Below are 131,430 nucleotides of genomic sequence, written 5' to 3' on the forward strand. Positions count from 1 at the left end.
ATCAACATAACGATACAGAACTTTGCTGATTATGGCTGAAATACTTCCCACCTCCTGTCCCTGGGCCAGGCTGTTCCTGACCTTCATGTGGGTCCACAGATGTCATGAGAAATTATGAAGCACTTCTTCACTCCCTGCATGTAGTCCACAGGAGGGCCCAGCACAGCTGAAGTGCCTGGCTGGAATCCCCTCTGATGTTAACGGGAGTTTCATCATTGACTTCAAAGGAGCTTGGACTTCGTCTCCATTGTTTCTTCTCCTCTAATAATATTTTCAAAGTACCTTCTCACTCTGCCCTGTCTCCTGCCATACTAATCTCACATTGGTGTTTCCCTGGACATGCACTACTTTTCCACCCAGAACTTCCAGCAAGGAGGCTTTCAAAGATTTTCAATACTTACCAGAGATTTCTGAGTGCACGACAGTACAGGGAGAGATGGTGTACAACATGCTTCACACACACGGTCAGTTTGATGCTTCTCAAATTTGTGTATGCTGTATCACAAAGCTCAGTAAGCCTGACATGTTACAGAAGTCTCTGTGTGTAAAACAGCAGTAAGGCTGTTGTAATCCATCCATTTGGGACCCTTCAGACCATATATTGATAATGGCCTGTAAGGAATAACATGGTGCTCCCCACAAAAAAAGCACAGGGGGAGGTTTCCTACCCAGCACAGCAAGAAGCCATAAAAACTTCAAGGCAGATTGTGCTCTAAAGGCACCTTTTCAGAAAGATTATTTAATTCCACGTAGGTGCTTCAGCTTGTGAAAACCCAGCTAGCAAGCAAGGTTCTGTTTTTCTCACACTCTGATTCAGGAGATTTGAATCCTGTTAACAGCAGATATAGCCGCCACAGTCAGAAGAATAAATAAATAAATAGGTTGAGCTTCATTTAGTGGAGCTCAGAATGCCTCGTTAGAGTTTTTAAGCCCGTGCGTCCCCTCCGGCTCTCCCTCTCCCGCCCGAGCGCAGGCTGCGCCTCCCGCCGCTCCCCGGCCCCGGCCCCGGCCGCCTCCCCGCGCTCCGCTCCCCGGCGCCCGCGGGAGCCACCTGCTCGCACGTGGGGGAGGAGTGATGGGGGACGGGGGGGCAGCCCAAGTCCCGGTTTCCCAAAAGTAGGTCTCTGCTACTTCTGCAGTCCTCGCTCTCGGGAGAAAGCCGGTGGTTCGCGCGGGGGTTTTGTTTGAGACTTGGGTTCGCCTCCGAAAGAGAGGAGGGGGCTGTCCTGCTCCCTCGGCGCGGGTTTGGCTCATTTTCTTGAAAAACCAACCGCTGACCCATATACAAAGCTGACAGGGTCGCAGAGAGGATAAAAAAAAAAGAACCACCACCACAACAACAACAAACCCCGCCCAGCCCTCCTCTCAGCTATCACTACTTTATCACCTGCGGGTGCCTGGAAGGAGGCTCTTCCCTCCGCTGAGGGAAAAAAAAATCAGCTTAGGAAAGCAAAGTTTGAACAGCGAATTCCTGTTATTTCAAAACGCCCCATGTGACAGGATATTTCCTTATCATTTCGAGCCCAGAGCTTTCCCCTGATCCACCAGCCCCTTCACAAGTGCGGAGGACCTGCCCGGCGGGAAGCCCTCTCCTCACAGCGGCGGGGCGCCACGGGCGAAGCCGCGGCGATGGCTCTCTCCCTGCTCCTGCTTCTCCTCGCACTTCTCCCCCCGGTTTTTCCGCTGCTGGGTAAGTGCCCGCAGGGGCTGTGCGGGAAGAGATGTGCCGGGAAAAGAGCGGGATCGCGGCGGGCACCGAGCCCAGCCTGTCCTGGGGCTTGGGGAGGGGGGGGGGAAGCGGCCACGCAGGTGGAGAAGCCCGCGGCCATTTTAACCCCCTCGGTGCTGCCTGAGGGGAGCCTCGATGCGACGGGCCTCGATGCCCCAACTGCGTCCCCCTCCTCGCTCGCACCCTGAGGTGCCCGGTGGGCGAAGCTGCCTGACGAGGCAGCTCTTTGGGTGTCCATCGTGTTGCGGGTGCCAAACGGGGCTGTCACCGGCAGAGCCTCAGTTTCCCCCACTGTCTAGGGGGCTCAGCCCTTGATTGATTTAATGCTGTCACCCAGCTTTCCCTCAGCTGCCTTCTTGCCACCAAGGTCTGCAGAAGGGCCTGGTGTTGGGGCTCTGCCTCTCCTCTAGTCCTCTGGTCTTCAATGGGTCTGGGGACCTGCTTTTGGCAGATGGCTTTCGTGGGGGGATGTTAAGGTAGCTGAGGTATTGGCACAGAATAGTGCTGTGAAAACAGGTGAAAGCTGTGTTTCTTGGTTGAAAGCTGTCTTTCTTGGTTGAAACCTGGGGCTTGCACCCTCTCGCTCTGAGAATTACTGTGATTTCCAGCGCACTGCTATTTTTCAGTGAAAGTTTTGCATCTGCCCTTCCTGAAAGCCTCTCAGCATCCTCTGCTCTCCAGTTTGAGGTTTACTGAAGCACAACATTGTAACACTGCCTTGTAACCTTTCTTGCTTTGTGTAATTAGCAGGAATCACTGTAGGCTATCTGGTAAGCGAGAGTCTGCATGGAGAAGACAGTCATCCTACCTGCTTGCTGCCTTATTGTTCCCCCATCTCTCACTTCTGGCTTTTGGTGTGCTCTTCTGGCGCTCTCCATTACTGTTTAACACTGGTAGCGCTTCACCGGCTTCATGAGTTACTTCTTGATTTACACTTGCATAATCTGTGATAGTTTGCAAATGCTGCAGAGTGTGAAGCTACGTTGGCATACCGGAAATCTCTACTGTGGAAAAGATATTTGGCCAGTGAGATTTTACAGTGCATGGTACAATTCTTTGGATATAAGCTGGGGCCAGAGGTAGGCAAATAGTCACAGTGTGGTGGGTGAAGAAAAATGAAAGCCTGTGAGAAAAATTCTATTAGGATCTACTTGGGACAGTTGAGGGAAAAGATGCTAGATCTCCCTGGATGGGTTATAAGGGTGAGGTAAGTTGGTTCCTATGCCTGGTATGTTCCTATGCATTTTAAAGAACCTCCTTCCAGGAGTAATTTTCAAAATATGGATTAGTCTGTTAGAAATTGGTATAATTCAAAGTACCAAGACTGTGGTTACTCATGATCATGCTGTGGTAGACCTTTAAGTGTACCACCTACAGCTCATCTATAGTGAAGAATGGCACTCTGTTATGGGAGCTCTATAACAAATGTTGCTACAGAACAGTGAAACACAGTTAATGGTTGTATAAGTAATTCTGCTCAGCCCATTTTACAGATACAACTCATCATGTTGACAGGAGCGGTATCAGGTGTTTACAGAGAAGAGTTGGCAGGACACAGAAAGTGTTGCACAAATACCTGGCTTGTTTCATATTTTAGACTATCTAACAACTCACACAGAAAGTGTTGTATGGGAATCCTCTTTGGTGTCCAAGCAGGCAGAACAAACACAGAAATAAAGCTGTAAACTAGAGCAACACAGGACCATGCTACAAGCCTGTAATATGGTTATGGATGAGACAGGAGCAACTCTGAGGGGAAGGAAATCCTGCAACTACAGTCTCAGCCACAGTTGTTCCTGCATCCTGCTACCTCCTGTTCTGTCCTCCTGTTTTGGTGCCAACTTGTTTTCAGTGCCTGCTTGGCTGTGTTGGCCCTTTAGCTGCTTACCTGTGTATTATTCCCTGTCAGAACCCTGCGTGCACTGGGGCTCTTGTATAGGCAGCCGTGTTGCGTTTATACACTGCTAAGGCTTTGTAAAGGTGCAGTCAGAAAAGCAGAGGACCAAAGATTTGTCTTCCCCTCGCCCCCCTGGCCAGACCTCTTTTTCCAGCTTTCTAACCCTGTTTCTGAAGCCAAAACTCTATACCCTTTCAGGCTTGGGTGCAGCAATCCAGGCTTTTGACTCTGGGGTACCTTTTTCATGTGCATAGCATCCTCTCTTTAATACCATAAGCTGCCTAAAACAAGGAATGTTATTTTAGGCCACAAATACAATTTTAGCAGTTTGAAAGATCAGGCAGCATGTTTTCCACACATGTGAAAACGTCTGACATCTCTTTTACCCAGAAACTTCAAATAAAATTTCAGGAAAAGGAGAGTTGCAAGCATTGCATATATCAGTTTACAATAACATTGTGCTAAATGCTAGTAGAAAAGCAGAATAAAAAAGTCATCACCAGCAGTGATAATTATATATTTCCTTGTATTGTCTGTGAGTAAAACAGATTGGCAAAAGGCAACGATTTCTGTCTCCAATGCTCATCAGTTTTACACTACTTCCCAGTGAGTTGGAAGCCAAAGGACAGGAGAAGGAAACTGAACCATGGATGAGATAAGTCTAGATCAGCTCTTTCTCTGAGAGAGAGGTTATTTGTTCCCAGGTTGTTCTTCTGCAGAAAAGTATGATCATTTCCATATTGGAGCCTCAGCAGAGAAGAGAAAATTTTCTGTGGTTAACCTGTTTTACCCTTAAATATTTCTCCCTTAAGGAATTTGTTTAATTTGGTAATCATACACTACAATAAATAAGGTTTTAATTAGCTTCAATCCCCAGAGTCACATAAATTAGTATTTCTCTTTCCTAGCTTGTAGCCCACTTTAAATACAGTTTTAAGACCTTGTGCATCCTGTTACATTATGCAATCCAATATCAGAGAGAACTATTAAATTACTGTGCTAAAATGTATCTCGAGGGGATCAGAGAAGAGAAATTCTCAGTCTTTGGGCAAGACCAGCTCAGAAGTGTTGCACTCCATAGTGCATCCAAGCGTAAGAGATGCTAAAAACTTTTCTAGTGGTTACAATTTTGAAATAAACCTTGAATACATGAAAATGCATGCTGTGAAGCACTATTTACTTGGAGAAATAACTCTGGGAGCTATGAAGAGCCTCGTAGATTTTCATAAGTCATTAAGAGGCATACCTGATGATGGCAAGTCCCACTGTTGTCAGTATTTCATTCATAATGGAGAAATGTAAGAAAGGAGAAAGAAATCACTGATTACTGCAGTTGAGTGAAAAATGAATATGCTGTTCTAGCCCTAAAAGTAGCTTGTGTATGAAGCTTAAAAAAAAATCCTTCCCTTCAGTTAAGACTTCAAGGATTTAGCAGACCTTATAGGAACAGAACTCCCCACTGTGGGGAAACAGAGCCTGAAGAACTTAATGGCTGTTGTCATCTCCTCATGCCTGAGAGCCAGGATCAAGCTGCTGGAGTGTTCAGTGTCAGGATCTGCAGTGCACAGTGTGCGTGCTCCCTTGTTTCAGTAACTCCCATCGGTGCAGCTTGGAATAATACCATGAGTGTGTTTTTTCTTTTCAGTTTAACCCATGCTTTAAAGCTATAGTAGACACTAGATCTGCATCTCTGCTGCCTTGCACTTTTGAGTGTAGATGCTTTCACCAATGCAAAATAGTTGAAATGTCCTCATATCTGAACTAGTTGCATTCTGCAGTCGCTTTAGCAGGTGTAGGCCACCAGACTACTGCACCTTCTTTTGCTGAACAGATGATGAGATTTTAACCCCAAGAGCAGTATCCAGATTCACATTTCATTTAACGTAGTAAGATACTTCAAACCAAATGATTCCAGTGTTTTTTGTCTTACAGATACTAGCATCTTCTTAATATATAATGAAGATCACAAGCGCTGTGTACTGGCTCTAAGTTCTAATTCAGTGACTGTTGCTCCTTGCGTTCAAGAAAATGAGTCACAAAAATTCAGGTGGGTCTCAGATCACCAGCTTATGAGCATAGCATTCAAATTGTGCTTGGGAGTGCCTTCGAAGAAAGACTGGGTTCCGATCACTCTGTATCCTTGTGACAAGGCTAGTGAACTTCAGCGATGGGAATGCAGAAATGAGACTCTCTTTGCAATCCAAGGGGAAGATTTGTTTTTCAACTATGGAAACAGACAGGAAAGGAATATTATGCTGTACAAGGGATCTGGTTTATGGAGTAGGTGGAAAGTCTACGGAACCACAGACGATCTGTGTTCTCGAGGCTATGAAGGTAAAGTTCTGTAAATTAATTTCTGTATTTCAAACTCATTTCTATGTGTATCTAATTAAAATATTTAGAAGTGTAGGAGAATTTCCTTAATCTCATTAATGATCAGTGAGTGTGACTTCTGGTGAAATCAGCAATACTTGAGTGTGTTTTATGTTTTTTTGAGGGGTTCATTTTGCTTATCAAAGTTGTCAGCGTTCTGATAGATAATTAACCATGCATGGTAGTGATTCATTTGGAGAGGGGAAAAAAAGTCTATGGTTATTCAGAACACGTATATAACTATTACACAACAGTTAATGATAGCTTTTACTATTTACATGAGTACAGAAAGATGTAGTGTGAGTGGTGTGCTTTTTTTTTTTTTTTTTTTTTTTTTCCCCCTTGGGGAGCAAATATGAATTATGCTGTAAAGATTTAATTAACTCTTGATATCTTCAGCTCCAGAAGATATCATATATCTGATATTGAAGATGATATAATCTGATACTGAAGATGCCTTCCTAGGTGTCTGAAGTGCGTCTCAGAGTTGGTGCTGAAGTGTTAGATGAAGAAATAAGATAATTTAAATAATTAAATTTGAAAAAGTTATGTATGATACATACATACATACTTATCATAAATATATGTATATATGTATCTTGGAATACATTTGGCTTCCCATTCTTTAATAAACAGAAATAGGCACAGAAGGAGGTAAGGGTGCATTTTCTAGGGTTTACACAAAGGCTGATTACAGTACTAGTCCTTGGTCTAGAGCCAGAATAAAAGAACTGTAGCAAAGCAAATTATGTGAAACGAGGAGGGGGGAAGATGGAGTGATCGCCTGCCATTCCTTCCTCCTTCATTTTCTAGCAGCTCTGTGAGACAGTGACCTTGGTATGTCATCTCTCTAGCAGTCCCTGTCAAGTAGTGTTCCTCTGTATGTCCGCCCATCAATGCATGTACATTATATGTGCACACACAGCTTTAGTTATTTTGGTAAGTTTCATCGACTCAGGTTTCTGATGAAACAGAAATTATCTTTAGATGCCAATGGAAATTTTATTTGGGCGTAGTATATTGGAGTCACTCTGTGGTATATATCTTTCAAGTTTATACGTACGTGCTCTTCCCTGTCTAAAATGGTCAGCAGTTGAGTAGGTTATTGACAGAAGAATCAGCAGTTGTTTGTGCTTAAAAAGAAAATTGTTTAACTGTGTGGATTTTATACTTTTGATTGTTATGCATGTAAAATTAAGCACGGGAATGTACTTGTCTTGGCTCAGCCAGTTCTGGTCAGTGGTCTCTTTCAGCAATAAAAGTTTGTCTCATTGTGGACATGGGTATCAGCTAGGACCTAGAGAGTAAAATTATCAATGCCCCATTCTAGTACAGTTTGTATACTAAACTGCTTGCTATAATATGCTATAATATGATCATAAAGTGGAACTGATATATAACCCATGCTTATTACTGCTTATACATTTTTAAATTGTTGTGTCTCCTTAGATACCTACACTGTGAAAGGAAATGCCAATGGAGCACCTTGTGTATTCCCTTTTAAGTTTGGTGATAAGTGGTATGCTGACTGCACAGATGCTGGCAGATCAGATGGCTGGTTCTGGTGTGGAACCACTTCAAACTTTGATGTTGACAAGATGTATGGATTTTGCCCATTGAAATGTAAGTTTTGTATGTTCAAGATTCTGCTATGCTGTTATTCAGCTGCCTGGAAATATTGGTGTCCTTACGTGCTTTGTTGTACAAAATACAGTTTGAAATGGTGCATTTTTCTGTCTCCATGCAGCCTGCTATCCTTTTAGGAAGTGCTTAAATATACAAACATAGGGCTCAGCATAAAGAAAAAATGGACCAACTACATACAGGTGAAAGTGCGTTAATCATATGCTGGAATCTGTAATTACATCATTTACTTAAATAGAAAGTTAATTAGATGTAAAGATGTTACATTAGTATATGCAAAAGGCTGTGTAAAAGTTTATGCAGCAGAACTGGAAGCTAGAATATAGCTTAATCGAAAATTAAGACTACTTTGTAGAATGAATTGCCTTTTAAACAGAAAGGAGCTTACATGAACTTTTCACTAAAACCCAGTATTTCCCAAATCTGTGTGCTATGTTGTAGTTCTGTATTTCAAATCAATGAGAACTATTTATTCCCTGGTTTGAGTATAGTTAGAGTTTCAACTGTATTATTATGAATATACAGAAGTTTATTTAGAAATGTTGATATTACTTTAAGTAAATTGGAGTAATATGCCTGTATGTATTTGAATTCTTTTAAATTTGAATAAAGTTTCTCTGAACTTCTGTAAAATATGTACTAGGCATTTTGTCTGCAAGCTGCTGCTTCTTCTGTCATGCTGAAAGAGGTAGCACTTCTCCCTCTCTTCTTCTTTATTATTGTGTTTTGCTGTAAAGCTCCAGCTGACTGCAGTCAGAGCTAAGGAGAAAAACATGTCTTTCCTTTGATGTGAAGAAAACAGTGTGGGTTGATCTTAATTGGTTTGGTGATGAGGTATTAGTGTCCTTGCCTGATTTCCATTAATGTTGCATTCATTATTTCAGACAAATAAAAATTGCATGGGTTTTGTTTCTATGCCAGTATTATTTTCAAGATATTAAAACCATGTTGGGAATATCAATCCCATTAATACAGCACATGCAAGATCAACTTAAGAATGCTACCTGTCTAGTGTTCTTTGAGTATAGCAAATAGGAGGCATCATTAAAATTTTGTTTAATTCTGTGGCATAATTCAAGGAAATCCATTCAGATGGCTGTGATTGTTTTTGGAAAAAGCTGATTTATGCTGATTGCCTGCATGTTTCCTTCCTGAGTCTTCAGTACTGGCTATAAAATATTCAAGGTTGGGTCATATATTTTAATGAGAGTCAGGCTGTGGTAGCAGAAGTTTTAGCCAGCCCTGTGAAAGAGGAATGCACTGCATGAGAGAGTGATAAGTTAATAAACTTCAACAGCACCTTTAAACATAGAACATTTAAGTCTTTGCATGTTAAAGTTTATTTAATAAGATTAAAGTGTTTGTTGTTTCTTAAACTGTCTGGGGGAGCAAAAATGCCAACATGAAAATATGTGATGCAAAGTATTACAGCTGTTCATACTGGAGCCTGAACACACAGTGAAATTATCATGACTGAACCAGCCACTTTTTTTCATTGTGAGCAAAACTGGCTCAAATGTTCTCCAAAACGAAGAGGGCATAAGACTATACTTGTAACAGTTACTATACTCAATAGAGGTGTAGAAATTTGACAAGTGGATGTAACAATTGTGAGTATGACCCTTTATTTGATGCTTTAAAAAGAGATGCTGATACAGTGACGGTAGAAACATAAATCCCACAGTAAGAAACAGGGTAGTGTTGCTACATCAGACAATTTTTAGTAGCCTAGGAAGTAGTGCTTCTTTACAGGTTATACTGTGTCTTTTTGAGTTGTATGTTGCACTGCAAGGTAAAAGTAAGTGTTGGGGAAGAAAATAGGTTGCACAGTGTAAGACTACCAGGAGAGTAAGTCATGAGGTATGCCTATAGCTGTATCCAAGTGGGAGAAAGTCCATTGAGGCCCTTTTTGTGACAGATGAAAGAGCTAGAATTTCTGTGAAGAATTTAGAAAGCCTTATAAATGACGCATAAAACTTGCGGCTGACTAGGAAGGAAACAAAAAGTGCAGAGAAGGAAGAAATATTTAAATAGTCTTGTTTACCTCTTCCTTTGTAATAAATGTACAAGACTTATAAAACCCTTTCTATCAAGTCAGAGCCAGCTTTCTCTATTGAATTATAGATTTTAATATTTTTGCAGTCTATATTTTATTCCAGGCTTGTGTTTATGCATAGGAATTTATGGTCTTGAAGAACATAGTGTAACAAAGAAATTTTGCCTTCTCATAGTCATAAGATATTTTGGACAGAAGTTGGTTTGTGGATAATGACAATCAGATGAAAGTTCCCATTTTTAGTCAAATGTCAAAATTACAGCAGTTTATATTTGATTTTTGTTTTCTAAGGCTAATCTGAAAAGCAGCACTTCATATATCTATAGACTATCAGATATAATACAGGAAAAAGTGGAACTGGTTACTGACCTGCTGACATTTAACATGTATCATCCTTTGTCCTGAGTTTTGTTTATTGTACTGTTTTCCTCTTATTTGCACACTTAGGTTTTCTGAGCTCTCTGAATTCGGAAAAGGAAAAGACCTCTTTCTCTCAAATTTTTCACAGCTTGCAACTTCAGAAACTCTGATACAGGCTGCAGGAATTTCAGTCATTTTCCCATTGTCAGCAGACATAGAGTGACCTCTGCTATATTCTGCTTTTGTCATGCAACTTTAATCTCTTTATGGAGTGATATTTTGCTCAGTGTTAGGGCCTCTGGTAGGTTCCATTTTTGGCAGAGCACAATCAGACCGTTGTTTGTTGCTTGTTGTGGGGATTCAACTGAGACGAGCCAGGAGAGGCTGCAGCAGTGTAAGGAGTATGGCCCTCCTAATGTTGGGCCCTGCTGGATGATGTTTTCACTGTTTTGGCATTGCCTAAAAGTCCCAAGTTCAGGTATTCAAGGAGATCACAGTCAGGTCATGTGGCAGAGAAGAAAGCATGGTGGTATGTCAGATACATGCATAAGACAAATGAGGAACTGTAAGACAGGGTGAGATGGATGCTGATAATGTAAGTTTTGTGTTCAGTGCTTGGGTCTGATTACCTCTATCACAGTAAGAAAATCCATAGCCACTTTACATAGTACTCAAAATTTGTAAAAAAAATTGGGGTTTCTTATCTCAGAAGAGTGGTCACCTTGATGTACACCTTAACTAGCATGAGTCTGTAAGTTTTTAGTCTTTTTCTCCACAGTGGGAAATCAACTCTTTTAGCATGACTTTAGCCACTCCTCTTCTATCTTAAACAGCAGCTTTGTTATACCAGAGAAAATGGTGATATTGTTTCATTACCTGTGTACTGTCCAACACGGCTGTCACGGTTTAGCTCTGCCCTGGATTTACTAACACATCAGAGAGCCTCAGGACTCCTTTCAAACCAGTTCTCTATTGCAGTTGTTTGGTTTGTGTATTTCTGCTAAGCTATTTATTCTATATTTTTTCTGACTCCATCTTCATTACAGCATTTCTTTTTCTCCCTACAGTTAATAGTATTGATTTGTTGTGGAATACTGATCCTTTAACAAATGTCCAGTACCAGATAAACTCTGAGGCAGCTCTGAAATGGCACCAGGCAAGAAAAAGCTGTCAACAACAGAATGCAGAGTTATTAAGCATCACAGAGTTGCATGAACAAACATATCTGACAGGTAGGGTAATATTATCCATCAGTTTGTTTTTTTTTTTTACAGTGTGTTCCTGTAGCAGTGACACTTATATAGCATGTTCCATATTGAAAATGGATATTTGTTCAATTCTGGTAATTAGTAGATTTAAATTGTTATCTTGAATGATTCAGCTGGAAAAATCGGACAGATTTTTTAATTATTTTATCCTGATTTAATATTGCCAGAAACTTAGAGTAACATAAAAAAAAGAGCAATTAAGTAATGCAAGCAATAAAGAATAAATGTTGGAATGCAGAAAAATGCAAAACAGTTTGTAAACCAAAGATGCAGATACCAAGATTGCATCCTTTTTGTGCTCTACTCGTTGTGTGTACTAGTCAGTGTTTTTGGCCTATCTCTTTAAAGCTGTCGTATCATCAGTATGTGCTAAAATATGAAAAAGAAGAAAAAGAACTAATAAACAAAAGGACTTACAAATAGATTGTTTTATTTTCAGTCTCCTTCAATGTTTTTTTTGAAGTAATTTCAAAACTTCTCTGAAAAAATTCAGTCCTGAATTTGTGCCTGAATACATTTACATTCTGCAATGAGACATTCTCCTTTTTATTACCTTCTTAGCCTGTGTACACTCATGAAGTAGTCCACTAATTCATCTATTAAATAGATTAGAAAATATTTTGAATATGTTACATCAGTTGGAAGATAAACTTTTCTATGCCATAAGTTGTACTATGTAAGTTCATAGAATCAGAGAATGGTTTGGGTTGGAAGGGACATTTAAAGATCATCCAGTCCACTCCCGTGGCTGTGGTCAGAGACATCTGGCACTAGATCAGGTTGCTCAAAGCCCCATCTAACCTGACCTTGAACTCTTCGAATGATGGGGATCCACAACTTCTCTGGGCAACCCATGCCAGTATCTCACCACCTTCACTGTAAAAAAATTTCATCATGTCTGATCTAAATCTACCCCCTTTCATTTTAAAACAATTGTCCCTTGTCCTGTCACTACAGGGCCTAGTAAAAAGTCTCTCTCCATCTTTCTTATAAGCCCCTTTTATATATTGAAAGGCTGTGATAAGGTCTCCCTGGAGCCTTCTCTTGTCCAGGCTGAACAACCTCAACTCTCTCAGGCATTCTTCACAGGAGGGTTGTTCCAGCCCTCTGGTAATTTTCATGGCCCTCCTCTGGACCCTCTTCAACAGGTCCGTGTCTTTCCTGTGCTGGGGACCTGAGATCTGGATGCAGTACTCCAGGTGAGGTCTCATGAAAGTGGACTGGAGGGGGAGAATCACCTCCCTTGACCTGCTAGCCATACTTCTTTTTATGCAGCCCAGGATACGATTGGCTTTCTGGGCTGCAAGCACGTGTTGCCAGCTCATACCCAATTTTTCATCCACCGGTATCCCCAAGTCCTTCTCCAGAGGGCTGCTCTCAATCCATTCATACCCCAGTCCATACTGATATTGGGAATTGCACCGACCCAGGTGCAGGGCCTTGCACTTGGTCTTGTTGGACTTTATGAGGTTCACATGGGCCCACTCCTCAAGCCTGTCAAGGACCCTCTGGATGGCATCCCTTCCCTCCAGTGTATCAACTGCACCACTCAGCTTGGTGTCATCTGCAAACTTGCTGAGGGTGCACTTGATCCCACTGTCTATGTCATTGATGAAGATATTTCATAGTATCGGTACCAATACAGACCCTAGAGGAACAGCACTTGTTACTGTTTTTTATTTGGACATTGAACCATTGACTGTAACTCTTTGGATGCAGCCATCCAGCCAATTCCTTATCCATCTAATAGTCCATCCATCAAATCCATATTTCTCCAGTTTAGAGGAATGATAAATGTATTTTTGATGCTATGAACAGTCTGTTCTGTCTAAACTTTTGTTTTCAATTTAAGCATTTGGTCAAAACATGGGTCTGTTTTTACTGAGTGTGATGAAACTATTGTTGAAATTAATGCTCAAGGGAGCAATCTGGCACGGATATATAGAAGTGAGATATTAGTAGGTGTGTTTTAATTGCAAACTAGTAGACATTGCTGTCAAATGTATGTGAAAATCAGTTTTTCATTCTACAGCTCTCCTGGCAGAACCCGGATTTCCTGTCATGCTCAGTTCTTGATTGTCTTAATAACAACTTGTTTGTACAGAAGTAGTACTGGAACACATTAATATGTTGGTGCCAAATCAGGCTCTGGTATGATGTTCCAGTCCTTTCCAGTGCTTAACTATCCCTCCTTTTAACCTTGCCATGCTTCAAGTACTACCCATAATCACGGTGTCAAAGACAACTGAAATATGTGGAGCAAAATTACGTACTGGCATGACGCTATCGGTACAAGCAGAAATAAATAATATATGTTGCGCAATGATTTTCTGTGAGCTATGAAGAAATACATTTAATTAAAAAAAATCAGCAGTCATCCAACTGGGCTTCCAAGTCTTATACGAAAGGCAGAGATAGACAATTGATTAATAATGACTATAAATAATGCTAGAGAATTCAGTAGGATCATACTTAAGCATGATATTTCTAGGTGCTTTTCAGAACTGGAGGATTAATTTGGAAATGGTTTTAGAAGCCTGACATCATTGGCTAAAGAAGTGAAATCAGATGAGTCTGAAAAATGTACAAGATGATGTGCTGTTAAAAAGATAATGTTTGGAATGATTGCATTTTAATGTAGTTTGATAAAATGCAAACCGTTTTTTTACTTTACAGTATTTTGTAAATTTGAAACTCACATTTGTTAATTTTATTGGAAGAGAAAATACACAATAGGAAACTATTCACATTTCATTTTAGAAAACTGATTTTTGGTTTTGTGACCTTTTGTGCAAGTTTATCAATTTAATATTTTCTAATTCTGGAAAAAATTATTTGTTTCATATTTATGATCATCGGTTTACAAAGAGCATGCAGAAGTGTAATTTTGTTTTCTATTGTAATAAAATTCTCCACACCTAAAAATGTGAAAACTCTAAAAACTAAAGTGACCCATGTAAGATGACATGTTTTGCAGGTTTAGCATAGCCACCTTAACTAAAAAGTTAAAAGTTGTTAAAACTTTTACTGGGGAAAAAGGAGAAGCTGACGGTTTAGCTAGAATTCAGCTCTCAAGTTTTGAGAAAATGTTTGCTCTTGCTGTGCACTTCCAATATCTCTCTTTGTTATCTAGGTTTGACTGGCAGACTGAGTTCTGCTCTCTGGTTTGGTCTTAACAGTTTGAATTTCAACAGCGGATGGCAATGGGTTGGTGGTGCTCCTTTTCGATACTTAAATTGGGTTCCAGGTAAGGTTAAATACGTTGCTACTCAGTTTAAAAGGCAAAAATTTGGTCATCGTGTAACATATTTATTTTCTAGTACTCTATTCTCCTGCAATTAGTTGAGCTTGTTTTGATGTTGAAAGACTCTGACTGTGGCTATAAACACTGTGAGTAACAGCCCTTATGCTAGGTATACACACTGGGCTTAATATATTATTCACAATGGAAATGGTAACCTCAAAATCCAGAGGAAAGTTTTAAAAGTCATCTATTTACACTTCATTTGTATATCTTCTTAATTTACTTTATTTCTATATGAATTTAGAATAAATCTGATGGTATAGGTATCTTAATTTGTGAGATTAGACTGGTCAGTGTATGTTTGGTTTTGTTTTTTTTTTTTTAATTCCTTTCCTTTCCAATTTGTTTTGATTATTTGCTTAAAGATTGGATTTTCATTTTCATTTGGGATTAACCTACCCATGGCAGTAACATGTATCAAACTGAACATGTTAGGCTAGTCTACTTAAAAGCAAACCCAGCTACTTCACACCTGTAGTTGCAATGTTGAACTCTGGTGCTGTTATAAAAAGCTAGTCTCCTATGCCATCTGTGTACATGGTGAAGAAGAGGTGCTTTTCTGGTTTACTATTCAGAGTGCCTATTTTAAGGTGTCTTTTTGCAGGACCCTTGTTTCCTTGCACTGGCTATTCAGGAAGCCTTTTTTAGACTAATTTAAAGTAGATGTCTGAAGTTATGCAGTGTAAATACTCTTCTTTATATTCATTGGACGTCACATGTATTTAATCTGCAGTAACTATAAATGCATGCTCCATTGTATCATCCAGTGGCTTCCTTGTGTAGGTAAGGCCACATTTTATGTGGACAAACTTCTTGAGTAGGTAAACTTTGAAGAGTGAATTGGACTACTTTATAAATAGCTCTCCAATGGAGTGAGCACACAAGGCAAACAGATGGGCTGAACTGCAAGTTGCTGTGAAGGTATTTATAGTTCTGTCATCCAAGTGCACTGATGAGGATCTGCATGTAATGAAGAGTGGGGGGGATGGATTGTGAGGTGTGCCAAAGTGGTGAGGGGAGCTGTTCATGGTTATTAAAAGTGCAGACAACTCTCAGCTGTCCTGTAAAGAATTAGATGGGTTTTTGTGTAACCAAAATGGGCTCTATTTATCTTTAACTCCTTATGTTTCTTAATTTCACTCAAGGGTAATGCTCTTAAGTCCATATAACCTATTTTATATTTGTGCTATCTCCTTCATCACTTCACTTCGGTCATCCTACCTCTATTTCATCCCCATTACCCTGGATGTTCAAAAGCTGGCTGTTCATCCACTAGTATATTTTAAAAGAATTTGTGGAAGCTGCATATTCTTCCATCACACTAGCCCTAACTAAATAATAGAAAAACATGGGAACTAAGTTATCAACATTTAAACTGAAATTATGCTGGTTAGGCATTTGGGAGAGCTAACTGCCATCAGCTGAACTTTTTTTGTACATTAAAACAATTTAAATTTTGTATTTTTGAAGTAAGATTAGCTTTTTCTCCTATGGGAAGAAGATATAACATGACTGCAAATATAAGACTAACTGTAATCTAAGGTGATGAAATCATAATGATATAAGAAAATTTTCAGTGAACAATCCTGTGCACTAAAAAATATTGTTTTGCTGTGTTTATTGCTGAGCAGTACTGACACTTGCTTGTTATGTAGTATAGCGGCATGTGTTCAGAAATGAAAGAAAATCCATGTTAAGTTTAATCACATTAGACCAGATCTTGAAAAGTTCATCTGGTTTATTGCAGAAATTTGTTCTGTTCTACGCATTCTACTTTCCTTCTAGATGTTCCTGTTAGTGCTAATGCTAATCTTCAACTGAAAATATCCAAATATCCTGCTATTGTTGTATAGTTTAGATGAGTGGACAAGAAGTTCACATTAGCGAAATAATTACTTATTATTTTTCTGTCTTTACTGTTATACTAAGTACAGAATTTGACTAGCTTACTAAAGAGTTTTTTCACCTAAAGATTGTGCTCTGGAGTTTAGACATTCTTTGTTTACAAAGGGAAAAAACCCAAACAAAATAGGTGGACTGTAATACTTTCCATCAAGACTTTAAACCTGTGAAGAGGCTGTTAAATTGTGAACTGGATAAATATCTCAACTTGTGGTTGCTGTGAAAAAATCTCTCTTAAGAGAATGAACTGCCCTGTTCAGTCTAAAGGACTGTGGAGAATCACAATTGTCTATATGTTAATGTATCTTATAATTAAAGCATGGAACAGATTAGAATGTGAGAGTAATTGGGAGGGTAACCATGATGTGCTTATACTTTGTTGTTGAGGTGTGTTTGTTTTTTTTTTTTTTTAAAGGACATCCGTCTCCAGAACCTGGAAAAACCTGTGCAGCATTAAATCCTGGCAAAGGTGCTAAGTGGGAGACTCGGGAATGCAATCAGAAACTTGGCTATATTTGTAAACGAGGAAATGCTACTTTAGAATCTTTCATTATTCCTACAGGTAGGTTTGGTAAGAAACCCTCAACAAATTATTAATGACCAGTGTTTTTTATCTGTAATTCTAATAGGTATTTGTTATTGCACATGGTAAAACCAAGCAAAGGTCTCTGCAGACTGTGGCTTGACCAAGATTCCCTGTAAAAGTGAACAGTGTGTACTTCCTTTTTGTTCTGGCCTCCCTACTTCCTGTATAGTAATCTTTCTTCTGTAGCTTTGAGTTCTAAATTGCAGAAATGGTGGAGTTCTCTTTTCCAAAAACAAGCAGAACTGTCAGATTTTGTTCATAGAATAAAAAGGGAAATAATTTAATGTTTAAAAAAATCCCTTCATTATCTAAAGCCCCATGTGCTCAGTGAAATTAGTCAATTTCTTCTTGCTTTCATTTTTACTACTTATGAGATAGAGTAAGTTTGTCAGTACAAGTTCATAGTGGGCTAGAGGAATTTTTAAAAATTCTTTTGAGAGAGTTAAATAATTTTTATATATCTGTATATTTATAAATAGATATACATTTATTTAGAGATCTATAAAATTATTTGTGTATATATTAAAACTAACTTATGAAATTATTTAAATTATATATATGACACTTTTTCAGAAGAAATGTAATTCTGAGACTTGCCTAATATAGGAAAGACAAAACAGATAAGTTTTCATAGCTTTATTTAGATGCATTTCCTTATTATCTCTCTGTGTACTATAAAAACCTTTTAACTTATTCCTTTGTTTCATCACTCCTTCTTTCTCTTATTTCCAAGTTTCTTTCTTTTTCCAGGACATACAGGTATCTCTTAAATCCACTGACATTATTTTGTATAGGTTTTAGAAGCAGAAAGCTAAACCATCACTGGATTTCCAGTCCATTTATTAATATGCATTATTGGCAAACCAGATGTTTTGGAAACTCAGTGTTTGACATTTGGCTTAAAACCCATGTTTTTTTAAATGTTTGTCCTGCTTTTGCCAATATATAACCAGTCCAGTCAAAAACACTTAGGACAGAGAGTTCTGCCTAATTTGTTTTGCTTTATTGCTAAGAGAAAAAAACCACAAGAATGAGCTAGTGTCTCATTAATTAAATATTGAGATCAATATTTAATACTTAAATTAATACTTCAGTATTGAAATCAAGCCTATTCGTTGCCTTTGCTGAGAAGGACTTCAGTGCATATTTTAATTCTTTCCTAAATGAAGATGTAAAGTTTTGTTAGTATTTGTATACAGCTGATAACCACATAGTTTAAGTTATATAGGTTGTCTTACATTGTTCAGTAGGCTACTGCTCAGCTTTTCAGGTTTCATCCATCAGTTCTTAAACACTGATGCCTATAAATATACTATCATTTCAATGCTGGCTTCTATCTTATTTAGGTTTAATTTTAGTTTGGGGAGTCGAATGGCCATTTATTTCTTATGCATTAGGCTTTTGATTCTTCCCCCACCCCAGTTCACCAGTAATTTGGAGGAAGAACAGCAATGAGACAAAAGTTTTCAATCATGCAGAAATTGCTGAGTAAACATGGTGATAGATTAACCAGAGTTTGGCAGTGTTTCGCTTCATAAAATATTTTCCAAAATGTCCCATGGGGGGAAGTCATAAAAGGAATAAGCATGCGATCATGCAAGGTGTTAAGTGCCCTCAGCTTTTAATGATGTAAAGGAAAACTCATGGCGGATGATGTTTTCCTGACTAGGGCTCCCGAGTCACGACATAAATTAATTGCAAATTCATACATGCACTTAGTTGTGCAGTTAACATTAAACATGGGCAATCCTTTGAAATTTTAACCCTAGACATTACAATTGAGTCTAACAAGGCAGTATGCAAGGACTGTGGGACAGAAGAACATTTTACAACAGAATATAATCATGCTTGTATCTAAAATAAAGTAGAGAAAAATCTTTACAGAATATTTATTTTTGTTGCAGATGAAGATTTTAATGAAGCCAACAGCTGTACAGGTTTTTTTATAGCAGAAGTGCTTTTTCCAGTAGGGGGCCACATCATTGTATGCATCTAAGTGATATAGAATCTTAGGGCTTCAAAGCATTTGCCCTGTAATACAGCAAAGTGGATTAATAGGAACCTGTTCATTTCACCTACAAAACTTGCTTATTTTTTTACTTAATTTTCTAAAGAAAGACTGTCTGTCTGTCTGCCTCCACCAAGTGACTGCCAAAATAGATTTCATCCCAATCCAACAAGGTGTAGTGATCTTAAAGTATTAAGTTTCCAAATATTTCATAAAACATTCGATTAGATGAAATAAATCCTCCTAGTGTCACTGTTGTGACTGCTGTGTGAGCTCTCTCTTGTGAGACCACAGAGAATGGGTGTGAGAGAGAGAAATTTGAATGCCTGAATCACAAGACAAACTTCAGCTAGCACTTTCATGCTTTTAGACACCCAGGTCAATCACTGTGAGATCTTCAGACTTCAGGAAGCCAAGCTTATAGTTTACAAAAGTATTGGCTCTTTGTTTGAGGAACAACCATTCTAGGCTTAGAAACTTCATTTCTGTATCTTGATCTATTCCTCAGTAAATTCATCAGCTTGACATTTGGGATAACATTTTTTACACATTAATGTGATTTCCTTTGTTACATCTTATTTGTTTTAATTTGCATTGCTTCTTTTGCTTAAGTCAAATGAAATTCAGGGAGTAGTACTTGTTTCCATTAGGATGAAAAATAGCTTGTATGGCTTTGTGTTGTCATGTATTTTCTTTAAAAGGACAATAGGGAAGTACAGAGTTCATTTTTGCTGAGTACTGGAAATGAAGAACTGAAGACTTTCTCTTACTGAGAAATCCCCAGCTATGTCATTCAATAAGAGTTGCACCAAAGAAACTAGACTGTCAACTGCTTTTCTTGTTTTGTGGCCTGCAACAAATTCCCTGGTGTTACTGGATTTACAAGCAAAAGAGCCTCCCACCCTGCCATGGCTGCTTTAGTGTTTACAGTAATAGTCTCACAGTCTTCTTTGGTCTGAAAAAGACTCTCACAGACTCTCTGGGGAATATGTACCTTTGTATCTGTCTTTGTAGCCATGTCTGAATTGCTGACAGCTGTTCTATTCAGTGTTTACAGTTTGCAGAAGGGTGCACTAAGTGTGTTGGAGGTGCATATAAGCCTAGATTTTTTTTTTTCATAGAATAGAATAATAGAATCTTTTAGGTTGGAAAAGACCTTTAAGATCATTGAGTCCAGCCGTTAACCTAGCATTGCCAAGTCCACGACTAAACCATGTCCCTAAGCACCACATCTACATGTATTTTAAATACCTCCAGGGATGGTGACTCAACCGCTTCCCTGGGCAGCCTCTTCCAATGCCTGACAACCCTTTCTGTGAAGAAATTTTTCCTAATATCCAATCTAAACCTCCTCTGGTGCAACTTGAGGCCATTTCCTCTTCTCCTATGGCTTGTTACCTGGGAGAAGAGACTGACCCCCACCTCGCTACAGCCTCCTTTCAGGTGGTTGTAGAGAGCAATAAGGTCTCTCCTGAGCCTCCTTTTCTCCAGGCTAAACAACCCCAGTTCCCTCAGCCTCTCCTCATCAGACTTGTGCTCCAGACCCTTCACCAGCTTTGTTGCCCTTCTCTGGACACGCTCCAGCACCTCAATGTCTTTCTTGTAGTGAGGGGCCCAAAACTGAACACAGTATTCGAGGTGCAGCCTCACCACTGCCAAGTACAGCTTGTCCATAGTCCTGCTGGCCACACTATTTCTGATACAATCCAGGATGCTATTGGCTTTCTTGGCCACCTGGGCTCACTGCTGGCTCGTATTCAGCCGGCTGTCAAACAACACTCCTAGGTCCTTTTCTGCCAGGCAGCTTTCCAGCCACTCTTCCCCAAGCCTGTAGTGTTGCATGGGATTGTTGTGACCCAAGTGCAGGACCCGGCACTTAGCCTCATACAATTGGCACTTAGCCTCATACAATTGGCCTCGGCCCATTGATCCAGCCTGTCCAGATCCCTCTGTAGAGCCTTCCTACCCTCAAGCAGATCAACACTCCCACCCAACTTGGTGTCGTCTGAAAACTTACTGAGGGTGCACTTGATCCCCTTGTCCAGATCGTTGATAAAGATATTAAACAGAACTGGCCCCAACATAGAGCTCTGGGGAACACTGCTTGTGATTGGCCACCAACTGGAGTAAACTCCATTCACTACAACCCTTTGAGCCTGGCCATCCAGCCAGTTTTTTACCCAGGGAAGAGTACACCTGTCCAAGCCATGAGCAGCCCTTTTCTGCAGGAGAATGCTGTGGGAAACAGTGTCAAAGGCTTTACTAAAGTCTAGGTAGACAACATCCACAGACCTTCCCTCATCCACTAAGCAGGTCACCTTTTCGTAGAAGGAGATCAGGTTAGTCAAGCAGGACCTGCCTTTCACAAACCCATGCTGACTGGGCCTGATCACCTGGTTGTCCTGTACATGCCACGTGATGGCACTCAAGATGATCTGCTCCATAACCTTCCCCAGCACTGAGGTCAGGCTGACAGGCCTGTAGTTCCCCGGATCCTCCTTCTGGCCCTTCTTGTAGATGGGTGTGACATTTGCTAACCTCCAGTCACCTGGGACCTCCCCGCTTAGCCAGGACTGCTGATAAATCATTGAAAGTGGCTTGGTGAGCGCTTCTGCCAGCTCTCTCAGTACCCTTGGGTGGATGCCATCCAGCCCCATAGACTTGTGTGTGTCTAAGTGGCGTAGCAGGTTGCTAACCATTTCCCCTTGGATTATGGGGCTTCATTCTGCTCCCTGTCCTTGTCTTCCAGCTGAGGGGGCTGGGTACCTGGAGAACAACTGGTCTTACTATTAAAGACTGAGGCAAAGAAGGCATTTTTTGCCTCAGCCTTTTCCTCATCCTTTGTCACTATGTTTCTCCCCACATCCAAAAAAAGATGGAGATTCTTCTTAGCCCTCCTTTTGTTGCCAATATACTTATAGAAACATTTTTTGTTGTCTTTTATGGTACTAGCCAGGTTAAGTTCTAGTTGGGCTTCGGCCCTTCTAATTTTCTCCCTGCATAACCTCATGTCATCCTTGTAGTCCTCCTGAGCTGCCTGCCCCTTCTTCCAAAGGTCGTAGACTCTTCTCTTTTTCCTGAGTTCCAACAAAGCTCTCTGTTCAGCCAGGCCCATCTTCTTCCCTGCCAGCTCATCTTTCGGCTGCTCCTGTGCCTTTAAGATTTCCTCCTTGAAGAATGTCCAGCCTTCCTGGACTCCTTTGCCCTTCAGGACTGCCTCCCAAGGGACTCTGTCAAAAACAGGCCAAAGTCTGCCCTCCAGAAGTCCAAGGTGGGAGTTCTGCTGACCCCCCTCCTTACTTCTCCAAAAATCGAAAACTATCATTTTGTGATCGCTGTGCCCAAGACAGCCTCCAACCATCACATCACCCACAAGTCCTTCTCTGTTCACAAACAAGTTCACAAATAATTTCAAAGCAATTCTCTGACTGTTATAGCAAAGCACTGTAAAATGCATATGCTCAGAGCTGAGACCAGACATAGAACAAATTAGGCAGCTGTCTGAAACATCAAACTAACTTCTACAACAGCATTTGCCACCTCTGTCCTCTCTTGTTTCTCCTAACATGACCGCATACATTCAGTTTGTTTTTCCGGGGTTCCCCCACTCTCTATTCCAGTTCTTCCTCTCCTGTGGCAGGATTGACAGGGCTCTGACCAAGCACTGAGCCCCTTGTCCTGGGCTGACAAAGTTCAGTTTTACTTAAACTTTGTGAGAACATGCTAGCACTTTTTTGAGGCAGGTCTGCAAACAGCAGACTGTTTATAGCTATGCTAGAAATCTGTGTTGTGACACTAAGTACCTACTAATCATCAGCATATTCCAGGTGAAAGAGGATATGTGCTTGCAACCTGGGCCTGACTGGTCATGACTTTGGATGACTACTTAAATATTTCCATAGTCATACACAAACACATTGCTTCTCCTTCCCTGACATACACAAGTTTTTTTTGCCAACAGAATTTCTGCAAACCTGCTGTCCTTGTTCTACTCTATATATTGGTGTTTGCTAAACCCATCTGCTGATTATAAATAAAGTGCTGCAAGAATTATAATTTGTTTCTACAACATTATATGTCCGGGTGGCACTCCTCCCAAGGCTGAATTGTTTGCTGAACAGCAATGTGGTTGTTGGCAGTACTCTGGTACTGTTTTGTTGAACTTCTAAAAACAATTTTTAAGCATAAATCATTTACTTTGACAGCATAATTTTCTCAATGAAGCTTTCAAATGGATTCCTAAAAGCAGTATTCTTATTTGGGTTGTCTCATGATCCTGTAGAACCAGTTATTTTTTCTGGGGCTAACCCATAAATTGCCTAAGGTTTGGGAAAAAAAATTACCCTCATAAATATGTTTTGTAAGCCCAAGTTGTTAACATATAGCTATACAGCAAGAAGGAGGAACAGAAATGCTGACATGAGTGTAGGAAAATGATAAAGCACAGCTCTGCAGACGTTACCTTTTAGTATGTATGTATGCATATAAAAGTCAAAACTGGTACTATATTCTGGTAATTTTTAATTCTGTCTTTTCACAAGACGCAAGCACTTGTTTGCAACTGTAGTGTTCTTTAAAAAAAATCTGGAAGTTTCAGCTTCTAATCAGGCATGCAGATTATTATCTCTGTACATATTTTTCAGCTCTGCTGTTCTTCATGAAGAAAATATATAATTACTTTGTTTGTTAAATCTTTCCTTATGTGATTTGCAGTCTTTAGTTAAGAACAGAATTCTGAAACTCTTCATGGTAATTTTTCTTTTCAGAAACTAATGTGCCTATTAGATGTCCTGATCAATGGATGTCATATGCTGGTCACTGTTACATAATTCACAGGGACCCCAAAATATGGAAAGATGCCTTAACATCTTGCAGGAAAGAGGATGGGGATCTGGCAAGCATCCATAATGTTGAAGAGTACAGCTTTGTTATTTCTCAGCTTGGGTACCGTGAGTATTTTTTTACAATAACATATATATATTTATACTAAGAAAATAAAAAGTTTTGAATGTGTCTTACCTATTAATAAAAGGAGGATACTGTTTAAAAAAAATAATTGTCCTGATCACAGGGTGCAGAAGAAGTTAAATTTTAAATTTAAAAAATATTTGGAAGAAAAAAAACACAATAAGAGCACGAAAACCAAACAAACTATACCATCACAGAAAAGCTGTGGTCAATGTTGTGAATTGCATCAACCCCAAAATCCTATTTCTTTGGGTCTGCTTCTACCTCCTTTTATACACATTAAAACAATTTTCAACCTTTTCAGAAGCTGGAAGGATTTTTACTATTGGTCTGCAAAGGTAGATGAGGGGAAGCAAAGTCTGTTGGTCAAAGACAGTTTGGGAAGATCTGGGTCCTATTACCAGCACTGCCATGTCCTTATTTTTCAAGTCATGCTGCTTGCGTTTCTTCTGCAAAAAGGAAGCTGTCTGTCCCAGTATGTGGATTCAGATGTGCCCCAAATTGAATATGGTACTTAGGTGCTCGGTTTCTTAGCACACATTTGAGTTGTTGCAAGGCAAGTTAGGCTACAGATGCTGTGTGTTCATTAGGGGAGATGCGACCATGCTGATGCTCAGGCAATTTTGTGGTTGCTATTGCTTTACATGAACCTGATTTTGCATGTAGGGTCAGTTACTGCTTTTTGATGGGAGGAGCATGTTCACACGTATGTATGCTTCTTTGCAGTAATTGATCCTATGTGTGCTTTTAGTGCCAGGTAAGTGTGAGTTAGTTTATCCTTCACTGAAAGCACAGTAAGCTGCTTTGAGCTGCAGTGTAACAGCAGTCTTGAAGTGGCAATCATAAAATAGCTGTTATGCTTTAGTTTTGTATCCTAGCCAACTCCATGGCAACTTGTGCTTGTCCTCACATTCCTGAAAGAGTGATTTGTTGTTCTTTCACGAACAACATGAAACTTTTACTCTTTCAAAGGAGATTATTAGGAAAGGTGGGACCTCTTCATGAGACATTAGGACATTTGAAAGAAGTTAGGCTCTAAAGGAAATTAGTTGTATTTTCCCCTTACTCCTTGGAAGTAGATTATTTCATAGTTTAATGCCTTCTCCAAAGACCTTTCCTGAACTGACTGTGCCTGCGCTGTTTTTGTAAAAGTCAATGTTTCTGAAAGGCAAATAGTCCTGAAGGAAACCAGGCTTCTCGCATATGGCGCACTCACTGCAACAGACTATTTTGAAAGCATTCTTTTCAGAGGAGTAAAATTGGAACTATTTCTAAAAAACTAAAGAAGCCTTTTAAGGCAGTTTATAACAGTATCAGATTACCCTTGTTCACCACTGAGATGAGAACACCATGTATTGCAGGGCCTAGAAAATCTTGTCTGCATCAGAACTCTGCTGTAATAAGTGCTGTACAGAAAGAACAAAAGTCTGTCTTTGTGCCAAATAATTCACAGTCCCATGATAAAACAAAGGAAGAAGGGGTACAAGGAGATGAGTATTGTCATAGTAGCAGAGCTTTTGTTGGCATCACCCACAAAGGAGAACTTTAGAGAGGAACATGAAGAAGAATAAAGAAGTGCATTCTGGATGTTTACACAGAAGTCCAGCATATGATATGGCACAAACGTGGCACAATGCACATCTGAGAGAGTGGGAAAAAGCTTATTTACAAGTGGCTGGGAAAAAACCCCAAGTTAGTATTTAGTCACCCGGCTTTAGAGATGATTGCAAAACTCTATGACAGCATTTCTTCTTCAGAGGAGAAAATGTTATGTAGGAAGAGGCTCCACAGAGCCAGAAATGGCTCTTGGCCATTTCTGATTTGCATGGCTTATATATATGACTTTGATGTAATCATTTTGTTAAAGAATACTGTTTATTGTTCTTATTACCATGGTATGAGCCCACCACAGTAGGAGCTCTGGCCATGGATAAGGCCTCTGCTGTGCTAGGTGCTCAATAAACATAGACAGAGAGATTTTAATGGATAACTAAACAAAAAAGAAATGAGAGAGTGTGGATGGCGGTAGCTAAGGAGAGAATGAGAGCATGATGGGCAGTGGAACTGGAACAGCTTTCAACTTTGGTAGCAGAGGAGAGTTTAAAGGAGGGTACTGAGATGTGATGTTGGGGGACTTCTGAACATGAAGAGCAGTCTGGAAGAAGAGGTAAAGGTGCCTGTTTGAAAATGGAGCCTAATGTCCTGCGAATCTGAGTCTTTCTTATTGGAGGAGAGGTAGTAAGGACAGTACGGATGAGCTATGAGGGCTGATCATACTTAAGTATAATAAAGATGGGAGAGACAAGGGAGGGAAAGAGAAAGGAGAGAGAGTTGACTCCATTAAAGTGACAGGCTGGAAGGGTGATTTTTGCAGCAGCTTGGTTGGTCAAACTGGGAAGCGTCTGTGTTCCTGTAACTAGCAGATGGGAGAAATTTCACAGGAGAGTTTTAAGTTGTGGGGGTATCTAGGAAAACCTCCATCTGAAATGTGTTAATCAGAAAGGATTGCCTTAGGGGCAATGACTTTTAACTGTTTTACAGTCACTTCTGTTGCTAGTGACAGCAGCAACAGAAAAGAAACAGTTCCAGTTCTACTGAGAGACCCATTCCTGCAGCTGATGTCTTTTTAGGTGGGCTCAATCCTATTTTTAATTTCCATAGGTGATTTCATTGTCAGGTTGACTGTGGTCAGTCTGGATAGAGGATATTAGAGGACGACTTATGGAAGAAGGCAAGAACTATGATAACAAACTGAATAGGAAAAACCTCTGAGTGCTGTAGATGGGCTGTAGAAATGCAAGGTCATAAGTGGTGGAAAAAACTGTTTAAAAGTAGTCTCCCTATCATTCGTGAAAAATACTCATAATTAATAAGTTCTAGCAACCAAGTAGTTCATACTCTGCTTGGAAGGACTGCTATCTAAGGAAAGGACTGTGATGTAGTTGGTCAGTGTGCTCTGAGTCATAGTGCTGTGGACAAAAGGAAACACCTGCTGCCTTTAGCATAGGCTGGATGACAGGCTATAAAGAAATAATTAAATAATAATTTAAAAAATTCCCATTGCACTGAACAAAGTCATAAAAACAGTTCTAGATAGGAATACCCTTTGATGATGATGGAGTTCAGACTGATTATAAATGCCCAAATTTTTAATCCTCCTTATTCAAATAGTTTATTCAGAAGAAAACTAAGTATGAACATTATAGTAGCAATGTGTTAGAGTGGAGGATTTTAAGCACAGACAAATAAACCTCTAAGAAACAGCTGTTGTAAAGTAACATCCTTGGTCAGTCCTGCACTTTCCTTCCAGCCAAAAACTAGCACTTAACTCCATTAACTGTAAACTGAAAAAAGTCTAACAACTACATGAATTTCCTTTTGCTCTGAAATGAAAAAAAAAATATAGGAACACATGTAATGTGAAAACTTGCAAGTACTCTGGTTGGCAGCTCTAAAAGACAACTCTGGGTGTCTGAGCATTAGAAAGGAGGGCACTTCTTCCTTCACTATACTAGAGGTAGGAGAAAAGGGGAGGTAGCATTTTATTTAGCTATTTATTCATCTCTTGTTACAAGAGTTTTGAGCTGGAAAAAAAGAATGAACCTAGTTGTGTTGCAACATAATTCAACAAAGAGAATATTTTGGCTATTTTATACAAACAGCCTTGTCTTATTGTATTGCCACTAGAGTGAGTGGCCTTTCCTGATGACTGGAGTGGATATATGAGGAACAGTCTTCCCCCTTTATGAAACAGGGAGCCTTAATTTCCTGTGACTGCCTTTTAAACTTCCTGAGAATAAATTATTTTCTGTTCCATGAAGATAAAAGTTCACATCATATAAAAGGACTGTTATCAACCTTTTAATTGTATGTTTTAGAGCCAGCTGATGAGCTGTGGATTGGGTTGAATGACCTCAAGGTTCAGATGTATTTTGAATGGAGCGATGGAACACCTGTCACCTACACTAAGTGGCTTCGTGGAGAACCCACTCATGCAAACAACAGGCAAGAGGACTGTGTTGTTATGAAGGGAAAGGTAAAGTCATGTAGCTATTGACTTAATTATCTTATAATTTCATTTATCATTTGGGCTTTTTTCTGTGCAAGAGCACAAAAGTAGGGGGTATTACTGTTTGAAGCAGCCTATTTTAGAGTCTTATAGGTGTTACTTTTTTGAGGAAGGATCCCTGTTCAAGGTTGTCAGAAAGTTGTTTTTGTTGTCTTCCCTGAGAAGCAGGCAAGTGGTGGCTTTCCTTGAAGGCAACTGCCTCCCAATATCCATATTTCTGGAGTTCGGTTTATGTATGTGGGCTTTTTTGAAGAAACTTTTAATTGCACTGCGAAGCACACAAACATGTAAATGCTTTTCTTCAGGAAGCTACAAAGACATTTTTGAGATGTTTGGATTTTTTCTGCTCTGATTGAATATGGGATATACAGCTGCCTTAAAAAATTGCACTAGCAATTTTTAATGATGTTAGACAGAAATACTATATTTAGAAGAAAATAGAAGCCTTCATTTTCTTTTTCTAGGCAAAGTTATAAATCTCAGGTCTAGGTAGATTAGATGTTATGCTTGTATCTGCACTGCACATGAAGAGTTGTGAGAAAAGTGGTTAGCAATGGCATTAGTGGAAGCCTTTACTGAGTGACTGTATATCTACAATTAAAAGGCTGCTTTGAAAAGGCTGCCATTTGGAATATGGCAATGATCGATGACCTAGATGTACTACAGAAACTGCAATAATACCTGGTATAAAAGTCAGTCTGTGTGTGATGTTGCAAAATGGTATTTTTCCTCTGTGATAATTAAAAATATTAAACATATCACCTCCTTTAGGGTTTACCTATTTTATCAGGAGGAAAAAAAGTATTTACCCATACTAAAGGCATTTTCTTATTTTGCAAAATTAAAACTTGAGGGTTGTACTTTTGGTGAGCGCACTTATAAATTGAAGAGGAAAAGAAAATTTTTTTCCCAATTGGCCTGAACACTATACAGAGCTTGCCTCATAGGGCAAGCCCGCACTCAAGCCCCAGTAGGCCTAGTTTTCTAACTTGCTTCACTTAGATGTGATGACCAACAGCAACAGTGGCATGTATGCATACAGCTGGTTTATGTGTCTCCATCACTCTGGTGCACAAACACTCAAGTTCAGAAATTGAGACTGAGTGCAGTGGGAGAGGGCTAAGCCAGCTCTGCAGCAGGAGGAAGCTGTAGGGGACACAGAGGAGTTAGCACGTGTGGCACTAGAAGAAGGTGAAAAAGGGACCACATCACCAGTTTCAGGAAGGAACGAGCAAGAGAACTAGAACAGCATCCTTGGGAGAGCAAAACCGCAGTAGTATCCATGGAAGAGGAAAGCCTGTGTAGGGTATAGCATATTAATCTCCCAAAACTGAGCAGAGCTATGTGTGTTTGTGGAGGTGTTCTCTGGCCACCCAAAGTTCATATCTACAGTTTCATTGCTGTATGAATTCAGCAGGAAGAAGGAACTTCATGTGCAGTCAGATGTGTCTGGAAGGTTAGAATTTGATGTGTATTTTAGTGAAGAATTTTGCACTGGTCAGAAGCATGGGTAAGATTATAATATTTTAAAAATTCTTCTCCATTGTATTAGTGGACACGCTCTGGTGAGAAGAGTGTAAATGTATATTTCTTCCATGGCAACCAGGCCATGGTGCACATGGTAACTGAACAAACAGATTTTTAAGGGCCTGAAGATTTTTGTGCTCCATTGTCTGTGCAGTGGCTATGCCAGTGCTGGTTGAGGATATAGTAGATGTTTTGTCTAACTTACAGAATTATAGGGTCAGACAGTGGAAGGAAGCTGAATGCTCAAATGTGAGGGTCAGTCAATTGAGGTTGTAAATGGTGGTTGCTTCAAGGACTTTTATATGGTCAAGGATGGAGAACTTGCTCAGGGACAGGAGTTTTGCAAAGTAGCTGGCCTTGGTGCATGTGGGTGGTGAGCTGCAAGGAACACATAGTTGAGGTTTTGTCTCATGTACCATCCTGTGCCCTTTAGCTACCCTCATCTGTTGGTGTGAACTTTAGGGTTTCGTGGTATTGTACATGGAAGTATTGGTGCAGGAAGTATGTCGTGGTTTAGCCCCAGCCGGCAACTAAGCACCATGCAGCCACTTGCTCACTCCCCCCTGGTGGGATGGGGGAGAGAATCAGAACAGTAAAAGTAAGAAAACTTGAGGGTTGAGATAAAAACAGTTTAATAGGTAAAGCAAAAGCCATGCACACAAGCAAAGCAAAGCAAGGAATTCCTTCACTACTTCCCATAGGCAGGCAGGTGTTCAGCTTGCCATCTCCAGGAAAGCAGGGCTCCATCACACGTAATGGTTACTTGGGAAGACAAACGCCATCACTTCAAACGTCCCTCCTTCCTTCTTCTTCCCCATCTTCATATGCTGAGCATGACGTCATGTGGTATGGAATAGCCCTTTGGTCAGTTTGGATCAACTATCCTGGCTGTGTCCCCTCCCAGCTTCTTCTGCACCTGGCAGAGCATGGGAAGCTGAAAAGTCCTTGACTAGTGCAGCAACAACTAAAACATCTCTGTATTATCAACACGGTTTTCAGCACAAATCCAAAACACAGCCCCATACCAGCCACTATAAAGAAAATTAACTCTATCTCAGCTGAAACCAGGACAGTATCCACCCCTTATTCCATACCATTTACGTCATGCTCAGGTCTCACCCTATCCAATACATTCTCATTACCCACCATCACCCTTCCCATCCTTTAGGATAGGTATTAGAAGAGGTTAGGGCCTGACAAGCATTTCATCATTTGGCTAGTACTTTAAAAAAAGTACTAAGATTGGTCTTGATATTCATAGTTCCTTGATGCAATCTTTTTTTTTTTTAATTTATATTTTTTTACAGTCTTTTGGAACACATAGGGCAGCTTTAATGCATTGGTAAAGCCATGATTTTTATCAGAATGACTTGACTGCCTTCAAACCAAGAGTTTCAAGACAAAACAGCAAGGGGCAAAATTTGTTTTGTGGCACTCTGAGGCATTTTCTGGCCAAGCCGTGTTATAGAATTTTGGGAAACTTGGATTCAGGTTAAAAATCGCTATTTTTGTACAGAAGCTGAGATCCACTAGATTCTAATTTTCTGCAAACCTAAGCAAATCACTTCCTGTGATAGTTTGAATTCTAGCACCTGTTGCATTTCTCTAGGAAAGAGACAGCTACTTCAGTTTCTGTTGCAAGATTAGAGGAAAGACACATCTGGTTAATTCCATAAGACTTTAGGAGAAAGGCGAGGCAAGGAGAGATTACAACTAGACCTAGCAGTATCCTCTGGTGCAGGGCAGGAACAGCAAGGTCTGGAGTAAATTCGTACTACTCCACAATGCCAAGCCCTGAAAGAACCACTGTTGGTCTACCTAATGTTTTTTCCCCCTCCTTGCGGCTATTCATTGAAGCCTACTGGATAAGGAAATGGATGGAAAAATAGGAGTAATTCCTATTTATGTCCTGACCCTCACTTTGCATGGTCAGTAAGTCCTGAAGTATATGCCCAGACTGAACCACTGGAACAAACAAGCAGTTCAATTACAAGGAGGCAAGAATAGTTACAGATATATGCAGTGGTGTGTGATTGCTTGTATGTGTCTAGGCAGATCTGTTGATAGAAGATGACCTAAGATTATTAAAGGGATCTAACATTTGCTTGGGTATTAAAATAAAATTAATTCAATGGCCAGGGCCTTAAAGCATTAAGGTTTGGACTCACTGGTCATGTCATGTATGCCATGCTAAAAGTGGCAGCATTCAGTGCAGCCAGATAATGCATGATCATTGTTCAGAAGTAGAGTTTCTGATGGTAGGCTGGCACACTTAATGCTATGGTCAAGAACCAGCTGAAAATACTGGTTCAGGCTGCTGGGGCTTGACTTTGGGGAGGGAGGAAGCAGAAGACTCCGTCCTCTGGTAGACCAAGCCTTCTCTTTCTTCACCTAACACAGTGTCTGTCAGTACAGAAAGATCTTGGGGTCCTCCAGCACTGAATATGTATTAAGTAAAACTTGTATCTAAGCCCCAGAGTCCCTTTTAATTCCAACAGCAATAGATAGATATATTTATGGCTGTAGCTATAAATAAAAGTAGCAGCCTGCTGTTCCATTCTGCTGCTTTAGAAGAGCTGTCATCCTCTCACTTGTATCAGCACTGAAAAGCAATATGGAAAGCATGATGTAGGTTTTGGCTGAAGAAATAAAGGGGATTTTGATTTGTAAAAGAGAAATCTGAAAAAGAGCAAAAGTCTTCAAGTATACGCAGCTTGTTACAGAGGTTGCAATCAATTCTTCCAATTGTTTATTAAGTAAAAAAGCAGAACGGGCTACTTAGGGTTTTTTGTGTTGTTAAGAACAGGTTTGCTGGAAGCCAGCAGGGATATTAGAAATAAATTACTTCCTCTCTCACTTTGAGGGATTGAAGTAGAGGAAGTTTCAAAGTCTTCCAACTAAATATTTCTTTGGTTCTCAGAGAGTGTGAACTGTTATAAAAGTGTTCCACACCCATTGCTTTATGTGGCTGGTCTCTCTGCTGCTCATACATGTAGCAGCAGATAGTTAGCCTTCAAGGATAATGAAAAAAAGGAAGCACCAGGGAGCAACAAATATCAGCTCCTTCCTAACAGGTGAGGAGCCACAAGCCAAACATAATAGCCCAGGCTGCAGAGACAGAGCCTGTCCAGCCAGAGCCTGTCCCACTGCCCCCAGCGAGGGAGCAGGGCAGGTGGGGGAGGCAGCTGATGGCAGACCAGAGCCCATGTCCAGGATGATGAGGAGGGTCCAAGGTCAAGCCAAGGATCGGGTCTGGTTACTCACCAGGGTCAGACACAATCCAGTGATTGCTGAGCAAGTCCATAGTGACAAGGCAAGTCCAAGATCAAGCCAGGAAGATAGTTGAAAGGTCAGGGTCTGTATCAACAAGGCCTATAGCCAGGTACAGACATTGCTGGAGCTGGAGAAAAGTACTTCTGTTACAGCATGGACAGGGATTGAAGGCCCAGGTCTGAGCTTAAGTGGAGCCCCAGAGCCCGTGGGCAGGCAGGTGGGTAGAGGCTGCAAGTGAGGATGGTCGGGGCCATTTAGGTCTGTTGGTACACTCAGGCCGCTAATGGAAAGTTAGAAATGAATTATAACAGTAAGGCATGCAACAATGCCATCAAAAAGGACTTCTATTTATAACATAATTGTTCATTGTATTATGCTTTTTGCCTATGTTTCATTGAATTTTGTGGTCATAGATGCGGTTTTATTTGAGCTCCTCCTTCATTACATTGTTTTTACTTTTCATTTTAATTTGACTCTGTACCTTTTGGACAGTGATGCCAATTAATATGATACAAATTTGCTATGATTCAAAGAAGCTACCTTTTGTCCAGTTTAACATTTTGAAAGGGTAGCTTTCAACATATGCTATGCTTTATTTTTTCTACCATTCTTTTTGACGGGAATAGTCTTTTGCTTTCTATACCAAGTAGTAAGTCAGACTGGTAAATATTTCTTTCAAGACTAAATTTTAAGGGCTTGATGCTTCCCATCAGAACAGGTTTTCCCTTGGGTTCAAAAATCAGTAATTTCTATTGTGAGAGTTATAGATTAAAAAAAATGACACGTTTTAGCTATATACAGACTTTTCGTATATGTGGCTTTTGTGTGGAAAGCTAATTTTATTGTGGGTTCTTCTGAACTCTTTCAAAATACATATCTATTAAATAGTTGATCTTAGTAGGAAAAGTAACTTCAGATTCCATGGAAGTTGTACTAGCACAGTATCTCTTTGGATCAGCCATCAACTGACCAAACAAAGCATAATTATAATTTGACTTTCCCTGGTTTTTGTTGAGGTTTATCTACCTGAGTACATATATGATTCCATTGTGGATTATTTTGGGTTGTTCACTCCTTGGCTGAAGTAATCTGAATCCATCATTTATTTTTATGGAACAAAACCTGCCCTTGTCTGTGACACCACCTTCTTTTTAAAGGAAGTGTTTGGGTTTAGTTAATGAGGAAGTAAGAGAACAGAAAGATATTTGCAAAAGGCAGCTCTTAAGACATGTTAAGAAGTCCCTAGAAATTACTGCATGAATTTCCCAGTGAAGACACAGTTATGGGAAGACAGCAAAGGATCTTCCTGCAACTAGAGAGCCAAAGCTTCAGAGCAAGTTTTCATGTGTTGAAGTCTAAAGATTGTGAAAGTTGTGCTGATTTCTTCCAGGCTGAGAAGGTCAGAGTTTTGTGTGGTTATCTGAAGTGCCTACCAGCCTAGTGAGACAGAGAAAGAAACGGTAGGCGATGATGAGACAGCCACAAATAGACTTGCCTTGCAGTCAGCATAGGACAGAGAAGACACAAGCACCAGGTGAACATCCTAGGGTTCTTCATTGTTGTAGGCAGTAGTGTTGAGCTTTGGGACAGTTTTTGCTGGAAGCGGGGTTCGTTGAGGCTCTTGGGGACTTTGCATATTGTGGCACAAGGGACTGTGTATTATCATGATGGTTATTTTACATTTCGGGGGGGGGGGGGGGGGGGGAAGGTGTTGTGGTTTAGCCCCAGTCAGCAATTAAGTACCACACAGCTGCTCGCTCACCCTCCCCCCTGGTGAGATGGGGTAGAGAATCGGAGGAGCAAAAGTAAGAAAACTTGTGGGTTGAGATAAGAACAGTTTAATAATTGGAACAACAACAACAACAAAAATAATAAATTGTAATGAGAAGGAAAACAACAAGGGAGCAAGAGAGGAACAAAACCCAGGGGAAAAAAAACCAGTGATACAGCCGCTCACCACCCGCCACCCAATACCCAGCCAGTCCCTAAGCAGCAATCGCTACCCCCTGGCCAACTCCCTCCAGTTTCTATACTGAGCATGATGTCATATGGTATGAAATAGCCCTTTGGTCAGTTTGGATCAACTGTCCTGGCTGTGCCCCCTCCCAGTTTCTTGTGCACCTGGCACAGCATGGGAAGCTGAAAAGTCCTTGACCAGTGTAAACACTGCTTAGCAACAGCCAAAACATCAGTGTGTTATCAATATTATTCTCATACTAAAATCCAAAACACAGCACTATACCAGCTACTAGGAAGAAAATTAACTCTATTCCAGCCGAAACCAGGACAAAAGGAAAAAAAAAAGGAAAAAAAAAAAGAGAGAAATTGACACCAACTGCTATGATTTTCCCTTTACAAAAGTGGAGTCTTTAAGGCACAGATGAGAGAGTGCTTTGCACAGGGGTTTCTCTTCCTCTCCCAATACCTTAGTTCATCTGTTGAACCAAAACAGGAACATGGTGTGAGGTTTCTTACATTCAGTACAGCTCCCACTGAATGTCATTGTTTCTTCTGAGAATCTGTAGTATGAGGAGTAACAATGTTAATTCTAACTTTAATAAGGAACTTTTTGCATCTTCAAAGTTTTATCTAAGTATTAATTAGGGAATGTAATCCTCTGGTTTTTTTTTCTGTTGCAACTGGATTTCTGTGGGGAGAGGTGACATCTCCCTTTCCTCCTGCATGCTTATTAAATCAGTAGTCTTTGTAAAGATGGTGTATTGCTGTCACCTCCAAGGGTTCACTTTTCAGAAGGGTAAATAATCAAAGAAGGTGTAAGCCAATGGTGAATCAGCCCCAGTAGAAGTGAGGTTGGAATGACGTTGGAATTAAGTACTGAAGTTAGATATAGGATTTGCTTCTTTTAAAGCTAGAAAAAAATAATTAAATACTTAAAAGCATAAAGCACCTTTTTTGAAGACTAAATCCCACTTGACTGTGATGTTCTGTTCTTATGTTCAGGATGGATTTTGGGCAGATCGTTCTTGTGAAAAGAAAATTGGCTACATCTGTAAAAGGAAACCCATGTCAGAAGCTCCTACAGAAGAGGACACTATTGACATGGGCTGCCAGAGAGTAAGTGAAGAAAAAGCTGTCTGATCTGAATGGGCTGCTGGGAATGATTAGCAGGAGAAAATGTCACCTAGGTGACAGATGAAACAGGAAAAATGCATTCTGTGTTGTCATAATCAGAACAGTTGGCCTTCTCATTTCTGTGGCAGATAGGATAGGTGATACATATGAATAAATCAAGGTTCTGATTGTCATTTGGCTCTTGATGCTGCCTTTCTTTTTCCAGAACTTAACCCAAAACTCAAACCTGTAGTCCCTGCAGCAGGCCATTTTCCCTTGACTGGCATTCAAGCCTTCCTAAGGAATTTGCCTGTACCAGCAGTTGCTCTTCAGCTCTGCCTACAATTTTCTTCAAAAATATTCACAGCAGGAAGGGTGTGCTTGTCTACATACTATTCTTAAAGCTTTGCTGTGGTCTCTGGCAGTGCTCTCTACTTTGAATAATTTGTTATGAGTGCCTGAGCAAAATTAATCCATTGTGCTCCTTCTGAGCTGCCAGCCGATCTATTGTTTATTTGGTAATGCTTGCCTTCTGGTAACATAACACTCAGTAATTCCAAAAAACCTACTGTAATTTGTTATGTCATAGGGAATCTTACTGGGTTTTTGTCTTCCATGAAGAAATTGCCTTTTCTCCCAAGTCTGCTTTACACAGCTGCAGAGGAAGTCTTTGATGTTTATTCCCAGTATTTGTAAAGAAGTACCTGGGAACCTTACAAATAATCAACTGTTGGAGAAGATAAAGGAATCCTAATGCTTATGGGTGTTATCCTTGCCTAGAGAACTAAGCGCATGCTTGTAGAAAAAAATCTCTCATAAGTGAGAAATTGAAAACCATCAGAAGAAATTTGTGTGAATTGTGGCTGGTCACAGCAAACTCTTCCTCTGTAAGCATATTCCTGAGTTAATGACATTTGCATGACAAAACATTAGAAGAGAGTGTTAATGTTAGTTAATAATAAAAAAACTTGTTTGAGGTGTCATTCCCTTTCTGAAAAGCCAAGCTGAAATTCGCTTCTCAAGACCATTCTCATGGTTGAATAATGCCTATGTGCTAGTTATAATCCTATACTGATTGCTAAAGGTGCACAGCAAAGCCTCTCATGCCTTCAGAAGTGGAATGCACTGATTAGAAATTCATTATATGTGAAAATTTGTTTTATGAAACAAAATTTTAAAAAGCTTTTATCTTGCCTGTTTCTGGTCTGGCTTTTTCAGTTCAGTTGTTCCTTTGTCTAATGGTTAGCTGACAGTGGTATAAATCAGTTTTGTTTTGTTGTTTTTTTCTTTTCTTTTTTCATTTTTTTTTTTAAAGAAGTTTAGAAAAGCTGCAACATATGCGATCACTTAATGTTTATTTTGACAGGGTTGGAAAAGACATGGTTTTTATTGTTACTTCATTGGAAATACATTTGTATCATTTTCTCAAGCAAATCAAACCTGTGGAAGGCATCAGGCCTTTTTAGCAACTGTTGAAGACAGGTATGTAAAAGTCTCCTTGCATGAGGGGATCACATGAGGATTTAACATCTAGCATCATCTGAATATCAAAATAAAGATTCTGATCTGGACAAAAATCTTGCTTGAGAGGACAGCTATCTGTAGATACAGAACTCAGTTTTTGCATGTGTATTCAAATCCAGGAATTCAGTTTATAGTGAAAATAACAGATGGCTGTGAAATCAGTATTGATATAGATGGTTATGTCAAGGAAAAAAATAGAATTATATTTTCTATTTCCTTAATTGTAGTGGCTTGAGGATGGGTTTTACTTGAGTGAGGGATGCGCAATCCAATTTTGATTATTAAATGAAGAGATATGGCTCTGAATTATTTTGAAAAGGTAGTTCAAATGAGCAAGAGGATATAATTTTCTTCTATCTGGTCTTCTCAGAATTGAGCTACTTTTAAAAGATTTAAATAAGACACTAAATGATGATAGAAGTGCTTGGTACCTGAAAATCCATCACAATTCAGCCAGGGTTCAGTGTGTGCTAAATTTCTGAACAACTGGTGCTCGTTATTGAATGTGGAATATTGGGAAAATGAAAGTTAGGGTTAAGAAACAAAGCTTAGTTCGCTTGCAGTTGACTCTCGATGCTTTACAATTTCTCTTATTTGTTTCTATGTAGTCTAAACAGATATGCTCTAGTGTGAAAGCTCTAGGTGTCATGGATGGTAGCTCTCTAAATATAGGTAGCACTGCAGCTGTCAGAAGATGGTTTAACATTAATGTGGTCTTCAGACTATACATTAAGGGGAGACTTCTTTTATTTACTTTGATTTCTTAAGAGTTGTTTGTTTAAACACCATAATGGACTATGACAGGCTTTACCTCTACATAGGTTTGTTTCCCAAACATAGCTTTTCCCGCATGATCATTGGATCCTGCATGGATCTAATTTGCAGTGTTCCTTAGTTTGATAATTTAGTACCACACTACTCTAGCCTCTGCTTTTGTATATTTCTTCAATAATGCTGAGATTCCTTTTCCAGTTTTGGATTTGCCTGAAATATGAAGTCATTAAAATACAAGGGTACTAGAAACTCCTAAAAAATACAATGGAATAACACATAAGTCATGTCAGGTTTCTTCTTTCCCACCAATTTCATATCAGTCCGTGATTATGTCACTTTTTTTACTGGACATCCAAAGAGAAGGCAGAATACTCTGGTATTCAAGCTTACAAAGTAACTATTGTATAACGTTTTGTTATGTGCTTTGTTCAAGCAAATCCATCCAAGCTACACTTTCAAGAAGGTACAGCGGTAATTCTGAGAAAATAACAAGTCTTTTACAACTTTTAAAAATAAATTTAACAGTATTAATTTAACAGTTGTGTTCTTTTGAACAGATACGAACAAGCCTATCTGACTAGTCTTGTTGGGCTGAGAACAGAAAGATACTTTTGGATTGGACTTTCAGATGTAGAAGAAAAGGGAACGTTCAAGTGGGCTAACAGTGAATCTGTCTTATTTACACACTGGAATTCCGAAATGCCTGGTAGGTATGGTTCTATACTGTTTAATGAGTTCAGTGCCTAAAATACATTGCTCACTACTTGAATTTTTTTACTTCATTCCTTAGTCCTCGCTTGATGGTATAATGACTAATTGCTTTCAAATATATATGTCTGCTTTCTGAAGCGTGCAGTGCTGTTGCTAACTTCCTGCTTAGTGCTGACATGAGTTTTTAGCATGAGCTTGGGAAGAAACTAAATTGAGATCGAGTTTCTGATTTGCGTCTGTTTTGGGAAAGTCTGTGTCTGTACTACTCTGGAAGAGCAATCTCTGCAAGCATACTGCGCCCTGCTTGCAAGTCCTGCCTGTTCAGCCATATCTCATAGTACACTTGCTCACTGCATGTTCTGAGGTGTGTGAGATCACAGCATGCATGAAGCATCTCTGGTCTTAGAGAAAATGGGATTGTAGGAAAGGACAAGAGGGCCAAGGAAGATTTGTGTTTAATCTTTTTTTAGTTAATATCTTTGCTAGATTAATTGTGATTTCCTTATTTACTAAGTTTTGTTGATGAAAATATTGCTATTTTTTTCTGTTCTACTAAAATTATGGGGGTAGGAGGTCATTTAATCTCTGACGTGATCATATTAGAAAGGGGACTGTTGTCAGCCTTCAAGGTTCCGGCGTGTTGCATTTGCCTTTCAGGAGACCCTCTGATTCTCTTTAATTTCGGTGCCTAAATGATGATTTGAATGTGTCAGGTGGAGTGGTAAGGCTATGTAGACCATGAAGCCAATACTAGGCCTATATATAGCAAGTTCATTTTTGAAAATCATAGTCAAGTTAGACAAATTTGAGAAACTAGCTCTAACCACATCTTCAGTTTTAGGGGGGAATTTGTTGGATCACAGCTTATGATGTTGTTAGAGTTAGCCACTGGAGGTGATTTGATGTGGACGAACCACAGATTTTTTTGCTTGTTTAATTTTTTTTTTTCTTCATGAATTAGAATCATAGAATCACAGAATGGTTTGGGTTGGAAGGGACATTTAAAGATCTTCTGGTCCCCTCTCCTGCCTTGGGCAGGGACATCTTGCACTAGATCAGGTGACTCAAAGCCCCGTTCAACCTGACCTTGAACATTTCCAATGATGAGGCATCCACAACTTCTCTGGGCACCTGTTCCAGTGTTTCACCACCCTCACTGTAAAAAATTTTCTTCCTTATGTCCAAACTAAACCTAGTCTCTTTCATTTTAAAACCATTGCCCCTTGTCCTGTCACTACAGGGTCTGGTAAAAAATCTCTCTCCATCTTTCTTATAAGCCCCTTTTATATATTGAAAGGCTGTGATAAGGTCTCCCTGGAGCCTTCTCTTCTCCAGGCTGAACAACCCCAATTCTCTCAGACTTTCTGCATAGGAGAGGTGTTCTAGCCCTCTAATGATTTTCGTGGCCCTCCTCTGAGCCCTCTCTAACATCAGAAACATTTTTGACTCTGTACAAAGACTTAATTTCCATCAGGATAGAATATGAAGTTTTCTAAATTCTCATGACCCCCTAACTGTTGCTTTTGTGCATTCCTGTTTACAATCAGGAAGAAAGCCGGGCTGTGTTGCCATGAGGACTGGAATTGCAGGTGGATTATGGGATGTAATAAAATGTGAAGAAAAGGCAAAGTTCCTATGCAAAGTATGGGCAGAGGGAGTGACACTTCCACCTGTTCCTACAACAACTCCTGTTCCCCGGTGTCCAGAAGGCTGGGACTCGAACAATCGTATTAGCTTCTGTTTCAAAGTAAGTATGTTGCTTATTTCTGCATTAAGGTACTTTCTATTTGCTGCACATATATGCAATAAAAATTGGTATACATATGTCTCACTATTTCATAAGGTTATTTACAGATTATATGTAGAGGTTTTGTTCCCTTCTGTTGAAATGCTCATGGTTTTGTTTATTCTGTTAAAGTCTGATCTTCAGGTCTGATCTTCTCATTTTAATTTCCAATTATTTTAAGACTGAATTTCCTATTTTAAGATTAAAAGTGCCTTTCTCCTAGTTGTTGTCTTGCAGCAGATACTCCTGTCAGCAATGCAGTTTGCTAGCTTGGCTTAAAGACACTCATACTAAGCCTGTTTTTCACAGAGGTGAATACTCATAAACCTTATATTCAAATTTTCTGTAATCTCCACAGAACAAGTTAATTGTAAATGAATTGCTTTTGGGTAGCTGATGTTTCCTGATCTTGTGATCTATATGGTCTATTTTATCTGATTGCAAAATGTTCTCTTTAGCCTTTTTCAAGAGGAGAGCAAAAGAAAACATGGCTTGAATCTCAAGAGTTTTGTCGGGCTATAGGAGGAGATCTGGCCTCCATTAATGGTAAAGAAGAACAGTATGTGATATGGCGTTCTATTGCGTGAGTATCTGTAGTGTGGTCATCCATTCACTTTAATTATCCTTTTGATCTTTCTGAAATACTTCATTTTAGGTGTATGTTTTTACTTCAGTATAAGCCAGTCTGGATTCATTAGCTGCATCCGTATCAAACATACACAAAAAAAGCAGAGCTGATGAAATAGCAGGAGTTGTATGACTAGTGGTAATCACCCCAGAAGCTAATGCTAAAATGAGATTGGCAAGATATCTAGTTGAGGCAACATTTATCATCTGATGTAAAAATATTTATTGTGGATTTGGGGATATTATAAAATTACCACAGATGCCAGTTGTTTTCACATAAGCAAGTGTGCAAATAGGGTAACAGTTGTGATATAAATCTGGTCAATGTGTTGATTGTTTATCATTTTTATGAACTAATCAGAAAGCAGAAGCAACTTCAGATTCATTTTGTCCTGCGCAGGGAATGTAAATAAGGTTAGTAGGTCCCTGAACTGTAAAAAGCAGGTGTGAGATTTCTGAATCAGATCAAATACTCTTAAAAAGTTAACACTTGCAATATGACCTGAATAGACTGGGGTCAATGAACTTGTACATTCCTGTCTAACTAGGAAGCAAGACTGAAACATGACAGCCTTGCAAAATGCTACAACCGTACTAGAATCCCAGCTACATACTTGTAGTAAGGAAGAAGTCTCAGGTGCTGCATTACAACAAATTGACTCAATAAATTCAGATAAATCAGTAAAGTGTGTGTACTTGCAGACAATAATTAGTTTAAGATGCTATTTTTTAAGTGTGATTCAACTGCAGCAAGTAGCTTTGTGTTTGGAAACTGTAAGTGCCTTTACAGAGAAAATGGAGTTGATAAATGGAGCAACAGTAGCTATTGAACCATTATACAAAAGTATTAAGCCACCTTATTTTCAGGAGTTGGATTGGATCTGGACATTTTCTTGGCCAGTATTTCAATCTGTCTGAGTTAATGTATAGTGATAACAGCTAGAAGTGGTTGCATTTTAATTAATTTCCACCACGGTTGTTATTGTTTCTAACAGCTTTAAGGATTATTTTTAGAGATGCTTATTAACTGTTGTGAATGATAGATTATTAAAAATATTGTAATGCCCTTATTAGTTTTGGTTTTATGTTTAAACTTCTTCTAAATAGGACATTTATTATTTGGGGGTTTTTTTTAGGAACAATGGCTATTACCACCAGCATTTCTGGATGGGCTTATATTACTTGAATCCTGATGATGGCTTTGTTTGGAGTGATGGATCTCCAGTGAGTGATTTAATTTTCCACAGCTGTTATTTTGCATTCCATGTGCTTCTCAAGTGTGTGTGGTGTATGTGTTTCTGTGTAATTTTATGCTTACTCATAACCCTCTACTGTGTCAGCTCTCTTTAGGAAAGCTTCTGAATAGCAATTTCATGGTTTGATTTTTTTGGCTACAACATACTGATTTTTGATAAGAAATTGTGCATTGAATCAACAAAAAAATTAAATACATGTAGACTAAAAGGATGTTCTTATAAATGCAAGGATTTTTTGAGTAAAATAGTCCATCTTTAGTATTTATCTTCTAATTATCTCTCTAATTAGATCTCTATCTGAATTGGCCTACATTCCATGGAGCTGAAGGCAGTTGTTTTACGCCAGGATGACTTGACTGTACTTTAGACTAAGATATAAAACTGTAAAAACAAAAGTGATTTTGGAGATGTGAGTGTATTTCATGCAAGGTTGGTCAAAATATATTGATGGAAGTTTACCATATAGAAAACTGAAATTAGAATTTATAAAGGAAAATTAGAATAGCAGTAATATTTTTTCTGAGAAAGATGCCAACATTTTTGTTGTGTCTCAATAATGTCCTACTATTTTACTCATACGGGATATTTACTTAATTTAATATCAACATGTAGCATGTCCCATCACTGTTATTAGATTAATTTTACAGCATTTAGGCCCTATTAAAAAAATCAATATTCTTCCAAGTGTGATTGGAAACAACTGTTATCTAACCTGCAGTCCAGTTGCAATCTCAAAAAAAGTTTGAAATGTCAGCATTTGCACAGGGAGAGTCTGGTTTCCTCTTATCTAAGTTTTTAAACTGACAGTAGGAACAAATTGTAGGTCTGTGGTTTGATACTGTCTCCTCCCTCTCCATTATTTTCTTCCTGTATAACAGAATCTTCACAAAACTTTTTCTGTCACAGGTGAGGTATGAAAACTGGGGCTTTGGAGAACCCAATAATTATCAAGGAATTGAACTTTGTGCAGAGATCAGTGGAGATTCCAGCATGATTTGGAATGACAGGCATTGTGATTATCTATATGGATGGATTTGCCAGATAAGAAAAGGTATTGCTTAGTCCTGTGTATTAGTATAATAAGAAAAGATTCGCAGTTGATTGATTTCCTTAACTTCAGGAAATAAAAATTTTCAAAACCTGTTTATCAGAATGGTTCCCTGTGGAATGTGAAATATCAAAGTGGTATAAGGATTTCCATGTCTTTAATGCATTTAAAGATACAGAGCCTTTGGTGCCCTGCTGGGACTTCTCACTGATCTTTCTCTGTGATTTCAGAAGGTGAAATGTGATACTCGAAAAGTAGGAAATGTTACTTTGAATATTCACATTCACTTTTGACTTTTCATTTAGAGAAGTTCATGCCTTCTCCAACAAATCCTATTTTGGAACGTTTTTATGAGTTGAGTTTCAAGCTGTTAGAAAATAGTTTGCAAATCAGTTCACATACTTGAATTTTTATGTGTGAAAACTCCCTGCTTTACTTGGCTCAGGTACTGTTTTGTCAGCTAATTGAATCTGTAGTTGCAAGATGGAGCCTGGTTTTGAGATACTTTATTTTGCTTTGACTGAGTTTTATATTCATGTGTTGGTTTCTTGCTAAATTCTCTTGAGATCTGAGTTTGGATGCTTTTATTTTCTGAAGACATCAAACCAAAATTTATAATTTAGGGAAATCTTGAGTTCCACAAGCAGTGCATCTACCTAAGTTTGAATATTTTAGAAAGCTCTCATTTAAACATGTTACCACATTCTTATACTGGAGGGGAGCAAAATAAAAATGCTGCATTAGATTATTGACAATAAAGTACCAGCTCTGCTTTATATTAGTAACCAAATTTCTTAGGCAGACAATTTTTTATTAAATACCAGTATCTGTAAGATTAAATATATTTTAGCACAAAATAAATTGTAAACCTATAAAGACAGAGATCCCCTGTATTAGAAATTGTTTTCCTGAGATGCTAATGATGCCATCCAGGATGCCATCTCCATGATGCCATCACAAAAACAAACAGGGGAATGCTTTAGCCTGAAGTCATCTTTTCAGAAAGGACCAGTTAATTTCTTGGAATCTTTTCCAGTGAGATTTTACCTAGGGAAATTTTTAAGATCCAGATAGAAGTTCTTCTCAACCAGAGACAGATGGAAGGAACCTCACTCTGTAGTAGCTAGGGCACCATGGAGGAAGATAATTCAGCTTGCATTCCTGCTGCCTCTGGTTTAAGCCAGAATTCATGTATAAGTGACCTGGGGAAAGGGAGATACAGGACTGTCTTAATGGAGTTAATACTTTGGGACATAAGGTTTTCTGCATCCAGTGAATACCAAAAGTAATTACTTAATTCAAGTAAATTTCAAGGTATTTTATACTACCTTGCACATTAAGAATAGCTTATATTTAGAGCCTCAGGGAACAAGAATATGTATTTAAAATTGAATAGTGTACCAAAAATAAGAGATTTAGGCTATTTAGTTCCTTCTAGTTTTTGGTGTTAAATCCATTGCTAACCATAAAATTCAATGTCAACAGAAAAACATGACTATCAGTCATAGTAAATATTTTCTCTTACAGCAGAATGTGTACAATCATAATAAATATTGTTTTTCTTACAGGGGCAAATGTAAAGCCTGAACCAACAGAATCTCCTGCACCCAGTAAGTGTTATTGCTATTACTATTTGTGTGTGTGTATGTCTAAAAGCATTTATAAAATTTTACTAATGAGAATGTCTTGTATCTCAGGAACAATATAGTTAGCTTACCATTTATCTTACAGAATACAAGACTACTGAGGATGGATGGATTATACATGAAGACAAACAATATTATTTCAGCACGGAGAGTGTTCCTATGGAAAAAGGTCGGGAGTTCTGCAAAAGGAACTTTGGAGACCTTGCTGTCATTGAGAGTGAAAGTGAAAGAAAGTTCCTCTGGCGATATGTAAGAAAAATCATTAATAATATGGAATAAATCATCCGAAACATATGAGCATGGGCACTAATCCTTTTCACCCTGGTGTTCTCCCTACAAGTTTTATGATTGTGAAATTGCAGTAGCATTAAGCCAGATTAATATGAAGAACAAACTCAAGTCTTTTTTTAGATTGTTTCATAGCTGGGAGAAGGACAATTTTGGTTTGGTATTTTGTATAGAAATAAGCACAGTAAGCATTAAACAGATCATTATCTGCTTTTCCTATTCAGTGTGGCAGTTACACCACATTATATCTATCTGCAACTGGTAATGTGCTAAGGTAAATGTTAATGTTTACTTTTAGTTGGATCTGTGGCTTCTTTTTAGCAACAAGTATTACACTTGTAAGCTACGATTCTGTAAGGCAGGTGAGTTAATGGAAAGTAAAGTTTATCAACAGATAAACTCAAGATACCTTAAGTAGTGGGTCAAAACAGATATTGGCTTACATGCAACACTCAGAACATTGGCTTTTGATCTTGTCAGTGTATCTGGGATGTAGTCTACCTAGCAGCCTCTTTTTGGTCCTCAAGTTTGCCCCTTTGCCTCCTTCTCCTTGTGGGGAGAATATAATTATGCAGGAAGAACAACGTGAAGCATGGATTATGCCATAAGAAAGAGCTTTTAAATCATATTTCCTAGGTGGCTGGGGTTGGTTGCCTGTTTATACTGTCTTGAGGCCAACTTCTTTTAATCAAGAATGTGTTTAAAAGTCAGATTTGAACTACATAAAACTTTTCCTGAGCTGGCTGAAAGGTGGCAGTGAGATGACACAAGGGCCTATATCAATTTATAACCAAGTTGTAGGAAGGTTTGTCCCTTGCAAGAAATTTGTCAGATGATGTCCACTGCAAAGACTGTGCAAGAGGTGCTGATTTTAGTGGCTTTCAAGTAAGACTGTAAGAAGTGTTGATATAGTGACCACACCTTTTGGCCAATGGTGAAGTTTGACTGTGGACTGTCACCGGTGAGCTGCTTTAACTTAAATGTTGTAAGCTAGAGAATATAGCAATTCATATCCTCTGTCAGTCAAACATATATTACTCATTATTAACATAATAGATTTCTAGGATAAAAAGAGGACATTTATACAATTTTAATCTTTACATTCTAGATTTTGAAAAATGGCAGAGAGGATTCATATTTCATTGGTTTACAGCTGAGTGTTGACCAACGGACAAGGTAGGCCAGCTAGAAGCATCAAGCTTGCATTGTGCTTTAAAATAAAGAAATCTACTGAACAGAGCAAAAATAATGAAGGGCTTGAATGAAATTATGGCCTGTCAAAGCAAATGAGAATGTTTTTCCTCTGAATTCTGTAGGACTTTCATACTTAGTGTTTTTTGATTATGAAGGTTGTAAAAATGTATTCTGTAGTAAATACACCACAATGTACCATTATATTTAATACACTTTTTTTTTTAATCCCATTTCTGTTGTTAGGCATTCTCACCCTACTAATACCACTGTTATTCTATATTTGATTATAGCAGGAAAAAAGCTCAATCTGAATTTTGCTCTCAGCTGTTGTCTGCCTTGTCCATACTCCAATAAAACATAGCTAATATAAGGAATTTTTAAAAAGTATTTCCTGTTGATACTGGTGACATTTTTTCTTCATAGAAGACCAACTCCTTTTCAAGTAAATGGAGTTTCTCCTTGACACCACTGGAAGCTGAGTAGATCCATAAACCCCAAAATTTGACTTATTAACAATATAAAAGCATTAACTTTGTTTTTATAAGTTTACATCAGGTCTATTAGATTTGGAAAGTTCTGCTTTACTGTTTAAGGTTTTGTAGTCTGTGGGACCAAACAAGTTAACTCAACAGGGCATAGATTTTCAAAGGACATACCTAGGTTTGAGTCTTAATTTAAACATAGTTGTATTCTCAAGTGGTTTAATTCCTTATTAATTTAGCTCCAGATTATCCAGGAGAAATACTGCATGTTTCCTAAATAGAATTCACCCAAAGCTAGCAGAAAAATTACACTGCAGATAATGTATTTTGAATTTTCATTCAGGAATTCTAGATTCCTTCATTCCATGATTTATATTGAAAATATAAATAGATGCCCCAACTCAAAATATATAAGACTTTTGGTAGGTAAAAACATTGTTTTTCCCCCTCCTTAACTGTTGGGAACAGACTGTAATAAAAGGAAAAATGCAACGTATTTTCTTTTTGTAGAACAAAGATAGCTGTTGCCATTATATAACTTCAGGCGCACTGTGAGGATAAGCAGGTTTTCTGCAAGCTTTTCTGAATGTCAGTATGCAGCACCATATTGATTTTTACCTGTGATGCTAATTTATGCCTGGATTCAGTTCAATCTGGGTCTTGAAGTGCCCGGATAGATGCCTACTAGTTCTTCGTTCTCCTTATAGTCCATAGTGACAATGAAGACCCTCCAGAGGATAATTAGGATGTTAGGTGGGCCAGATCACCTTCTGAAAATGAGGTGTCTCGGACATTCCATTGTTTTTGTAGGGACTCTAAGGTGAATATACTTCTAAGTGAAGTACCTTGTGTATGTGCCTGAAGGGCAAAGCTAGGCACCTCTGTAACTTGCAGTCCAATAGGAATATGTCTCCTGATAAGTGTTTGGTTGCCTGGTTATGATTTTGTTCTTTATTGTTTAATCTACATGGATGTACAACTTTTTTGATGTTTGTATTTTACCTTATGGTAAGGCACATTGTCACAGGAATTTCCTTGTAGGTGGTTTGTCATGCCCTTTTCCTCTGCATGGGGGAAAGATCAAGCATTTTACCAGTGTTATGAATAAAATCTCTTATCTCTGTAATAGGCACAGGGAATGTATGACTTGGGGGAAATGTTGAGCATCTGGGCTCTCTCATGCTGAAGTCATGTCTGGCTTTCATGCTGGCTTGAATGATGACTGAGTATTGTCCTATCAGTTGCAGAAGTGTCAGCATATTGCTTAAATGCAGAGTAAAGACAACTTCAACACATACCCTATGTCTTTGCGCAGAGAGTAAGTTTAGTACAATTAGCAAAGAGACAAATTGGTCAAAAAACCTTGTACACCTTAAATGATGAATGGCTATATTAAACATATTGCAAAATTACTTTTTGTAACATAGAAGCAATTCTATTTGTATGTTAAAGAAGTGTTTTGTTGGACTGTTTTTCTTAAGCTGGATGGATGGCACTCCAGTGAATTATTTGGCATGGGCACCACATGAACCTAACTTTGCAAATAATGATGAAAACTGTGTAGTTATGTATAAGAATTTAGGTGAGTTTTGTATGTTTGTTCCTGAATTTAATTATTTATGTGTTTGTGTCACAACTTTTTTTTTTCTTCTGAGTGGCACCCCTTCCCCCCTTTTTTTTGTTCTTTTGCAAAATAGACCACAGTATTATATTCACGACTTAATAGTTTTGTGCTTTTGTGTTTACCTTAAGCCTGGTATGGGGAAGCTCTGATAGAGATCTGTGGTTGTGATTGCTATACAACTGTTTAATATTTTTTATTAAAATTGGCCTAATGTGCCACTATAAAATTGATGTTTCTAGTACCTGGTTCTACACTGCTTTTAATGTTCTGTAATTACAGTGTGTATAAGGTGACATATTTATCCTAGATGCTGATATATAATGATAATAAACTGAGAGACTCTGAGGATTTGATCTTATCTTTCAACTAAAAGCACTTTGTGTAAGAATGAGTGAAACTGATTTCCATTTAACCAGCTCTGGATGTGGTGTCACACACTTCCCCATTTATCTTACATTCAGGATTTTGGAATGATATAAACTGTGGTTATCCAAATCCCTACATATGTGAAAGGCACAACAGTTCCATTAATTCAACTGTTCCTCCAACAACATTTTCAACTCCAAGAGGATGTCATCCAACTTGGCTTTCCTTTCACAATAAGGTACCATAACAAATACGGCACATGTTGGATGTTTGGCAAAGCACTAAATAGAAAACAAGGGAATTATTTAATAACATTGCTTCTTATTAAAGTAAAATATTATTATTATTCTTTGCAGAGAGCTGTTTGATGCCTGCATGCTTTTCTTTGTTTGCCCATCCACTGTTTTGCAGCAAAGGTGCTTTTTTGATGATTCTAATGAAGTGGCAGATGAGCATATTCAGTTGCAGTTGACGAAAGTAATTCTCTAGTCATCTCTTCAAACCTTTTGATATACAGTTCCTAAAGAGTTTAGACAGAGTTCCTGAAGTATTGATGCTTTGATCTTGATGTTTCTTAACCAAATAATGCTTTTTCAGTACTGAATACATTTTGTCTTCCTTAACTTTACAAACACGGTATGCTTTGTAGAGTCAAATAAGTAAACAGGCAGACTAATATCAGTCATGCACAACTTACCACTGTTAGCTGACTGTCTATAAAAAGTCAGTTTTTGCTTATTTTATAGGGACTTGAGATCAAATTTAGTATGTGTCTTGTTGAGCAAAACACTTTCTTGACACCTTCAATTTTAAATAGAACAAGGACCAGCACAAAAAGCTCATTTTAAGCTGAATGTGGTTTTTTCAGATAAATGCATTATTTTACTGCCTTTTCTCCATCCTGCTTTGCTTAAAGCAATGGTTTTCAATCTGTGAGGGGTACTGGAGTAAAGATAATATATCGAGAATTTGTTCATGTTTTAGTGTTACAAAATATTTGGATCTACAGAAGATGAACGTGTCACTTGGCATGCTGCACGAACAGCTTGCATGAATTTAGGAGGAAACCTGGCCACTATCCCTAATGAACAAGTGCAAGGTACTGTGTATAGTTTTGTAGCAACTAGATGAGATGACATTTAATCTTTACAGGATGACTGTTGTATTGTGTGAATATGGACAGGATTTGAATAATGATTGCACATCCGATTTTTGTTCCAAAACATTTAAGTTTTGGAAATTTACAATGAAGTCTTCACCTGAATCTATCAAACTTTAATGTTGGCTTAGAAATATATACACACGTATATTGTCCTGGCAGCCAAAGTAGTGCTTTTTCTGCTTCCACATGATGCCAGCTGGACCCAGCAAGTTCCATTCCAAATGATGTAGTTTACTAGGTGGCATTAACTGACTGCATGGCTTTCCTATTAACTCAAGCAGAACACCTTTAAGATCAGAACTTGCTGTCTCTGGGCAGCTTAGGGCAGAGGTTTGACTGGTCATACACCTACCCACAACTCACCAAATAGATGTACCATTCTTTTCACTAGAGGAGCTTATTTTAATGAACCTAAGAGATGCATCCCTGACTGGGGGAGATGAGCAGAGGGAAATTACCTCATGCTTGAATAAACATGGCACACATTCAAATTAAAAATTGGGGAAGATTTTGATAGATGTTAATAACACCTTCTTTTTAGAAATACTGTTTTATACTACAATGATGAGAAACAGATGTTGCACAACACATACTGTTCGTGAACTCAAAAGGGCATACTGAAAAATCAACCATTGTAAAACAAGTCTGTGTTGTAGTCTGAGCAATTAAATAGTTTAAATTTAGACTGCTGATGTGAACTTAGTACTACTTATGTTTTCCACATGTGAAGAGATGAAGAATCAAACTTTCACTTTTGAAACATAGTTAAATTCTTATCCAACATAATTTCTGCAGTACAGACTTCAGGTGGTTCATGCACAGGGCTTGAATTCTAGGTAAAAGAGAAATGAGCAATAAAGCTATCAGCACAAAACTATTGTTATTGCTGGCAATGTAGGCATAAAGGCTTGAGTTCCTCTTACATTTTCTGGCAGAACAGCAATGCTAACATTTGGCAAAGAAATCTACAGGTTTCATTTCTGGAAGTGTAAGTTGCATTCATTATAAAAGACTAAAGGAAGGTGAGAGGTTGATAGAGCAGACAGAAATTCATCTATTGTTTGCAGAGAAAAGTAAGCTCATAACAATGATTGTAGCAGTTGAAAAAAAGCTATGATATGTTAATTTTATCACAATGTTTGATGTATTGTGGATTAGTGGGTTGATGAATGCCAGCTGACCTAGCCTGCTCTATGCGTGAGCTAGCCACGCTAGCTAAGACACACAAGCACCTTCCTGGACTGTGCAAAGCTGTGGTAACTGATTTGCTTGTGATGAGTAGTTCTGTTGAGACTCATTTTAAGCATGTTGCTTGTGCATTCTGCTCCCTGCTAAGACAGTGCAGGCTATTGCCCACGTGTTCCAGGAAGAGAAACACCCTCACAGTTCTATTAACAGCACAACTTGTGCAGATGCACAAGTTGTAGGTGCTCAAAGGTGCTGTCTGTATGATGCCATTGGGGGGTAACCACTCTGGTGGGATTATCAAAAAAGTATGTGATCTACACGGCTGTATATTTCTAAGTCAATTGTGGGACTAGGATGCAAAAATATCTTGAGACATTATAAAAAGCATTTCTGTCATGCTTTTGGGGTTCATCCCAGTATGAGGTTAGATACTTAGCTCAAGTATTTTGCCCAAAGCCACAGTTATATATCTGGTTCCCTGTTCATTAAACTCAAAAGTCACCTTCTTTTCATCTTACCTGCTTGGACTATAAGTGTCCTGTATTTCAGAAAAAATATTTAATATCACCAATCCCAGTGAGTCTAGACATTTCAATTGTCCTTCATTAAAAGTATTCATCTTTTTCTTTGCCTTTTTTCACTCTAGCTTTCCTCACCTTCCATATGAAAGATTTTGTTACTGATACATGGATTGGATTAAATGATATAAATCATGAACTGAGGTTCCTCTGGACAGACGGAACAGGAGTTTACTTTACAAACTGGGCCAAAGGCTTCCCATCAGGACATATGGATTTATACTCATATGATGGCCAGGTAAATAGCAATCACAAATTGCTTACTGAAATTTGATTTTAGATTGCATTTACACATTTGCTGGGATTTGAGACATGTTACTGCTTGACTTATTACTTTCATACTTTTATACATGTCAAATATAAATCCAAACAGAGTAAATGGTTTTGAGCCCTTGGGCAGTTGCTGTATTAGCTGGTGACAGGATCTGTGGAGTGCTCATACAAAGACTGGTTTCAGATTTCAGTTTTCTGTGTCTGTGACGGCTACACTGCTTCTGTGTTCACCCCACGTTCTCTCATAGGCTCTGGCAAAGAGGACAGTGGGATTCCTGCCTCATGGCATTTGCCCCAAAGCACACTGAATGAGCACATCCTCCTAGTCCTCTGACTGCAGTTGTGCCTGAATTTAGCAGGTTTCTCAGTTGGCATGTAGCTTGCAAGGGGCACTCACAAACATTCCCCTCAAACAGCCATGTCTTACATAGAAGCAAATTCTGTCAGTCATGTTTGCAGGAAGGACATGCTTCTATAAAAAGAAAGCCATTCAGCTTTTATGAAAAAAAAAAAACAAAACCAAAAGAAAACAAACAAACCTCCAAAAAACTACTTCCCCTATTTCTCTGTCATACAAACTGATCTGATAGGTCATAGAGTTCCTCTCTCTGATGTTATGTGTTTAGATAGTTCTGTTCTATGGAACTACAGCACATTATAGTACTAGTTCTATTTCTCTTGAATACTATTATTAAAGTAGAAATCTTATTTTTATGTATAATGTCCTTTTTCCTGTTTTTGAAAGTAGCACCTCTGAGCTTCCTATCTCTAATGCAGGGAGAAAATTTGGGAAAATCCAGAGTTCAAAAGAGAAACCATCTTTAAAATGTTACTTCTGGGAGCAACAATATATATTTTTGTGTTTTTATGAAAAGTAGTAGGATTTCTATTAAGTCTTCTGTGAAAACTTGTAAAGTCCTTATTTTATAAATTTCCAATTTATTTTTAAGTTTACTTGACCTTAGCAAAAAATAAGTTATCATAGTTAATACAAAATACTATGCAACTGTTCAGTTTGAAAGATTTAAATCTTAATGCATTTCACTCACAATTGAAGTGTTTCTCTGTGCATGTCCTCCTGGACAGCAAAACCAAAGAAGTAAATAGAATAAAATAAATATGGATGCTTCATTGCACAAAACCATTTGCACACATGCAGCCTTTTGCATTCATCACTGTTAATATGTGCTAACATAGGTTCTAGCTATCGTGTCCATGTCAGAGAAGCTGAAATGTCACTGTAAGGGTGGTACTGACAGATCAATGGCTGCCTTTGGGCAGGAGCAGTTCTAATTTTGCTGTGTGTAGTATTACAGCTTGCGACAATAAATTTGAAGAGATTGATACGTCAGAAACGTTGCATTGCCCATTGACGGTCCAGGTTTTTTTCCGGGGCAAAGTTAACCTGTCTTTTCTACAATAGTTGATTTCACCTCTCTTCAAATTGTTCTTGGCTTTCCTTCTCTCCACACTGTATGCCTGGAGATATAAGAATACCGTAATTTCTCTGGTTTGCTTGTCCACCCCAATGTTGCACAAGAGAGAGCAACATTAAGAAATTTGTGAAGTGCAAGAGGAACAGAACCTCCACATCATAAAACTTATACTGTTAAATGTTACAAGGATATGAGAGTAAAACTACAGCATTACTTGTGTCTGAAGGTATAAAAGAGGGATGACAGTTTCATATTTGCTTCTTCTAGCTATTTGTAACTGATTTTATTTCTTTTTGCCTCAAGGCTGATTGTGTTGTCATGAGAAACAATCCTGTTAAGGAAGCAGGGAAGTGGGCTGATGAGAGTTGTGATAACAACAGAGGATATATATGCCAAATTAATGCAGGTACTTGTCTTTTTAGTTAAAACACAATCAAAGCTTATGGTTTTTCAGGGAATTGCTTGGGTGTGTGGATTTCAACATCATTTCAATTCCAATAAAGATAAATCCACAAACTGTTTTTCAGGCAGGAACACAAGGGTCATATGTGTCAGAGGTCCAGTTAGAGTCACTACTGTCAGCTGACCCTTCCCAGTAACTGCCATGTTGCTACCTTCCTGAGATGGAGTTTGTATCTGCATCTTTGTGTTTAGTATGACCCTTGACATGATATTTGTTCCATGATTTTGTCATTTTCTGAACAAACTGGCTTTCAAAACATGTTCTGGAAAATACTGGCTTGTACATGTAGCATGAACTGTCTGAGTGCGACTGTAACTCACCCGCATCGAACTTGAGCTAATTCACCTCCAAAAAGGAAATTAAAAAGCAATGAAAACCTGGATATAAATATCTGATAGATTTTTAAGGACTGGTCTGTTGTGGAGTTTTCCTGTTCTCTGGCAAAAAAAATCCCTGGAAAACAACACAGTCTCTGCAAAGCATTTATTTTGCTGAAAAAAAATTTCATTAAAGAAATTGTGACCTAATTTAATCCTAATTCATTTCAGTAATACTATTCTGGAGGATTATACAGAATGCTCCTTTACTCCTTGTCACAGGTTGCTTTAAGCAGCTCTTTTCCTTTCTACAGCTTTGTAATTGATTTTTACTACTGATGCTGGCTTAAAGAATAGCGCATCTAACCCATGCTGATCAAAAGTCAGGGAATATGAAATCAAGAAAAAAGGGTTTTTGTTTAATTCTATTTGCAACCACAGTGAAATCGTAATCCCCTTTTGAACAAGTATATAAGTCTTTTTTCATCCTTTATTTTACAGATGCTGAGCTTCTGCCTTCTACAAGTTCATCCCCATCCAGCATTATCCGTTATGGTAACAGCAGTTATTTGTTCATCCATACCAGAATGAAATGGGAGGATGCACGAAAAAACTGCAAACGTGATCAGTTTGACCTTTCCAGCATCTTAGACCCCTACAGTCATTCGTTCCTGTGGCTAAAGATATTAAAGTATGGGGTGCCTATGTGGATTGGTCTTAACAGTAATGTGGTAAGAACATCAGTCTAATCGAACATGATGCTGCTTCTCTTATGGACAAATCAGGGACTGAAAAGTCTTATTATCTCTCTTTACTTTAGCTTATTAGTTTATATCTTGGTCTTAAATATTTTTATGTGCTATCAGATTTACAGATAGGAATCCATCCTCTTCTATTACTCTGATTAAATTGTATATATTACACATGTTTTTCACACTTTTTCTGTGATATTACACTCTGTGCACTTCCAAACAAGACATTTTAGGCTAGCATCTTGAAATATCTCTTTGTATATATGGTGTATTTGAGATAAAATCCACATATCTTAAGATGTACAATGGAAAGCATTTATTCTAAATAACGATACCTAATTTTCAGAAATAGCATAAGGTTCTGTTGCTATGACTCTTTCAACATTTTTGAGGATAGTTAGCCAAATAATTAATTGGTTTACTTAATTTAATTTTATTTGTCTCCCTTCTCCCAGTTCTTTGATATTTTGATACTTTCTGGATATTAAAATACACCATCCTTTCTTCTTGGCACAGACACTTGTCCCACATTCACTCCATTTGGCTGAGCACATGAAAGAAATACAAATGAGTGAACATAACACACTACGTCCTAAAACCCAAAAGATTCCCCTACCCTAATCAACAGGATGATTCACTGAGTTCACCAGCTTTGGTGGGAAATGATTAAGTTTTTAAATATACTTTAAGTTAAAGTAATCTACATTTCTTGACATTTTGGGGGAAACAGATAGTACAAACATTAGTCATTAGACTTTTACTTCTACAAATTATGTTAAATGAAATTTTTATTAGTCTCAAATTAAGTTTTGCTAAGTTCAAAGTTAATTCAATGTCACTCACTCTGAATTTCCTTTTGCTGAAAAGCATTTGTTGTGTTGCTGTATTTCTCAATGAATAGCTGCTTGTCACAACATAAATGTAAAAGTTTGAGCCATTTGTATTTGTTTTTGATTTCTAAAACGAAAACTTCTAGCACAAGGTGCTGCATAGACAGACATTTGACTGATGAAGGAATGGTTAATGTTTAAAGTTTAATAATTCCTGTTGATTTGTTTCGTTCTTAGACCAATGGGCGTTATGAATGGATTGATAACTGGAGAATGAAGTATACTAAATGGGCTGAAGGGGAGCCAAAGCAGAAAATAGGCTGTGTCTATCTAGATATCACTGGAGCCTGGAAAACAGGATCCTGCAATGAAAGTTACTTCTCTGTTTGCAAAAAACCTGATGGTAAGAACTTGAATCTAACTATTGTAATTACAGTGATTATCTCTTTAGAGTTCATTGTGCTGTGTGGTCTGCTGATACATACTTAGATGTTGCTTTTTATTTCAAGAACTAAATGGATGAAATAATTAAAATTTACTTGGGTTGAATGGGGCTGCTTTAAAATGAGGGCCAACACATATTAAGAAAGAGCTAGTGTGACTGTGAATAACCATCACTTTACATTAATAATGTTAGATATATTTTGCAAAGCTTAGACTCGTGTTACTCTGCTGTTTATTCTGACACTGAGTAAACATGCAAGACCAAAAACCTCAAAAATCAAAAGGTAATGAATGTTAGGTAGTAATCACACGGGTATGGTGTTGAAGGGGGAAGAGCTGAATGACCAAGCCATAAGGTGTCACAAGGAATGTTTACTTATAACAGCTTTCTGGGTTTTCCTTTTATAACTGAATAACAAACTACAGGTGGTATAGAAAGGATACTTCTTCAGGCCGCCTTCTCTTATGTTTTTGACGTGAAACTCCTGTTACTATCATCTGATAATGCCTTCTGCATTCCATGATATTAGGTCACAACCTGTATGACCAAGTTCATATGGACCCTAATTCAGGAAAGCAGTCAGGTGTGAAAATATGTTTGTGAGTAAAGAGTTGAGCTGAACTTAAGAATGTGTTTAAAACATAAAAGTATGCTTGGATTCTTTGCTAAATTAGATTTATTGAGACTACAGTTGCAGTACTTTTTGTTCATAGATTTAGGACTTTTTTCCATTATAGTGTTTTAGTAAGCAGTATAGGGTACCAAGATTACATTTTTTTAAAGACAAGAGTGAGTTTTCCAACATTCCAACATAGGTTACAAGAATCTATTAATGATAAAAGAATTTATAAGAAGCTGTTTCTTTAAATTTTGTGCTTTTTTTTTTTTTTTAATTTTTTTTAAAACAGTTCAAGCTCCCACCGAGCCCCCTCAGCTTCCAGGAAAGTGCCCTGAATCAGAAGGACACAAGTCTTGGATCCCTTTCCGAGGTCATTGCTACTATATTGAATCTTCATCTACAAGAAACTGGGCCCAGGCATCTTTAGAATGTCTTCGACTAGGTAAGTATCCTCCTTAATCAAAGAGCACATCTTTCTGACTTGTTTTTCCTCTCTGTGGAAAGCTGAACATGTGCTATGTATTTTTGAGATTTCAAGGATTGTCCAAGCGTTGGACAAGGCAGTTGCATCCAACTATTGCCTTAATTTGGGAGGAGATGGAAAATAGCTGTCTATCAGTGGCACACACCATCTTTCATGTGTGTGGGACCAGGCATTAGAGGAGCTGTGTGGCCTGGAGTGGAGATCACAAAAATGGAAACTTTGTCCTTTGACCCTGCTAGGAGGTAGTCAGCCTCATCCACAGCAGTTGCTAAATCTTATTTTAATGCCATTTTATATCTTTTGTATTCCTGATCTAATTTGCCCCTTGATTATTGCAGTTTTATGCCACTGGAATGAAAGTTATAGCTCTCTAGGCTGCATAATATATTAGTAAACTAGGGTTGTTGTGTTGTTTCATTCTTGCAACTTCCTTCTCTGGCAAAGTGATGTAAGATTTATTATGCCAGACTTCATATGTCTATAGCATTGGTATCTATAGCATTGGCGGCAGTGCGACTTAGGTGTCTAACCTTCCATTAAATATGCAGAGAGTTCATGCTGTCAGTGGAACTGAATGAGTTCCACTCCGATAGCCAGCTCAGCTTGTGGTCTCAACCCTTGGTGATGCACACACACACCTGGCTCACCTGCTTGCTGGTTAGGCTGACTTGATATTCCCTAGTGAACACACACTCACTTGTGTACCTGCACTTGCTCCAGTTGCTGGAGCGGACACAAGGGTCTCTGACTTATGGTCCCACTCCAGTTGCTGGTACTTAGACCCCCATGCACACGCATACAGAGTGGAGTCTTTGACCCATGAAACCAGTTAGAAATAGAGTTTAATAAGAAGATAGGACTGTCTGCCCAGATCAGGCACAGGGCGTGGCCAGACAACCATACTGACCAGCAAACTGTTTACACATGACCAGTCTTTTTATCCCCTTATCCCTCTGTTTTCCCATGCTTGTTCCTCCAAAATCATCTAGGTCCATTCCTTTCCCTGCCTTTGGTTCCTCCCCTGAACATTAATAAGTCTTGTGCAATCTTGAAATGCTCTTCTCTATCCCATCGTGTGTCCCATACTCGTAGGTAACTCCCCTCAGTCTGAAAGATACTCTGATATTGACTTGTCTTGATGGGTTTCATGCCTGGACACTAGGGCTGAGGCTGTCCTGTGACAGCCCTAGGAGGGGCCTGAGCAGGATGTCCCATCCTCTGAGTCCATAATTTGGGTTCTTCTCCTGCCATTGTGCCTCTTTGCTCCTCTGGGCTTGTGGAGATTGGCTTTTGACGGGCTGATGACTCCTGTGATGGGCCTGGGAGTAGCCAGGGAAGAGGTCCCCCATCTGCCATTGTCTCTCTGTGCTCCCTTGTGGATGTGCAGTGAAGCTTTTTATCACACAACCTAACAGTAACCAAACATCTGATACCATTCAGCAAAAGAGAAACAATTACAAAAACATAAAGACTACAGTGAAAAAAGAGGAAAGTTCCATATTCCCTTATATTCTGCTGTCCCTGCTTGCACTCTGGGTTTTGTTTGCAGTTGGAAATTTTCCAATCATATCTTACCCATAGTAGAATTCTAACCCATAGTAGAATTTATCAGTAGCTCAGCAGTGATTCAAATGAATTTTATATTTTCATTCTCTGTAACTGTGCCTTCCTTACCTGAGAAAAAATACCTTCAAAAATTCAACAGCCAAATCAAAACAGTCAAGTGCCAAACACAGCTATTGCTCCATACCTAAGGACTGGATTCCAGCCCCACACTAAAAAGAGAACTGAAGGTGTACTTTCTCCAGTGTTTAATGCCACTCCATACAAAGTCGTGTAGCTCCTTCTGTCTGCTGGCTCCATGCTGTGACTTCTTGACTTTGCTAGAGCATCATACAGAATGAATCACTATGGCAGAATGCCTAGTCTTGTATGTGATGACTAACAGGGTACTACACTAATGAGGCAACAGATGACCAAGACAATCCCTCTTTCTCTGTAGGCTACAAAGAGAATGTAGGAAAATAAACAAGACCTGGTTAAAGAATTACATTAAGAACTGTGCTTCAGAAAGTCAGGAAAGCCTGTGCTATACATGAGCTATACAAAGGCTCAGAAAACATTTAATCATTAATACACAAAGTTATATGGTGTACAGAATGAAGTTAAACATACTTTTTACTAAAAACTTTTAATTTTGTTTAGAGTTTTTTGTCTTTTTTGTTTTTGTTTTTGTTTTTTTAAATAGTACCACATCAGTAGAAATTTATGCTTGATACCATATTGGCCTGTTGTATTTTGCCTAGAGTTGTTGTTCAGTTATGTTGCTATTTCCCAGTGGATTAGGAAAGAAACAAAATGCTAGTGCAATGTCATGGAAATGATAAGAAATACATCAGCAACAATGCCAGAGTCCTTCATAAGATATTATCCAAAGTTAGTTTCTGTTTTGAATTTCAAACTCTGTTTGGAATTTGGCACAGATAATCAGTGGCAAAAATAAGACTGACATTTGACAGGACAATGAGAATGCTTTCCACTGTGAAACTTATGTCTCTAAGAGATTTTTTTTTTCCTCTGGGTCTTCAGGTGCCTCTTTGGTATCGGTTGAAGACTCAGCTGAAGCCAACTTTCTGGCATACACCATCGAACCACTTGAAGGGAAAACATCAACTTTTTGGACAGGAATGTACAGAAATGTGGATGGTAATTTCTTTACTTTTGACATCCCTTTGTTTGGTGAATAATTGTCAGAAGCTGCTTGACATGGGTGCTGAAAATTTCACATTATACTTCTGTAACACATAAAAAGTGAAATTAGAAAAGGTAATATATTATCATCATAGGGGAAGCTGGTCAATTGTAATCAAGCAATAACCAGTAATATGTAACAGAAAGACCAGGCACAGAAAGTTCATCTTACAACAAGAAAAGTAATTCACAACAAAGTAAGGTGCAAGGTGCATATGGCGGAGTACAGACAGAACTGTGTTGGGAGTTGAGCCAAAGTCAAACAGTTCTTCTCAAATGTGGAGAGGCCCTGGGTTGATATGCTTGTCATTGACATTCTCCAATTTTTGAGCTAGAGAATAATGTGGCTAACATCACCTCTAGTATTTGGAATCACCGTCCTGGAACAACCAGTCACCCATCTTTAGTTACAGCTGGCCCTTAGAACAGCTTCACTTTGAAGCTGGAATTGTTTGTGTCTTTGGAATTGTGTATCACAAGTTTTTCTATTTTCTGCCTCACTGTAAGGAAGGTAAGATAAGAGACAACAGGCAACGGGCTGCTTTAATTAAATCTTAAATTTGCTGATTATTGCTTTTTCATTAATATAGTTAGTATTTAATTAAATAGACATTTCTGTCTTTATGATAGACCTGAAAGTTACTTCAGTCTTGTGCTGTTCAGACTAAAAGCTCCAGTATAACAATGTCAGAGGCAGGACTGCAGAATGGTTCAGGTGACTTGGGGTGGGGCTTTCTTGAGTTTTGGAGGGTTTTTTTTACAACTGCTTGCTCAACCACTTCAATGACAAACCAGCTGGGGAGAAGACAAGTATTCAATTACATTACTTGAATCTTAGCCAGGAAAAGGGAAAATTTTCAGTAGAGGAGGAAAGAATTTGAAGAGAGTAATGATTTATAAGCATAACACATAAAGAAAAGCTAAGTTTTACTCATGCAGTTAACTGATACATGAAATATTTTCTAAAGTGGTTCTAGAGCAAGTGCAGAACAATACAGTTCTTACAGTGATCATAAACACAAGACCTGCTTCAGCAAGGACATGTCATTGTATTACTAGATAGTGATTACAGTGATTTCGGCATAACTGCATAACTAAATTTCATATCTTTGGAAAAGCGTTTATATGCAGATGCCATGCCCTGACACAAAGGGTGGCAGGTATTTAAAAAAAAAAAAAAAAAAAAAAAGGCAAAATATGAAGACTCTTATAAGAAAACAAAACATAGCTTTCATGCTGAGTCTTAAGAATCTGCTTGTTTGAGTACAACTTAAAAGTCACAAGGGGCACATTTATTCTAAATAAATAACACTATTAAAAGAAAGAAAGAAAAAAAGGAACAGGAAGGAAGAGACCGAAAGTCCCAGCATAGTTGAACAACAGTGATCACAAGATTTTTGAAGCAGATCTTTAAAAAGGAAAATCGTGTGTGTAAAGTCAGTGGGCAGGAGCAGAAACTGAAAAACAAATGGAAGAAAACTGCGCTTAGAAAGACTTCAGTGGGGGCTGAAAAAACAAAACCTCCTTACAAATTACTGAAATAAAGGGCATTCTGTTGAAGATAAATTATCTTTTGACATCAGCAATTTCTATAAACTGAAGAAATAATTGACAATGCACCACTGAAATAAATTGTGGGAGATACTTCTTTAAACTTTCTTGCCTTTGTAACATCATAAGCCAGATTGGCCTGCCATTTTCCAAAAATTGATGTATCATTTGCTTAAAAGCTTAAGGGCAACATGATGTGTCAAACCAAAAATCTAAATAGTCTAGTGGCCTGTCTCCGAGAGTGGCCACAAGTAGATTTCTCAGGAGAGCAATTAATGTGGAGCAGGTGTCAAGATGGAAGTGAATACTGTCTTGTTTTTCCATATTCAATGTTTTTCCAATTAGGAGAATGGCTGTGGCTAGACAACACTGCAGTGAATTTTGTCAACTGGAATGTAGGAGAACCTTCCCCTCAACAAAACGAGCACTGCGTTGAAATGTACGCAAACTCTGGGTACTGGAATAATATCTATTGCTCTTCCTACAAAGGCTATGTTTGTAAAAAGCCAAAAAGTAAGTGCTACATTTATGAATTTGTTTTATGTATGGAGTATGCATCTTGTATGCTAGTATTAGTAGATGGCCGTTACACACAGTGCATTTTAGCTGGGTATTTTGAGGTTTTATAAATGCCGAGGGATGCACATTTGCATGCCAACAAAAAGAAAGAATAACTCTTGTCAGAAAGCAGAAGTGTTGACCAGTGCTCAAGTCCCTTCAGAATTGTTTTAAAAAAATTGTGTTCCTGTCTTAACTGTACCTAGTGTATATACTTAACAAGTTTGCCTGTTCTGTATCAATAATTGTTGAGTAATCACAAAGTTAGTACTGTGATTTGCACACACAAATTTGTCTCATCTATTTGAAAATATGTTCCTTAGGGTACCCCCTCTGCTCAGCCCTGATGAATACCCTTTGCTTATTTCCCTCTGGAAGTCTCATGTGCATGCATTTTCTGAGTATGAAGTAGGGTGAATTGTAGTTCACAGTAGTTTCTGTGAATTGAGTATTTATGAGTTGTGAATTAATGAACGTTTTGTTTCTGTGTTCTCCTGTTTTGAGAAGATGAATGAATGAAAAGCAAAGCAAATAGTATAGTCTGAATGTGCTAAACTGGAAGAGTCCTGAAATAATTGGATGTGCAAATGTGACAGTAAGGACATCTAGTACATATGTGTTCCTAGAAGTCATCCTAATAATTTCTTTCAGCATGTATTGCAATCTTCCAGCATGTATTGCAATACCAAAATCTCTTACTAATGTTTACTGAGAAGAGTGAAATGCATGTAGTAGCTGAAATATGCCCACTTCCTCTACAAGACTGGAAATGAGAGAAATTCTGCTATCCTTTCCATAAATTTGCTCTCATGCAAAATTATTCTTACTTACTCAGATGCTTGTAATGATGACTGTATCTTCTACAGGAAATACTGCAGAACTGTCAGATATAACCATCCATTCAGAGTCTACTTACCTGTCTTTTTACGTTGTGATTGACAAACAAAAAGGCACTTTATTTTCATTCTCTATCCAGAATAGTCATGGATGTAGGTAACAAGTGTTAAAATCAATGGCCACCTTTCCTTTTTGACTATTCAACTCATCTGTTTGTGCTGGTACTGGCATTCACCTGTTTTGATAGTGAGACATTTCAAGAAACTGAAGCAGATAAAAGCTAGTTATTTTTTTTTAGGATTAGCTTCAGCCAGTCTAGCCTCCTGAGCTGGAATGCCATGGAGCCAGCCAAATGCCAGTGTCAATGCAAGGACGATATAGTTGCTCACTCAGGAACAGGACGCAACTGAATCCTACACTGTCATAGAAATGTAGCTCGGCTCAGCACAGTTTTGCAAAGCTGTGATAAAGCTCCGTTTGCAGAATTGAAAAAATGTATTAAATAGCTATGGGCTAATAAATGGGGTGTTAGAAGCATGATTTTACTTAGTTGCACTTGCTATGGCTTGTTGTTTGCTGTTTTCTGAAGAGGCTGCAGACGCAAACCTGTGACTGAAGTCTTTCTGTAGAATAGATGCTATTTTCTGTTCCATTTTTTGAGGTAATTTTTACCTTAGTAATTTGAAATTCTGTAGTGGGTCTATTCCATAAATAATCTAACTTTATTTCTTAAGTAAGGAGGTACTCTAAAGAGCTGCTCAGCAGTTCAACAGGTGCTAGTGGACTGTACTACAAATAGTGACTAGGTATATTATGTTCATGGCATCTCACTCTCACTTTTCAGGAACAGCAGATTCATACCACTAAATATACTGCTTGTTTAACTGCTTGTAGGAAGGTTTAGCATGCAGTCATCTCATACCAAAACCCAACAGTGATGTGCATAATATGCATGATCAGTGCTATACCAAACATGGTCAGTCAACATTTTTTGGTGAGGAAAAAGGAAAAAGTGTCTAGGTTATTATATTCCCCAAATTTTCCAGTCAAATGAAGCAATGCAGCCAGAAGATTATTTGTCAAATTTGCATAATGTAAATTATTTCCTCTTATTCCTTGTTACATTTCTGAGACTGTTTTTTACACTGTGCTTTTGGACATAAGGTAGCATTATCTTAACAGAATCACAGAACCACAGAATGGTTGAGGTTGGAAGGTACCTCTGGAGGTCATCTGGTCCAACCTCCTGCTCAAGCAGGGCCACCTAGAGCCAGTTGCCCAAGACTGTGTCCAGATGGCTTTTGAGTATCTCCACGGATGGAGACTCCACAACCTCCCTGGGCAACCTGTGCCAGTGCTCAGTCACCCTCACAGTAAAAAAGTGTTTCCTGATGTTCAGAGGGAACCTCCTGTGTTTCTGTTTGTGCCCACTGCCTCTGGTCCTGTCACTGGGCACCACTGAGAAGAGCCTGGCTGCGTCGTCTTTACACCCTCCTTTCAGATATTTGTATACATTGATAAGATCCCTCCTGAACCTTCTCTTCTAGGCTAAACAGTTCCAGCTCTCTCAGCCTTTCCTCATGTAAGAGGTGTTCCAGTCCCTTCATCATCTTAGTGGCCCTTCACTGGACTCTCTCCAGTAGCTCTCCGGTACGGGGGAGCCCAGTACAGGACATCTCTCTTGTACTGGGGAGCCCAGAACTGGACATGACATGTAATGTAGCAAACATGCAATACCTCCAGCATGCACTTCAAAAGTGTGCAAGTATAGAAAGCTCCCAGTTTCCCTGTTTTCCATAGATTTGCATGCTGCTATAGTGCAAACAAGTAACAAGCTGCTTTTTATTGTAAACAGCATTAATAGATACTTTTATTGATAGAAACTCTTGGAAACATCTAAATAATCATGTCTGGTTTTACTTTGAAAAGCCAGATATAGAGTAATATTTGTCTCTAGATGTAAAACTAGCTGGGCTAACAGACACTCCAGCAGAGTTCTTGAAAATCTTTGGAAGTCAGCGATTGTTGGATTATTAATGAAATCAGGCACTCTAAGTGGAGAGATTGGTAAAACAATTTAACTTCCTGGGCTCACTTTTTTCAGAATGAAACACAATGTATTGAATCAAGGTTTAGTTACAGACTGATTTTATGTCCACATGGCAAAATGTGGATCTTCATCTTAAATGATGGCCCAGTTTTCTAAGCAAGCCAGATTTCTTGGTCCAGATATTACATTTTAAATGAGCTACAAACATTTCAGTTTGGATGTGATACGTGCTAAGACACTTTGGAGTTCATGAGTGATTTCAATTGTCTGTATAGGTAGGCCATTAAAGTCTCTTGGCAAACCAAATTTATTCCACTTGCTATGTTTATATAAGATAACAAATACTGCAAGAATTTGTAATTATATTGAGCATTATGTTTGATCATCTCTGTCCTGAAGATGCTGGACAGATTTTCTTGTGGTTTTACACTGATGTCAGGATCTGTCTCCATGGAGCTCTGATGTTTCTTCTTTTCTGCTAGTTTACGTAAATACCTACATATGAGACCAGAATGCAATTGACCATTGTGCTATGCCTTTTGATAGGTGTATGTAGCTTTGTATGGACTAAACCCAAGTGTTTTCAGTATTTAGTGGAATGTATTAGCATATATTTCTCTGAATATGATTTTCAGTATGTTCCAAATATAGAAATAAATAATAATATAAAAATAAATAACAGAATAATATAATAACATGATTCTTTTTCAATGTTTTGAAATGCCAGCAACTGAAGTGCCACCAGCAGCTGAAATGCCACCAGCTGAAATGCCTACAAAGGGTAAGAATATTTTCTTTCAAGTAGACAAAAACTAGTCCCATGTAAGATCATAAACAGAATGAATCTTATTCTGTATTATGTCTCTTACATTTTCTGATATACCTGAGTACCATATTGGTTTCCTAGGAGCATGTTATTTCCTAGTAGAATACAATATACTCCATTCAGTGTCCAAATGCAGATCTAAAAAAATAATAATTTGTGATATAGCATGCAATGTTAGCAATTTAAAATAAATTAATTTTATCTTGCTACCTTTGTCTCTCATTATTTTGAAACAAATGGAACACTTTTGCTTAAAACATCATGCTTTCTAAAGAAATTGTTTCCAGTAATCAGATAAAGAGTATGTAGCATCCTCTTGATTTCTTTGTACTTGTTTTCAGCAATGACAAAGGACGAGAAGGCTCCTACTCTGAATCACGGTAAAACAGGAATTGTAGTTATTGTTGTCATGCTCATCCTAGTTGGAAGTGGCCTTGCGGGCTATCTCTTCTACAAAAGAAGAAAGAATCGCTTGTCAACAAATGACAGCTTTGAGAACAATTTGTATTTTAATAGTGATGCAGTTCCTGGAACTAGTGACACAAAGGATCTTGTGACCAACATAGAACGGAATGAACATGCAACACTGTAATGTAATGAAATGAAATGTAATGTAATATGTAATGTAAAATGTAATGTAATAAAATAAAATCAAATGTGCCTTGTTTTAATAAAATTATGCAATTAGAATTAAGCCAAAGCTATTTTCTCATGTGCAAATACCGTAGTAGCCAGTTTCAGTGTGTGCATAGTGTTATATACAGCAGTTACTTTATTTTGTAACCACTGTATAATGTGTGAGATTTGAGATGTCATGATTTGATGACCCACACTAGTGAGTGTGGGTCTTAAAAGAAGAGATAATATTGACTAATTATTAAATGGAACAATAGAAATGTATGCAATAAAGGAAGTAAAATGTAGATAGATCCACTTGAGAAGGCTCCCAAGATTTGAAGTTTCTGCACCAGATTTATTTCAAACCATGCTAATGCACAGATTCTCCAAGCTATTCAGCAAACACCTCTCTAATTCTACCAGCTTTCTTTCAAGTATTCCTAGGGATGTACCTACGGGGTAGTTGCTAGATGACGTCTGTATTTAGGCACATCCTCTTTGAACCACCTGGGGAAAAAATCCTTTTATGGTATAATTTCAGTTCCCACAATTTCACACAACACAGAGAACCAAGTATGTAGTTCTTGTAGTTTATGTATTTTAGGATTTAATAAGGTAGAATCTGGGGGCAGGCCTCTGGAATGGGAAAGTGTGGTTGGTGTTAACGGCCAGTGTTCTGTCTGGCCACAAATAGGTTTGTCTGGGAGAGGTGATGAAGGTCATGGCAAAACTTCCTTCTTATCAGAACAACAGTAACTGAGAGGGAGGAACACTACCTATACATGTTCTGAAGGTTTATAGGAGTACTGGATAGCTGTTGTGGTGATCACATGTTGGTACTGCTCTCCTACAGCCTCTCAATAAGTAGCATAGGTTTGTGGGGTGTGTGCTGAAAGTCAAGAACAATTTAGCTTTACCAATGTATTAGTTACTACTGATTTTCTTTCCTTTCTAAAATGGCTAGATCAGTTACCATTTACAGAAATCTTAGGTTCCCCAATGTGGAGTTTATATTCCTAACTTTTGTAAATGATTCCTTACTTGCATACAAAGTAAGGAATCATTTCATTTCATGAAAATCATTTTTGTAAATGATTCCTTACTTGCATACAAAGGTTTGCAAGGTTTGGTTTTATGGTTTCAGATTTTATTCTGTGAAATAAACAGTAACTAGCTTCTATTTTTTAAATAGTTTTTAATTTTATAGTCTTGTCTAGGTAAGACTCTGTAATAGCATAAAGTTAAAAAGGAGATGATACAACTGTGGAGACATTCCATCCAAAGTTGTGATCAAGTAACATATTAACCATATTTTCCTGAATCTGTCCAGTGATCTGCTGCTTAAAACCAAGACAAAAATGTCAGCTGAGTGATTTAGTAAAAATCTTGAATTACATACGCATGTAGGTAAGATGGGGAAATTTGTCCTGGAATTCCTTTTCTCCTCTGGCTCTGCTTCCTTTCTGCCAGTTATTTCCTTGCCTCTCTTCCTATTGCTGTTTCCATTTTTAATGCACAGTTGTTTGAGCCTGTCTTTTCGAGGAGTAGTACTTCTAATGGTTCTTCATGCCATCTGATGTGGCTTATGTGCCAGAAACCTCCCGACAGACTGATTTATGGTGTTAAGGATGACATCATTTCAATGATATGGAGAAGTGGTGCCAGCTAGAAAGGTATGTGAAAGGGACAGTGAAAGGTCAAGAGGCCCTGATTGGAATCCCAGCCTCACTGCACTGGCTGTTGTGCAAACAACAAATAGGTGCAGTCTCTACCCAAAAGAAGTTCAGTCCTCTTTCTGGGGCCCTGCATGATCTTAGGGCAGTATCTGCACACCGAGTGATTCTTTCAGATAACGTTTCGTCACATGTATATATGCAAATGTATGATTGGGAAGAAAATAAAGATTGAGGGGATGTCTCATTTCTGGTGCTTTGCCATACTTAACAGGTGCATCTCTACAGCTAAAGAGTGTCAGGGAGAGAACCCAGCTACTGGAGCCTGGATAGTCCTGAACTCGTTTACCCATTTACACTGCCTGCAATCCAGCATCATCTTTGCGTTGAAGAGAATTAAAATTGCCATGCTAGTTAATAGCTGGCAGTAGGTGTAGCTGCTTCTGTGAAATGCTGTGTCTGTTCTGCTCTCCTGTCCACATGGGTACAGAAAAAATAGAAGAGCTTCCAAATCAGAAGCTCTACTCTGAAGATGCATCTACTTGGCCTGCTCATTTTAGAAAAAGGGAGTTAAAAAGACCTGAAAGATTTTCAGTGATGGCAACTCATTTATTAGACTGTCTGAATACAGAATCCAGTCCCAGGTTTTTAACATCATCATTCCTTTGGTCATACTTGTGACGAAACTGATCACACAATTTCAATAAAAATTCAGAGAGTAGTTTCCAAACTGGTGTTCTCTTTCCACGCCCTCATGTTATTTCCGTCTTCCCTGGACTGAGTTGCCGTGTAATGGTTTTACCAAACATCATTTGGTGATCTGGCATTATGTCCTCTTTTCCTGCTGCTAAGCTGCGATGTTCCTGACAAGTGATTGACTACATAAAACAGTTTCAAAGATTGGGCTGGGGAAATTACCCATGTTGCTCTATTTGACTGAAAAAAAGCAGTGTGTCTTCTTGGAAATGATTCATAATCATATGGATGCAATATAATTTGTTATTTAATGTATTCTGATCCATCACCAATTCTTTCAGCCATTCTCTACTACTGGCTGCGAGTCCTGTTGGGATTGGTCAGTTGCCTTAGAACCGCTCTGTTGCTCTTGCGATCTCTTATTTTGTCTATTGAGTAGATGCCACTACTTAGGGGAGGTTTCAGGCTGTATATTGCACAAACATACATTCACAGAGGAACTGGGATCTTGCTTTTCTGAAATATTCTCGCTGTAAAAACAAGGAAAATAATTTATCGGTAAACAAGATGAAATGTAAGTGATGGGTAGAAAAGCAAAGGAAATTTTTAACTGATCACTAATAATTCATATCCATAATCATCTGATTCTGCCAATATTTCTTGTGTTTGGTCTTGGCAGTTTAGATAAATGAAAGAGAAAAAAGTTGATTATGTACCATGAAAATATAGCGTGAAAGTGCCTTATGTTGCTCTTTCAGTATGTTTTGAGCCTGTCTAGAGAAATGGAAAGGTTGTTTACTTTCTGGGGTGGTTTTTTTAGGCTAGAATGTTTCTACCAAGGTTTACAGCATGTCTTTTTTTTTAAAAAAAAATGTTTTCAGTTGGAAACTGCGATTGTGCTATACATGGGGATTCTGGATTGAAATCTTATATCAAGTTATAGCAGGCTAAATGATCACAAAATTCCTTTCAGATTTTAATACCAGTGTTTTTTGAAAAATAATTATTTAACTTCTGTAGGGAAGCATCTGGTTGAACCTGGATGGACTCACCCATGCATTTCTGTGGGCAGCTGAGGAATGACTTGATGGCAATATTCAATAGCATGTAAAGGTTTGTTTCTTTGCACGTTACTACGTTTCTGGATACCCTTGTGCTTAATTTTCGTTTCCCCTTTTCTCCAGAAGAGCTCAGACTTCAGAGAAAAGGTGGTGAATCTGCACGCTGTGAGCATAACTTCCTGCCGGGGAGCAAAGATTGCCGAAGGAACAATGCTGACTCAACACAAAACCCAGCAGCCTTTCTTCCTTGCCACTTCTAAAATTTCAGGCTGTGCCTTGCCAAGTGGAAGATGCTGGAGTGCATCTTTGCAATCTTCTGATTTTCTTTCCCACTTTGTGGGCTGTGATGGGGTCTGCTCAGACAAACATACAAACACTGAGGTGAAGCTGACCTTACTATGCTTTACTCTTTTTCAGCCTCTCTCAGCAGATCATCGGTAACAGTCCTTCACCAAACGCTGATCTTTCTTCAAAACAGAACTAGTTTCTTTTTCCCTGTTGTAGTTGTACTTGTTGCCTCCCGGTAGCTTTGGAGATGCTGAGATGTTGTATACAGCAGAACCACAAGGCATTACATTTCTCCTGCTTAAATAATAAATAAGAATATTTTTCCATCCGCACATCTGGAGCTCCTGAACAAGGAAGCAAGGAAAGTTGGAAAGCTGAGGTTGCAGAGTGAGGCATTCCTGTGCCGGGGAGTACCAGAATGCTTTACTCCAGACTCAGTGCAGCCATCTTTGCATATGCATCATAATTCACTGAGTAATTGACCATCTGCTGCTTTGTTGAGGCAGCCCTCTCTTTTCCCCCACTTTCCTCAGGTCCCAGTGTCCTTCTCAGGCTCCCATTCTTCCCATGTTTTTGGTCTAGCTGTACCTGCCGGCCTTCAGGTCCCACTATTTTCTCTCACTGGTGTAATTCTTTTTCTGCTCTAATTCCTTGTCTACCTTTTTAGACCCAGTGAATCGTCCATCTGCATCTGAGTCAGAACAATAGAAGCAAGATCCCACATCTTCATGTAGGTGTCTAGGAATTTTGTTGCCTACAACAGCGGCAATTTTCAGGGAAAGACTTGCTGCAAATACAATATTGGGGAAGTTATCCCAAACCAGCCTCTCCTGAAGATATGGGAACTGGGATTTTTCAAAGGCCCTATGCAAAAAGGGATGTAAACCTTCCCCGGGAGTGTGTTTTCTCTTCCCTACCCTCTACATATTTCTAATTCTTATACCTATCATAAAGGAGAGACTTTTTCAAAGTAAAAATCAGAATTTTGTCAGAATGCCTGAAGGGTGTGCACTTGAGGGGGTGTAAACCTTCACAGACTAGTGGGATGAAAAATGTGGCAGTATTCCTTATCAGTTTAGTTTTCATCTCTAGCAATAACTGAAAATCCACCATTTTCCAGTTATAGCTTATCTTCTTCCTAGAATTGTGTGGTTTCTTTTCAGAATTTCTTCAGCTGCTGCTATCAGTTTGGGTACATTGCTCCTGCATACAGTCAGGAATGGAGCAAAAGAAGGGACAGGTGCCTCCTGAAGAACACAGGTCCTATTTTCTACAGCTCTTTTCTGTGGAACTGCAGACATGGGGAAATTCTGGTTCTCTCTGATTCCAAGGTGATAGTTGCTTGATTTACATTGTGTCCCAGCCCATTTTTCGCAGTACTGCATTGCACTCTGGTGTTTTTCATAATTTATTGATACAGACAAATCTTCCTCTTCTTTTTTACCTTTTTCCTTTATTTCCGGGAAAGAGACATTTATGTCACCTTATTCATACAAATAATGATCCTGAATTGTAAGGTATGTCTCCAAAAATCCTCACTAAAATGTTACCTCTTAGATCTCATATTTTCATGGAAGAGAAAACTTCTATACAGTAGAGAAACTAGCTTAGAAAGCAAAGTTTATTCATTAATGTATTATTTCAAAATTACTCATGTGACATGATACAGTTCCTTATTTGCAGCTCAGAACTTCCCTGTATCTGTTGGGTCTTAAAAACCGAAAAGGATTGGTTAATCTGTTCAGTGCAGAAGGGTTTTCTTGCAAGGCACAGATTTGGTCTTCAGCATCAATTTGAGGTGAAGGGGAGAAGGGAGTGAAACATTTGGCCATGGCTGTCTACCTGCTCCTGATTGTCATCTTTTCCTTTAGTACATCTCTTCAAATGTCTGGTAAGTTTTTGTCTTCTGCTGAGTATGGAGGTTTGCAAGCTCTTTCTCATGCTTTCCTGATGTCTTTCTTGGTGGACAGTGAGTTTAGATCTAGTCACAGCATGTAATTTGAAACAGTTTTATTTAAATCTTAAATTTGGTGGTATCTGTATAGGCATTCTGTTTCCTTAACCCAGTTTTCAAGGTGGTGTATGAGTGAAAGAAACTTGCCAACAGATGTGGCCATAACCTAGACAGTGCCGATTCTTGAAAATCAGCCAGCTGAATGCAGACAGAAGCTGATCTGAAATTACTCCATAGGAGGTTAGAACAGCTGAGATGTACAAGGCAGGGTCCTCTCAGCATGCACAGAAGCACTGGCTGTTGTGTGCTTTGAGTTTCTTAGACAGCTCATATAGACTATGGCATACTGATCGTTGCATATTGGAATCCTGTTTCCAAGCTGGTGTCTTTAGGAAGGACCTTAAAAGCTTCTGTCTGTTAGATTTCAGACACTCCTACTGCTGAGAGGAAAACAAATGATGCTGTGTCTGCAGGTCTTTCCCACAGGAAGCTCCCAACCAGAGAACTGTGGGAGTCCAGTGCTATAGCTTGAATGGCAGCAGGGACTAGCCAACGTTGATCTAATCCACTACAGGACAATTTCTTCTGTGCATGTTTTTGGGTGAGACCAAGCTGGCTCTAACCCATTCTCTGCTAACTGTCTCAAGAACCACTGCAGCAGGAGAGCTGTGCCAGAGCAAATGCCATCTGGCTTGTTCAGGTCTGCAGCCTTTCAGAGAAACATCACCGAAGGTGTTCGACCGCTCCCTGGCAGCTCTGGAATGCGGGGGTTATGAAGCCCCATTTATTCCAGCCTTGGCAAGAAACCTTGGGTGGCAGTAAAGCTCAATGGCACAGCAGGGAGAGCTGGATGATGTTGCTGTTGCTTAGAGGGGGGCTAAGGTATGCAAGGCGAGCTGCGAAAATGGTCAAGGTTTGGAGCAGGCTGAAGTTGTGCCCCTTTTTTGAAGCTGTTCTTAAGAAACAAAACCCTGTTGTGTAGCGTCTCACGTTTCTATTTACAAGTGTAGCTATTAATGGCATTTAGGATACTTAGCTTAACTGTGCTCAGAACTGAAGTGATGATGTTGCAAGTTGTGGCTTCCCTCCTGAGAAACTCACAAGCTGAACTCTGCGAAGAAATGCTTTTTGCACAGTTGCCAAAAATTTCCGAAATAATTAACCAAAAATGAAAAATACCTCACTTGCTTGATGAGCGGAAAACCACAAAGTAATTCTGGGCCAAATATAAAAATGGTTGAATTTTGAGTATGTAAACCATTTTAATAGCTCTAAAGCAATAAGTCCTTTTACTTGCAAAATTAAAGCCTGTTTAATATGCTGTGTGGTGGTGGAACTTTAAAGAATTCATGAAATTTAATAAAGGTCATTTCTGAATGGCATTTTGAGAAGTGTGCTTTAAGGAGGGATGTGAAGAAGAACAATTTCTCTTGAGAGAGCTATATTTTCAGCTTCTGTGTTGCTTGCATCTTAAGAACATTTTGATGATATCCTTCATACTGATGATTAATGTCCCTTGATTTCTTTCTCTATGGACTCTATATATTCAATTTCTTGTTGTAGCAGACTGTCAAATAGCAAGTAACTGACTTATCTCGTATGAAATCTCTCCTCAGATGTTTGCATTCTCATTTTATTTTATAGATAGCGGAATATTTTCAATCTATAATGAAGATAGCAAGCTCTGCGCCCAAGCTCAAAACTCTAGCTCGGTCATAACTACTGCTTGTGATGAGCACAATGAGTTTCAAAAGTTCAGGTGGGTCTCTGCCACGCAGCTGCTGAGCATGGCGCTCAAGCTGTGCCTGGGAGTGCTCACCAAGGACGATGAGGCTGCCATCATGTTGGAATCCTGTAACAGGACGAATGAGCTCCAGTGGTGGGAATGTAGAAATGAGACGCTTGCAATCCACGGCAAGGATTTATTTTTCAACTATGGGAAAGGGAAGGGCAAGAAAATCAGGTTGTCCAAAGGATCGGGCAAAGGGAGCAGGTGGAAAATCCATGGAACCACAGAGAGCATGTGCTCCCAGCGCTATGAGGGTGAGTACTGAAAATTAATCTCTACTTCTAGGTAATTTGTCTGCCCTTATTTACAAAGAGTTCCACCGCTTGCTTGTCATGCAGCAACTCTTTTCTTACAGTGACATAAGTAGCAGAGCTGACTACAAATAGGGAGTAGAAATGCAAGGCAAATATGACTGTATACATTTCTGCATAACTCAGAAAGTGCAATTCTGTCAAATGATAGAATAAAATGACAAAGGCCTATGATGTAATCATAAGGGAGAATGGGAATTCTGTTTGTACAGCAACAGCGGGAGGAAATCTGTGACTGTTTCAAAATATGTCTGATCAATTTGTAGAAGAAGTGGTGCTTGTGCTATACTTAAATATTAACTGTTGCTATTGCTTGGATTAACCATGTACTATCTCTAAGAAGTTAATTTCTAGTTAACATAGATGTGATCCACTTCTAACAGTGTTTCCCAGGCCCAGCAAGGAGAAAAAGTAGGAAAAAACAAGGAAAAACAGTGCTTTAATGGTTTAGGATGCAATAAGGCCTAACACCCTGACAAAGGAACACTGAAGAGTCTGATCTCCTTTTTCTGCATTATTATCCCTCTTTGGCTATGTAGAGTAGGCATCCAGGCTCAAGTGTTCAACCTCCTTTCTACCACGACACTGGCAGGGTGGGAAGTTAAATAACAAGGGATAAAATTTTTGCCATGCCCTACAACAGTTCCAGCTGGAATGAAGTTTGTCATATTTTGTTCAGATAGCAGCAAATTAGACTGCATGGAGATGGTAGGGTCACCTCCCAGCAGAGTCACTTGCAAATTTAAGATAAAACTTCCTCTTATGAAAACTAATGAAATATTCTGATATCTTCTTTCCAAGCCTCTTCAACCATACAGGGAAAAAAAAAGATCCTAAACATCATCTGAGGAAAGAAGTATGTATGCAAAGGGAGAAGCTGAGTCATGAGCACTTCTGACACAGTAGTCCAGATAGCAATGAAAAGAAAAAATTAGACAGACATTAGTCTGAGGGCCAAATAAGGGTTGTTTGAGAGTCTTAATTCTGAGTATCTTGCCATAGTCATATCTAATTGGCACAACAGCCTTGGAAAGCTTTGTAGTAATGAAGTACTGATGTGTTGAGCTGTTGCACAACTCAACTGTGTCCATGGAGAGATGCCTATGAGCAGACACTGTGGTGATCATTTGATACCAACTGACTACTATTGCTCTATGTTTCTCTTCATAGATATCTATACACTGGGAGGAAATGCCTTTGGTGCACCTTGCGTGTTCCCTTTTAAGCTCAATGGTAAATGGTACGCTGAGTGCATCCCTCGGAGTGACGATGCAGGCTCTCTGTGGTGTGCAACTTCTTCAGATTTTGATAAAGACCAATTTTTTGGAAATTGTCCTCTAAAAGGTAATTTATTTATAAAGATTTCAGGAAAGGCATTAAGCAAAAGTTTAATCCACTGTCATGGTCAAAATCTCCTTGGGATGTGGAAGTAACATTGGACAGTGAGCTGGATTCTGGCTAGCCTAGTTCACTGGTGAGCTATGCAATGATAAAATGAGGTGTCTGGTCTTCACTCTCGCTGTTTCTCCAGCAGAGATGAGTGCTCCTCCTACAGTGCTCCTGAGAGTGGTAGATACAGGGAGTATTGTGAGGGTGGTGACTGGGACTGATGCAAAAAGGAAGAGAAAACCCCTAGGACTAGCTGAGAAGAAAGTCAGGGCAAATGAAAGGCAGAAAGAAGTGCAATGGATGAGGAAGGTGAGATATATGGAGGCAGGAGACAGTGGTGTATCATAGGATGGAGCAGAGAACTGGAGGGCTGGAGCAAAGGGAAGGGTGCATGACACGGGCAGTGGCCTCACCTGCCTTCAGTGCTCCAGTGCTCCTCACACCCACAGATCACCCAACACAGCTTCCCAGTAACCCCAGCACAAATACTCCACCCCTTCACCCCTGCTTCACATCTGATTGGAAATGATCGTTTCTGTCATGTTGGGAGGTCTGGGAGAGCGTAAGAGAGGTCCCAAGGTAAGAAATGGACGTGGAGACCAAGATTTTCTGTATAGGGAATAGGGAAATGTGTGTGTACAGGTAGAATATATCAGTGAGTGGGTTAATGTGATCTGAATTGTGAGAGAAGTTGATGAGTTATATAAATAAAAAAGAACAGGGTGAATGTAGAAAAATTAGGTTTGTTAGGAGAAATAATTCCTTATGTTGTTAATGTATTACTAATATTGAATGAACAAAGTATATATGTAGGGAAAACTATGTGTAAAAACTTAGCAAATCATACAGTTACATAGTTTTAGTCTGCAATGAAGATTTTATTTTCTGCATTAGCAAGTATGATTATCTTGTCAAGTTGCTGTTATCGTGTTTTATAGACACCATCCGCAATGACCTTTGGAAAACAAATCCTGTGACAGAAACCCACTATCAGATAAACTCAGAGTCGCTTTTGACATGGCACCAAGCAAGAAAAAGCTGCCAGCAGCAGAATGCAGAGTTATTAAGTGTCACAGACCTTCATGAAGAAATGTATTTATTAGGTAAGGTAAAAAAACCAACAAACAAATTCATGCATATGGTTAAAATGTACGTCAGCTCCAAGAGCTTTAACATGGATACTTATATTTACCTTGTGAAAATAGGTCTTAGTGACATTCTTAAAAAAGCTTGTCATTTTCTCGTTAAAAAATGTATTAAAATAGTGGGAAAAAATCTAACCTATATTAAAAAAAGATCTACTATGACACTTTTTCAATGCTTTAAAATTTTATTTCAAGTTTTATTGAATAACTTACAAAATCAGAGGCATTTAATAACTTGACTGTTCATTTCTTTTGGCCATTTAGGGCTCACTAGTGACCTGGGTGTCAATGCAAAGCTCTGGACTGGTCTTTTCAGTGCACTTGACAGTGGCTGGCAGTGGATTGGGGGCAGTCCTTTCAGATACCTAAACTGGGCTCCAGGTAAGTGCACTGTTCTGAAACGATTATCAGCATCTGGGGCAAAATTCTCTTCTCTTCCCCAAATTCCTGTTACCTAATTCCTTTGGTTTTACAGAATTTTCACAGATTATAGGGGATTATGGGAAAGGTAGGATATCACAGTAGCAGGGATCACACCAGAGATGGATCGCCATTAATTCTGAATTTCCCAGAAAAAGCAGATAGCTTATCTAAGAAAACAGTTAAAAACAAATATCTACAGCTCATTCTGTATTTTTTTCCATCCACAATTTTCTCATCAGGCATATCAAACCAAACAAAAAACTCATGAAAATTTATATAAAGAAAACGTAAAGAAAAGAGAAAAAAACCTAAAGAGAAACATTGCATAAAAAATGTTTTCAATTTTTCTTCTCAGTTACTGCTTCTGACATTTATCTGATGTACATTATCTTAGTAAGTTTCCACTCTTTTCTTAGGATCTAAGTCACCATCTTGCATGTTGCCATATTACATATTTTCATAATAGCTGTTGTGACTACAGGGGAATCCAAAGGGCAAGCACTTCCATGGAATTACATATGCATTTCATGTCCAGTGTTTAACAGTAAAGGATGTTGAGTTGTTTGCAATACTACCACCCTGTAAGGAATTTATATAAAGCTTTACTTGTATAAAGTTTTTTTCCTGTGTGCTGCAGTACTTCAAACACACTGAATTTCTTCTTAAGCAGTGCATGGGAGAAGAGCAAGTCTCATGCCTGAAATGTCGGCTCTCTCGGCCATTCCAGTGGTGCTCCCTTACCTTCTCTCTTGGGAATTATCACTCTAAAGAACAATACACCAGTGGCTTTGCAGCTGCAAAAGGCTTGTGCGTTCCCTCCTGTGATGAGGTGAAAATTTTCAGTATTAACAGAGGGATTCTCTGTATGTTGTGCCTCTTCCTTAAAGGAAATCCCTCTGTGGAATCTGGAAAAATATGTGGGACCTTCCAAGGTAGGAACGGCAAATGGGAAAACCAGGTGTGTAATCGGAAACTGGGATATATCTGCCAAAAGAGAAACTCCTCCTCAGATTCCTCCTCTATTGCCTCAGGTAAGCTGGTCAAAAAATAAGGCTATTTTTGCAGTAAATGAGAAACACTGGGAGGATGCCATCTATGAAATGACAGTATATTGTCAAAACAAAAGGGTTACACTTGTTGACAAGACTTTAATTTTCTGGCTCATTTTAAAGATGATATCTAGATGTTGTTCATCATTTTGAAAAGATCCCAGGGCACTAAAGAAGGCAGGATTATATGTTTAGTCATGTTATCTAGACCACAAAATACTGATGAATATCCTGTGCTCTGAAAAATACACTGAAGATGTGTTCTGCAAAAAGATGTGAGCCAGGGTTCATGTTCTCCCTGCTCTCTCTGACCCTTTTTGCTCTATTCTGAAATGAAAAATACAGAATATGGGGCTGGCACCTTTTCCCCATTGAGTTCCCTTTCCACCTGGGGCAAAAGTCCTATCTATGTGACGAAAATGGTGTGCAGTTACTTCATTAGGGAATTCCCAGCATGCTACTAACTCTACAGTAACTCCCTCAACTACATATATACTAGTATATAAGATTATTCTCTGGCTTAGGGGATGAATGGCACATCATAGCTGGCATCTGTACGTTCTGGCTGCATCCAGACAGCTTACTGGGAATGGTTTCTGACCCATGCTAACCTCCAAACCATGCCTGGATGTTGCCTAGGGGAATGCAAGTTTGCACAGGTCAAAACCATATCCAGGAAGCATTGAATAATGCGGTTGATCACATGCCAATGTTGGGCGCACATCCTGCCCTCTTCAGTTTACTTTATAGGTGCAGACCATGTGAACCTTCAAAGCAGTGGAAGATGGTTGGCCATACTAAATTCACACCAAGAAATAGCTGCTGAACAAAGTGTGTGGCATTTCTGTGCAGCTGGGATTTCTGATATGTCTGGTATAACATAAATGTGTCGGGGATCTCTGATATATGATTTGGGCTGTGCAGGAGCTCCAGCTGGCTCCCAAGAACCTGGTGTTTCCAGAGAAAAAATACAAAAAATCTACAAAATTCACCAAGATAAAGTCCCTGTGTAGGAAAAGAGGCCCTATTCTGTAAAACATGTCTGTATGCAGAGCCTCACTGAGGGGGGTCTAACATAGAGTTGTGCCCTGAAAGTTTGCATGCCAAATTACTTAGTATTTATTTAATCTTGTAAAAAAGTTTTTCAGTAGCTCCCAGCACAGCTGCAATGGAAAAATCTGTTTTGTATTCTTTGTGATCCTCAGACTTTTGCTTCTCTCCTCTGTCAGTATGTGCTCCAATATTTCAAATTCATGTCAGTACAGGTAATTTTCTTTTTGATTAAAAGAAAGCACTGAACAGGACTGCTCATTAATTGTTTGAAATAATTTTTTTAGGTGACTTAAAGCCTTTTAAGTGCCCCAGAGAATGGGTGGCCTATGCAGGTCATTGCTATAGAATTTACAGAACACCCAAAATATGGAAAGAAGCCCAGTCTTCCTGTAGAAAAGAAGATGGAGAGCTGGCGAGTATTCATAATATTGAGGAGTACAGTTTTACAGTGTCTCAGCTTGGGTACAGTGAGTATTCCTGCAGGTCACTTGTTTTATCTGGAATTATACTGTTGCTATTATTCATTTAACTATTGTAACCATGATCTTAAATGTTTTTTTAAAAAGTCCTTCTTCAGTCAAAAATGGGTGTGAGATGTGATTGTTCCATTTTAAGACATACCTATACCTACAATTACCTTTGTGTTCCCAGAGCCAGATGATGAGCTGTGGATTGGTCTAAATGACTTCAGGGTTCAAATGTATTTTGAATGGAGTGATGGGACACCTGTGACTTATACCAAGTGGCATCACGGAGAGCCAACCCACACACGGAATAAGGCAGACTGCATCGTTATGAAGGGAGAGGTAAAAAACACTCTCCCACTTTCCTACTTTCTTATGTCCTTTGTGCCCTCAAAAAGGAAAACCTCTGTGACAAAAAAATGAAAAAAAGAAAAAAGGGACAGGGGTTTTAAAGGTTTTTATGAACTTGTGTGGAGGGGAATCTTAGTGTGGAGGGAAACTGGAGACCAGACCTAGGAGGGTGTATGGTGGAGTACCAGAAGCAGTGCACTGCGCTGAGACTTGGTCTGCTCTGTAACAGTACAACAAATCTCCTCTCTGAAACTGGTTGAAGTAACACATCATCCACATTTAACGTGACTGATCTGAGCTGCATAGTATGATTCTTAGAGCAGGGACTTTCTTACATTTCCCCCAAAACACCTAAACTATACATTTATTAGAGCTACTTTGGAAGCTACTTTTGGAAGAGCTACTTCATATTACTGGAAGCACAAGAAAATAGGTACAAAAAATTCTATCTTGTTTTATACTCAGCATAAAATGACATATCATAATACTATGGAAAGAGACTTAAACAATACATTTTTCATATTTTATGTTTAGTTTATGCAGCGTTTCCTTGCTATTGTCATCTGGTTATATGAACATAACAAATACTCTGCTGGTGAGAATAGGGTGGAACAGCATGTTTCCTTCCTGCTCTCATCAGCCACTGAACCTTTAATACATGCAACCCGCATTCTCACACCTCTGAGGAAATGTGGCCCTCACTGTCTTTATTGTGTTCCCTATTTGGGAGTTTTGGAGAAAGCATCAGGGCAAGGAAGAGAGCTGAAACAGCCTCAGCCATATGAAAGGTGAAGGGTTCTCTCTGAGGATGGTTAATATTCCCATTGGTTCTGGATTTTCTCTAGATTTCACTTCTCTTTGTTGTTTCTTCTTACTATGCTCAGGATGGATCCTGGGCTGACAGCGCTTGTGAAACAAAACTCGGTTATGTCTGTAAAAGGAAACCTTTGTCAGAAGAATCAGGGGAAGCTGAGGTTACCTACCCAGGCTGCCAAAAAGTAAGTGTAAAACAAAAGCACTGGAAGGTTGTTGCATCTTATGTTCACTCCCATGATGGTGAGTATCATAGAAGTCAATTATTTCGACTGTTCTTAGTGGAGCCCTAGAAAACTGTTAATTCGTATGTACGGATACTTCTCAGACTAATGGGGAATTTTTTTTTTAATTTATTTAACCAAAATGTAGATTGACTTATTTTTTTCCCTCTCTTACGTGTGCACTCCACTCAGCTCTCTCCTAGTGCAAAACTGGTCACTTTGCCCATAAAAGCTGCTCTCTGCAGAGCATGTCAGCATTTTTTCGTGCTGTAACTCACTGGCCTTGGGTTGCACGCAGCTTCTCAGTTCAATCAGTCCGCCACAGGAGGCAGGAATATTTGAGCTGACTGTTTTGCAGATTGTTCGTAGTTTCTTGCAACAGCTATACTTACACAACGAGAAGGTAGAGCAGGCTTTACACAAGGAGCTGCAAAGTGGCTGTGAGCACGCTTGCCAGCTCCAAGTCATAACCACGGTTCACTGCTCGCAAAGACCCCTTTTGTGTCCTTTATCAAGGGGCAAGACACAGAGCTGTGGATACAAAAGCTATGTTCGATTATCCTCTTTGTTTCTTCTCATGGCTTCTGAAATTAATTTTGAATTGGGGTGTGGTATTAATGTGGCTTTTGAAAGTGTACTGTGCTGCGCAATCTGACAGCCCCTCCGTGCATCTCTGCTGTTGACACTGACAGGGCTGGATGAAGCACGGCTTTTACTGCTACTCCGTGGGGCAGTTACCAGCAAGATTTTCAGAAGCAAAACAAATCTGTGAAGAAAACAAAGGTTACCTGGCTACTGTGACAGACAGGTATGGAAACATAATTCTTGTCCTTTCACACATGCAACCAGGATGGAAAGGCCAAACAGAAATCTCTTCCTACTTTGCAGTTTTTCATAGCGTCTCATGTGACACCACTCCTTTGCTGGAAAATTTATGGTAGAACTGAAGAAATATTACAAAAAACATCAGGGGCTTGTATGTCATCAACACAAACATTTAAGCCATTGCTACTACACACCTACACACTATTGTTGACCCCAGGAATTAAAAAATTGAGTCAACCTCCCAACAACTCTGAACTGCCAGATTGTTTTAAAACTTATTGAACTAAAAATAAATAGATAAACATGGAACTATTTATTTCTTCTGGATTTGAGGTTCTCAGCCTTTTCTTAGCAACAGGCAGATCTGGAAACTTACCCTTTTTAGAATAAAAGTAGATTTTTTTTCCCCAGAGTAACAAGATTTAAAGATCTAGACCTTATCATAAAGTTCAGTCAAACACTGTAGTATGTATTTATACAGAATGAATAACATATATGCATTAACACAAATATTGTTTGGCTTGTGTTGTTCATTGTGCAGTACAAAATGAGAATAGAATCACTCTAAATTCTAAACATGATTTATGTTACCAAAATATAAAATAAAAATTAATTTATATGACAATTAGAACTATAAAGGTAAGACCATTACCCTTGCTTCAATCCATACTTACCTTTTCCCACACCACCTTTACCAGATTTGCTACAATGAACTGTTTGAAGAAATGAACAAGTTGCAATAAAATGTGATACATCAGTTTGGTACTTATTCTTCACAGATATGAACAAGCTTTTTTGACTTCTGTAATTGGATTCAATCCAGCAAAGTATTTCTGGATTGGTCTCTCAGACGTGGAGGAGCCAGGGTCGTTCAGGTGGGCCAGCGGGGATGTGGTCACCTTCACTCACTGGAACGCAGGAATGCCTGGTATGTGCCACAGGGGCCACCAAGGTTCTGCTCTGGGGGCCCAAGAAGTGAGGGTTTGGAAGCTAAGTAGTAGTTTTGAAACTCTGCTGGCATAAAGTGGCAAAAATGACATTGCAACTTTCCATTTGCACTAAAGGGATTAAATCAGAGATCATGGTAGCTCCTTCCAGTAGACCACCTGGGACTGCATGTGTCTGTTGGTATCATTCACTCTTTGTTGTCTGATGGCTTTGATAGGTGATTCATTGTGTGATGTAAAAAGAATGTGATAAAATTTATTTATGATTTAATTGAAATGCATGTGAGCTACTGTGAGCTATTGGCATCCAAACACAGTGGGGACAGGTTACATTTAATTAAGTAGCATGTACTTTGAAAAGATGCAGCTATTTATCAATAAGCTTTAAAAATTTTATGTTTCGTGAAGGAAGGGAGTCAGGCTGTGTGGCCATGATAACAGGAACTTCAGCTGGATTATGGGATATTTTGAACTGTGAAGAAACAAACATGTTTCTCTGCAAGCAGCTGGTGGAGGGAGTGACCCCTCCTCCTCCTCCGACAACGACCCCTCTCCCATCGTGCCCAGAAGGATGGCAATCCATTCCTCAGAGCAGCTTCTGCTTCAAAGTAGGTGTTTAACTTCCAAATGCAAACACTTGTCATTTCAAATGGGAATATGCTTCTTGTATGCGTGGAAGGTGGATTTCACCCTGCCTACCTGATAGGCAGTCTGTGGTAACACGTCTCCAGCCATCCCCAGGTGGTGCGTCGGGGAAGTGCTGGGAAGTGCTGTATGTAGGTTGAACTGAAGTTTGGAGTCACAGGGATTCTGAAGTGATAGGAAAAGCAAAGCTGCAATAATCAAGTTTGATAGATGACCACAGACTTATGGTTACACAATTAAATAGTAAGTGATAAAACTAGAGACCAGGAGACGGGAAGATAGAAGCCCAGAATGCTGTTTCTAAATTTCTGTAATAGCCAGCACAGTATTTAATTTTCCACTTTTTGTAGATTTTTCAGGGAGGAAGGGAGAAAATGCAAACATGGTTTGGTGCAAGAGATTTTTGCAGAGCCATTGGAGGAGATCTGGCATGTATCCACAGTGAAGAAGAACAAAACCTAATAGCTGGCTTGTAAGTATCTGCACAGTCCATTGTTTGTAAAAAAAACATTTAAAAAATGACCTTTCTGAAAGACATAAAGGATTTCTGGTGATCAGTTTCTACTTTGCAAAGTCGGTGTATATCCTTGCAAAGTGGCAAAAGGAAATGGGTAGGAAGAGGTGAGCAAAAGGCTTTCTTGGCAGGCCTCTGGGAAGGTGGTGCTATGCATTGAAGTAGCCTGAATACACAAAAATGAAAGAAGGATCACCAAAATTGGTTTCAACTGAGTATAGTTCAAAGGGATAAAATGGGTCTTTTTAGCTCATTTATAGTTGATCAGTAGATAAATACTCTTGATTAAAGAAATAGTTTGTGCTGCTTTCTTTCCTTAGTCAAGGGGAAAAATTGGGAGGCTAAGGAAAGCCTGACCTATTGACGTACTTATATAAATGTTTAAATCAAGCCTATGAGTACAGACAGGTCTGAATTTGAATGCGTAAGCTACTTGGTCAAACCAAGACCTTAAAATATATTTTCATTTAAGTCAGTATTTGTGGACTCATGACGTCTGTGATCCTTCCCATGAAGCTTTGTGTTTCACTGCTTCCTGCCACATGCAGTGCCAGGGTGTTTTTCCCCACATGGCAATTGAATGATTACTTTATATGACTGTCTCAAATGATACTTCAAGCATCAAAACACTGAGAATAATGTAATGATATATATTCTCCTTCTCTATTTCACACCATGTCTGATCGTCTATATTTGTAATAATTCAGAAAGAGAGATTATCTTCACTTATCTTACTGGATGGGTTTAAGTGCCTTGGACTCTGATAGCGGATTTATATGGAGTGATGGCTCACCAGTGAGTAAATAATTTATTGTTCCAGCTTTTTGTCTAATTTTCCATGTATATCTTGCCAGACAGCTCTCACACTTCCTCCTGTACAAGCCGCAAGTGACTCTAAGTCTTTACTACCCAATTCCACTCTAGGAATTAGTTTTTATCTTTTGATAGTTCATACTTATAGATAACAGTATGACATTTAGAGTAATGAAATAACACCAAAGGTGATGGAATACCTCTCCTGATCTAAGCAAATCTGGTTGTACTAATCTCTATATTCCCATTTGTCATTTACTGTTAGAAATAATTTTGTATGTTTACACAAGCTAGGCTTTGTTGCCCTCGCCGTCTTAAGTAGATCATGGTCTGCAAGGCCCAAGTCCATGTGGCAGCACTGATGGATTGTCTCAGGTTGAAACATCAGAGCAGGATAACCAAGCCAGGGGTCAGAGGAAGGTACTTAGATACTTCTTTCTCGAGCTTGACAGGAGAACTTAATCTCTCCTGATAACAAAGAGGGCAACAACTTCTTGGCTTACTAACATGGCTTATAAATACACAGGTGAATCGTTATGCTATGCAAGGGTCATGTCCTTCTCCTTACAAGGTCTGGCACCAAAGCACAAGATGGGCCATGAAATCAAATGAAGTACATTATTCTTTAACAGGATGATATAAGACAATCGTTTCACTCTAAAAGGAAAATAGTAACAAAGCTGTGTTTCTACTATAGGTAAATTTTGAAAAATGGGCAAATGGAGAACCAAACAATTATGACGGAAATGAAAAATGTGGTGTGTTTAATGGCTACAATAACATGAACTGGAATGATTTATTTTGTGAACATATGCAGGACTATGTTTGCCAAATAAAAAAAGGTAGGATGACTTTCTTCCTTGAGCAACTTTTAGAGACAGATAAGAACATCCTTTCTGGGTCAGATCACAGTATCTGCATGTATTAGAGCCAGCTGTGCCATCAAGCACAACGAAACACTTAATATATTTTAACTTAAATAAAAGCAGTTGAAAACTATGACTTAATCCATGACATACACATGTAAGTTTGGGATGTATATGCAGCATGCTGACTAAGTGAAATCCAGCAGCCTAAAGTTGTGCATAGTTTCTGTAAGCTTAACTTGTGATCATCTCTAACATGGTATTTTGCTGAGTGTAACACCTTTTTTTCAGATATTCTGAGAAATTCTGTGACAAAAATAAGCATACTGAGTAACACTTAAGATTAATTTTATTCCTTGGAATTAAAATGCTAACAACTGTATAAATATACTCAATTGAGAGATGTCTGAGAAACATAATATACTCAGATATTGATTTACATTGCAGGAGCATCATTGAAACCAGAGCCTGCTTCCACATTCAGTAAGTCTTGTACTTCCAATAACAGAAATAAATTAACATATAATGATGTTAATTTATATTACAGACTGCTTAATGTTTTACCTTGCAGATTATGAATATATTGTCAGTGAAGATGACTGGATAATATATAATCACAAGGAATACTACTTCAGCAAGGAACCAATGCCTATGGAAAAATCCAGGGACTTTTGCAAGAAGAATGGTGGTGATCTTGCTGTCATTGAGAGTGAAAGCGAAAAAAATTTTCTTTGGAAATACGTAAGAAACATGTTTTACTTCAAAAATGTGCCGTTCTGTCCAGTACTGAAGCACCTTTTTCAGCTGGCTTGTGAAATATTAGAAAGTGGTCCCCATCATAAAAAAAATCAGTGCCACCTTTCATGGGCTTATCTACTTAGGAGCTTTACCATAATCATTATTTTGATAAATTGCTAGACAAATAAATAAATATTGATATTTATTGATATGCTGATAAATATGAATATGCTGATAAATAGACAAATCCTCCTCTTCTTTTCAAGAACACTCTCAGAGTGCAACTCAAAAACCTTGCTCTGTTTAGCTGAAAGCTACAGTTACTGAGTATGCTTTGTTTTCCAACTCATTCTCCTCACAGAATTCAAGAAAAGATTCTTCCTTTTTCTTGTCAAGAGATTTCAGATTTTCAGTAAAACATTTAAGCCAGAATCTTTTCTAATACTAAGAGAATAACCTGATGATGACACAATCTTTTGCAAATAGTTTCATACTATTAAAGCCAAATATGATTCTATCCTTTTCTCCACATGACTAAGTACTAAAACCCACCATTTACTTGTAGCTTTTTGGAAAATTCTAACTATGCTTTCCTAAAACTCTTTTAAAAATATTGCTTTATTTTATAGCCTGCTTAAGAGGCCATTCTTATCTTCTTAACATAGCTTTTTGCTCCATTTCTTTTTCATCCCATTCTGCTTTTTTTTTTTTTTTTAATTTAAATACTGGAAATTGGAGGAAAATTTTGCATTTTGCAGTTCAGGCACATAATCCCAGCAACTCCCTGCACATTGCATACTATGCAATTGTACAACTGAAACTAAAGCAGTTTTTGAGAGCTTGCTTATTTTATTTGAAATCTGTTTTGTACAGCTCATTAAAATTCTTATTATTTTTTGTGTTTTAGACTTTCTATAAAGACTGGGGAAATAACTTTTATATTGGCTTAAGTGTGAGCCTTGACAAGACATTTCGGTAAGTAAAAACAAATTAAGTTTGTCAGACTCATAATGTGAATATTTGGCATGACTGTCTGTAAGAGACTGTTGAAGTTCAGTGACTGACAAAACCTGTCTACAGCCATGTTTTGACATAAAGTTTTAAAATATGATTCTGCTCCTCAGGGGAGCACTTCTCCCATAATATTTGCACTATCTATTTCCCCTTCTTTTGGTTCTATACTCTGCTTTTGTATTGTAAGGCTGAGATGTTCACTCACAGTGAGTGCAATGTCACCCCCTTTTCCTTGTTAGATGAAAGATAAAATTGTTGGAGGTCTCTAGGATGTTCCAGATGGTACTTGCAGACATTACTGAATATTCAAATGATCAAAGAAAAAGAACCCTCAAAATCTGCAGTGAGAGGCATCTTGGTGTTTTTTAGAGGTGTAATATCAATACTGGAGAGCCCTTGTCTGGAAGGTAATATCCAGATGGTTGTACTGTCAGACCCCAGGGCAGGACAGCTTCAGGCTGCATGGAGTCATTACTCTTCTACAAATGTCTTTGGAAAAAAAGTACCCTGGGAATGCCCTAAACCTTCTCTGGAGACTTAGATGATTTACAGACATATTTCTCCTGTGGCACTCTTCTCTTCTCCCCTTCCCAGCCCCACTCCCCATGTCTTTTTCTAGTGCCTTCTCTGCGATTTGAAGCTTGGTCAGATGAGTCTCAGCCTCTTCATTTCAGTCTTTCTTCTGTTGCCTCAGGATGTCTTTCTTGGCCACAAGCCACAGAGACTGGTTAGTCTCATCTCCTGGTGCTCCTGCTTTCTACATCACATCCACTGCTCAGAAAAAACTGTTGTTTGTCCCATTCTCCCTTGCTCGGTCACTAGTTTCATCCTCCTCCCTGTGGGATGATGGTGCCACTATTTGTCTTCTTATTATTCCTTCCAGTTTATTATGTACTGTTTTTTCCTATTTGGCTCAGGAAGATTTGCAAGGCAAGGGAGCAGGTAGGCATGCTTGTTGAATTCCTTATTTGTAGTTTACTTGCAAAAACACACAGACAGTTGCTTAGTCTCCAAAACACTAAATTGCCCTGGAGCTGATGTTGTCTGAAGGCTCTCAGTCTTGGCAGATTCCCCCCTTGACTCTCCTCCTTCCAGCACACTGAGGCTTTTTCACTTTTTTCTTGGCTACTTTTTGAGAATAAATTTGTGAATCGCCAAACTAGGAAATGGTTGTTGCACAACTGAAAGTAATAGCTGTGTAATATTAAAGATTTCCTTTGTTTAACAAAATGGTTCCCAGTGGTCCCCAGTAGGTGGTTCGAGGCTCCCTCTTACTCTGTGAGATCTTATTCTATTGGTTTTGGACCCAGGAAATTACTAAACTAGGCTTAGATTTCTGTTTCTCTGCTCCAGAGAAAGCCAGGTCCAGTGCTACAATGGTGTGTTTCCTGTAGGCTATCAATGCTTAGAGACCAAGAAAGGCTGGGACCACCAGTTGAGATGGTTAGTTCAGACCTGGGCCAGGTCAACAGAGTAGGCGGTTGACATCAAGATATTTTTTACTAATTCCAAGTGGAAGGTCTTGTTTTTTACCAGAGAACAACATGTGTTTGTAAGATAGGATATAGGAAACTCTAATACATCCTTTACAAAGAGATATTAACTAATTCAACTGAGAATTATTATTCCCCCAAATTACTTCTTTCAGATGGATGGATGGAACTCCAGTGAACTATGTTGCCTGGGCTCCAAATGAACCGAATTTTGCCAATAATGATGAAAACTGTGTGGTCATGTATACCCAAACAGGTGGGTGCTGTGACAACATTCAGTCTTCACGGTGTGGCATAGGCTTGGGAGGGCTGTATGTGCAAGGGTGGGTAAGTTATAATAATGAGCAGGCTGATGTTTGATAGAGTGTTTAAAAAGCATAGGAAAATAAATCATGTTGTCTTCTTCCATTTATGCACTTTTTAAAAATTCAACTCTATGAGGCTAACACATTGGATTACATCTGCAATTTGATTCCTAGCTTTGTCAGAAAATTTCAACGTGAACAAATCAGTTAAGTATCAGACCATCTGCAGATAGAGTCAGTATTGTTTTTCCTCTAACCTCTGGCCATTTTATGACTCACTCTCGAGGGCATCAGCTGTTATCACTTGTGCCATTCCTAAAAATCTAGGGCTTGGGCATGCCTTTGATTATTAATAAACAATGCTATATACTATTTTAATTAGATTAAATACAAATATCTTTTAATACAGAGAGTTGGAAATAACTGTGCTTACGCTAGCCCAGCACTTAGTCTCCTTTGGAGCAGTTAATCTCTTCTACTTTAAACATTTTTGGTCTCCAAATCTATAGCTGAGGTAATCTTCCTAGGCTCTGTTAGAGGTCAATAGAAGGAACTGAACACTTTTGGGGAGTACACACTATGTCCTGTTTTGGAGGTCTTCTTTAAGATAAGATGAATTATGTCCTTAACTTCACTGAATTATAATGACAATATCTCCATTAAACATGAGGTGTGATTAGCTCTGCTGTAGATAGTTAGCTTGTAACTGTCTGCAGCTAATGAAATTAATGCCATTTGCTTATTCATTCCTGATCTGTAAAATGGGGATGGTGATGTTAATGTTATGTTCTTACATCACACTCCTATAGGGAGCAAAGATACCCAGAAGACTAGAAGACTCAGGTAGTAAGGTAACAAGGACCAAGTACCTTACATAGACAGAGTGATCCTAGAGACCTTACAGATGTTAGAGAGGTGAATTAAGCATTTGAACTAAAACTCCCCTTTGGCAATGCTTCGGGTTTTCAATATTGAAATACTTCTGTTCTCAGACAAAATATTCGTATTCTGAATTTTGCTGGAAACCTGAATATTTCTAAGGAATATACATTAAAAATACTCATTATTTCTGGGGGAGATAAATACAAATACAGTTATCAGTTCTACTTCCTATGACAGATTTGCTTTAGGAAAAGATACTTTTTATCCCAGTCTCAGTTGCATTTAATTTTTATTTTATTCTAATTTGCTTTCAGGTACATGGAATGATCTCAACTGTGGCAGCGTTGAGTCATTCATCTGTGAAAGGCTTAACAATACTGTTCGTCCAACTGTTGCTCCCACTTCACCACCACCAAAGGGTGGGTGTCCAGAAGACTGGCTCCTCTTTGATAACAAGGTGCAGTATGAAATGTCAGTATATTGTATTTTAAGAAGAGCAGAATAACAACCATCTTTGGATCAGTTTTGCAGTTGTAGCAGGGATTTCGGTTATCACAAAATATGTTGATTGTGTATATTTAAACACTCTAAAAGTACGATTCCTGAAATAGAAAATACAGCTTCTATTGCAATCACAGCAGTTATGAGAGGTCATGAGACATACAAGAAGAAAGCTTTGTCTTATATTTTTGCTAGTGTTTAGTGTTGCCAAAGATGGCTGAGCAACTTTCCTTGTGTGGAGCTGCTGTATGTTCTCGTCTACTGTGCTGAGCTTATCTGGCTGTCACAGGTTGCCTGGACACTTATTTGTCCCTTGCCTACTATCCACCAGCTCTTAAGCCACTAAGGCACCTTCCCTTGAGCAAATGTATCAGGTTTTTTATATAACCAAATACCAGTTAAAGTTTTTAAGTAGTTCAGTTATAAGCTTCACCATACTTTATTATGTAAGATCACTCTTAGCCTTCTCAAAAGACAAAATTTCAGGATAAGAGAGTGTATGTACTTAAAATCCACAGATTGTCATCAATGAAGCTATAAAAGCTATAAAAGCTATAAAAGCTATAAAACAACAGTGTACACTGTTGAGAACACACCTAGAAATGAAGATAATCCTTAATTACATTGTCTCATCTAGCTCCTTCTCTCTTTCTTTTGGCTAAACCAAAATATGATTTCAGTTTGATAGAGCTCCTTTGTCTGAGACACAGTGGCTTCTGTCTCCTCTTTCCTTCCCCCTCTCAGCCCTGGGGAAAAGAGTCACAAACTCAGAGTTTGTTCCATTTCATAGTACTCTCTCAAGCTAAAATGTCTCTCTCTTCTTCACCTCCTGGAAAAGGAGTTTCCAGAGGTTCAATCCTTGGCTCCTCTCCGAGTGTTTAGACACCACTTCTGACTGTCATGGACCTACCTCCCTTTTGCCCACCTTTTTCCCCAGATTGCCTGATTAACTTTTCAGTTGCATGTTTCAATCAGCACATTTAGGTTGCTTGACTCTGGCAAAGCTGTCTAATGACATCTTGGTTAAATCTCATAGATCATATTACAAGAAATGGTAAATTCATGGTTTTCTTTGTAATATCAGAATCATTCTCTTTCTGTGATTATCCTGTGAGAATCAAACCTGGTATGGCAAACAGGGCAACAGAAGCTGAGATGTTTAGCTTCAATAACATGTGTTATCCTTGTTTGTTTTCTGAGGTCTTCTTAGGCATTTCTCCCACAAAGTCACACCTCAGAAGTGTGCTCAGAAGCTTTAACATAATTTCTACTGAAATCATTAGACTGACATGTTCCTTCTTCTAAGTGTATGCTAAAATATTGGGGTTTATGCTAGTTTTCTAGGAGAGATCTTCTCTTTCATAAAGAGCCAAAGACAAGCTAGAAAGGACTGTTAAATCAGCTAATCTCCCTTTTTGCTTAAAATATCCAGCTTATCTTGTTTGTTACAAACAGACATGTGTTCACTGGAAATTAAAACACCATCCAGTTACTGATTTGGCACACTTCTCTTTTTCAGTGTTTCAAAGTATTTGGCCTTAATGAAAATGATACATTGACATGGCACGCTGCGCGGAACAATTGTATTAATTTTGGAGGAAACTTGGCTACTATATCAAAAAAGGAAATGCAAGGTATAAAGTACTAATGTTTTGATACTGGATGAGACATCAAGTAATTCCTGATAAGCAGATTAAAACAGATGTTATAGCTTCTGCAATATATGCTATTATTTTATGCCATATTCATATCAAGTAATGTTGAATGAGAAATTGCACCTTTTGAAAAATGCTTGCACAGGTTTTAGTGTCTTGATTAACTCTTAAAATCATAGCTCTGGGACTAATATAGGCAGTACAAAGGAACTCATACTGTTCAAATATTAAGATTTTGTATTAAGGGCTTGTCATATAATAAAATGTCCATATTTTGATTTTTTTAAGTGTACATGTAAAAATAGCACACAAAGGGAGTAACATCCAAAACAAATCACTGTGCACCTAGCTGCTGAGCCAAATGCTGTGGCTGTCAGTGGAGGATGCATCCTCTGGCAGCAGAAGGCTCCAATGCTGGAGTCCCAACTTCCCCCTGTACCCCTTGCTCTGCTGGACCTCAGCCTGCTGGTCTTGCTGCTCAGCATGCTGCAGGTTTTTTAGTGAGGCCTTATGCTTGCTCAGGAAATGTAATGGTCTTGAGTGCTGCACATGGACCATCTCCTAGCTGACTCCATCAGTGCTTGCGGTTTATGCTTTTTTCTATAGCAGAGCAAGGACAGTCGAAGGACAGTCCTTTAGTGGAAAGTCAGTCTAGGCAGGCGCTAAGGGAAACAGCACCTGGCCTTCCAAAATGCTGAGGTCTCAGTATATATATATACTTGGTTAATAAGTAGTTTTATTTGTGTTATGCCTGTTTAGAAACCAAGCTATTAAGTCTGGTTAACAAAGAAGTTACCAAAGAAGAAAATGGATTGCACAGTGTGCAGTCTCATTTTCTATGTGCCAAGGTGTAGAGTACTCATGTTAATTTCTGTAATACCATTGAAACATTTTCCCTGCTCCCTCAGATGATCAACAACACAGAAGAGTGTACACATAAATTCCTTAAGAAATGTTGAAAACTATTTTATGTATCAAAATTTGCCCATCTTTGAGTTTGTAAATACTTTTTCGGATTTAACATCAGATGACTATCCATTCTTTTTATTTTTATCATAAAATTACCACCTTATTAAAAAAGAGAAAAACAAAACTCATAATCCTGGCTCCAGGCACTCTAGAGTCTGCACTGTTGGGGAAAGGTGCATTCAGTTTCCCTCCTTGTACAATTTTTCTTTCGTCCTTCAGCGTTCCTCATGTCCCTCTTAAAAAATGCTGCAACTGATGCTTGGATTGGACTGAATGACATAAATCAGGAGCACACATACTTATGGACAGATGGAAGCCCAGTTTACTACACAAATTGGGCGAAAGGTTCCCGAAGCTATTATAGTAAGGTAAACATTAATTTCTCATTATCACTCAAACATTATAACTTTGGTAGATGAATGTATGTAGCTACAACTGTATTTTCTGTAAAGTTTCCTTTATGAAGATTTTTAGTGATCTTGTTGTTTTTGAAAGCAGAGTAATCATGTGGGAGGTCTACCTTCATGCATTTTTTTAAACTTCTGTGTTTTGTCATGAATTTTTTGTTATGAATCCAAACAGACATTTGGAAACATTATGCAAAACTCAGACAAGTGAGTATTTCTCTCACTTTACCATGACTGATCAGGAGACTCAAATAAACCATAGCATAGCAGCAACTGTATCATTCTGGGATACAGTGAATGTTACTTAGGCTTGATGAAAATACTCAGATAACTGTGTATATTTAAATTTCTTGGCACTGAGCTTATTAAGATAAATGCATTGAACAAAATCCTCAAAAGAAGGAGACTCTGGGTCTTCCTTTCTCATTTTTATCTTCTCCCTCCATACCTTCCATCAAATCTTCCTTCTTAAAGATCTCTTCTGCATGCTTTGAAACTTTCAGCACTGCTATACCATTTTGTGTTTAATTGCAAGACAAAACTGCGTGTTATTCAATAACTGTAAAATGGCTAATGTAGACTACTGTACTTGATAGTACTACTTCTGTACTCCTGTGCTACCTTTATCAAGTTTCTCTCTTTTTCATGACAGAATTGCTTTGAGTCCAGCTAAAACGGGAAAAAGTTATGTGAGGTCCGAGCTCTGCTGCCATCCAGGCTAGAGCTGGGTTTTGGGATCTCCAGGGCTTCCCCATCTCACACATGTACGCTTTCTGTAGAAGGCTATGCACATTTCCCTACTCAAGTTGCTCCACATGCACCTTCCTTCACTTGCAGCCAAGGCCTGGGCTACTGCCTCTGAGGAGGTTCGGAGGTAGCATAAGGTTAGGCTGATATGAGGTGGGGAGAGCTGCTGCCTCCCGCTGCGGAAAGCCGAGCAGCAGCTTCTCATGCTGTGGGAGGAAAAGGAGGAAGGTAAGGAGCCCGAATTGCCGTGGGAAGGGTTTGGGAGGTGTCCCCCACAAAAGGTTGTTTCTGATCGCTACCTCTACGCTACTGCATTGTGGTGACAGCTTTGGATCCTAGTGCTGGATTGGGGCAGGAAGAGGATTTCGGCTCTCCAGGCAAGCTTCAGTGCTGAGGAGAGTTTCCCCATAACCTCCAGGAAAACAGCAACAGAGCTGAAATGTCCTGTGGGCCAGACCTAGCACACGCATGTCTACCTGCACGCACACACAGACGCGCATGCGCAGAGATTATATACATACAGATAGTCCCAGATGCTTCTTCCTGCCTCTGTGCTGTGCTTTGCAACTCCCTCCATCATCCAAGTACTAGCTTTTCTAGGGCTGAGTTGTAAATGCTTATTGCCGTATTACTGCTCCTGACCATTGCTTGTATGAGTTCATATATGGGACCTTCATATTATTCATCTGTGTGTGCCTGCGTGCGATAGGTGAGCCTGCCCATCCAGGAGTAGGAAGGTTTCCTATCTATACATGTTTTTCTTATTAATCTCATTTCCCCTGTAGGATGACTGTGTCTTTATGATGAAGAACCCTATTGAACAGGCAGGGAAATGGAAAGATGAAGAATGTAAAACAAGCAAAAGCTACATATGCCAGAAAAATTCTGGTGAGTTTTCTTTCACCACTTTCTAGCACAGCTGATTTATTGTGGTTATGTCAAACTGGTGTTAAAAGTGACTTTCCCATATTCAACCCTATTTTAACTGAAATTAATCTGAGAGTATCATGTGCGCTACGGACCATTTTAACAAAATGAGAACACATTTTATTTTTTGGAGAAAAACTCTTAACCTTTCCTGTTTTAAGGACTAGACCAGTAAATAAAAAACATAAAAAATCTGTGGATCATCATGCATTTTACTATTTTTGGCGATCAGGTGGGAGAGAGAGAGAACAGTACTTTGTCTTTCTATGGGTAAATTCTTCAAAACTGAAATTCTACTGTTATACTTAAAAGCACTGCATCTTCTTTATTTTGAAAAACTGCCCTGCTTGATTTCCTTTACAATCTTACTCAGGCAATTTCATTAGCAGCAGTTACATCCCTCTGCTTGCTCATGGTGTGCTTACCATACCCTGTTCCTTGTCAGAAATACAACAAAAGCTAATATATCATGGAAAAAGTGGAGGAATTGTTCCCTTTAATGCCCGACATCATTACAGTATGCTTTGGGAAGCTCTAGAGCTTACAAGGCTTGTTCCTGGGTGTGATACAGATATTTATGCTAAAAGGTCATTCTGAGAGGAATTAGAAAATTTTGTCACAGAACATGAAAACATGGCTTTCATCACTGCAGTGATAGTTGGGACACATCGTAATTTGTTATTCCAACCTCTCTTAATTACTTGACTACTCCAATACACTAGATAGTCTCTCAGTGTTCTATGTCTAGCCAATATAAAGCATTTGACTTTCTTTTCTTTTTGTTTGTTTGTTTGTTACAGACCCCAAACTGCAAAACTCCCAACCCATAGTTCCGATGTTTGGCTTTAACAATTATGGTGATGACCGCTATGCAGTCATCAACTACAAAATGAGCTGGGAAGAAGCACAGAGGAACTGCAGAGACCAGTTTGCAGAACTCGCCAGCGTTTTGGATCCTTATGCTGAATCTTACCTGTGGTTACAAATATTAAAGCACGGGGAGCCTGTATGGATTGGTCTTAACAGCAACACGGTGAGTCCATCAAATGCTTGTGATAATCATTCCGCTACCCTAGATCCGCATAGATCAGCCATACTTCTTGCTCAGAGGTGGAGAGGATCCACTGCTGTGGCTGCTGCTCACTTGCTCCCAAGTGAGTGCTGTCAGTCAGATCCATGAATGCATGGCAGGCATCAAAACCTTGCTGAGGTACCGGACTTCCCTCCACTTCAGGGGTTTTGCACATGTAAATGTTTGGCCATAAGGTAAGTGAGAACTGCCACAGCCCGCATTTCAAAGGTCACCAAGGATGTAGCTGCAGTAGATGGTGGCTTCAGCGGTAAAAGTGGCTATGGAGTTTCCACTTCCTACGCCAGGGTCTACCACACGCTTATGTGGGGGAGCGTTGCCATTTCTGAAGACACATTGTGGAGCACACCATGGAAACAACTTGGGTTAAAAAGAGTTCTTTCTTCGTGAGGTTATTTTAAGTTTTGTTTTAATTCACAGCCTAGCACTACAAGAGCTTGTGCTGGGCAATAGGGGAAATGGCAAGGTGCAGCGTAGAGGTGGGAGCAGGCCTCTGGCAATGGGCTGGTTTTTGGAGGTGAAGCCAGTGCCTTGTGAAAAACCGCCAACAAACTCAGTCAGTGAAGAGTGGAAAGGTCTGACAGGGGAAGCATCTGTTAGAGGCATATAAAAAGAACATGAAAAAAGATGATGTAGCTGGATATTTGTGGAACCAGAGTTGTGAGGAAATCAAGAGGAGAGGGGTAGAGCCGGAGCTTGGTGGGACACAGGACTGAGAGAGGGCACAGGTGCTGAGGTCAGAGGAACCGGAGCTGCACTTCAGTGAGAGCAGGCACTGGGAAACCAGGATTAGAAAGGAATCTGGGATGAAATGTGGCCAAGGGCTTCAAAGGAAAAAGGACAGGAAAGGAACTGGCACAAAGAACTGCATGGGAGCCTGCCTCCAAAGATTGCAGGGAGAAGGGGTTAGGCTGTGCAGGACGGGGTGACAGGAGCCATGGATGTGACTAATGTTGGTCATCCTCTGCAAATAATGGGGAAATCCACTGAAAAAATACGTGCTTAGCTCGTCTCTAGTAGCTGGTCCTTGCACGAACTAGAAACCTATCACAAGCCCTGTTAGCTCAGGTGGCAGAGGTCTGTGGTGCGTGCCCCATGAAAAACGTCACCAGTAGTCCTCTCTCCAGTGGAACTTCTGCTTTTTCTGTTTGCTTTCTAAATATATAGAGAAGCCTGTGTTAGAGGATTGCTAACAATAGTTTCTCTGCAATCTTTATTTGATCTGCGTGTATATGTGGACTCCTTTGATAAAATCTCCTACGGTATATTCACATTTGTTACCGTAAGGCCCTTTGCCCTTATAGTGCATGGGACGGATGGTGTGAATTGAATAATATAGGTTGTGTACTAAATAAGCATCTGTAGGGCCACTGCCCTAACTGCTGTGGAGTGTGGAAGTCTGGACCAGATTGTTATGTATTCATGACAGAGGACAAATTAATTTTGTGCTAGAAGCCGTGATTCTGATTTTTCCTAATTTTTACATACCTTCACGTGCAATCTTAATGTTCTCTCAATCTAATTCTTGTATGTGACAGAATCTTTATTGTCATTTGCTTTTAGACTCGTGGCCATTACATATGGTCGGATAGAAGGAGGAGCAGGTATCATAACTGGGCCAGTGGAGAACCAAATAAGAACACAGCCTGTGTCTATTTAGATTTGGATGGGTTTTGGAAGACAGCATCTTGCAATGAAACATTTTTATCTCTCTGTAAGCAATCCGATGGTAAGTTGCGAATGGGAGAAATGTGATTTGAGAGCCTGGAATTTAAAGTAATGGCTTTATTTGAATTTAGCTTTTCCACATATGCAAAGATTGTGATAGATGGTGTATGCCTTGTGATAAACTATTGCTTTTGTTAAGGAAGAACTCCCGGATCCAGTCTGTCCTGAGTGATTTCCAAACATTTCATTTCACAGGCCAGTCGACACATGCACATCGTAAAGACAACTGCAATATTTCATGCCACATGCAATCGTTCTTTTCTGCATCCTTGTTTGTCAAGAACTGCAGAATTGATCAACTTTAGCCTAACTATAAATACATTAATGAGATATTTTTACATTTAAAAGTATCTTTTGTAATATTGGGAGACAAGAAACTTCTGTCAGTGTAGCAGCTGAATCGATTAATTTATATTTGTTCAAAGTATAAGATCCTGGGAAGCTTCTGCTGAGATACTTTAGAGCTCAAATATTGCACCTGATTTTCAAACATATTTTAAATTATATATGAAATTTATGATCTCTGCACCATACTTCACAGCAAATTTTATATTCGTTTAAGCTCTGCTTTGGCTTTAATCAGGTGATGCAGCAGGCTACTAATTCTACTTCTACATAGTTTAGGATGTGTGTACTAGGGCAGGTACAGACAGCTTCTCTGACTGACCTTGCTACAAACTGGCTGGACAAAAGCCCCTGGCTTGTGGTGGTGGTGTCGAGATCCTTTATGTATACTGACTCATTCCTCATTGCGTTTCACAAGTTTTAAGTAAAAATTGCCTTGCTGAAGACAATTGCAGTTAGACTGGTGTAAGTCTTCTTTAGCAGATTGGATACCCAGCTCCAACCGGTATAGTTTATTACTAGTTTACCATGTTTAGTTCAATCTTTTACCGTTAGTTAAGTCTATGGGATATTCCTTTTCCTGGAATCACTGTCAAATTGGTAGGCACAGGAGCACATGTTTCCCTTGGCTTTTAAGACCCCACTGAGACCTGTGTCTTCGTAATAGAGTTAATCCCTAGTGAACCACCACAGCTTCCTGGAAAGTGTCCTGAACCGAAACGTGGTAGATCTTGGATTCCTTTCCGTGGTCATTGCTACTATGTTCACACCACTTCTGAGGAAAGCTGGCCTGATGCTTCCATGACATGTATTCAAATGGGTAAGTGCGTTTTTTTATTAGGATATTTTACAGGTTGTTTGTGTGTTTGTTTTTTTAATCCAGAACCAAGACATAATACATAGATGTGTGTGTATGTATATCAATTATAAGCTACAGCTAATTTAAAGTTATTATCAAGCTTTTCTACCATATGAAAAAGCTGATCACGAAACACGTCATGGTTGTTTACTGAGATAATTAATTTCTAAAGGAAAATCTTGCTGAAATTATATGTAATATTTAATTGCTATTTTTAGGTGCTTCTCTGGTTTCCATAGAAGATTCAGCTGAAATGAACTTTCTCTTACTTTATTTGTCTCCACTTGCAAGCGACTTCAGAAAGTTTTGGATAGGATTGTTCAAAAATATTGATGGTAATTATTTTACAATTCATACTGAGATGAAAAGAAATACTAAATACTAATAAATAAATAGAGAGAATACTAAATAACACTAACATACTAAATACTACTACTAATATACTAAATATTAAATAAATAATCAGAGAGAAATCAACTGTTAAATGTTTAATAGCTTTTCTGCTAAAATACTTAAAACATAAACCACGGAGAGGTCTACACTTTTTGTATCTTTGCTGTAATTAGAGTATGTTTCAGTCTGTAAAAGGTTCTAGCTTAGCACTGCAGTAGCTGATTAAAATGTTTCCTGTTGCTTTTTTTTACTCAAATTGTTTGACATTTAACAAGTGTTAGTCTTTTAAGAAAAATGTTGTCTTGTAATTAAAAGCTGAGGCAGCCTTAAGTTGGAATTTATTTCTAAACAACAGAGGGGATAGCAGCTCATATGAGCTGTCTAGCAACATTTCTTAATCTAAATTTCAGGGTTTTTTTAATAAATATTTTGGTGGAACTTTTATTTTCATCCAAAGATATGTCAGCCTTTTTTTTTTTTAACTGCAAATTTGATCCTGTTTTCTGTATCATTGTCATTCTGAAGCCCGTTTTTCATGGCAAACTTTGAGGGTAAATCTCCAGAGCGAGTCTAGACCGGGCTGCAGTGAGTGGCCTTGGCCATGGCTTCCCAAGTCCCTGTCTCTCACCACCAGCAATGGCAGACACCTTGTTGCATGGTGGGCCAGGTTCATCTGTTCTAGCTGAAAACTAACAGTAGAAAAGCAGAGATTTGTTCCTGACCTGGCCCACTACACTGCCACACTGCTACATGCAGTGCAAGCAGAGGCAAGAGGAAAGTGCAGCTGCAGACAGGGGGACGGAGGAGGTGGCACTGAGGCAGTTGTGAGTTACGTCAGGTTATGCTGTCAGGAAAGCACACCCTGAGGGAGCAGAGATGGCAATTATTCCTACTTGATGGGCCTCAGCAGGAGATGAGCAGGGAGTTATTATTAAAGAGAGCTGATTCAGTCTGCAAAGATAATTGATTAATCCAGCTCTAATAAAGCAGCTATTCACTGATCTTGGGTACACACATAAAGAAAATCTCCTGAGCGATCCTTGAACTGCAGAGCGTGGCTCTCACAGGTGCTCTGCTTTTCTTAAGGCTCTCAGGCACAGGTGAGTCCTGGGCACAGGCTTCAGCTAAAAGTCCTCGGGTAGCCTGGGCATGTCTTCCTTACAGCAGTGACAGCCATGGCCCTGGAGGCTAATGGAGTTAACTTTGTCCGTGAGCATTTACATTTGGTACACTCCCAACTGAATATCTCTGGCTGTTAAAAGAGTGAGAAATGAGCCCTCTGTGATGTTAATTTAATCAACTAATAAATTCCATATCCAATGTCGTTGTGCCCGGTAGACTAGAAATAATTCCCCCCTTCATACACTCACTAGATAATACTTTTAATTTTAGGGGAATGGCTATGGACAGACAGAAGTGCGGTAGAATTTGTCAACTGGGAGAAAGGAGAGCCTACAGTAATTTTTGATGAACACTGTGTTGACATGGATGTCTCAAGTGGAACCTGGAGGAACTATTACTGCTCTGTTGACCAGAATTTTATTTGCAAAATCCCAAAAAGTAAGTTCTGAATTTTTGTGCACTGGGTTATTTCAGAAGTAGTGGTTAATATATGTCAAGCCAAACTGCATATGCACTGGGTACGCTTTATGCATTGATGCTGATGCATGCGCATCTCCATCAAAGCCAAGAGTAATTTCTGTTAAGGACAATGAGAAATAATGTTGGAGGAGAACCTGAGCCACTGTTTCCTCCTTTCAGTTTAAAAGCATTGATTTCTTGGTATTTGCTGTACCCTGGGGTAGGGGAGAACATATCACCTGTTGAGAGTGAAGAGAAAATTCATAGTCATTAAGGTCAGAGTGCAAGGGGCAGTAGATGATGAATAGATGGCTAAACTAGTGCTGAGAAGAAAGGCAGACACTCTTCTGATAGCTTAGCTGAGGGGCAGCTCTGCAAAGTCATTGAGCTCCTGCAGAAAGCAGGTAGGTGCTGTTGGTGGGGTTGGTACCAGTGAAGTGTGCTGGGATCTGCTGGACGACCAGGCGAAAGCGTCAACTGAGGGTGGGCAGTGGGGCCCAATTCATTTCTCTGCTGACACAGCCATAGGGAGAAATGCCAAGACAACCAAACAGCATAGCACACTTCATTTTTAATGGTTACTTGTGGCCCTGTGGTTTTTTTGGATGTCAACCCATGCAAAGTCTGAATGTGTCACAGGCTGGGGATGTGTCACAGGCTGGGGTGAGTCCCCCTTGCGTGCACAGCAGCATTGTATAAAGCGTGAAGGATGTAAATCTGCACACACGCAGCTAGCGTGAGTCACCGTATACACATGGATTCAGCTGTGTTTGCACACATTACCTGGGAGACAGTATGAAATAGGCCAGATTTGCCATTGGCAAATCCACTGCACAAATATAATAGATGCAATGTGGAACCAATTGAGTCTCCTGCTTGTGGATCTCCACATGTTGGCAGGTTGGTGATGGAGTCATCCATGAGCTTTGTAGGGCCCAGCCAGCCAGTCCTGCTAGCAATTAATTGAATCATACTCCCCAGGCAATGGAGGGAGGAAAAGGAAGTTGACTAAAAATACAGCTTAAATGCTGTTAAGTACAAATGTGCTTTTCACTTTTGCAAGTGTAAAAAATTGAGTTCTTCAGTGTGAAGTGTGAAGCCTTACACTGTGGAAGTGTAAAAACTTTGAACATCTGTCTTCCCTACCAAAAAAAGTGTTCCAAGCAATTAATAGTGAGACAACAGTTTGGGGTATTTTTTTACAAATATTTTTAACAAGAATATTTGATGGATTCAGCCTGAATTGTCAGGGAAAATGTTTTCATATATTTTTAATGTCCATGTACTCTGTTCAGCTCTGGGGCCCTCAGCATCAGAAAGACATGGACCTACTCAAGTAGGTCCAGGGGAGGGCCACGAAGATGATCAGGGGGCTGGAGCACCTCCCCTATGAGGACAGGCTGAGAGAGTTGGGGTTGTTCAGCCTAGAGAAGAGAAGGCTCTGGGGAGACCTTACAGCAGCCTTCCAGTACCTGAATGGGGCCTACAGGAAAGATGGGGAGAGGCTCTTTATCAGGGACTGTAGTGATAGGATGAGGGGTTATGGTTTTAAAGTGAAAGAGAGTAGATTTAGATTAGATATTAGGAAGAAATTCTTCACTATGAGGGTGGTGAGACACTGGAACAGGTTGCCCAGAGAAGTTGTAGATGCCCCACCCCTGGAAGTGTTAAAGGCCAGGCTGGATGGGGCTTTGAGCAACCTGGTCTAGTGGAAGGTGTGCCTGCCCATGGCAGTGGGCTTGGAACTAGATAGTCTTTAAGGTCCCTTCCAACCCAAACCATTCTATGATTCTGTGTTTATTTAAAATTTGATAGGAACGCAAAGTAAAAATTATGTATGCAGTATTTATTTAATCTTTGAATAGTTGCTTACAAACTGTGTATAATATATTTTTTTTAATTTTAAAGTTACTGAAGTTGGGCCAACCCATGATTCACCTGTCAATAAAGGTAATTTGGTTTCTTATAAGCCCATTAAATAGAAATTTCAATACGTGTATAGGCATTTATTATTTACAAGTAAAATTGTCTCCAGAAAAGTTTCATTTAAATACCCATTTAACTGTCACAGATGATTTTATTTTAAATCTGTTTAAAAGGAGAGCTGTTCTCTCAAACTGGATGTCTTATTGATTTTTTTTTCTTTATGAATGGTACACTGTAGTACAATATAATGCTCCTTTTAAAAGGAACATAGAAGAGACTGAGCCCAATTTTGCATTGTCCATCCGGAACATGCATCAATTTTAACTGCTGTTATGGTTGTTCAGTACTTTTACAGTTCACTTGGTTTACTTGGGGAGACGTTGTATGCAATGCAGTCTCTGGTCATTTGTAGTAATTGTTCTGTTTTGTCTTTCACAGCATCAAAAAATGAAGCTGCTGCTTCATCTGCAAATAGTTTAGGTGGGATGATTGTTATACTGATCTTCCTTCTGCTAACAGGAACTGGCCTTACATTCTATTTCTTCTATAAAAAAAGACGTGATCGACAAACAATTACAGCCAGTTTTGACAATGCCATATACCGTGGTGATACTGGAACTCATGAATCAAATTGTCTTGTGACCAATATTGAACAAAATGAGCAGGCAACAGTTTAATGAGCAAGGTAATCTTGGGCCTGATTTTGAAAGGAATTAAAGCACTGGAATACAAGAATTCTTAAGACAAAGTGATTTTCTCCTATGGAAATTCTTGTTCATTTTGCACAGGATGCTTCTTGCTTTCTGTACTAGCAGGAACAAGCAATCTTGCAAGATAGATCCAGAGATCTGCTCACAAACTGTACTACCTGGGAGGACTGTTGAGCATACAGATAGACCTGGAGCTACACTGTGTAATTGAACACTCAGGCAGTTCCAGTCTCTGCATGGGTCCAGCATCACCTTTATGCACAAGAAGAACCGTGCTCACCACAGGCAATTGTGAGAATACGCTCCTTAGCACACTCCAAAAAGTACATCCAGATGTGTAGGTATCCTGAAAATGCCACCCTGATCTCCAGCACAGGCTGGCAGAATTGCACAGGTTGGACGGGACCTCCAACTCACCTGGCACAGGTCCCTGCTCGAAGCAGAACCAGCTCCCTGCCTCAGCCAGGCAGCCTGCTCCAGTGCTGTGGGTCCACATCTTCCTTTTGCTACTGAGGTACCCACAGAAACCTTTCGTGTTGCCCGTAATATCTAAATTAACACACTTTCCTCCTCTGTATATGACTGATAGAAAGGAAAGTGCAAATTGTTTTTCTTCCGCTATAAATCTGTAACATAAGCATTGAAATATCAACTATAATAAGAGATTGAAATGTATTGTGAATAGAACTACTTTATCATTTAAATTATAGAATAGGAATCTCAAAGGATTCTGCAAAAGAGGGGGAATAAACAGGATGAACTATATTTAATACATATCTGAAAATATGATATAAAATTTATTCTTGAAATCTCCAATACAGTGAAGATTTCATAAATTTTTAGGCCATTTTTTCAAAGCCTAACAAAACTTACCATTAGAAAGCCTTTTCTAATTTCTAATCAAATTCCCCCAGTCCAAGTCTGTTTTAATTCTTTGAGTATCATTCCAGACTTCCATCATGACAGAGCTGACAGCATTGCATGTCATACTGGTCTACTGGTATATTCTTCGTGTTCATAAACCCTAAAAATATACAGTAGGCTCACATATAGGTTTTGTTTTATTTTTCCAGTGTATTTTATGCTAAATGTAAACAATCAAATGACTCAAAGCTCTTAGTCTAGAGAAGGTCCTTATTTAATTTGATATTTTTTTATATTTTAATCTTTTGACAGATTTTAATTGTGTTTAAATTAAAATGTTTTGCGTGTATATGAAATACATGTACATAAGTTTTTGTTCTATGTTGGTTCACTAAATGGGCATTAAAAGGCTGCTTCTAAGTAAAAGTTTGTGTGTCTTCTTAAACAGAACGATTTATCATAAAAGTAAAAATAACCAGAAGGAGGGATGGGATTCTTAAATTTGTATGCACAAATGAGCATCCACTTTTCCTAGTCTAGCATGTTCTTAAATGGCAGTAGTGATTTGTCTTTAACCATCCTGTGAAACAGTGTGTCTCATTGCTTCTTATCCCTGACATTTGAAAGTTTACCCTAATAAACGTCTAATGAAAATGTTGTAATTTAAGACTACTTATGTGCTGTACTGCTCTAGCAGTTTCTGAGACAGATTCTTATATATTTGATAGCTCTTGTCACATCTCCTCTCCATATTTTCTGACAGCAACACTAGTTCTTCCCTTTTTACTTCACTGGCTACATCTTCTAGATCTCTAATCCTTTTTGCTGTTCCCTTCTGGACCCTGCTGTATGATACGTAGGTCCTTCTGACAGTACAATGCACCAATGGATAAGGTATTTCAGGTGAGATCCTAACAACACTGAGCAGATCAAAAAGATTAATCCACCATTGTAACACCTGCCATAAAGGACCCTTCTGTCTGAATTGTCTGGTTTGGTTCTACAGGATCTATAGGTTTGGATAGAGAAATGGTTACCAGAAAACAATAGGCCAAAGACAGGAAAGATGCCTAATGAGAAGTTAGTTTGTGAAAGTTTCCAAGGACTGACAAGCTTTATAGACTAGTAGTCCTGTTGCATCTGTGAGAACTGAACCAAGAGTTTGCTGGGACTGTACAAGTCTCCTAGTGCACACAAGCATCAGCAGAGGATTGTATAACGTGGACCACATACAAGACAGCAGTGGCTGCTATCTGATAGTGAAGAGTATGACCCTCTGAAGGACTTTCCAGACATCTCCCGCGAATCTCCTGGAGTGCCAGTATGGCTCTCTGCAACAGTATACAGCTGGGATTGGTTTCCAAATATTGCTCCAACCAGGTAGCTGTGAGTGACTGTCTGTGAGTGAACTCTGCGAGTGAAGAAGTGAATGTGTTGTGTGAATAGTTATTTGCTATTTATTATAATAGCTTGATTCTACTAGTAATAACAGATTAGTGAAAAAAAACCCAACCTTGTTCTAAGAAATACTGGTTATGATTTGCATTTCCCCCTGTCTTGATCCCCTATCAGTGAAAAGGGAATTTACAAAAAACTTTGGTTTGTACATCCCGGTATGATGCTTTTTCTTCTCAAAGTTTATGTTTCTTCTCAGGTATTTTATTCCAAATTCCTCTCCTGCAGCTAGATTTCTGAAGGAAAGCTGTGGCTGCCACTGTATTTCAAACCAAATCCTAGCTGACAGACCTGCTCCAAGAATGCTTCTCAGATGAGACAGATCTAATACCTAGTTTAAAGACACTGCTTAGATGGAGGTATGAAACAGGTGCCCATCAAGGTGCTTGGACACATACACAGAAACAGATATGGCAGGAATCTAGTGCCAAAAGCAAGCTTTTTACCAGGCCTAGGAACCTTCAGGGTTAAGCTGCTGCTGGGGGACCACAATTTCTCCAGCTTCCACATAGGTGCTGGATTTGGGTAAATGTGCAACATAATAGCATTTATAAAATGCCTCTCCACATAGACAAGACGTGGAGACCTACTTTCTCAGGTACTTGCCCTTTCTTTCCTATATTAGGGTGGTATTTTAGAGAGAATGCCCTGCCTTTCCTCTCTATTTTCATTCATTCCTAAATTGTAACTATAACATGGCTGAAAAAGTAATTGATTCTCAACTTGAACTTACTACAATGTAAGAAGTAGTAACTGCTTTAGGGAAGGAAATGCTGTGGAAGAATTCACCATTTTAATTTTCCGTAATGTCAGACGGTGACACAGCCATGGCAGACAGATGTACAAAGAAGAATGGAACATCCTCCTCCTCCAGAAGAGTACCAATTTACAGAGAAACTATTTGCTAATATCGGTACCAGTACCTTGGAACAGAAAAGAAAATATTAGCTGCAGTTTCTTGGCTAAAGCAGGAATCTAAAAATAAGTTTATGAACTGGAAGTGTTTAATCTTGTCATTTATGTTTCTGAAACTAGGAGACTGAAAAAGGAAGTGAAGAGTAATTTGGAACAAAATGTAAGAAAGATCTATAAATACAAACAGAAAAAATAGATAGTTGTGAAATGAACTAGTGCCTTCAGGCCAGATTCCAATGGGCAAGAGCCAGATTTTCTGGGGTCAATAGGAAAGGTTTGAAGTGCTCCATAAGCATAAAGTTGTCCTGATATCACCGTATCCGGACACAGGAACAGTTAGGGTTCATTTTGTCTCTTCTCAGCTGTGTCCTTATCTGACATATCCAGCTTTCTCCCTCTATGATATTCTGCAGGGCACAGCTTTTAATTCACTATCTGTTAAATAATGATATCTAAAGCATTTTAAGGATATGGTTAGCGGTTCTGGTTCCTCTGAGGAAATATTTGCTCTAATTTCAGGAGAATGCACAACAGTACAACTATTATACTGCCTTTTTATCCAGACTCTTGATCTAGACAGCTAGATGAAATTAATCTCACCTACTTTTAGAACTAGTTGACATAATTCTCCTTTATAGTCAATAGTTAGGAATATACATGTAGGACTTGCAGTTGTTCTGTGGTCCACCAGAAAAGGCTAATCATGGGACAGAGGTTCTGGAGATAGGAGGAAATAATATTCAGTAATGGGAGGAACAGGGGCTTGTGCAGTGAGAAACATAGACTGAGGTTGGTAAGAGGATGGTACAAAAGTACAGTGTGAGGCGTCCAAACAAAAGGAGATCGAAGGGAAAGGCCAAAGTAGAAATGAAGGAGTTTGAACTGGGCCAGAAGTGCTGACCACCCCTGGGAGAGCAAGGCAAGGCTGGGCTGGCCAGCAGTGGCTCAGCAAAGCAGAGGTCTGGGAAACAGGGGTGCTGCTGGGAGAAGTGCAGGAGCTTCCAGGGACGGGTGGTTCCTGCAGGAGGAGAGAACTCCCGGTTGTGGGGAAGCAATGGGGGGGTGAGCAGGCTTTGCATAGGAGAGAGCCAAGAGAAGAAGCCAGCTGAAGGGGACTGTTGCCCCAGGAGCCCAGCTGCACTGTTCAGGCTGGGGAAGAGGGTGTGTGTGTGGACAGGGAGGGGGTGGAGGGTGTAAGATATTTGTACGTTTGTTCCTATTTCCCTGGGTACTCTGTGTTCTTTGGAAAGGCCACAGCTGGGGATCAGGGAAGAAGGCAGGCTGCCTCTCCGCCTTGCCCGGCCTCCTGGTGTCTTTCACAGGGCAGAGCTGTCTACAAAGATGAGGAGATGGTTTCTTCCTTGAAAGTGGCGAGTGTGCACAGGGTGGGGGGGGTGCTTTGGGGCATCGTGCTGGAGTGCAGAGGATGGGAAGGAAACCAGGGTTTTCCCTAAGAGGAACAGAAAGTGGACTTGTGGGGAAGCCACTTGTGGGGTGATGGAAAGGAAGGGCTTTCTCCTAGAGGGCTACAGAGGAACTGTATGGGCTGTTTTGCAACCCCAGAACCACTGAGAGAAAGCTTACAGGCAAGCGCTCTCTCTGCAAAGATACTGTGGAAAGTGGAGACATTTGTTTTTAAACAACCTGTTAGAGAACAAACGCCCGTCTGGTGTCCTGGGACATGTTCAGTTTGAGGAAAAGGTGCCGATAATTGCACCTGCTGGATCTAGCCAGCTTGGGGTCTGCTCTCAGGGGGGTGGCGGGAAGCAGGAAAAACAGGAAGAAGAAAAGTTATATTGTGTGTGCGGTGCCTGTGATCAGGTCAGGGAGTGAGGGGGATGAATCAGCTGTCAAGAGGCAGGTGGAATAGTAATGAGGCTTGATTACACATCTCCCATCCGCCCAAAGATTTCTCCTGCACCCCATGTTGCAAGAAAATAGTTTGTTATTACTGGGCACTGGGAACAGCAGCCTTTTCTCCTGGTGATCGTACTTTTAATTTCAGAGCTACCACATGGGATGGTGATGGTTGTTAAGCTGCTGTCTGCAAGTAAGCTTCTGTTAGAGGCACAGTCTGCTGTGTACTCTGACTTAATGATGCATTTAAAAACAAGCAAAATTTAGGATCTATTCAGAGTTAAATCTGTTTACAACAACTTTTTAACAGGAAACGGGAAAGTAGAAATGTGCAATCTCCACACATTGCAAAGATAACAAATGTCTGGGAAAGAAGAGACCATTTCACTTCTTGACTTATTATTTGTCAAAGCAGCTACATTTAGAGCACATAACAGCGAAGCTGTTCATTCTTCGTTGCATTAAAAATGAAAGGGAATTGATTATGCTACTAAAAACTGGCTACATTATAATTACTTTACTGAAGATGTGAAATTTAATGATATAAAAACTTAGCATAGTGACACAAAATAGGGAAGGGATTTTAAATAAATGAGGAAGCTAGAAATAAGATAAAAAGGAAGGAAATCCTTAAATTTTGCATGAAAGCTATTTGGATTCAGCTAAAGAATCACAAGAGACAAGCACATTCTATGAATTGTCTTCCTTTAACTATTTTCCATTGCTTCTTGTGCACTTTTATAATTTGACTGAAATTGCACTGAATACTAGAATTGTTTCAGTTCCAGAAGTTTAATATTTTATCATAACTCACTCCAAACATTCACAAGGTGTTTTTTTTCTCAATTATTCATATAGTGTTTGATAGCTCAAACAATTAAAGCGTCATTCAGAGTGAATTTTGTAAAGAGTTTCTGCCTGTTCTCACACTTAGTGTGTCAACATAGATACATTTTTCTATGGAAATGTCATTCTTGGTTGTGGAAATACTCAGAACTCAGCTTGACAAGGTCCTGAGCAACCTTTGAAACAGTGTATAGCTTAGAGACCCTGCTTTGAGCAAGGTATTCAACCACATCACCTTCAGATGTCTCTTCCAGTGTAAACTATTCTATAATTCTGTGGTCAGTAGTGATATACAGGATTATGCATTTAGGATGGTATACAGGATTATGCACTTTTGATGAGCTAAAGCCTGTGCTGCTGGAAAAAGTAAAGAAAGCAAGCAGAAAACATGGCAGACGCAGGGAAGAGGCATGGCCAACACTGTAGGAAGCAGCACCGCTCTCCTGGCTGCATGACTAGTGGCCGTATGGGCAGTGCTAGCACCCAAGCCAGGCTTAAGCTTTCCACTAACATGAGATCAAAGCACAAATGCCACAAGCCCCCTCCATCAATGTCATTTTTGTGGTGTCTAATCAGGTGCTACCAGCTCAAGAACTGTGGTTTATCTTCTCCGCTGTCCTCATCCCTGTCCAGAAGTGGACCGATGTCACTCACTGTCCCTGCAAGCCTGGCATAGTGCAGTGGCAGGGACTGTACCAAAGGGAGCAAGAAGAAGACATGCTCCAGGACTACTCAGTCACAGTCATCATGTCCAATTTGTCATGCCAAATTAGAAAAGACAAAGGGATAGGCTCTCCCTCCTACCTGTAGGTGACCACAAAATAGGGTCTTGGATCCAAGAAGACCAGCGAGGCTGTTTGGTCCTCCTTGGTAGGCATTTGATATGTGTCACAAGACCTGGGCCAGAGGAGCTCCTGCTGGCATAGAGAGGCCAGCAAACCAGCTGCCTGGGAGACAGGTCAGTAGCCTACTGGAAATAACATTAGAGAAGGGATGAGAATGTATCCCTGGCTGGTCAAGACATTGTTGGGAATGGCAAGTCCCAGCAACAAGTTCAGTCTTGTTCCCTGCCCTTTGAGCATGACAGCTTGTGCCTTGGGTTTGTGAGCCTAGCTTAGCTGATGAGGTGGTTTTGGCTAATCAAAAACCTTAAAGTTTACCTTAAGGGCTAATTACAATGCCCAAAGCAAAGGGAAGTGGTCGGTTATGACCAAAAAATTTCCTATTTCTAAGTCCTGCCTGAATACTATTTCTAAGTATTTCTTGGTACCTGCCAATGTCCTCTAAAGCCCATATTAAGTCAGTAATTAGAGAAATTGGGGGAAAATTGCTGCTTAGAAAACAATATACACTGAAATTAGTTGTAATGCAGCATATTTTTATATAGTTGAAACTCAGGTAAAGAGTCCTATTTATTGTCAAAACCCAGCAGTTCTATCCATTATTTTTTTAAACACACTTGGAAAAATTCTATTATCCTGAGTAGATTTCTAAACTTTATCCAAATTTGCTTTAAATGGTCTACTGACTGGCATCTATAGAGTGTCCTGAAGTGACAAAGAACAGCAGAAAGGGCTCATTGAAAGTGTATATACGATCCGTCTTCTGTGAGATGTTTTCTCCAGTCATGGCAACACGAATCCCTGTAGAGCCCTATCAGGCCTACACAACAGAATTGACAGGGATGTCTACTTGAATTAAGCCAGTAAATTTGGCTTTTATCACAACTTAAGAATAGCTCTACTGGGTCAAACCAAAGGTTTGTTTAGCCTAGCATCCTGTCCCTCATGGTGTCCAAAAGCAGGTGCTTAATGAAGAGCACAAGAGTTGGCAAACATCAAGTGGTAGCTCCTTATTTGCCTCTTGGCCTCAACATTTGCAGTTCAGGGATTTCCTGAGCCAGAAATGGTGTTTTTGCATTCATCTGTATATAGAAATTAGCATGCAATTAACCTTGGGTTTGAATTTTACAGTAGCAACTCCACAGTAAGTCCTCAAATAGACAAATTTTAATGTGCAATAAATGTGAGGTGATTTACTCTGATTTGCATGGAATAGGAAAAAAAAACATATAGAGACTTATCAACAGGCTAGCTAATACACTCAGTGTATACTATTACAAAATTTTCCTATATAAATAAGCCCCCAGAAAGCCAGCAGAGAAAAAAATATAGTATTGCAATACTTCTTGGAATAAGTAAAGTATTTAGTATTTCTTCAGCATGCTTACTTCTTTTTTCTTCCTACTGAATCCCTTTGGATGTTTTGATACTTCACATGTATCAAGACAATTTCTGACAGCAGTCCTCTTCACTGTGTTTTTCTGACCATTTCAAAATTTTAATTTCTTTTCTGACAAATTCATCCTATTAAATGTCCCACAGAGTCAACAGCTTAGGGCAGTGTAGCATAACTTACAGAGTGTCAAAATATGAAAAGATTTTCTAGTATTGTGTACATCAGAGGAGAGATATCTGGTGTCCTTGAAGAGACATACTGGGTTTTTTTTCCTCAGAGTTAAAGACTTTTGATATCCTGCTTAATTCCTGTTCTCATGCCCACACAGCTTGACTCATGGTTTTTCAACTGATGACTTCTAAAATAAAGCATCTCTGAAGAAAAATATACTTCTCTTTTTGTAAGTAGCTTCATGGTAGACTATTCTGGTTTAGTGCAGAGAACTAAAATGTTGATTCACACTTTTCCATGAAGAACAGTGGTAGCTGTGTGTGTATATTACCCTTTACTATTTCTTTCATTAAAGGAAACTTTCTCTGGTCAGTCTTTCCTTCCATAAGAATCTTCAGTTTTGCATTTCATTTCACAACCCAGTTACTGCATATTCTTTATGAAGTTCATTCTGCATTTTAGTCTATGGATGTTTCCTGCCATCCCTCTGTGACCCAGTGTTTGGGCTTCATCAGGAAATGTATGTGTCCAGAAACTGCAGGACTGGACCTCTTCTAAACAATGATGAAAACAGTCCTCATACATTTTTATAGGTAAAAATACCTGAAATGAAACAGCCACATTCATGCCAGTGTGAGTAATAAAAACAGGTACTGGTAAAGAATAAGAATGGCAGAAATCTGGTATCATATCTAGAAGAGCCAGCCTATTTTGTGAATTTGTAGATAACATGAACTAAAGATCTCGTACCACTGGTAATGCTTTAGGAAGAGTCTTGTGATTGCTGAAAAAGGGCCAGAGATAGTAGTGAAAGAAAGTAATTCCTTACCCTATGCTTTAAAATATTCTTATGATTTTTACTGTGTTTCAGCGTAAGCTGTCTGTCTGTTTAAGTCATGGTCTGCTTTTGATTAGTGAGTGAGTGACTGTGCTGAAGCTGTGAGTCTGCCGACCAGCCCAGGCACGGACATTCACAGCCCCTTCAGACGCAGAGCGGGTGCGAGGCATGGCTCACACAGGAATGGTGCCCTGGCACCTTTCTCACTCCTTAAAGCAGATCAGCCTGGGCACGAGGCTTTGGCTTGCAGACAGGAGTGGGTGATGCCAGGCCAGCTTGGATCGCTGGCTCTGGCACGTGGACCACAAGCGGCTTCCCTGACATGCTGCCGCCCTTAAGAGCTGCAGCATCTTTTATTTCCACTGAGTGGAGTCCTTATCAAGACTGCAGATGTGCAAGGCTTAATTCCCCAAAATGCTGCATGACAGTTTGCTCAGACCAGCTTGGCAGTGAAGCTGTGCCTGGCATCGCAGCCAGATGGTCCAGGGCATGGGTGAGTGCAGGGCTCATCAACAGGGTACCACAAATACAGGGTTACCTTTTTGGGCACTGTTGTCAAATCAATAGTTTCTACCAATAGTTTAATACAGGCATTTTTTTTATTTAGCAACTGAGAGGTGTGCTTATAAAAGAATATTAATTTCAAAAGACATGTATCTTTACTCATTATAGTTCTCTGGCACTTTCTTTGAACAATGTCCGGTATCAGATACTCATCTTGGATCTCTTCCTGTGGCCATGATCACTACATTAACCCACTTGGAAAGCTGGGTTGATGCTCCCATATATTCAAGTCCTATAGTCAATTAGATGAGTGCTTCCAGTAGGTTGTAAAAGTTGCAGCTGGTATTCCAAATCAGGGTCCAAAACAGAAGTGAGGTTCCAAGCAATTGGGCTCCCATGTCCTCAGGAAATTCATTATAGCGTCAGTGTGAAATAAAAGCCAACAAGCAAACAAACCAAAGAAATCAACTGAGACAAGAAAGCAAGGAGGCAGGAGTCGAAAGCTATGTTTTCCTCCTCTTCACTTCTTCCTTCCTTTCTGAGTGGCTGTGTGTACATGTTGTTTGTCATCCTGCGGTCACTTATCTTCTGTCTCCCAGTATCAGATTCCTTCCCAAGACTGCTATCTACCTCTCAGTCCTCTGCTTCTTGTTAGTATCTTAACCCCTGCACATTTCTTGCCAATTCCTTGTTTTCCTCAATCTCTTCATGATGAGACTGATGTGCTGGGACCCTCAGTGAGCGCCCATTAGTTGCTGGTCTCTGCAAAAGCAAATTGACATGGAGGACACACGTGGATCCAGTCTCTTCCTTCACATCATTCCTGTCTATGCGAAAAGACAGAGGCAACAGAGGAGAGAAAAGCACAGAGGTGCTTCACCTGGTATATGAGGAAAAGTAGGTGATGATTCTGCACATGGGGTGAAGCAGTTATCCAGCCATTCTAGTCTGTACACAGGAGCACTATCACTCAGAGATACTCAAAATGTGAAGTTCAGCAAGGTAATTGCAAAAATAACAATTATAATTCCTAACCTACAGCATCTGTGCAAATCTGTTGTGATGCTGGAGATGTCAAGTTCTTACCTGATAGAATTGCATTTTACTTCAGAGTCTTATAAAACCAATCAGTATATAAAGCTTCAGTATACAGACACATTGTGTGCTCGTACTGGGATGTGTCACTTCCATGTCACGCTAGCTGTATTGTGAAACAATGTCTCACTTCAGATTTGTAAGATTCAAAAATATCTAATTTTGAATTTAGGAGGGATTTCAATCATGCTTGAATAAACATATTCTCTTTTGTTCTGGATGCCACTGAAAGAAAAGTGCGAATGGAGTTTTTTTCTTCTAATGCTAAAGTAAGCAATAGAAGGCATGACATAATTTAAAGGTTAAAGATCTTAGAATTTTATATATCCTGTGAATAGGGACCTTTTATCATATACATAATAGAACTAGGGAACTAAAAAGGTCCTGCCCAAAGGCAGTGTCAGCTAAAACTAAGCAGCTGCTGACAGATACAACCGCTTATAAAGTTTCCAACAGTGATGATGATTTCACCCCTCCCCTGGGCAACCTACTCAAAGCTTCTTACTAATAATGTCAGTGTGCTTTGCAATGCTGCCAGCTCCTCAGAACAGCTGGGCTAGAGCAGTCCACATCTATGCTAGTAATAAGCTCTTGGTTGCTCCAGAACAGGCTGGTGGTAGCTGTGTTCAAACTGCTTCATGGGAATGGTCCCTCGAACGCTGGACGTGCCAAACTGGATCTAGAAATCCCTTTGGGGGAGTGCTCGCTGGCATGGGTGAAGGACACATGCCTACATCCATTTACAGGAGAGACGACTCTGTAATAATGCCTCTTCCTGAGCACTGTTTAATTTACATTCATTTGCCAAGTTTTAATAATTTATTAAGTACACCTTTTGCCATTATCTATCTGAGCTGTTAACATATAGAATAGCACCAAATCTTGCCACAAACCCCTTGTCAGTACACCTTCCAGTTCAACATAAACTGTTAACTACTGCCCTTTCCTTAGGGTTTGACTATGATTCCTTACTATCTAGTTATGCTCTCATGATTAACAAATAGTACCATTTTTTCTACTACCTTTCCAGGAATTCAGGTTAGTCTGCCTGGCTTATAATTCCTTGGTTCCTCTTCTTTCTCATACTGTTTGTTGTTTTCTGATATGCTCAAACCCTGTCTAACTTTCATCAGTGTTTACTGAGAATTGTAAATCTCTCCAAGTACTCCAGCCAGTCTCTAAGTGTTAAGACTAATCAAATTAATCTTCTTTTTAAAAATAAAGCTATGAAAATGATGTATGGGGTTGTCTTGCAGCCCAAACATCACATTTAGTTTTGATCTTTAATCCATACTGTTGTTTTATGCAAAGTTGGGCTGAACTTTTAAAGAACTAATTGATGTTCATGGTATAGGAAATGATCTTGCAAATATTTGCTCATCTTCCATTGTTCCTAATGAAGCGTCTGACAAAAGGTTACTGAAATGAAGAGCATACTTTAAACAGTTCGTGCATATGTTTTGGTATGAAGAATTAAGCTCATGAATGCAGTGACACTGCCTCATATGAAATAACAAGGAAAATGTATTCTGCACTGAAGCTTTCCATAACAGACTTAAGTTTGATAGACTCTGATGCTGCCAAGAAAAAGAGCGAGATTACTAAAAATGTGGGCAGGAGTCCAAACTCACTTTAAATGCACATTGGCTTCATAAATATGGAAATTCAGCTAAGTTGAGAGCACTCTGTCTATGCAGTGATATGAACAGCATCCACAAAAGTCTACTTTGATGGATGATGTGCCTACTTAGATGAATGTCTAGAGATAAGTGTTAACTGAAAAAAGCGTGACATTGGCTGCAGAGAATGTGGTCTTGGATAGTCCTCTAGTTGGGAACTGGCTGTGACTTGTATTTGAAGTTTTGACCAAGGCTTACCAGCTTTCTAGAGGTAATTCAGATCATCCTAGCAGTTTTTAATGCTGTGGATCATGACACAAGGTCTTGTATCTGAGGAGCTGAAAACATTTTTCTAGCTGTCAGTTAGACTTCACAATGCCATCATTTTGTGCAGATGTAAAAATTAGAGGATGTATGATTTGATTGGAAAGGAAGATGGCCTGATAGATTGCACAAGGGCAGACCTGGGAACAGAAACACTAACCTTTAACTTTTTCTGTGTCTGGATATGTTGAAAATCAGGGCAGCTTTGGGCAGTGCAAAATTTTCTTACTCACCATAGAAATTCTGGCTTTGTCCATGAAAATCTGGCTGGAGACAACCAGCTAATTTCACAGCTGTCTGTCAAACTGATGTTTCTACATATAGTGTGTTCCTACATTCTTAATATTTTTCACTTCCTCTTCCATCCTCTTACCTTTCATTAGTTGCAGAGATAGGAATGGCAAGATTCAGCTTTGCAAGTTCCTAAGTTTCCTCTTTCTCTGTCTATGCTGTAGTGAAGAAATTGCTAGTTTTTGGTTACTAATGCAAAGGAACACCTGGTAATTTTTTTCTGCATTAGATAATTCTCCAGGCTATTGACACCAATGGGTATAATCCAGTCTTCCTGTCTGAAATACCCAGGTTGAGAACTTTTTTCTCAATTTTCTCACTTTTTCTCAGATTTCTTTTAGCAGAGAGCTAAGCAGTATATGGGTGCTTCTCCCTCTCTCTACATTTTGCTTGGGATATATATCCCCAGAAAACAGCTTGGTACATTTATGCTAGGTGTTTACCTCTTCCCTGAGAAGGTAGGACTCAACAAGAAGCATTAGATGCCTTCAGCATTTCGTGCTCTGGTCCGCTGAAGTCTTTTTTAAGATGGTTACATGGTGCTAGTAGTGGCTGCAGATTACTGACTGTCTTGTTTGTAACAGTTAAGGTGTTTGTGGAAGACCAGCAAGTGGGTAAAAGGCGTTGAATCTAAACCCTTCAAACTTCCCTAAATGTGGTGCCTGGCTTACCTTAGGTGAGGACACTCTCCACCCCTCTTTTTGTGTCCATGCAGCAAGGAGTAGGTGAGTCAGAGAGAGAAGAGGCAAGAGGGAGGTTGGTCTAACTGCATGCCCATGGCTGGTGGCTGGGCTAAAGCAGACCTGGGGCCCTGGCCTCAGCTCCCTGCGGCACGTGTGGTTTGCATTGTCAGGACAAACTAGACAAACAAAACTTGTCCTGCAAATGGGATCTGAACCATAAATCACAATCATGACCATCACCCTAGTAGCTCTGTCCAAGCTCATTAGTGGAGCTCAGATGACCATCTGCCTAATACGGATTACTTTAGGCAAGGGATAGGTGCCTTTCTCTCATTGCACAAATGGCATGACCAAAGTAGGGCATGTTCAGGCTAAGTAAGGTGATAGCTTCACGATTAGGCAGTCCTGAGGAGTAGGTAAACTGAACTGATGACTGAGCCTTAGGCAAACCACTTTCTGCTCCCATAGAGTTATAAATTCAACCCCCAAAAAGAAATAAAAGAAGAACAAATTACACTGCAGTGATATTACAACGCTCAGACTATGCTTGGGAGAGCTGTGATAGATTTAGATGCCCTTCATAACAAAAAAATCTGGAAACTATTTCAGATTAAAGCCAGCCCTTAGAGCTGTTCACAGACCTCCTTTTACTCTTTACTTTAACTACTGTGTATAACTTCCCAGAAAAAAAAGAAACCGAGCCCTACAGATCTTTTTATAGTTTTGCAGTTAAGAGATTCCTTTGGTAACAGTCCGTGTGAGTGTCTGCTCGTTCTATCTCCTTCTGCGTTGTTAATTATGAAATTTCCTTCCTCGTTCAGAAAATAGATTTGATACAATTGCAGTTGGAAGGTGTGTGAGGAGGGGAAGAACTACAGTGTCTTCCTTGCCAGTTGATGTAAAGAAAGTTCAGTTACTACATAGTTCCTACCCCCACAGAGACTGACCGGTAGGTCAGGCCATGAATCAGTATTGGGGAGCTGGCATTAGGACATTGTTCAGATGTGACATTTTTTCACACATCCTTGTTACCCATATTTAAAATCATGTTCTGGACCTCACTAATCCACAGATAGTGGGGGAAGAAAACAGTCTTAAATACATTTTCTGCCAACCTTTCTGCTTCAATAAGCGTCTCTTAAATATTCAAGTCAAATGCTGCATGTAGATATGGTAGGGAATTATAAAGAAAGCAATTAAAAAGGTGTAGAAAATTATCATAGAATCATAGAATATCTCAAGTTGGAATGGACCCATAAGGATCATCGAGTCCAACTCGCTGCTCCTCATGGGACTACCTAACGCTAAACCATATAACTAAGAGCATCATCCAGATGCTCCTTGAAGTACTAGCCCATGGAAAATATTTTGAAGCGTTTCTTTCTGGAAAGTGGTATGCTTTTTTTTATAAGGAAGGAAACAGTGATAAAGCAAAGGAAGAAAACAATGACTCATCGTAGAGATAATATAAAGAACAGGCATTTTTCCAGTTATTTTTATAACTATATACTGTTATCCAGGAAGTATGGCTGGACTAGTTATTTTTTTCTTACACAATCCATTATTTAAACAATGGTCCAAAGATGCATGTTGATTATTTCCAATGATTACTGAGGCTCAGTTAATGAGGAGTGGTTAATGGGTAGTACAAAAGGTTGATGAGTGTATCTCTAAATCAGCAGTCATGGCGCATACATTGGTCTGCTGTTCCTCAGCCAAAATATTGAGGTTCAGATGCTCTTGGGTCATCAGGCAGGGCTAGGCAATGACTGCAGCTGTGACATGCACCCTCGGGTGCAGTATCCCAGATGGGGGCCTTCCTTGCCTTGAACGTGGCACCTGTGGCCCTGTCACTGGAAACAAGGGCTGAGACCTCCTGAGCTCCTGGTTCTCACTCAGATGTCTATAAGGATGGTGATGACTTTGGCTCTGCAGTTTACTCTCTCGCTTTAACATGCTATTCTCATTTTAACACCCCATTCTCTTATTGTGGAAAATAAGAGAAGTTTTCCAGGAGTCAGCTGCTTCTTCTCTCCAAGGAAAGCTTGGCTAGGTCTCACCATCCCTTGCGAGTGCAAGGCTGATGTTGCATGATAGACCTAGAGATTTGGCTTTCACACCAGAGTTTTTCAGCCCTCATCCCCACCTCCCACCCTCTCTGGGTCTAGTTCAACCTTGTTTATGAGTCGCTTCAGCACATTAAGGAAAAAAGGACTACGTGTCTGCTCTGTATAGAAGCAGGCAGATACAGTGCCAGCTCCAGGGTGAGGGTGGCCCTGCCCAGCTGGGCACAGGACACAGAGAGGCCATTGCAGACCCTGGGGGAACTGACCCAGGCTGTTGGTGAAGGAAATCTCCTCTCCTTCACCTGTGGCAGGTGCACCCGCCCTGATAAAAGACCAGGGGCATTAGGGCCACTGTGTCCTTAGTTTTTGCACCCTTACTTTTGTGCCTTTATGGGGATGCGTGCCGACCGTAGGCACCTTGAGTCAGTGACTATGGTCACGTACACACCTTGGGCAAGGAGTGGAAGTTGAGGCCCTCAGCTAATCTGAATTGACCACAGGTCAGATTCAACCAGGGTATAGAGCCCTGCCAGAGAGCAAAATTGAGTCAGTTCTCCTCGGAGCAGTGGGTCTGCAGTCAGGGACTGTCCCCTTCGGTCAGGATACCGCCCAAGGAAACTCCTCGATGTTGAGAGCCCTTGTCTTATAAGGTGAGTGATTGTGTGCATTTTCAATCCTCATTTCTAAAGCCAACTGTGTGGTATTAATTCCTCGTGCAACATCCTGAACCTGTGGTTTATTGATGTTGTTGGAATGTTGAACAATTTTGATAAGCTTCATTTCTAGTTGGTTTTCCACTAAACAATTTTGGTTTAAATAAAGTTTATTTTTGAATTTATCACCTACCTAATTTGATTTTGTGAGCCTCCACGACATTGAATCGGTGTAGTTGGCAGGATGATGACAATAGAGGTATTATTATGGAGACACGGAGGTAGCCCTTCTCCCCTGGGTATAAACTGGGCGAAGGAGAAGTGGTTCGACCCAGTAGTGGTTGCAGAGAGAATAGAACAATGCTGCAGAAATAATCGAGATGATAAAGGTAAAGGGACTATGTGTGCCATCTTAGGCGCCTGTTTAATTCAAGCTCAAGATCATCACAGTGAGCGTGAAAGGCGAGCCAAAGACAATTTGAAGAAACAGTTAGAAATCTTAAAAGGAGAACTGAAAAGAGAAAGAGCATTTATTAGAACAAAAAAATCAAAATTATGCTAGCACAAGTGAAAGAGGCCCCCCCATATTGTTCAAATTAAAAAACTAATTGTGGCATAGATCCTGAGGACTGGGATGGGGACATGTGGGGAGACCCTGATGAAAATAGTTCTGAGGATACGGAGGAAAGGGATGTGCCACCAGAGAGGGACATGGGCTCACGATGTGGGAACCCCCGAGCCAGTGTCCGTACCACCCCCTGGACGGGACCCAAGCTCAGCGAATTACAAACTAGGTTTTCGCATTGACCGGGAGAAACGGAAACTGAGTATTTGTGGCGTGTCTCTTTAATGGGGGAGGATTGGACTCTGTTGAGTGACGATGAGGCCAGGGGATTTTGGGGCCCTGGAGTGTTTCTGAGTGACAGGCTGGCAGGCAACCAGTCGGTAATGTCCCGAGTGGCTTACTGGGCTGGAAGTGTGGATCCCAAAGAAAGAGGACAGCCTTTTACTATCAAGGTGAAGGGATTGTCAGAACTAGCAGAAGGAGTCCAAAAGGCTGCTTGTGTCCAGGCAATGTATGAAAGAGGGCAGCATAGGGTACTGATGGCTGCACCGGTGGACCCCAGCCACCTTAGACCTCTCATTAGAGGGCTACTGGACGCTTTTAGAAATACATGTTCCATCTCTCAGAGAAAAGATCCAGAGGGCCATAGAACACGATCAGCAAAACCCTCAGAATCCACCCCCACACGTGCTGACTTGGGTGGAGACATTACATGGTATAGTTACTCACGGGCATGAGACGAGATGGACTGATATGGGGGGTGGTGCCGACGGGAATAGGAGGGTCCAACAAACCAGTCGCAAACGTCATCCCGGACAGCCCTCACCCTGGGAGTCTGAACCCTCCTGAGGGAAACCGGATCGAACGTACAATCCAGGAAGGAAAGACCTTTGGCAAAAGGCACTAGCACTGGGAGTACCCCGGGGCGATCATATCCGGAAGCTGGCAGAGTTATTAGAAGGGAAAACCAGGGGCCAGGGAGACATGCGGGTAACTGCTCCTCCACATGATAGCACAATTAACCCCTTCGCGCCCCTGTGAGAGGAACTGGAAGGGTCAAAAAACTAGAAGCTGTGGTTTGGGGTTTGGGCCGCCTGCTCTGCATGGTGAATTCCTACCCATGGTCTGCTGACAAGGAGCCTTATATACATATCCCCGTGGGTCCTAAGCAAATAAGTTTAGAGTTCTTAATTGATACAGGGGCCCAAATTAGTATTCTAAATAAGCAACAAGCTGATGAGTTAGGAATTAAACCATTGAGAAAGACTATAAACATAATAGGAGTGATGGGTGCAGCAGAAAAATGTCCCATAGCTCAAACTCAACTTTGCTACCTGGAGAAAAGCGGATGACAGCCTTGGAGGTGGCTCTAAGCCCTCATAAGGGAAATATATTGGGATTTGATGTATTAGCAGGCACGTGCAAGGTGAGTTTTGGAAGCAGAGGAGCAGAGGCCGTCCATGTTAGGACCCTGCAGCTTGCTCCTGCACCACCACAATCTAGAGTGACCCATGTGCCCCAGTATCTGCTACCAACCACTGCTAAACAGGGCATTTCAGAGGTAATTAGTGACCTCGAGAAGAGACAGATCCTGTCACTCACACTCCCCTTATAACTCTCCAGCCTGGCCAGTCCTTAAGCCAGATGGGCAATGGTGTTTAACGATCGACTACAGGAGGTTAAATAGTAATATCCTACCACTAACCGCTGCCATCCCGAACATAACTTCAGTAGGCAGCTGCCCCTCTGTGGATGGCCACTCTAGATGCTAAGGATATGTTTTTCATGATCCCATTAAGAGAAGAGGCTAAACCTCAGTTTGCCTTTACTTGGGAAGGGACCCAATACACCTTTAATCAACTCCTGCTAGGATACAAACACTTCCTGCCATTGCTCACAATGCCTCGGCCAGCCTCCTTGACACATTGGGGGTGCCACCAGGAGTCCACATATATCAGTACATAGATGATATCCTAGTTAGTGGAGATAGCAAAGACCAGGTGGGGCAAGTGGCTGGAGCCATCTGGAACCTGTTGACTAAGAATGGATTAGATATCCCCCCTTCTAAATGCCAAGGCCCCGGACAAGAAGATAAATTCCTGGGAGCTAACTGGATAGCTGAAGCAACTGCGGTGCCTGACAATACCCTGTTGGCTATCGAGGAAGGGCAAACTCCAAGCAGTAAGACAGAATTACAGCAGTGGATAGGCACATTGGGCTATTGGAAGAAGCGTATCCTGGGGCTATTGGTGATTGCCTACCCTCTGTATGACTTGCTTTGAAAGAATAGACAATAGGATTGGACTCTGCAACACACAGAGGCCCTTAATATCCAAGGATGAACTCAAGGCCTACCAGAGGCTGGGCCCGCTGCACCCACGAGATCTGTTGAGAGCAGAGTGGGGATTTGCCCCCCGTGCTTCATACTGTGGCGTGTTCCAAAAGTGGCTGCAGGGACTGGTGAGGCCTTCGTTGTTCTCCTCCACCTCATTCAAGGAGACTGAACGATGGTACTCAGACTGGGAGAAAGGGGTTCTTTCCCTCACTAGAGCAGTTAAAGAGGCTGAGAAATTGTGCACCCTACAAGATGTCATAGTACACGGCCCTTTCCCCCTCCTAAACTTGATCCTTAATGGATTGCCCCCTCCCGAAGGAGTAGCTCAAAAGGCCATGGTTCAGAATTCATATGCACACCTAGAAGGGATTAGCCAATTGCTTCCCTTGAAAGAAGGCCCGACTAAGGTTTTCAGATTGCAACAACCCGTAAACCCAGACCCAACCTTATTAGGTCGACCCTATAAGCTCTCTCCAATTAAAGAAGCGCCCGAGTTCATGGCGAACTCAGACATGCAGGGAGTATGGTTTACTGATGCATCTGCTCATCAAGTGAGATCCAGGTGGCAATATAAGGCAGTAGCATTAGAAATTGGCACCAGGAAGACAGTCAAAGAAGAGGGTGAAGGCAGCACACAAGGAGGAGAATTGCAAGCCCTCCTTCTAGCAGCAGAGAATGGTGCTGCCATAATTTACACTGATTCTTATGTGACCTATAAGGGTGCCCCAGAGTGGATATGCCAATGGGAATCCAATCAGTGGGAAGTGGGACACACAGAAGTCTGGAGAGCTGGAGAATGGCAGCGATTGTTAGAAATAGGCAGATCGCGACCCCTAAAGGTGGGGTGGGTAAAGGGCTATGCAGGAAATGGAACCCCCATCGTGAAATGGAATCAACAGGTAGATCACCCTGCCCAAATTAAGGTGGTAGATAGTGATAGGGAGGATTGGGGTGGACTAGCTGAATGGCTGCATATTAAGCAAGGCCACTCAGGGAAAGCAGATCTGTATTATTAATGCCGATCTAGAGGTTGGCCAGTGTCTATGAAAACCTGTGAGGCATTCCTCACCACTTGCCCACAATGCCAAATAAGGCTCAAGGCTGATCACTCAAATCAAGCTCCAGCCCAGCATATTAGACAAGGCAAGGCTCTTTGGAGCACCTGGCAGATTGACTATGTCGGGTCCTTGAGGCCATCCCATGGGAAGAGATGTATTTTAGTAGGAGTAGAGGTGGTATCAGGACTATTGATGGCTAACAGCTGTTAGCACTGCCACCAGAGACCAGTTGGTCCAAGCGTTGAGAAAGTGGTTTAGTATTTTATCCATGCCTGAGTGCATTCAGAGTGACAAGGGGTCACATTTTACAGGCATTGTGATACAGGACTGGGCATGAGGGGAAGGCATCAAATGGGTGTTCCATACACCATATTATCCTCAGGCTAACAGTATAGTTGAACAAACCAATGGTTTGATTAAAAGACATGCTGATGTCTCACCCCACAACTGGGACACATGATTACCCCAGGCAGTCTTTATTGTTAACTGCTGGGGAAGTTACTGGAGCCTGAAAATGTGAGCGTTTTGCCCTATAGGACCATTAACAGCCGACGACCCTATACCAGAATATAAAAGGGATAAGTTCCTGTGTGGACATATGTGGGACAACCTGTTATGGTAAAATTGCCCTCCCATGTGGTACCCATGACATTGGCAAAACCCGGAGGCTTATATGCATGGGAAGCTCTGAATGGGAGTGGGAAAACCCACCGCATCAGTGCTCAATGGATAATACCTGATTTTTAACTCTTATCCCGGCTTCACCCAAAGGCCGAGGTTTAGTTTCCCTTTCTCTTCCAGGAAAATGATGGGGTGGACAACCATCATCGTCCCGTTGCTCCTGGCAACCAGAGCAACCTCAGACTTTGAAGATGAGCAAGGCCTGGATGACAACATAGTGGTGAAAATGATAGTAGGGTTTGCCTGAATGATGAACTTAACCTCTGTAACGGTTTGCCTGCCCACATCCAAGTCAGAGAAGACCCTTTACCAATTTTTGTGCAGGACATTAACGTATTGCTAGCCCACGAGCTCACATGGGAGGAATATAATAATTATAGCTGGAGATTTAGGGAGATCGAGGGAAAAGGCTATAATTACATCGTCTACAGTTGATCACTGGGTGCGGTAAATGTTAGTTTGGTATAGGATGCCAGATGTGATTATATTCTTCAACCTATCCATGAGGCCACGGGGTGGAGTTGGAATGGCACTACACCATGCCCTGAAATTCCATGGGGAGCTACCAAATACAGTGCTTGCTGGAGCACTGATGACCTCTCCCTAAAATATACAAAACCATTAAATAGCTCATGGTGGATCAAACACCCTGAAAAGGATAATAATGAATGTTCCAGCATGTGTCATGGAAATTCGTGGGACTGCTCCCTCAACTGCACATGGGCCACATACACTCATGTGCCCAGCTGGTTCGGGGGAAAGGATACGGTATTCCCGGTAGGGAAATCTCCACGCTGGAACTGTCAGGCAGAGATCGGGTGTAAAGGCATAGATGAAATGCCACTGTTATGGCTATATCCTCCTGCTCAGGAAGCTTTAATACAGGGCTGCCTATGTAACAATACCAGTTACTTTCAGCCCTCTGCCCTAGATTAGATTGTAGTAAGAAAGATTACTGTCATCCCCTTACTACCATGCCATGTTCACGCCAAATACCCTTTGTCTCTGCACCTCCTAACTTAGTGTGGGCATGTTCTGATGGCTGCCTATATTCCTGATTATACCCAACCATCACAGGACTAGCCTGCACATTACCCATGCTCGCTCTCTGTCCCCCACTGGGACAGAGAGATATATACTTTCCCAGGGAAGTATACTCCCATGAAATCTGTTCATGTAATTGATGTTCCTTTAGACTCCATTCGTATCATTTATGTTCCAGTACAGCCTTAAACAACTGAGAAATTATGATTCACAGTGAGCATTGAACTCACCAAGACTGTGCTCCCTTTTGACTTTGGAGGCAGGAGGTGACTGTACCACCACTCTGAGGAAACCAGTTGAATAATGACTGTGGTCATGGGGTGGACTGTGTGGCAGGTACACCTGCCCTGATAAAAGACTGGGGGCATTAGGGCCACTGTGTCCTTAGTTTTCGCACCCTTACTTTCTTGCCTTTATGGGGATGCGCGCAGACCATAGGCACCTTGGGTCAGCGACTACGGTCATGTACACACCTTGGGCAAGGAGTAGACGTTGAGGCCCTCAGCTAATCTGAATTGACCACAGGTCAGATTCGACCAGGGTATAAACAGAGCCCCACCGGAGATTAAATTTGAGTCGGTTCTCCTTGGAGCAGCAGGTCTGCAGTTGGGGACTTCTCCCCTTGGGTTGGGATGCCTCAGGGTTGAGAGTCCTCATCTTATAGGTGAGTGATTGCATGCATTTTGAATTCTTATTTCTAAAGCCGGCTGTGCGGTATTAATTCCTCATGCACCATCCTGAGCCTGTGGTTTACTGATGTTGTTGGAGTGTTGAAAGATTTTGATAAGCCTCATTTCTAGTTGGTTTTCTCCTAAAAAATTTTGGTTTAAATAAAGTTTATTTTTGAATGTATTACCTACCTAATTTGATTTTGTGAGCCTCTGTGACATCACCCTTCCTTTTTCTCTTGCTCGTATTGCAAAGAGTGATTGAGTTTTATTTGTCCACCAAATTTGCTTGCTTTTTAAATTGAGCCTGTGTCCCTTTGGTTATATGATTGAGCTGAGGAACTACAGACCCTTGTCCCCGCCTGCCCCAAACTAGAGTAGCATTAGTGCCTCATGGGGCTGGTAAAGAAGTGAGAGGCCACTGAAGTAGATGGGTCATCTGTGACAACTTCTCTGCAGCAGTCACTCATCCATTGTCATGCTCTTCCCCAGTGTCCCACAAGTGCCCATGACTTGCTTGTACTGAACTACAGTAACATGGAAGTTAAGGGTTACATTGGTTTAAGATTGCAAATCAATGTCATAATTATATTTCCTTTCATGAGCATATGTGAATGTTGAACTGAAACCTGGAAAATATTTCTTAATTTCTAGAGATAGAAAGGTAAGCTGGAAAACCCTGAAGACTACTCTTGGTGAAGGAGAGACAAGTGAGTCTGGTTGATTTCTGACAACTATTTTCCTATTTTGTTTTTTAAAAGTCTCTCACGAAATAATCCACCCAAGTACTTAATTATACTATTAAGAAGTTTTTTCCTGGTACCTAATTCTCCCTTGCTAAACTGATTCCATTGTTTCTTTTCCTGTATTTCTTGTCCTTTTACGAGTAGATATGTAGGATAATTTATGACCTTCCTTCATGCAGCAACATTTTACATCTTTGCAGACTATTATCGTGTCCTGCTCCAGTCTTCCCTCCTGTGGACTAAGTTCTTCCAGCATCTCCCAGAGGTCATGTAATTCTTCTGCATCTTTCTGGGGTTATGGTATTTTTTTAAAGGAGAAAAATTAACAGGTTTGACATTATTTGCACTTGAAAAGTCTTCTCCTTCTATTGAAAGATTTTTTTGTTACAAAAAGAAAACATACCTAAAAGGCACAGATAGTAAAGAGTCTTTTGAGTTTGTACAGCAGAAATAAGAAAGGAACCCTAAAGACGGAAGACTGCATATGATTTTATGGATGGAATAATAAAGTGGCAATGTAATGAATTGAGGTGTTAATTTGGAGTACGTTTAGGCAAGGCCTAAAGATGTTTTAGCCTCAGCTGTCCCTATATTTGTTTATTAAATGAGGCTGAGCTGATACTGAACACTTCAAGAAGTGAGGGTCTGATAATGATCCAGTGGTTTCCTGTGTCAAATGTATAAATGTACATCTCAGTTAACACAATATGCTACTCAAAGCATGTTTTGGGGTATATCACCTTACAGAGTTCAAAAGGATATATATAAATTAGATGGTCCTATCAGATAAAGAGAATGTTTTGGTCTGAAACATGTTTCCTCCACTCCTGCTCAAGATGAGATCACTGATATTTGTTAATTGCACCTTCCAGATCTCAGAGTTAGATGAACGATAAGAAGATTGTCAGGATTTTTACTTTAGTAAAATGCTTTCTTGAATTGAGCAATCTTGTTCTTGCTGTGCAATCATACAATGTATAATGAGTCTAATAACTTTCTGGTAACTGCTGAAAAATAAGACCATTAACAAAGTAGATATTAAAGGAACATCTCCTCATATCAGTCAAAATTCAATGCTATTTCTCATGATGTTTTTATTGAATTATGTGATCCACAGTTTTCCCCCCTTAAACCAAATTAAATTTATTGTTAAATCTGATTTGAGTATGTGTAACCCTCTTCTCCAATATTCTAAGACGTTATGCATCTTGCATAATTTCTAGGAAATTACCATTAATGATTTAGCATTGCTACATGAAATTTCAGTCCTTCAGTCTGAATATAAGCACATAAAACAAAGCTGATTTAATTTCAGTTCGCATCCTTTCCTTGCTCTGTTTTCTTTTCTTTCTCGAGGTAGTTAACACTGTTGACCATTCTACCACAATTAAGTTATTTTGTGAAGATTAAAATAACAAAAACTTGATGTATTTCTGTCTTCTTTATGTTATCCCTGTGCTTCATGGAGCTACACTTTCTTTGCATTTTGTTTTCCTTTTTGTTCTAGTATTTTTATAGAGTATATGACTTTTTCTTAATATGTAATAAATTCTAGATGTCAAAACAATATGGCCATTTTTTATTACTAATTACATTGTATTGCTGCTACCATGATATAGGCTAGATCATATGGACCAAATTATTCATTCTATCGCAAACATTCACACCATTTTTTGTAGAAAATGTAAGCCAATTTTATGACAATACGACAACTGGCTTTTCATTACCCCAAAAAAACTTGCTAACATTTTAAAATTTTAGTTTAGTTAATTTAATACTTCCTACTCTGTATAAAAATAAAGTGCAGACTTTTCATGCATTCCCTTGCTAACTAGTGAAGATTAATTTCATAATTCCGTATTAGGGATATGTTTTTTCATTTGAAGTTTCATTTTACATTTGTTTGTCACTAAATGTGCTTTTAAAAAGTCTATTGTCTGTGTAGTTCTGATGGGTTGACCCTGGCTGGATGCCAGGTGCCCACCAAAGCCGCTCTATCTCTCCTCCTCCTCAACCGGCCAGGGGAGAGAAAATATAATGAAAGGCTCATGGGTCAAGATAAGGACAGGGAGATCGGTCACCAGTTACCATAATGGGCAAAACAGACTTGACTCAGGGAAACTGATTTAATTTACTACCAATCAAATCAGAGTAGGGTAATGAGAAATAAAAACTAAATCTTAAAACACCTTCCCCTCACCCCTCCCTTCTTCCCGGGCTCAACTTCACTCCCAAGTTCTCCACCTCCTCCCCGTCAGCAGCGCAGGGGGACAGGGAATGGGGGTTGCGGTCAGTTCATCACACCTTGTCTCTGCCGCTCCTTCCTCCTCAGGGGGAGGACTCCTCACACTCTTCCCCTGCTCCAGCGTGGGGTCCCTCCCACAGGAGACAGTCCTCCACGAGCTTATCTAACATGAGTCCTTCCCATGGGCTGCAGTTCTTCATGAACTGCTCCAGCATGGGTGCCTTCTACGGGGTGCAGTCCTTCAGGAACAGACTGCTCCAGCGTGGGTCCCCCATGGGGTCACAAGTCCTGCCAGCAAACCTGCTCCAGCGTGGGCTCCTCTCTCCATGGGTCCACAGGTCCTGCCAGGAGCCTGCTGCAGCACAGGGTTCCCACAGGGTCACAGCCTCCTTCAGGCACATCTACCTGCTCCAGTGTGGGATCCTACACAGGCTGCAGGTGGATATCTGCTCCACCATGGACCTCCATGGGCTGCAGAGAGACAGCCTGCCTCACCATGGTCTTCACCAGGGGCTGCAGAGGAATCTCTGCTCCAGCGCCTGGAGCACCGCCTCTGCCTCCTTCTTCACTGACCTTGGTGTCTGCAGGGTTGTTTCTCTCACATATTCTCACTCCTCTCTCTGCTGCTGTTGTTTTGCAGCAGTTTTTTTCCCCTTCTTAAATATGTTATCCCAGAGGCGTTACCACCATCGCTGATGGGCTCAGCCTTGGCCAGCAGCAGGTCCGCCTTGAAGTCAGCTGGCATTGGCTGGCTCAGACATAGGGGAAGCTTCTAGCAGCTTCTCACAGAAGCCACCCCTAACCCCCCCCCCCAACCTTGCCATGCAAACCCATTACAGTAGTACCGATAGGTGTAGTCTCTGACAGTGCATGATGGCCTTAAGATGTGAGGACATCATAATTGTGCTCTTCTGAGACTCTTTAGTAACTACTTATTTATGCAATACCATTTATTCACAAGGAATGCATATAAATCCTCATTATTTAGAAAACATTAATAAAGAAA

The 131,430-nt window shown here is 39.7% G+C and overlaps 2 protein-coding genes across 4 annotated transcripts; both read left to right on the plus strand.

Annotated features, from left to right (window-relative positions):
- Window positions 1-1,554: 1,554 nt before the first annotated feature.
- On the plus strand, window positions 1,555-67,074 carry LOC140647146 (macrophage mannose receptor 1-like). 3 transcript variants are annotated; one of them, XM_072851509.1, is made up of 30 exons: window positions 1,555-1,690; window positions 5,559-5,960; window positions 7,449-7,622; window positions 11,127-11,291; window positions 14,461-14,574; window positions 16,949-17,095; window positions 23,894-24,076; window positions 27,974-28,131; window positions 35,926-36,039; window positions 37,403-37,518; window positions 38,892-39,040; window positions 40,593-40,792; window positions 41,290-41,414; window positions 42,595-42,682; window positions 43,621-43,765; window positions 45,331-45,372; window positions 45,494-45,657; window positions 46,805-46,872; window positions 48,854-48,954; window positions 49,458-49,600; window positions 50,347-50,461; window positions 52,359-52,528; window positions 54,303-54,405; window positions 55,281-55,510; window positions 56,599-56,764; window positions 57,715-57,867; window positions 60,499-60,615; window positions 62,557-62,724; window positions 66,384-66,437; window positions 66,824-67,074. In XM_072851509.1, exons 1-30 carry the CDS (start codon window positions 1,630-1,632, stop codon window positions 67,072-67,074), a joined length of 4,386 nt encoding a protein of 1,461 aa, XP_072707610.1. In that variant the 5' UTR covers window positions 1,555-1,629. The 3 variants fall into 3 exon arrangements, with proteins under 3 accessions (XP_072707610.1, XP_072707609.1, XP_072707611.1); XM_072851508.1 differs by having other exon boundaries at window positions 62,557-62,721; window positions 66,375-66,437; XM_072851510.1 differs by lacking the exon at window positions 1,555-1,690 and having other exon boundaries at window positions 5,655-5,673.
- Window positions 67,075-72,648: 5,574 nt separating this feature from the next.
- LOC140647147 (macrophage mannose receptor 1-like) lies at window positions 72,649-104,630 on the plus strand. The gene is made up of 30 exons (XM_072851511.1): window positions 72,649-72,709; window positions 74,417-74,815; window positions 76,043-76,216; window positions 77,200-77,364; window positions 77,671-77,787; window positions 78,717-78,860; window positions 80,216-80,398; window positions 80,583-80,737; window positions 81,631-81,744; window positions 82,476-82,591; window positions 83,388-83,536; window positions 83,964-84,163; window positions 84,551-84,672; window positions 85,422-85,509; window positions 86,225-86,369; window positions 86,841-86,876; window positions 86,965-87,134; window positions 88,039-88,106; window positions 89,794-89,894; window positions 91,140-91,282; window positions 92,846-92,960; window positions 94,170-94,318; window positions 95,890-95,992; window positions 96,832-97,064; window positions 98,685-98,850; window positions 99,862-100,014; window positions 100,272-100,388; window positions 101,839-102,006; window positions 103,936-103,977; window positions 104,392-104,630. Exons 1-30 carry the CDS (start codon window positions 72,649-72,651, stop codon window positions 104,628-104,630), a joined length of 4,335 nt encoding a protein of 1,444 aa, XP_072707612.1.
- Window positions 104,631-131,430: the final 26,800 nt, after the last annotated feature.

This window comes from Ciconia boyciana, chromosome 2 (genome assembly GCF_034638445.1).
Source record: "Ciconia boyciana chromosome 2, ASM3463844v1, whole genome shotgun sequence".
Taxonomy (NCBI): domain Eukaryota; kingdom Metazoa; phylum Chordata; class Aves; order Ciconiiformes; family Ciconiidae; genus Ciconia; species Ciconia boyciana.

What these genes read in the sequence shown, in the direction of transcription:
- LOC140647146 (XM_072851508.1), top strand. Translation starts at nt 1,630, where the DNA reads ATGGCTCTCTCCCTGCTCCTGCTTCTCCTCGCACTTCTCCCCCCGGTT. An exon ending in GTATTAGCTTCTGTTTCAAA is followed by an intron (nt 40,793 to 41,289) that starts GTAAGTATGTTG and finishes TGTTCTCTTTAG; the next exon opens with CCTTTTTCAAGAGGAGAGCA. An exon ending in AGTGTTGACCAACGGACAAG is followed by an intron (nt 46,873 to 48,853) that starts GTAGGCCAGCTA and finishes GTTTTTCTTAAG; the next exon opens with CTGGATGGATGGCACTCCAG.
- LOC140647147 (XM_072851511.1), top strand. Translation starts at nt 72,649, where the DNA reads ATGGCTGTCTACCTGCTCCTGATTGTCATCTTTTCCTTTAGTACATCT. An exon ending in AGTGTCTCAGCTTGGGTACA is followed by an intron (nt 80,399 to 80,582) that starts GTGAGTATTCCT and finishes TTGTGTTCCCAG; the next exon opens with AGCCAGATGATGAGCTGTGG. An exon ending in TGTTTGCCAAATAAAAAAAG is followed by an intron (nt 86,370 to 86,840) that starts GTAGGATGACTT and finishes TTTACATTGCAG; the next exon opens with GAGCATCATTGAAACCAGAG.